We start from the raw sequence: 144,179 nt of genomic DNA on the forward strand, positions 1-144,179 counted from the left end.
GTCCACTTATCACCAGTGTCCCTCAAGGTTCAGTCCTTGGTCTGCTTCTCTTCTCCCTCTCCACCCAGTCTTTTGGCCCAATTTTCTCTGCTCATGGTCTGTCCTACCATTGCTATGCTGATGACACCCAACTGTTTCTCTATTTTCCTCCTTCTGACACACGGATCTTTGCTTGCATCTCTGCTTGCCTGTGTGGCATCCACAGCTGGATGGACAACCATCACCTGAAGCTTAACTCAACCAAGACAGAGGTAATCTACATTCCTGCTCCATCCTCTCCATCTCTGGACATCATCATCTCCATTGGGGGCATCTATAGGTCTCCTTCACTCAGTGTGAAGAACCTAGGAGTCATGTTTGACAGCATACTCTCCTCCTCAGCGAACATCGCTGCAGTGACCCGGATGTGTCGATTCCTCCTCTACAACATCTGAAGGTTCTGTCCTTTTCTTACCACCTACTCAGCTCCTGGTCCAAGCGCTGATCCTCTCCCACTTGGACTACTGCAACTCTCTCCTTACTGGCCTTCCAACTTCTGCCATCAGACCCCTGCAGCTCACCCAGAATGCTGCAGCTCGCCTGGTCTACAACCTCCCTCATTCTTCCCATGTCACCCCTCTGCTTGCCGATCGCGGCTCGCATCAAATTTAAGACATTGGTGCTCACTTACCAGGCTCTTTAGGGATTAGGGTCAGCACACCTCAATAGTCTGATCTACCCCTACACACCAGCCAGATCCCTATACTCCACTACTACTGATCACCTGGCCCTTCCTCCTCACCGATCCTGCCCAGCCTGCTTAAGACTACTGTCTGTTCTGGTTCCCCGTTGGTGGAATGACCTTCCCATTGAGGTCAGAACTGCCAACTCCCTGACCACCTTCAAGCACCAACTGAAGACTCACCTCTTCAGGCTGCACCTCTACCCTTTTTCCCTGCCCACTATGTAACTGCGTTTCAGTCTTGACCAACCCAGGCTGTGTACAGTCTTGCCTGGGGTTTGCTGTTTTGAATTCTTTATTTAGTTTTACTTTATATGGTTTGTTTGTTTCCTTGGCTGTTTGAGTATTGGTATTTCAACAGCATATTACACTAGGTATTGCTGTCACTTGTTCAGTTGGCACTGGAATTTTCTTGTCTAGAAGTTCAACACTTCATGTATGTGACTTTTGCACTCGTTGTACGTTGCTCTGAATAAGAGCATCTGCTAAATGCCACGCAATGTAATGTAACATTAAGGAAAACTAGACTTGGTGGTGGCAGAGGCATCCCTGTGTAAAGTTCTACTTATTTGTACCACTTTCCTTTAACTCCTAAAATAAGTTGGATTGAGCAGCAAATCCTCATGAAGCCACAAACCGTATTAAATGTTTCTGCAATAAAGCATCACAAAACGTTTTAAAATTCCTTTAAAATGTTTGAAGTGGTTTTAATACACAACTGGAAACACGACAGATATATGTACAAAATTAAATACATATTTTTCCATGCTATTTTTAGAAAAATGTAAAATAAAATATTCATTTGTCACACTTAATTAACAGAATATTCCCTGACTGATGCTGCAGTTAAGTAGTCTGCTGCTATTGCAGATTATTGAGGCACAATAGTGTGGTGACTGTCAGGAGAGAGAACATCAAACAGGTAGCACAGTAACTTCACTGCCTGAGGTGCAAAAAACAGGAAGATATTAAGTACATTTTCACTGGGAAGTACTGAAGCCTGCATTTGTGTGAGTGAGCAGTGCATTTCCAACATGTTTCTTACCTCAGGTTCAGTGCCAGGGTAAAGAAGCATCTTCCTTACTTTCTCAAAGTCTGGCATATACCGACAGATCCTACAATACACAATCAGCAGTGTTCTCTACATATAGCCTACAATACAGTCATCTCTATTAAAGTTGCTACATCATCACAGAAACCAGACCTGCTAAACTTCATGACGCTGCTTTCAAAGGTTGTGTCTCAATTTAAGCCCCAGTTCCATAAATAGTGAGCTTGTGTTGGAAATTGATTGATAAAGAGGACTCCTCCATAAACAGTACTGATACAGATTTCTCCATGTAACATTCAGAACACCTAAGCTTTTTCAGAAATCCTGTGACTTCCCGTGTAAACTACATGTTAGTAGAGAATTAAGCTTTTAGGTATTTACAGGCTGCTATAACGCTATAGTACCTCTGTCACTACTGTTAGATCCTGTTGTTTGGATTTGCAAAGTGGCCTTAAACACACATTTGTCTCCATTCCATTTCCCAAACATAATTCTTACATTGGTGAATCCTAGAAACAACCTTATCCCCAGTTATACAATTCGCCCTAGAAATATTGGCACCCTTAGTAAAGATATTTTAAGAAAAAAAAGTGTATGTGTCTTTGTGTTTAATAAGCTTACTCACTGAAAGTATGCAAGAAATTAACCTTTAATTGATGCAAATTTAGTTTTAGAAATCTTTACAGCACACATTTTATCAGAGGTTGCAATAGTACACATATTCTTTAAATAGAAGTACAGATACTTATGTAAAAAAAAGACTCTGGTAAAAGTAGAAGTACCGATTCCACTTCTTAACTCAAGTAAAAGTGAAAAAAGTAGAGCCTCTGAACACTTCCTCCACCATCACCCTCAACACCAGCTCTCCCCAAGGTTGTGTGCTCAGCCCTCTGCTGTACACACTGATGACCTTCGACTGCAGTGCTCACTATGAGAACAATCTTGTGGTGAAGTTCGCTGATGACACAGTATTGGGTGGACTCATCACCAGCAGGGATGAGTCATTGTACAGGATGGAGGTGAAGAACCTGATAAGGTGGTGCAGGGACAACAACCTCATCCTTAACATCAAGAAGACCAAGGAGATGGTTGTGGATTTCTGCAGGACTGGCACCCCCCTCCTCTCTACATCGATGGAGCATCTGTGGAGATGGTTCCCTCCGTCAGGTACCTTGGAGTTCACCTGACCAACACGCTCACCTGGCGCACCAACATCATGGCCATCATAAAGAAAAGCCACCAGTGCCTCTACTTCCTGAGGAAACTGAAGAGGGCAGGACTGGGGGCTAATGTCCTCAGGTCCTTTTACAGCTGTGTGGTGGGGAACATCCTGACCTCCTGCCTCACAGTGTGGTATGCTGGCTGCACTGTGGCTGAGAAGGAGGCACTGCAGAGGGTGGTCAAGTCTGCACAGAGGACCATCGGGTGCAGCTTACCACCCATCAGTGACATCTACACCACTAGATGTAGAGAAAGAGCCACCTGCATTCTCTGTGGCTCCACCCACCCTGCACATGGTCTTTTCACTCCCTGCCCTCTGGAAGGAGGCTGCACTGCATCAGGGCAAAAACATCTAGACTGAAAAACAGCTTCTACCTGGATGCCGTCAGACTGCTGAACTGCTCCACCTCCCATATACTGAACACTCCCATATCAGAGCCTAATCTAGGAATTTGAAAATAGGGGACAGATCCCTCACTAGTTGTAGAAACAGGAGACAGAAAATATTAACATGGGTAAAAATATCCCTCATTTGTTCCAGTTAGTGGGGACAGAAAAATAAGTAATACATTGGTAGATATTTTCAAGAGTACATCTATAAACAGAACAGTTTTATTAATCTTTATTTTTAGAATATCATTAACATAATACTAAATTGAACTTTCAACAAGAAAAATTAAACAAATTACTCAAAAAAAAACCCTAGCAATCATGTAGAATGTGTAAGATTACCAGGACTACAAAAATGCAGAAAAATAGGCTTTACTTATCCAAATGCACCTGTTGGTTCAAAAGTTAAAATGCATAGAACCTCACAGCACAACATAAAGTTACCTTAAAATATAATATAAATGCCTCAGCTTTCATGTAAGAAAAAAAACCTATTAATACTAGTACTGTGTGCAGGCAGTCTCTCCTGAAGACTAAATTAAACAATAATTATAAACTAATAAAATAAATGGCTCAGGCTTCATAGAAGAAAAAAAAACAATTTGAACAGAATCTCACAGTATGATGCTGAAGCTGCCTAAACAATGGAAAATAAAATACCATTTTGGCAAAAATGTTGGCATCCATTAATTTCTTGTATTAAGTAAAAAAAAAGTGCACACAGTGCTTCACTGTAAACATAACACACTTTCAGTAACATAATTTAAGCCTATATAAACACTGACTCACACATCATGCAATGTTGCCAGATACTGCTGACGTTTTCCAGCCTAAATATGTTCAAAAGCCGCCAAAATCCACTTAAAACCGCCCAATCTGGCAACACTGCGCACATGCTGCTTCTCTTGAATGTATACACGGAAGTAAGGCGGAAGGTAGTTTGTCGACGTCACCGCAAGACGACGCCAACGATTGGTCAAATTTGCGGGAAAGTTGCGGTGATTGGATAGAATTGCAACACCGCCCTGAATTCGCGGGGATTGGTTGAATTTGCGTTGATGTTGCAAATCGCGAAATCCTGGGCCCTGTACTACGAAGTGGGTTTTCTGGCTTACCAGGGTAACTTCGAGAGTAATTTGATCATGTGCAGCGTAACTTCCCGATTAACCCATACTACGAAAGTTGGCTATGTTCAAACCGAGGTATGCTGCCATGGCAATTCACGCTGCATCTCAAACCTGCTCGTCTCAGGTTATGTTCCTGGTTAACCCGAGGTTTCCGATTAACCACACCCTTTTTAAACACCACCTCTCCACCGACATTTCCTCTAGAGACAATGCCAGCGTACCTGGATGACCCGTGCGATATCGGAGCGCAGATTGTGAGGGGCTCTCTCCGGAGGGCGAGGGTATTTAGAGACCGCCAGAATCCGCTGGCATACCCAGACGATGTTCTTCATGAACGATATAGATTCTCAGCTGAGGGAATTCGTTACCTTTGCCAGCTGATCGAGGCAGACGTCTGCAATGTAACCCGCCGAAGCCAGGCCCTCACAATCGAGCAAATTATGTGCTTGTCATTGCGTTACTTTGCCAGTGGACAATATATGTATTCCATCAGTGATGCTGAAAACCTCAGTAAGAACACTGTATGTCGTATGATTTGCAAAGTGGTACTTGCCCTAACCAAACTGATGAATGCATTTGTCGTGTTCCCTGGGCATTTAACCGCACTTCAGATCAAAGAAGGGTTTTATGCAATCGCAGGTAATTACTAATATCAAATTGTGTCTGTTTGCCTCCTCTCATAGAGACAATTGTGACTGACAATTGATATGACTAACAAAATATACAGGTTTCCCAAGAGTAATAGGAGCCATTGACTGCACTCACATCCGAATCAGTGCACCCCTGGGAGAGCATGAGGGGGATTATGTGAATAGAAAATCCTTCCATAGCATCAACGTGCAGGTAAAAGGTCTACTTCATATAGGCCCACATTCAAATAGGTCATGTCCATACCTCAAATCAACCTGTCAGTACTGGTCCCATTTTGCGTTAGGTGATGTTTTGTCCTCCACATGGGTTGGTGTTGTTCCTCATTTGCAGGGGTAACAGTGTGCTTGTACCTCAGTCATGTCCCCTGTCCTTGCACAAATGCTTGATGTTCTTAGATGACATGTGACCACCAGTTGATGATAACCAGCCTGGATGCAAGATGGCCAGGGTCTGTCCACGATTCCCGCATATTTAGAGAATCCTCACTAGCTGCAGGATTCGAGGAAGGTAAGATAATCCTACATCTAATCCTTAAAACACAAATCATCCTGCATCAAAAAGATATCGGGACAATACAGAAACAAGAGCTAAAATACCACAGACGTCCCTACTCAAACTTCATGGTATTCCTTAAGTAAAGAATAGTGAGCATCTTACAGTTGTTTGACACTAACTACATTTCTCTCCATTTCATACAAGGGCGATTTGATGGTATCCTGCTCGGGGACCGTGGATACCCATGTTTGAAACACCTCCTGACACCATTCGCAGACCCTCAAACAAGGGCCCAGAGAGCCTTCAGTCATGCCCACAGTGTTACAAGAGCACGAATCGAGATCACGTTCGGCATATTGAAGGCTCGGTTTGCCTGCTTAAAAGGCCTGTGTGTGAGGCCAGAGAAGGCCTGTCAAATAACAGCGGCATGTGTGGTACTACATAACATAGCCACCATTAGAAAAGAAAGGGTTCCCAATCATGTTCCCTCACCCCCCGATGTTGTTGACCCCATGACCCTGGACCATCCCACAGGCCGTTCAGTGAGAGAGGCCATCACAAACCAATTTTTCAGGCAATAACACAAAATAAAGAAAAGCCAAATGAATGCTTGCTTGCGCACACACACACACACACACACACACACACACACACACACTGTACTAATACCTTCTTCTCATGCTCCAACTTTTCAATTTCTAGTTCGAGCTTCCGAATTTGCAGCCTCTTTTTTTTGCAGTCTAGCTGTAACATTTTCTTGTACAGGCTGCGCACATTGTCCACTCCAGCCTACAGAACCCCCACCCCAGAATGAACATATTAGCCTAGTATGCATAACAGTCGGCAATGATGGACCGAAGAGGAAGAAACTGTACTTTGTGACATTGTGACGTCCCTGGCAGGGAAGCCTCAAGAGGGGACAGGGGCAGCTCCAACTCCTCCTACAAAGGAACACAAGCACACAGACTGATTGCATCATTGATACAAGTCACACTTCAAATGCAGTACTGCTGAAGAGTAATGGCACCCTCCTAGAATATTGACACAGCATATAGTAGCAGTGGTAGAGTCTTTCAACCTGCATGTGGGTGTCGGATTTGGCTGTGAGGGTCTCGTCATCTTCCTCCTGAGAGAACATACATAAATCATAGGCTGCACCTACATAATTTCTGAACATGACATAATGCATGCAATGTTAGCTATTACAGGTACCTCGACCGGAGGATCACTGGAGCCGGGTATGGGCTGTGGTGGCTGGATGGTCTCCAGATTGCTTCCTTCAACTGTACACACAACACATAAGACATGCCACTGATGAACGAGAAAACACACTTCTTACATGGAACTTGAATGCCATATTGCCCCGCACGTAGAGGGTGGACATTTCCACAGCACCAGGGGTGGATTGTAGGCCTCCTTCTACCCCCTCCATGATTGGCCTACCGCTATTGTTGGCGAGCACCAACTCCTCAGCCACGGTAAGGGCTTCTGGTGCCCTCCCTCCTCCCGTGCACCTGGCGGCCACCTTTTTCTTGTTGGCTGTGAAAGACAAGCATCTTTTCATTATATATGCCTCACACACACACACACACACACACACACACACACACACACACACACACACACACACACACACTTACCATTATGAATGATGTTTTTATATTTCATTTTCACCTGTTGCCAGGTGCGTTTGGCACTGCTGTTGCCTCTGAAATGTTCACAGGACATACACCAACTTAGTCAAAGGGACTGAACAGTCAGTCATCCTAATTCATGTGACTCATGTGCACATATCAGCTTAAGTAGGCTACTCCATGAATTTACCATACCAAATTTTATTCAGGATTTTTCGGACATTAAACAAGCTATATATGACTGGGGCCATGTCGAAGGACCATTTTCTGTGACTTGTGATTGATCATGAAGCTTTCTCTCATCCTATACTTCTGTTCTGGAACATGTAGAAGGGAGAATGTACTTACGCATTTACCTGATCGGCAATTCGTTGCCGCTTGCCGCTCCTTATTGGCAGCCGCTGTGTTAGATTTTGCTCTTAATGTTGTTTTGAACTCCTCGTAGCTTTGCATTATGACAGCGCATTCTTCCTCCGTGAAGTACGGCGACCGTGCCATTGTGAACAGTGGTGATTTGCGCTGATAACCTCCCCTTTAATGTGAACGTGCATTAACTCTGATTAGGTTAACACAGGTTCAACAAATCAACTTCATAATTGCCGTTGTAGTACCGTTTAACCCCAAACAAGATAACCAGGTTTTGTCAACCCTGGTTTAGCGGGGGAACCCTGGGTTACTTCTGGGTAGGTTGACCTCCGTTCATAGTACAGGCTCCTGGAGGGTCTGAATGTTATGTTTGGATGAGACAGAATGATATGCCATGTGCTTTTGGGTATTTTTAAAACACTTCACACGATTGGTTGAGATACACTGTCTTCCAGTTCAGTGACCAATGATATAATAGTTCACAAAACTGTTTTACCCGCTAAATAAACCATTCGGAATACTTCGGTCCTTTCCGATATTTTCCGATTGGTGTGTAAACAACGCTATATTTACCGCAGTGCTTGCTAGCTGGTGCTGACAAATTGATACGCACAAGATTCAGTAAAACACGACTACACGCTCTCTACTTATAAATGCGTGACAGAATGAATAGATACGCGATATCACTCTCACGCCCAAAAAGTGGATGTGCGACAGACAGATAAAAAACGCGTATTATCGTGTATTACGCGCCCTAGATTAGACTCTGCATACAGTGAACACTACGCACCTTACCACATGCCTTAATACTGTGAACTGCTGCTGCTCATGGTTTTGCTGCTGTACTTTTGCACTGTTGTACTAAACATCCTTAAGCTGTGCCGCTGCAGTACACTGTGCAATATTTTATTTTATTTTACTGTCCTTTGAATTTTAATGTTATCTTGATAGCTTTATTTTAGTTTATTCTATTTGTTATTTAGCTATTTTACTTATTAGTTAATTTAGTTATTTATTCACGCTGCACACACTGAGACCTGGGTAACTGCATCTCATTCTTATCATGTCACATGGTTGAATGATAATAAATCTGAGTCTGATGTATGCAAAGTATAAAAGTAAAAACAGTAGCCCTTTGAAGGACATTTCGACAGGCTGTTTCTGTGCAAAACTAACTAAACCACATGAAATATAAAATATTGGAGGGGCTCGGCATATGCGTGCAGAACGAGGCGAACCCACGCTTTCTTAAATTAATTCTTAAATAATAAATATGCCATGCACTGAGAGGCTCCAGTTTAAATTATGGATTCTCTGAGATGACTGGCATAGTACTATTTTGTGAGGGGTGCAGCCTAGAAGGAAATGGTACTACGCCAGTCACCGAAGAGAATCCATAATTAACAGTGCCTCTTAGTGCATGGTATATTTGATTTATATCCCTCATCAAAAAATTCCAAACTAAAAGTGTTAACTAGAGAGAATTAGAAATAAACCTGAAAAAAGTAGAGTTCTCACTCTGCCTTGCTAGGCATGATCATGATACGTAAATCTACACACACGAAAAAGCTCACGGAGCCACAGCTATGACTCGAGTCGGCCGTATAGCTTGAAATCGTGACATCAGTTCATGGTCTATCCAGGATATAACATTACTGACACACCTTATCCTGTTTTTTATTTTATTTTTGACATCACAAGATACGTTGCTTAATCAATGGTGGAACTATTTTATGTCATGTGAGCCATCCTTGGCCAATCCCTGCACAGGAATTTTTTTTTTTTGATGAGGGATATAATACTGTTTATTCTATCCACATTCACTGGATATGAGCAATCGCCTGCTCTGATTGGCTACTCTACTCCTAGGCTATCAGCTCCTATACCATGAGTAGAGAAAAACATAATGCTGGAGCGTGTTTTTGAACCAACCAAGAACAAAATAAAAACTGTACTCGAAAACAAAACCCTAAATAATACAAAAAAAAAGAAACAAAATATGGAATAAAAATATTTGATGGTAAGATTGTCTTTTTTATTTTTTAAGAATTATTATTATAGAATTTTTCACAAATTGCTACTGTAATTTCACCGGTTTGTTTACATTCTAAGCATATATTATTTTCTTGGACGTTTTGTATAAAAGGTTTTATTTATCGAATTTGAAAAAAAAACCCTGCTCTGTTTCTCAAAACCCAGTGAATGTGAATATAATAAAACAATTATTCCACTCAACCTTGGCGCTACACACCTCGTCAGCTTTCAGCTCATGTACAACTCGATTTCAAGGAATAATTATTAAATATAAGGTGCTCCACGGATTATCCACTTTCACATGCAGTTGATTGAGGAGCAGCTAGCTATGTACAGCGTGCTAACCTGGACAACACAGCTGTATATAATCATAACTTATAGCTATTGTTACCTTACTAAGCTCCTTTTGTGCTTGCTAATAACTTATTTGAAGAGTTTGGAAAACAAACATCACATACAGCTTACGCGTTAGGTATTTAAATCGAACAATTTTGTATGGTTACATAAAATCGTTTTATAGTTCAAAGAAAACCTGTTCATCTCAGTTTGCTGAATTTTTGAATTTGGCTCATGTTTTGATTCACAGTCAAGGTTGCTAGATTGGGTTGGTTTAATCAGTGTCATTTTTTATGTGTGTTATTGTCTCATACATGAAGGCCCACAATGATGCAAAATAAAAATAAAAAAAAATTGATAACCTTCCTCAAATGCATTAAACCTAATGAGTCTGATTTGAAAATGTAAGGAGTAGAAAGTATGGATATTTGGGTTAAAATTTAGGGAGTAAAAGTAAAAAGGTCAGAAAAATAAATACTCCAGTAAAGTACAGTTAGTTGAAAATTCTCCTTAAGTACAGTAACAAAGTATTTGTACTTTGTTACTTCTCACCTCTGCTTTTCATAATGTTCACCCAATTTACAGCAACATATTTTATGTGTGTTCTCTAATGTTCCAAATGTTGATGACTGACCTTTAGCTTTGCTACTGTGTCACGTAGTATTTTATACCCCAATGAAACAAGACGTCATGGATGACTGCTTAAGAGTTCCTAAACACTCAGCTCAACTTAAATTTTTTAAAATATAAACAGGAACGTGCTTTAGTTTGTGGTATATTTTTTGTTTGTATATATTTTTTAAGTTTTTAAAAATTATTTAAATAGATTTACTTCATTAATGATTATTAGATTTCTCTCATATTTTCACCAATCTTAAGCTAATTAAAACCACTAAAGACATTTTCCATAATATATTTCACACATATATTTAGCAAGTATGTCAATAATTCTGGAGCTGACGGTGCTAGTTAATTTTTATATAACAGTGGGACAATTTAAGATGCACTTATATGCACACAAACCCAGAGTTTAATCTCTTTGCTGATGCTTAAGAAAAACACATTCATTTCTACCTTTCAAGAATAAAGTCAAAGCATGTCACAATGTTGTCCATTTGTAGAGCAAGAACAAGACATGGTCCTTCATACAGAAGAGGTTCCTGGTGAGAGTACAAGGATTTTATAATGATTAACATTGATGTAATGATTTTAATAGTTGCATTGTGAAGACTGAGGACTTACTTTAAGTGCTTTACTAGTGGTGGGCCTCAGTAACAGAGACAGGTGAGCTATTTGGCTTTGGTCTAATGAGTAGAGGCTCCCAGCCACAACGTGGCAGCCTGAGCTTAGCAGTCGTTGCAGCAGATCCAGGTGAAGAGGTGGGCAGCTCAGCTGGAGTACACATGAGGGCATAATGAGGCACATGGTCTGGCAGAGAGCACTGCGAACTGAGCACCCTGCTATCACCGAAAAACAAACAAACATAAGTGACCTATCCTGATACACAATGTTCTAATGTACTGTCAGCAAGAATTCAGAACAGTACATTTCTGGGATCAGCTTTATGGGATAAGAACAAAAAGGTATAATAATGTTTTACCTCTGATCAATTCTGAATTCTCCATGAGAGACAGGAAGAGCTTGTTTTTGGCTGAGTTAGTAATGGTATGAGACTGTTGCCATTCCAAACTTGCCAATGGGTCTGATCTTAAACAAGATATCTGCAATAAAAGAAAACAGATTAAAAACTGACATTGTTTTTGGCTTTTTAGTTTCTGGATTATACTGGTGGACACGAGATTAAGATTTCTGACTGTTCATAAATCCTTCACACACACAAGCATCCTATACCTGTTCGTGCTTCATGAGTAATGTTTCTGTGGAGCACAGACCATCTGAGAACATCATCTTTACATCCTGCACAGCCTGCTGATAAGAAACTGATCTTAAAGCAGAAAAAAATCTGATGTTTTAGGTCATATTTATGCAGAAATATAGAAAATTCTAAAGGGTTCACAAACTTTCAAGCACCACTGTATTTGAGTTCAATGCACAGTCATGATGTTTTCCATGCGTCGCCATCTTGGTGTGACGTCGTTCCATAGTTATGCTAATTAGTTAAAGCTCCTCATGACCACATGCAGCTAGAAGTAAGTTTTCTGATTACACAGTAACTCTAGATGGCCTTTCTGTTTCTTCACGTGCAGCAGTAAAAGACCTCGGAGTGATTATTGACCCCTGTCTTTCATTTGAAACTCACATTGATAACATTACCCAGATAGCTTTCTTTCATCTCAGAAATATTTCTAAGATAAGAAATTTAATGTCACTACATGACGCGGAAAAACTAGTTCATGCTTTTGTTACCTCCAGGTTGGATTACTGTAATGCCTTACTGTCTGGATGTTTCAATAAGTGCATAAACAAGCTCCAGTTAGTTCAAAATGCAGCAGCAAGAGTCCTTACTAGAACTAGAAAATATGACCACATCACCCCTGTCTTATCCACACTGCATTGGCTCCCAATTAAATTTTGTATTGATTATAAAATACTACTATTGAACTTTAAAGCACTGAATGGTCTCACTCCACAGTACCTGAGTGAACTTCTGGTCCTCCATGACCCACCATGCCTACTTAGATCAAAAGGTGCAGGCTATCTGCTGGTACCTTGTATAGTGAAGGCTACATCAGAGGGCAGAGCCTTTTCTTACAAAGCCCCACAATTATGGAACAGCCTTCCAAGTAATGTTCGGGAATCAGACAGTCTCAGCGTTTAAGTCTAGGCTGAAAACATACCTGTTTAGTCAAGCCTTTTGTTAATGGTGTTTATGAGGTAAAGGTGTAGATCTGGAGGGTCCTCAGACATAGAGTGTTTTGTTAAACTGGGATGTATGGATGCTGTCAGTCCCCCACTCGCTTACTCACTTGAGTTTGTTGACGGTGTAGTGGCTGGCTGCTTTATGTCCTGGTGCTCCTTCATGCCTGTGTTACCTTCTGGCTCTCCCCTTTTAGTTATGCTGTCGTAGTTAGTTTTGCTGGAGTCCCTGCTTGTACCCAGTGCAATATGTATACTGGTCCTATTTATTCAGTCAGGTGACATTGGCCATACCTAACAACCTGTGTCCCCCCCTGCCCCATCTGTCTCTCTGAGTTACATGTTGATCCTGGGATCAAGATGCTGACCTCTGCTCCTCGGACTTGCCTGATCCATCCTGGTGCCCTGTGTCTGGTTGGAGTATCATTGCATCACTCCTGTGGAGGACAGTCCCATGTGGACAGTTGAAAGTCACACTTGGAGGACGCTCTGGACACTTACAGTAATGCTTTTATGGCTGAGGACTACAGTTGACTTGCTAACTTTAGGACTGCAGTTGTCATGAACAGTTTTGCACTCAAGTTTCCATCAGTGAAGAGTTTATAACATCAACAAAACTGACTTCATGTTAAAATTGTTAATGTTATAGTCATGTTGTCTGTTGTTGCCCAAATGAGGATGGGTTCCCTTTTGAGTCTGGTTCCTCTTGAGGTTTCTTCCTCATGTCGTCTGAGGGAGTTTTTCCTTGCCACTGTCACCACAGGCTTGCTCATTGGGGATAGATTAGGGATAAAATTATCTCATGTTTTAAGTCGTTCAAATTCTGTAAAGCTGCTTTGCAACAATGTTTATTGTTAAAAGCACTATACAAATAAACTTGACTTGAAATCAGTTTTCAGCAACAGAACTTGAAACATTATGATTAACATGCAAACTTTAAGTCTAATCAAGTCTTTTTTCCTTTAATGAGAAATTCACTCATCTCTACCACACAACCAAAATCTTTTAGTCAGCCTCAGCAGAAGCTGGTTCTCAAAGTTCTTTGAGTCAAGGCATGCCTTTTTGGGTCTGAAAATCAGTCCTGCAGTGCTGAAAAGCCTCTCACAGGCAGCCGAGGCAGGTAGGGGTGTGTTGAGCTTCAATGACAAATTGCACACTGCTGGGAAAGATTTCAGGAGATCCATGTTATCAACTGGGCAGGCCAGGTAGGACTCCAGCTGCTTGGAGTTTTCTTGAGCATTTCCCTGCTTGATGGGGGGAAAAGAAGTCCTCCTCTGATGAATGGGAAGTGTCACTTGGATGCACCACAGGTTGCTCCTTCAAATGGCTTTTGATGAAGTCAAGGCTGTTAGGACTTGGACTGTTTTGGCCTCTAGAGGCCGCTGTTATTTCCTTTTCGTGTCTTGTTTATTTTGGCCTCTAGAGGCCGCCACTGTTCCTGTGTTTTGTGTTTTTGTTAATTGCCTGTTAGTCCTAATTATCTTCACCTGTGTCCTTAATTAGTTTGTGTATTTATACCCCTGAGTTCAGTCCTCTTGTCTCGGAGTCTTTGTGCTGTTATGTTTATCTCCAGTTTCCTTTGTACTGTGTTTTGTGGATCTTCTGAGCTTTTGCATTTTTGCCTTTTTCTTTTTGAATTATACTTTGTTTTTTTTTGTTTTGCCCTGGATTGTATATAGTGTACATAGTATAAATAAACCTTTTGTTACTTTTTCTACTTCCGCCTCACGCCTCTGCATTTGAGTCATTCCCCTGGTGGCCTAGTGGGGGTTTGCTGGATCATCACACCAACGAACCAGGTTCGAATCCCAGCAAAACCCTAACAGAAAGACTCCGTCATGACCGACTCAGCAGAGGCTGCTTCAACTGTCTACCCGGCCAACCTTCAGGGAATTATGGCAACTTTGACACGCTTCGGAGCGACCATGGACGCTCATGGACGTACGCTCACCAGCCAACGTGAGGCCCTTGCTCGCCACGAGGAACTGCTTCAGCAAATTGGGAAAACCCTGGCACAGCTGACATCTCTGCCTGCATCTCCTGATCCAGCTCCCACTCCTGCTCCAGTGCCTCCTGCCATGCTGCCTTCTTCACCTCGCGAACCCAGCCTTCCTGCACCACAGAGGTATGACGGCAAGCACAGTGAGTGCCGAGAGTTCCTTACCCAGTGTCAACTCACCTTTGAGCTTCAGCCTACCACCTACACTACGGATCGCTGCAAGATTGCCTGTGATCACCTTATTAGCTGGTAAGGCGTGAGCCTGGGCTACTGCTATCTGGCAAAGACAGGGACCTGAGTGCTTTGATTTCCAGCTGTTTTCTGAAGAGATGCTTCGGGTCTTCGATCAGGCAGACATCAGTACCGATGCAGCCCGAAAGCTCATGTCCATCCGGCAAGGAGGAAGCGTCGCAGATTACGCCATCTCGTTCCGAACACTCGCAGCAGTAAGTGGATGGAACGAGACTGCCCTGGTGTCAGCCTTCCACCATGGTCTGTCTGACCCCATCAAGGACGGTCTGGCCTCTATTGGATGCCCAAGTGACCTCGAAACCCTCATCTCACATGCTATTCATCTGGACAACAGGATGAGAGAACGCCACCAAGCCTTGAGCCCCCCCAGCCTCCCTACCTCTACCTGGAGACCGTCTACCTCCTTCAGTGACTGTCCAGAACCCATGCAAGTGGGTCGTACTCGCCTCTCCGCATCTGAGAGGGAGCGCAGAAGGAGGGACAAGTGCTGCATCTACTGTGGCAAGCCTGGTCACTTCCGAGCATTATGTCCCACATCAAGCCCGGGCCAAGGTTCTCCAGTGGGGTCACTCTTCCCCTCTCACCGCCCACCCGGGAGCTCGGAGGACCCTGGACTTCCTGAAAAGACGCTTCTGGTGGCCTAACATGGAGCAGGAAGTAAGGTCATTTGTCCTGTCCTGTGAGGTTTGCACCAGAACCAAGAACCCATGACAGCGTCCCCAGGGTCTCCTGCATCCTCTGACCATTCCCCGGCGTCCCTGGTCCCACGTGGCAGTCGACTTCATCACGGGTCTCCCTGAGTCACAAGGTAACATGGTCATTTTGGTCATTGTTGACAGATTCTCCAAGGCCTGCCGCTTCATACCTCTGTGCAAACTCCCCTCTGCTCTTGAAACAGCGAAACTTATATTTAATCATGTCTTCCGAGTCTTTGGTCTTCCACAGGACATCGTCTCAGACCGAGGGCCCCAGTTCTCCTCCCGAGTGTGGCACGGGTTCTGCAAGGTCATCGGAGCCACTGCCAGCCTCTCCTCTGGGTTTCACCCACAGTCCAACGGTCAGACGGAGAGGCTCAACCAGGACCTGGAAACCACCCTGCGAGGCCTGGCTATGGATAACCCGACATCATGGAGCACCTGGCTGCCATGGGCAGAGTACGCCCACAACACCCTGCAGTCATCGGCCACCAAGCTGTCGCCATTCCAGTGCCAATTCGGGTTCCAGCCACCTCTGTTCCCGGACCAGGAGGAGGACGCGGGGGTGCCCTCGGTCAACCAATATGTGAGACGGTGTCGCAAGACCTGGAGCAAGGTCAGGAAGACCCTCATACAGACCTCCAGAACCAACCAGACTCAGGCCAACCGCCACAGAAGACCTGCACACACTTTCCGCCCTGGGCAGCGGGTTTGGCTGTCCACTAAGGACCTTCCGCTGCGGGTGGAGAACCGCAAGCTTGCTCCTCGCTACATTGGCCCCTTCAAGGTGGTGCGCAGGGTGAACCCTGTCTCCTACCGTCTCCAGTTGCCCCGGACTCTGAGGATCAACCCCACTTTCCATGTTTCCCTGTTGCGGCCTGTACTGACGTCTACGTATGCCCCTGCCCCTAGGAACCCCCCACCCCCCCCGCATCTTCCAGGGGCAGACTGTGTTCACTGTGCATCGCCTGCTTGACTCCCGCCGGGTCTGCGGCGGGTTGCAATATCTGGTGGACTGGGAGGGCTATGGTCCTGAGGAGCGCTGCTGGGTTCCTGCTCGGGATGTCCTAGATAAAGAACTGTGTCGGGACTTCCATTCGGCCCATCCGGATCGCCCTGGGAACGTCAGGAGACGCTCCTAGAGGGGGGGGTCCTGTTAGGACTTGGACTGTTTTGGCCTCTAGAGGCCGCTGTTATTTCCTTTTCGTGTCTTGTTTATTTTGGCCTCTAGAGGCCGCCACTGTTCCTGTGTTTTGTGTTTTTGTTAATTGCCTGTTAGTCCTAATTATCTTCACCTGTGTCCTTAATTAGTTTGTGTATTTATACCCCTGAGTTCAGTCCTCTTGTCTCGGAGTCTTTGTGCTGTTATGTTTATCTCCAGTTTCCTTTGTACTGTGTTTTGTGGATCTTCTGAGCTTTTGCATTTTTGCCTTTTTCTTTTTGAATTATACTCTTTTTTTTGTTTTTTTTTTTTGTTTTTGCCCTGGATTGTATATAGTGTACATAGTATAAATAAACCTTTTGTTACTTTTTCTACTTCCGCCTCACGCCTCTGCATTTGAGTCATTCCCCTGGTGGCCTAGTGGGGGTTTGCTGGATCATCACACCAACGAACCAGGTTCGAATCCCAGCAAAACCCTAACAAAGGCCTATGGAATACAACACCAAAGAAGGATCCCCCCCCCTCCACATCACCTTTGTAATACCTAGATTTAAAAAAAAAATCATGGAATTAGATTACAATATTTGAAAATAATTTGCAATTAGGGTACATAAAAATCATACTGAAGTAATTCAGGATGTATTATAAATTACTGCTGCAAATGATCATGTCACTATGTTTTTATGTGATTAGCTCACTTAATATGATCTTTAGTTAAGGAATATTAATTGACAGTTACTTCATATATTATATGCGATCAATTAAGCCTCAGTCACAACCGGCCGTACGTGCTCCTACGGCCGGTCTACATGCAAAAAACGCAAGAAACACACGGAGGGCGCGCGTGAAACGCACGGAGGGCGCGCGTATGACGTGCTGATTTTCGAGCCGTAGACTGGCCGCAGACCGGCCACAGAGGTTCTTTGTCATGTCAAACAAACTCTACGGGTGCTTATGTTTTTTTCAGGTTGCAAGACAAACTTACGGCCAACGCGCGTCTTTCTCCATGAACAAAAAAAAACGCAGCGATTTGGGAAACGCCAAAAATCGCACGGCCAAAAAATCATACGTCCGGTTGTGACCTAGGCTTTAGCTGGATTACAGTTGCATAGATGTTTATTTCAGACATTTATCTGCTCAGCCTCAGTGCCGCTTCTCATAGAAATATAAAGCTATCTTTTAATAATTTCTAAAATTTGTAAAATTTCTAAAACACAAACCATGCTAAATTAGCTAATGATAACAACTGAAAATACACCTTAGCTGAATTTTTGTTTTTTTCCAGATTAGACTGGGAATTCTGATATGCCAGAAGCTCGTGGTTTTTAGGTTGGCACAAGACACAACACATTCGCCATGAATCACTGTTGGAGCCGACAACATCGAACAGTTCTCTTAAATAAGGTCATGGATGGGGAATGTCTTGCTTCTCTGAATCTGTTCTGCTGTTGTTGGCAGACTTGGCAATGTTCCCTGGTTCACTTTCTTCCTCCATGTCGCTTCTGCTACTTTTCTCTATCTCACAAACTGTGTTCTCACCTTCTCACTCTCGCCTTCTCTCCGCGGTTGACTTTCCCTCTCTGTGTAGTTGCACCTTTTACATTATGTCGTCATCCGCGTAGGTTGAAACAAGTAACGAGCTTGTTCTGACAATGTAAGGAGTAGAAAGTCAAAATATTTGTGTTCAAATGTAGGGAGTAAAAGTAAAAAGTCCTCATAAAAATTGAGTAAATTACAGATACCTGAAAAATCTACTTAAGTACAGTAACGAAGTATTTGTACTTCATTACCTCCTACCTCTGAAAGAGAGTCAGGATGTAATTCTAGTAGCATTCTCGTAGTCGGCGTGACGTCACAAACACATGACAACAGGCGCCATATTTGACTAGGTGAAAACATGTTTTACCCAACTTTGTTAGTGTTCAGTGTTTTAGTAAGATTTTAGTAAGATTTTGTTAGTTTTAGCTTAATATACTTGTAGAATGTCCTACCAGTATCAAACTAGTTTAGCTGCTGAGGATCTAGCTCATTATAAATTGAAAATCAGTGTTGTTGGACTGGAGTTATGTCCGTACAAGCAAGGGTGGGACAGGTGTCAAAACAATGGTGACTTATGGGTTTTTGCAGACAGATTTATATTATGAAGCGTCAGCAAGTTTTCAGAATGTTTATTGTGGCAAATTCACCTATTACTGCTCCTTTGTCGGCAATTAACTCATACAATAACAGAGCTGTTACTATCACTAAAAACTCATGTCTATTATAAATTATTTTCTTCACTTACCATTGATGAAATGACGACCACATACATATGTATGGTATAGTTAGATTTGGGTTCCCAGAACTTTCCATAGTTAACAGATCCATCAGCTCTCACTTCACACCTGTTTACAGCCCTCAACCATTTTTCTCTCCTTTTACCCGATAATGGTATCATATGAAACTTTAAACCTTCATTTTTTATTGAATTGGCTGTACAGCCTGCTACACAACATCCTTTAGGCATGCTAATAGCATAAAAAAAACTCTCAAATTTGAACTAAATTGCTACAATACACAAACAGGCTTCTCCCTCCCTTTCACCTAAACCAATATGGCGGCTGGGTTGTCATGGAAGTCACATGACCAGTGACCCGGATGTCCAACTTCGAGAATAGCCGCCCACAATCCCACCAAAAGGTGCACGAAGGTATGTCCCACACCGCCTGCACAGCCACCGTGACGCCACCAGGCAACGTCACTCAGAACACTGCGCCATGGATCCACAAAGCGGGCATAGAAGCACCGCTGCACAGAGCGCTGGTATGTCCCTAACCAATTGCACAGCCACCGCAATGCCACCGGGCAACATTGCATGAAACACCACGCCAAGCACAGAAGCACCACTGCACAGAGCGCTGGACAACCCCAATGTTAAAAAGAGCAACTCATTCACTGCAGTCCATAGCGAGAAGCACAGGCATCACCCATGGCGGCCCAAGACCTGAAGAGAACTGACGCCCAAAACTGGGTCTGGAGCTATGTCACAACCGGCAGACAAAACATTCAAACAAAGAACAAACATCAAATCATACAATCACAAAAAGAAAAATAAAGGGGAGAAAAAAGAAAAAAAGAAAACGCTCCAGTGAGAAGCGGCAGCCAAAATACACACAGTGTACTCTCACCTGGAAACAGAAATCGACACTAGACATTTTTTTCTAGAACTGTCATGTTTAAAACCAAAATTGAATCAAATGAAAAGTAATGATTACTCCATGTAATGTCACTGTTCTTTTGCCAGTTAATCCCAGTTATTGTATGCAATAATACAGCTGTTACACACTTGTGCTCACTTAGTCATTTTGAACAACCATTTCAGCATTTGCACTATGGCCTGTGTGGTTATAAAGGGTCAAAATGGGAGGGTCAAGCCTGAATACTAGTCATCTGATTTCTGCTCAAACTGCATGACTGATTTCACCATACTGTAGATACAATTTGTTACCTCCACCAAGGAGATTATATTTTCAATGTGGTTTGTTTGTTTGTCTGACTTTAAGCAGGATTGTGCAAAACCTACTGACCCAATTTCCACGAAACTTGGTGGAAGGGTGTATCATGGGCCAAGGAAGACCCCAATAAATTTTGGAGCAGGTCAGAGTCATGGGGCAGGTCCATGAATTTATTTTCACTTTCGCTAATATTGCAAGATACAGCATTTGCTATACATCTTAAAATCCAGTAGATGGCAGTAAAATTCAATAGTGACAAAACATAGCCCATGTAGAAATAAGATGACTCCATATCACAGTCCACATTCACAGGTAACAGTAATCCTGTGGGACACACATGTAGGCACATAATTCTAATAGTTTTGGAAATATATCCAGACATATAAAGTGATTGCAGTTGCAGATTTGCATATAATTGAAGAGTCTACTATTGTGCTTAGCAGAGGTCTGTGCTCCCCAAGTACCCTTCTTGTTTTTGTTCTTGTTTCTTTTGGACAATTTCTCTCAATGTCAATAGCAACCATAGGATCCAAGCTTGCTAAAGTTTAGCTGAAACAAAGAAGCTGGTCACTCTTGCAGAGCCAACAAAACGTGAATACAGTTACTAGGCAACACCACACTGATTATAGCAAAGTCAAAGATTAATTTTGCATGCTGTTTAACTCCTAACACTACATGTCCATTTCTATTTTCTGAAATGTCAAAAATTCATCATGACCTGACTTCGCAGTCAAACACATTTATTTTGCATTGTTTATCCTCTCACACTCCCATGTGATTAAATCATGTTGGGGGAAAATTATTTGGCAAGACTGTGTCAAAATTGCACCAGAATAGCACAACATAAGCCTTTATTCTTTATTCTTCTTTTAGATTCAAAGAAAAAAGTAGTCGGCCTGAGTGACACAGACAAGCTACAAAACTAGACAGCATGTATCAACCAAGACAATTCTAAAGCCAACCTTGACCCAAGTATCAAACAAGCAGACTGTGCAGAAACCAAGTGGTTGCAGAAGCAGGAGCTGAAGTCTTTTCAAAGAAGGGTTTTGTTTAAAGGCAGCAAAAAGAAACTATTTTCATCAAATCCACCTGAAATGGTCCATTAGGAAGTGTCAATGAATGTAACATCCTCAATATTTCAGCATTATGCGTTTTATGTCCAGATATTAGAGAAGACCAGTGATAGTGAAAGGAGTATAGAATTGGCATAGAAAAGTCTAGCTGCCTTAGGCAGAGACAGTGAACCCCCATTAGCTGATTACAGACCTCATCAGGGCAAATGGGTACAGTCTCAGTGTACATGGGTAAAGTCTCATAGTCACTAAGCCAAGACTAACATTAAGGCTCACCCATGGGAGCACCACTCATCCCTGTTTTGTGGTTTGTTCAAGTTTGTTTCACTTAGTGAATTCTAATTCTATTCAATTGATTTGTTCGAGTAAAAAGAAAAAAAAAGGTATAGTCTGGATCAATTAACTATGCATTTCACTTCATATTAGATTATGTTGCCCCATTTAAGTGAAAATACCTGGGGATGGGGGGTTAGCACCATGGTATAACTCGCTTTTCAAAATCTTCTTCCTCTTCTTTTGGCTGCTCCCAATTAGTGGTTGCCACAGCGGATCTTTTGTCTCCATTGCACCCTGTCTTCCGCATCCTTCTCTACCACACCTGCCACTTTCATGTCCTCTCTCACTACATCCATGTATCTCTTCTTTGGCCTTCCTCATTTTCGTGTGCCTGGCAGCTCCATCCTCAACATTCTCCTTCCAACATGCTCTGCATCTCTTCTCAGGATGTGCCCATACCATCTCAGTCTCATTTCTCTTAGCTTAATTCCCAAGCTCTCCACATGAGTTGTTTTGGTTTTAGCCTCTGTTAGATCAGCCCTGCCAATGTTGTTCAGCCGTGCTCGTCTCCTCTCCATATTAAGCCTCAGTTTCCTTGCCCTCTTTCTGAATCACGGGTGGAAGTCTAAAAAATCGGAACATGCTACGGTCATGAGTACTGTTGTGACCTCAGCCATATACAGTACAGCACAAAGATATGGCATAGCTAAAAGAATGCTCAAAGCAGTGGAAAAACAGAGAGTTGCACATGTGTGACTGTTTTGTATGGAATGTCGCTTGACCCCGCATTTGTATATCCACCAACATGGCTGACATCCGGGTTTCTATTTTGCTTTGACGTCACTTGCAAGTCAAGGATAGTCGTAGAACATTTTGCCCAGAATTCAACCTTGCAGTCAGCACCTTTAATTGATAGTGTGGTTGTATTTAAATAAGCAGTGACATGCACATACAGTACATTCCCTTTATGGATAAAGACCTTGACTTTGTGAAGGGAGCTTTTGTACTTCAGTGAGGGCCATGTTACCAGGACCTCAATGCTCCCATGTGAGGGGAAAAGTCAGACAAAGAGCAATCCGTGTGTTGGACTATTCAAGGGTTATATCTTGTGTACTGCTTGGTGTTTATGGATAGGATATCAAGATGCAGTCAAGGTTGGAAAGGTGTCCATTAAGGGGGCTAGAGTTTACACCCTGCTTTTTGCAGATGATTGTTGTTGTTGTTGTTTTTGCACCATCCAAAGTGGATATCTGAAACAGAGACCTTGCCTTTGGTGGATGAGTTTAACTACACTATATGGCCAAAGTTTGTGGACACCTGACCACCACACCCATATGTAGTTCTTCCCCAAATTGTTGCCACAAATTTGAAAGCATACAATTGAATAGAATGTCTTGGTATGCTGTAACATTACAAATTCCCTTCATTGGAACTAAGAGGCCCAAACCTGTTCCAGCACGACAATGCTCATGTGCACAAATGAGGTCCAAGGAGACATGGTTTGCCAAAGTTGGAGTGGAAGAACTTGAGTAGTCTGCACAAAATCCTGAACACCTTTGAGATGAACTGGAACACTGAGTACACCTCAGGCCTCCTCACCCAACATCAGTACCTGGCTTCACTAATGAACACAAATTTCCACAGCCATACAGCCAAAATCTAGTCAAAAGGCTTCCCAGAAGAGTGGAGGTTATAATAACAGCAAAGGGGTCAATCTACATCCCTAGCCTTACTTATGGGCACCTAGGTGTATGATGACCACATTTAATTTTATGCTCAGAGTAAAGGACAAACTTGTATTAAACCATAGAGTCCTTACAGAAACATGAGGAAAAGCAGTGAACCATTATATAAACTTGTTCTACTCAAGATACAGTTAATTGGCCCATTGGAAATTTCCACAGGTCACATGGGGATAGAATGCACAGTTCATATGCCTATGTTTATTTCTTTTGGATGAGAATGTTAATGGTTGTTGAGAATAAAATAGATGCACAAAAGATGTCAAGACCTTTTAATTGCAACCTCAATTCCAAAAAACTTGGGATGCTGTGTAAAATGTAAATAAGAACAGAATGCAATGATTTGCAAATCCTTTTCAACCTATATTCCACTGAACACAGTACAAAGGCAATATGTTTAATGTTCAAACTGATAAACTGTAGGTTTTTTTTTTTTGGTAAATTTACACTCATTCTGAATTTGATGCCTGCAACACATTCCAAAAAAGTTGGGACAGGGGCATATTTACCACTGTGTTACATCACATTTTCTTTTAAAAACACTCAGTAAACATTTGGGAACTAAGGACACTAATTGTTGAAGTTTTAAAAGTGAAATTCTTTACCATTCTTGCTTGATATACGACTTCAGTTGCTCAACAGTCCAGGGTTTCCATTGTCATATTTTGTTTTTCATAATGCACCACACATTTTCAATGGGAGACATGTCTGGACTGCGGGCAGGACAGTTTAGCACCCAGACTCTTTTACTATGAAGCCACGCTGTTGTATCACATGCAGAATGTGGCTTGGCATTGTCTTGCTGAAATAAGCAGGGATGTTCCTGAAAAAGACGTTGTCTGGATGGCAGCATATGTTGCTCCAAAACCTGTATGTACCTTTCAGCATTAATGGAGCCTTCACAGATGTGCAAGTTACCCATGTCATAGGAACTAACACACCTCATACCATCACAGATGCTGGTTTTTAACTTTGTGCTGGTAACAATCTGGATGGTCCTTTTCCTCTTTAGCCCACAGGACACAACGTCCATGATTTCCAGAAACAGTCTGAAATGTGGACTCATCAGACCACAGCACATTTTTCCACTTTGTGTCAGTCCATCTCAGATGAGGTCGGGCCCAGAGAATTCAGCAGCATTTCTGGATGTTGTTGATATTTGGCTTTTGCTTTGCATGGCAGATACAGCAATCAACTATGCTTACTTACAGTGGTTTTCTGAAGTGTTCCCAAGCCCATGTAGTAACATCCTTTATACAATCATGTCAGTTTTTAATGCAGTGGCACCTGATGGATGAAAGGTTAATGTCAGAATGCAGGCACTCACGGATGTAAGTGCAGAGGAGAGCGGGGATGCAAACAGGAAGCGTAGTCAAATCAGGAAGCAAACTTGTCAGAAAGCATACAGGGGTCAGTTGATCAGCAAACAGAATAATAGAGAGCAGACTAAAGAGTTAAATGGGTAAATGTAGCAAAGGTTCAAGAAACTAGAGGCAGGCAGACAAGAAAGGCTCGGTATGACTGGGTAAACACACAACAATACTTTGCAATGAAGGTGTGTGAGGGAGAGGCTGAAGTAGCACTGCTGATTAACAGTTAACGACAGTCAACTGAACTTAATAACAGGGAGACAGGGGGTGCTGTGAACTTTGGGCATTGTAGTCTTGGGAAGCCATGTTCCATGTTTATTACATGACAGGGGTTACTGACAGACCCCCCCCCCCCCCCCCGAGGAGCTCCCTCTGGGAGCTATACTCTTCTTGGGATGTCCTCTTCCCCTTGGTGCAGGTTTGTCAGGGTGCTGGGTGTGGAATTCTTGTGTCAACAGGGGGTCTAGAATGTCCTTAGCTTCTACCCAGCTACGTTCCTCTGGTCCATAGCCTTCCCACTCTGCCAGGTATTCCAACTGTCCTCTTCTTCTTCTGGAATCAAGGATTCTATTTACCTGGTAGATGGGTTCTCCCTCAAGACTCAGAGGCTGGTGTTTCTGGATGAGGGCATTCTCAGCAAGTGGACCTTAAATAGTGGGTTTCATACATGACACATGGAATGTAGGAGCAATGCGACTGTGCGGTGGGAGCTCTAGTCTGTAGGAGACCTCGTTGATGCAACATAGCACCCTGTATGGGCCAATGTAGCATGCCTGAAGTTTCTTGCATGAATTGGGTTCCCTTAGGTCACATGTGGACACCCATACTCTGTCGCCTGGTGAAAATTCCAGATTGTTACCTTGGTGTTTGTCAGCATACTCCTTGTACTTGGCGTTCACCACCTCAATGCGCTGGTGAACCTCCTCCCATACTGCCTGGCTTCTGGAGAACCAGTCCTCCACTGCCTATACCTGTGCTGGTGAGTCATCCCACAGGAACAAGGGTGGTTGGAAGCCGAGTATGCACTGGAAAGGTGTTAACTGTGTAGCTGAATGCTTGAGTGAATTTTGTGCATGTTCGGCCCATGGGATGAAACGAGACCAGTCCCCCGATTCCTCATGCAGAAGATTCTCAAAAACCAACCAATCTCCTGGTTGGCCTGTTCCACCTGGTCATTGGACTGTAGATGATATCCAGACATGAGGCTTACTGAGACTCCAAGATATTCCATGAAACAAGTCCATAGCCGTGATATGAACTGGGGACCATGGTCACTGACAATATCCTCAGTGATACCAAAGTACCTGAATACCTTTTGAAACAGAAGTTCAGCTATCTGAAATGCAGTAGGGATGCCTGGTAAGGGAATAAGTTTCAGAGCCTTTGAAAGTAGGTCCACAGTAACCATGATGGCTGTGTTACCCTGAAATGGTGGTAGGTCTGTGATGAAGTCAATGGCCAGGTAGAACCATGGTCTCTGAGGTACAGGGAGGGGACACAGCTTACCAGAGGGAGGGGTTCGTGGAACCTTTGTTTGGGTGCATTCGGAGCAGGAAGCAATGAAGTGGTTAATTTCGGTCTGCATCTTCTCCCACCAGTACTTATTCCTTAGCATTTGGTAAGTTCTTTGATGACTAGGGTGACCTGTGGCAGGAGATGCATGTGCCCATGTGATGAGTTTACTTCAAAGTGGCTTGGAGATGTATAGCAAGTCAGGTGGGCACTCCTCTGGGCGCCTTCAGGGTTGGGAGGTTCTCTTTCCAAGTAATTGACTGAACAAAGCATTCTGGTGCAAGAATGGGATGAGGTTCAGGGTTACGAGATGCTGGACTGAAGGTTCAGGACAGAGCATCAGCCTTAGTGTTCTTATGCCCAGGACAGAAGGAGACTGTGAAATCGAACCTCATGAAGAAGAGAGCCCATTGGGCCTGACGTGGGTTCAATATCTGTTAGGACTAGGACTGTTTTGGCCTCTAGAGGCCGCTGTTATTTCCTTTTCATGTCGTGTTTATTTTGGCCTCTAGAGGCCGCCACTGTTCCTGTGTTTTGTGTTTGTGTTAATTGCCTAATTATCTTCACCTGTGTCCTTAATTAGTTTGTCTATTTATACCCCTGAGTTCAGTCCTCTTGTCACGGAGTCTTTGTGCTGTTATGTTTATCTCCAGTTTCCTTTGTACTGTGTTTTTTGATCTTCTTAGCTTTTGAATTTTTGCACTTTGCTTTTCTTTTGGATTATACTCCTTGGTTTTTTTTTTTTTGTCTTTTGTTTTGCCCTGTATATAGTGTATATAGTTTAAATAAACCTTTTGATTATTTTTCTACTTCCGCCTCACGCCTCTGCATTTGAGTCATCCCCCTGGTGGCCTAGTGGGGGTTTGCTGGATTATCACACCAACGAACCAGGTTCGAATCCCAGCAAAACCCTAACAGAAAGACTCCGTCATGACCGACTCAGCAGAGGCTGCTTCAACTGTCTACCCGGCCAACCTTCAGGGAATTATGGCAGCTTTGACACGCTTCGGAGCGACCATGGACGCTCATGGACGTACGCTCACCAGCCAACGTGAGGCCCTCGCTCGCCACGAGGAACTGCTTCAGCAAATTGGGAAAACCCTGGCACAGCTGACATCTCTGCCTGCATCTCCTGCTCCTGATCCAGTTCCTGCTCCTGATCCAGCTCCCACTCCTGCTCCAGTGCCTCCTGCAATGCTGCCTTCTTCACCTCGCGAACCCAGCCTTCCTGCACCACAGAGGTATGACGGCAAGCACAGTGAGTGCCGAGAGTTCCTTACCCAGTGTCAACTCACCTTTGAGCTTCAGCCTACCACCTACACTACGGATCGCCGCAAGATTGCCTTTGTGATCACCTTATTAGCTGGTAAGGCGCGAGCCTGGGCTACTGCTATCTGGCAAAGACAGGGACCTGAGTGCTTTGATTTCCAGCTGTTTTCTGAAGAGATGCTTCGGGTCTTCGATCAGGCAGACATCAGTACCGACGCAGCCCGAAAGCTCATGTCCATCCGGCAAGGAGGAAGCGTCGCAGATTACGCCATCTCGTTCCGAACACTCGCAGCAGTAAGTGGATGGAACGAGACTGCCCTGGTGTCAGCCTTCCACCATGGTCTGTCTGACCCCATCAAGGACGGTCTGGCCTCTATTGGATGCCCAAGTGACCTCGAAACCCTCATCTCACATGCTATTCGTCTGGACAACAGGATGAGAGAACGCCACCAAGCCTTGAGACCCCCCAGCCTCCCTACCTCTACCTGGAGACCGTCTACCTCCTTCAGTGACTGTCCAGAACCCATGCAAGTGGGTCGTACTCGCCTCTCCGCATCTGAGAGGGAGCGCAGAAGGAGGGACAAGTGCTGCATCTACTGTGGCAAGCCTGGTCACTTCCGAGCATCATGTCCCGAACTCTTGGGAAAAGGACCGCCCCGTCCAGCCGAGGGAGGGTTGTGACGGGGCCTACCCTCTCTCCCGGACTCCCTGGCCAAGGAATCTACATCCCGGTCTCCATCTCCTGGGGTGAGTCTGTCCACTCTTGTCAAGCTTTGATAGACTCAGGGGCGGCTGGGAACTTTATGGATATTCACTTCGCCCAAAGCATCAATATTCCGACTGCACCTCTTGAAGTCCCACTGTCTGTGTCTGCCCTCGATGGCCAAGCGTTAGGTGATGGAAGAGTCACCCAAGTTACTTCTCCAGTTTTCCTCCAGTCTCAAGGTCACAAGGAAGAAATATCCCTGCACCTGATTCCTTCACCAGAGTTCCCAGTGATTCTAGGCCTTCCTTGGCTTACCCGCCACAACCCTCGCATAGACTGGGTAACAAGCCAGGTTGTGGAATGGGGCCCTGTGTGCCATGCCTCTTGTCTGCTCTCTAGCTCTCCTGTGTCTCCTGCCGAGCCCCCTGATCTCACCGAGTTATCTCAAGTTCCCACAGAGTACTGGGATCTCAAGGAGGTATTCAGCAAGAGCAGGGCCGCCGTTCTTCCTCCGCACCGGGCCTACGACTGTGCCATCGACTTGCTCCCTGGGACTACCCCTCCTCGTGGCAGACTGTTTTCACTCTCTCAGCCAGAACGCAAGGCCATGGAGGAATACCTCAAAGATGCCCTGGTCTCTGGGTTTATTCGACCCTCCACTTCACCTGCTGGAGCCGGCTTCTTCTTTGTCGGCAAGAAGGATGGGGGGCTCCGACCATGTATTGATTACAGGGGCCTGAATAAGATCACTGTGCGCAACCGATATCCCCTTCCGCTGATGTCCACAGCTTTCGACCTGCTCCAAGGCGCCACCGTCTTCACCAAGTTGGACCTACGGAACGCATACCACCTCATCCGTATCCGACAGGGAGACGAGTGGAAGACTGCCTTTAACACCCCGTCTGGGCACTACGAATACCAGGTGATGCCCTTCGGACTCACCAACGCACCAGCTGTTTTTCAGGCCCTAATCAACGACGTCTTAAGGGACATGATTAACCTATACGTTTTTGTCTACCTCGACGACATCCTTATCTTTTCCAAGACCGTGCAGGAGCACCGCCACCATGTCCGCCAGGTTCTCCAGAGGCTGCTACAGAACAATCTGTTCGCCAAGGCCCAGAAATGCGAATTTCATGTTCCCGAGGTCTCCTTTCTGGGATTTATTGTACGGACAGGCCAACTCCAAATGGACCCTGCCAAGACCCTGGCCGTCCGGGATTGGCCTACTCCCAAGTCCGTTAAGGAGGTTCAGCGGTTCTTAGGATTCGCTAACTTCTACCGCAAGTTCATCAGGAACTTCAGTTCTGTGGCAGCACCCATGTCAGACCTCACCAAAGGGACAGGTGGATCTTATGGCTGGTCTCCTCAGGCAGAAAAGGCGTTCAAAGACCTCAAGGACCGCTTCTGCACGGCACCCATTCTGGTTCTCCCGGACACCTCCCAACCATTCATCGTGGAGGTGGACGCCTCGGACAGTGGTGTCGGCGCGGTGCTCTCTCAACGTTCGGAAGGAAAGCTGCACCCCTGCGCTTACTTCTCCCACCGCCTGAGTCCTGCTGAGTCCCGGTACGATGTGGGGGATCGAGAACTGCTAGCGGTCAAACTGGCCCTTGAGGAGTGGAGGCACTGGCTGGAGGGAGCACAACATCCATTCCTGGTTTGGACTGACCACAAGAACCTGGAGTACCTCCAGCAAGCCAAGAGACTGAACCCTCGACAGGCTAGGTGGGCCCTGTTTTTCAGTCGGTTTGACTTCACCCTCTCATACCGCCCCGGCTCCAAGAACACCAAACCTGACGCACTGTCCAGACTGTTCTCTGCCACTAACAGGGAGAATGAAGTCGGGCCTATTATCCCTGTGTCCCGGATTGTGGCCCCTGTCCGCTGGGGTATTGAGGAGGCTGTCCGACGAGCCCAACGCCAGGACCCCGGTCCTGGGACGGGGCCACCAGGCCTCTTGTACGTCCCACATCAAGCCCGGGCCAAGGTTCTCCAGTGGGGTCACTCTTCCCCTCTCACCGCCCACCCGGGAGCTCGGAGGACCCTGGACTTCCTGAAAAGACACTTCTGGTGGCCTAACATGGAGAAGGAAGTAAGGTCATTTGTCCTGTCCTGTGAGGTTTGCACCAGAACCAAGAACCCACGACAGCGTCCCCAGGGTCTCCTGCATCCTCTGACCATTCCCCGGCGTCCCTGGTCCCACGTGGCAGTCGACTTTATCACGGGTCTCCCTGAGTCACAAGGTAACACGGTCATTTTGGTCTTAGTTGACAGATTCTCCAAGGCCTGCCGCTTCATACCACTGTGCAAACTCCCCTCTGCTCTTGAAACTGCGAAACTTTTGTTTAATCATGTCTTACGAGTCTTTGGTCTTCCACAGGACATCGTCTCAGACCGAGGGCCCCAGTTCTCCTCCCGAGTGTGGCACGGGTTCTGCAAGGTCATCGGAGCCACTGCCAGCCTCTCCTCTGGGTTTCACCCACAGTCCAATGGTCAGACGGAGAGGCTCAACCAGGACCTGGAAACCACCCTGCGAGGCCTGGCTATGGATAACCCGACATCGTGGAGCACCTGGCTGCCATGGGCGGAGTACGCCCACAACACCCTGCAGTCATCGGCCACCAAGCTGTCGCCATTCCAGTGCCAATTCGGGTTCCAGCCACCTCTGTTCCCGGACCAGGAGGAGGACGCGGGGGTGCCCTCGGTCAACCAATATGTGAGACGGTGTCGCAAGACCTGGAGCAAGGTCAGGAAGACCCTCATACAGACCTCCAGAACCAACCAGACTCAGGCCAACCGCCATAGAAGACCTGCACACGCTTTCCGCCCTGGGCAGCGTGTTTGGCTGTCCACTAAGGACCTTCCACTGCGGGTGGAGAACCGCAAGCTTGCTCCTCGCTACATTGGCCCCTTCAAGGTGGTGCGCAGGGTGAACCCTGTCTCCTACCGGCTCCAGTTGCCCCGGACTCTGAGGATCAACCCCACTTTCCATGTTTCCCTGTTACGGCCCGTACTGACGTCTACGTATGCCCCTGCCCCTAGGAACCCCCCACCCCCCCGCATCTTCCAGGGGCAGACTGTGTTCACTGTGAATCGCCTGCTTGACTCCCGCCGGGTCCGCGGCGGGTTGCAATATCTGGTGGACTGGGAGGGCTATGGTCCTGAGGAGCGCTGCTGGGTTCCTGCTCGGGATGTCCTTGATAAAGAACTATGTCGGGACTTCCATTCGGCCCATCCGGATCGCCCTGGGAACGTCAGGAGACGCTCCTAGAGGGGGGGGTCCTGTTAGGACTAGGACTGTTTTGGCCTCTAGAGGCCGCTGTTATTTCCTTTTCATGTCGTGTTTATTTTGGCCTCTAGAGGCCGCCACTGTTCCTGTGTTTTGTGTTTGTGTTAATTGCCTAATTATCTTCACCTGTGTCCTTAATTAGTTTGTCTATTTATACCCCTGAGTTCAGTCCTCTTGTCACGGAGTCTTTGTGCTGTTATGTTTATCTCCAGTTTCCTTTGTACTGTGTTTTTTGATCTTCTTAGCTTTTGAATTTTTGCACTTTGCTTTTCTTTTGGATTATACTCCTTGGTTTTTTTTTTTTTTTTTGTCTTTTGTTTTGCCCTGTATATAGTGTATATAGTTTAAATAAACCTTTTGATTATTTTTCTACTTCCGCCTCACGCCTCTGCATTTGAGTCATCCCCCTGGTGGCCTAGTGGGGGTTTGCTGGATTATCACACCAACGAACCAGGTTCGAATCCCAGCAAAACCCTAACAATATCTTTGCTTTCTTGAGATACTCTAAGTTTTTGTGGTTGGTTAGTATCACGAAGGGGTGTGTAGATCCCTCTAACCAGTGCCTCCATTCCTTGAGGGTGAGCTTAATGGCTAGTAGTTCACAATTCCTGATGTCATAGTTCCTCTCAGCTGACAACAGCTTCTTAGAGAAGAAAGCCACAGGGTGAAGTTTTGGTTTCTCGCCAAAGCGCTGGGATAGCAACCCTCCCACTCCAGTCTTTGAGGCATCCACCTTGATTATGAAAGGCTTGGTTGGGTCAGGATGCTGCAGGATGAGGGCTGAGGTGAACACAGTCTTGAGTCAGCTGAAGGCTTCCTCAGCTGCAGGGTTCCAGAGAAGATGTTTAGGACCTTTCTTTAGCAGGGCAGTTAAGGGAGCCGCGATGGCACTGAAACCTCTGATAAAGTGTCGGTAGAAGTTAGCGAAACCTAGAAAACATTGAAGCTCCTTCATAGACATGGGTATCGGCCAAGACATGATGGCAGACACCTTGGAGGAATCCATGCTGACTCCTTCTGCACTGATGATGTAACCCAGAAACAAAATCTGACCTAAATAGAATTCACACTTCTCAGCTTTAACATAGAAGTGATTATTGAATAGATGCTTCAGAACTGACCTGATGTGTTCTAGGTGACTTGCTTCATTAGGGGAGTAGATCAGAATGTTGTCAATGTATGCAATTACAAACTTCCCCAGCATGTCCCGGAGCAAGGGCGGGTGGTGCATAAGGGCGATTGGGTGACGCACTGCCAAAACGAAAAAAAAAGTTGTTGTTTTTTTAAAACAAACTTTCACCAGTGCTGCTCTAGGCCATTTTAATCTGTCTCTGGGTATCATTGTCCAATCAGGGTGGTCTTGCTTCTAGAGTACCGCCCCTTCTGGGGTGATTTCAGTCACGTTGAAAATCGCCCAAGAGTTCACTGATAGAGTCCCATGTTAATATATTTTTTTTCTCCTGACACTTCAATGCAATCTCTATGGGTTCCGGGGGGGCTTGCCTTAATGTGCTTCCGTCACTGCGAAGCGCAGCAAAGTTGCGTTCGATCCTCTCAGTTTCTGAGGTGAGATGGATGTGGAAAGCAATTCAGTGTGGTCCTTAAAAGAAGTTCCATTTAGTCAGCGATCAAATTGAGCTAAATTGGCAACAAAACAAGCTGGACCCCCTCGACCAAATCTAAACATAAAACAAATTTCGACAAAAGGGGGGAAATCATATACTCGAGGTTTTACTTCAACATGGTACCAGCGCAAATCCTGTCGAGCTGGCTGCAAGGACACCTCAGCGGTTTTCTGCTACCCCTGCTTACTTTTCCACCCTGGAGGTGGCTCCACGGACAACCCAGATAGCAAAAGGGCATTGATTCGACGGGGAATCATCGGCATGTTCTTCGACCATACGCCGTCGAATCATCGTGGATCACCGGCGTTGATTCAACACCGCTTTGCTCATACGAGTTTGCGTTGAAACGACGTTGAAAAGTGGATGGTGGCTGACAGAAAATAGACCCCCTTTCACCCTTTATTCAACTACGGATTTCGGTCGATTTATAGTTTAATTTTCGGCGATGATTCATCCAACTTTATTTCCTGTTTTATGTACAACAGGAAGGCTACAAATTAAGCAAAACAGGCTAAATTAAACTAGCTAACAATAAAGCATCGGGGCTCTTGCCTAGGATGAACACACACATGCATACTTCAACCATGAAAGTGAAATTTAATTTATATCAATGTGCGTAGGCTACGTCCTGTTTAATGTACAACAGGATATAAAAATGCATGCAACAATGCACCTCTCCTAATGTTTGTCAAGCTATCTGAGGCATAACTTTTAACATTTATAAGGAACAGAATACACTTGAACAAGTTCTTAGAAACATTTTATGATTTATTTATAATTTATAATTGTGGCCTATTCCTCCTGCGGCGCAGACACCTGTACATGGAAACAGAGAAACATAACCAAAATTAATTTGATGCAGCATTGATAAAGAAAGTCAGCAGTAGGCTATGGGTTTCTAAATGCCACCCTACCTCATTATTTGGACATGGGGAAAAACTATATTTAAAATCCAAAGAGGGATGGAGGGAGGAAAATTAAAACAAAAGAAATAAATGAAATATAGAGTAGAGAATATTTGATAAAATTAAGGATGTTTTTATTCAGTAAACATTTAAAAAAATGTTCTACAACACTCTAGCCTAGTGACTTACCAGTAACAAAATAGACTTGAAGTATTCAGATCCGCTCTGCATAAAGCAGCTAAATCCTCTCTCTGTCTCCCGGCAGAAAGCTCCTTGGTTTGCTTGTGTCTCAATCACAGCTGGTATTCTGTAGAAAGACTTCTTTTCACCTTTCCCATCAGCTTTGTTAGAACCCTAACACAGCACAAAAGTTTACCATTGTAGGTTTTTGATGAACCAAGTGCCTCGTGGGTTCACATACCGCGCGCTGCCGTTATTTCCCGAATCACGAGTTTGTTGGTCTTCCAATGTGGCGCAGGGTTTGTTTACTTCCGGTTTCGGGTGACGTCAGTGAAAGGGGTCTAATGGGGGCATTACCGCCACCCACTGGATTGGGGTGTAAAGCAGTCTGAACAAAACGTGTAAACATAAACATAGGAGAAATGAACCCGTTTTTCTAACTCGTCCTCACTTAGTCTACTTTTCTTTTTTGATTAGTCTGGATTTGATATTGTAAATTTAAATGTGAATCAATGTATATTCATCGGACATGAACAAATGAATAAATCTTGAGTAATCTTGAGGGGCGTGTGTCCGGGGCGCGGTGTCGCGGGGGGGGATCGAACGAACCCTCCGATCCCCCCTGGCTACGGGCCAGAATTAGTTGCTCATCCTACCAATGTTGAAAACTGGCCGGCAAAAGTGACGATGGTTCAACATCGTATATTCGACCTTCTCTGACGGTCGACAGATCAACCTTTACCCACGGTGATTCAACAGTGATAAATCGACCTTCTCCGACGGCGGAGAAATCGACGTTTCACGGCGCCATTTCAGCGTTGATTTTCTGACTTACGACGGAAACCGACCATTCTGACCAAGAATTGGCGCTGTTTCAACGTCCCTCTGCTATCTGGGAACACTGCTTGGATGGTCACTGGAGTTTCGGACATGCATCATTTGTCGGAGAAAATAAAAAACCATGAGTCATCAAAGATTCACATGGGCAGCTGCCTGAAATTTTCGGCTTTTGGGAGAGTGAACACCGCTACACAACTGGATGAGGGCTACAGGCTAGCAGTTCGCCGCCACAATGATGAGGTGAGCAAGAACAGGCACATATTAAACCGGCTCATCCAATGCGTGAAATTTTGTGGAGTGTTCGAGTTAGCTCTACGAGGCAAAGACAAAACTGAGGGCTCCAGTCACCGTGGTGTTTTTCTGGGTTTGGTTGACTTCGTGACACACACCCCCACACACACAGTCACAGAATCAGTTCACTTTTGATGTTTTCAATGTGCATTTTTATATTTGCCACACTTTGCTCTAAGAGTTAGCACTTTGGTAATATCCTTGGTAAATACCAGTAATTGCAAGATCTAAAGATCCACTCATCTATTTATTCAACTGCTATTGTTATGTTAGCCAACTATTTACAATGTTTTGTGACAGTAAGTGCACTTTCCTGTTTGTCCTTAAGTTGCACAGTCTGTAAAATTCTTGCTGGTCATGGAGTTTGAAGTACAAAATCTATTTACAGAACATTCTGTAGAACAGTACTTTCAAGATTGGCAAATAAATATGTATTATTTTTTAAAAATATGGTTTCCTTTCTTATTTAGTTGTTGGACATATCTTTTATAAAGATATCATTCACATCATACAATATTGAAATAATGTGAATAGTAAATAGGGCGTAATTGGAATTGGTCATTGTGGAGCCAAACCATTCTTCGATTGTGAATGTTATTTGCAACTTTACACCACAGCCTATAGCTTAGGTAGCTACAGGGAAAAGATTTCTGTAATGTGCTGCCATCTAGTGGACAGAAGTGGCATGGAACTGTGATATGCAGAGAGAAAACAAAAAAGAGTCAATAATGTCTGGCTACCTATAATGTACCTGTTGAATGAGTCACCTTATGACATTATTGGATAATTTGCCCCTCCTGAGAAAATTTTCAGGACCTGCCACTGTCCCGGAGCATGTCGTTTATGAGACATTGGAAAATGCTTGGCGCTGAGGAAAGACCGTATGGCATGGTACTCAAAATGGCCGGTGGTGGTGCTAAAAGCCGTCCTCCATTTGTCCTGCCTTGCTGAAGGCCATTTCCTCAAGTGGCACTCACACACCTGCTACCACTCCTCTCCCATCAGCCAGGGATTTTTAAGAACTGTTTGGAGCTACTCCATTTGCCAGACTGTCTCTTGTAGACTTTCCTCACCTGGCTACAGCTCATTGGTATTGTGTCTTCTTGATTCCCCCTGCCTGAAATTTTCCTTGTTTTTTGTCAAGCTTTTCTGTCCAGTTTTTGTCCCTATTTTTGCCTGCCTGCTCTTTTGAATTGTGTCTTTTGCTACCTCTGCCTGGATTTCCCTTGTCCCTGTGTTCATCAGTTTTTGTGAAGATTTTTCTGTCCTGTTTTTTGTCCCTGATTGAGTCTACTTGCTCCTCTGTGTTTTTGACCTCCTGGCCTGTTTTTTGACTACCGATTTTTGCCTGAGCCCTACTGTACCTTTGCCTTTCTGCCATCTACTTCATTAAAGAAGTTTTCTCTTTACACTGCCTGTTTTCTGAGTTTGCTCTTGGGTCCTTACTTCACCTCAGCTCGCCACTCGTGACAGCACAGTCTGGCCAACATGGACCTAGCAGATTTCGCCCAGCTAAGAGCAGCAGTGCAGAAACAGGGAGCTCTCCCTGGGACCCACCAACAGGACATCCAACAGGTGAACCAAAACCTTGTCACCATCTCTGACACTCTCAATCTTCTTGCCACTCAGCTACAACAGCTTCAAGTAATGTCTGCTCCTACACAACCCCCTCCACCTACTGCTCCTCCAGCTCCTGTTCCAGCCCTCTTCAGAGAGTCGAGACTTCCCACCCCATAGCCATACGATGGAGAACCAGGTACCTGCAGATCATTTTTATCTCAATGCTCACTAACCCTTGAGCTTCAAGCACTGGCCTTCCTTACAGAACATTCCCGAGTGGCCTACACCATCACTCTCCTCACTGGCAAAGCTAGGGAGTGGGGAACAGTTATGTGGGATGCCAATGCACCATGCTGCACCAGCTTCAAGGATTTCACAGAAGAGATGAGGTGAACCTTTGATCGCTGTCTGTCTGGCAGAGAGGCAGCAAGAGAAATTATGGGGCTGTGGCAGGGTGCCCGGTCCGCTTTTGACTATGCGATTGAATTTCGCACTTTGGCGGCATCTTATGGCTGGAATGAGAATGCCTTGTTTGACGCATTTTTGAATGAGCTGTCAGACTCCATCAAGGATGAGCTGGTCTCACGTGAACTGCCACCTGATCTCCCCGGTCTCATGGACCTCGCCAGCTGTATTGACTCCCGGATCAGACAGCGGGTGAAATAGAGAACTCAGACTCGTCTTGCTCCCCCTCAGCCCCCCATTCCTTCCACTGAGCCAATGCAGGTAGACTGAGTCTGCATATCACCTGAGGAACGACAGCGCCGTTGGGATATGAGGGCATGTTTTTATTGTGGACAGCTGGGGCACTTCTGTCAATCTTGCCTTCTAAAAGGAAGAGCCCACCAGTGAGTTTAGGGGCCCTGGTGGGCAATGTCCAGAATCAGCCCCCTACCAATTGACCGCTACTCCCAGTGGTCATTATCCATGGCAATCAGCCCCACGACCTCCAGGCACTCATTGATTCAGGGGCTGACAGAAACCTGATCTGCTCAACCACCGCCAAGTGCCTGGGGATTCCACTACTGGCTCTGAACCTGTCCCTCACTGTCCTGACCCTTAATAGTACTGGTCTGACCACCACCACCCATAGAACAGCCCCAGCCACCTTAAGAATTTCTGGCAACCACTCTGAATCCATCCAGTTTTTTGTCATGAGTAATTCCCATGTGCCCATAGTTCTTGGTCTGCCCTGGCTAACTCTACATAACTCCCATGTCAACTGGACGAACAACATCATTTTAGGATGGAGTCAATTCTGTTTATCATCATGCCTGAGATCTGCCCTCCCTCACACCGAGCTGCTCCAGCCCACCATTGGTGAATATCCTGACCTCTCTAACGTGCCTCCCGAGTATAATGACTTAAAACCTGTGTTCAGCAAGTCTCAAGCTGTTTCCCTTCCTCCCCATAGGCCCTATGACTGTGGAATTGACCTTCTCCCTGGAACTGCACCACCTAAGGGGTGACTTTACTCTTTCTCTCCTTCTGAAAGGCAATCCATGGATAAATACATCACCGAGTCCTTAGCAGCTGGAATTATTCATCCCTCCTCTTCTCCTGCAGGAGCAGGATTCCTTTTTGTGGAGAAGAAGGACAAATCCTTGCGCCCTTGCATTGATTACCGTGGGCTAAATGACATCACCATCAAGAACTGTTACCCCCTATCTCTCATGTCTACGGCATTTGAGTTACTCCAAGGAGCCCAGATTTTCACCAAGCTAGACCTGCATAATGCTTACCACTGCATGAGGATCAGGGAAGGGGACGAATGGAAGATGGCGTTTAACACCCCCACAGGCCACTACGAATATCTTGTGGTTCTGTTCGGCCTGACTAATGCTCCTGCTGTTTTCCAGGCCCTCGTTAATGATGTCCTGAGGGACTACCTTAACATTTTTGTTTATCTGGACAATATATTGATTTTTTCCCACTCCACTGATGAACACTGCATCCACATCAGGCAGGTCCTTCAGTGACTCCTGGAAAATAAACTCTTTGTTAAGGCTGAGAAATGTGAGTTCCATAGAAGTTCTATCTCCTTTCTGGGTTTCATTATCTCCCCCGCACAGATTCAGATGGACCCCCTGAAACTTAAGGCAGTTGCTGACTGGCCCACCCCATCCTCTGAGTGAGAACTCCAGCAGTTTCTTGGGTTTGCAAATTTCTACAGGCAATTCATCAGGAACTTTAGTACAGTGGCTGGGCCCCTCATGGCTCTAACTTCCACCAAGGTCCCTTTCAGCTGGGAGGAAGGGGCCGAGAAGGCGTTCTCCGAGCTCAAACAAAGGTTCACATCAGCACCTATACTCACCATTCCAGATCCGTCCCGGCAGTTTGTGGTTGAGGTTGATGCTTCGGAGTCAGGGGTGGGGGCCATATTGTTCCAAAGATCGGCTAGTGACAACAAGCTTCATCCTTGCTCCTTCTTCTCTCGTCGGCTTTCCCCCTCTGAGAGAAATTATGACGTTGGCAAAAGGGAACTGTTGGCCATTAAACTGGCCTTGGAAGAATGGAGACATTGGTTGGAGGGGTCAGACCTTCCCTTCATAGTATGGACAGATCACAAGAACCTCGAATACCTCAGGGCTGCCAAGTGCCTTAATTCTCGTCAGGCCCGATGGTCTCTCTTCTTTTCTCACTTCAAGTTCACACTTTCCTTCCACCCAGGCTCTAAGAATGGTAAGCCTGATGCCTTGTCCAGAATGTTTTCTCCCCTCCAGGAGGAATCGACCTCCCCGAGACAATCCTTCCTCCACGGTGCTGTGGGTGCAATCAGTTAATTATTGAAATTAACTGATCAATCTCATTAAATCAGTCTCATTAAATTTGAAGGTTAATAATTAAAATGAATCAATCCCATTGAATCGTTTACTTTGACTCATTTGAATTGAATCATACCATAGAATCAGTCTCATTTGAAGTGAATCACTCAGTGAATCATTTAGTGAATTGTTCAATGAATCATTTAGTGAATCGTTCAATGAATCATTTAGTGAATCATGTAGTGAATCGTATAGTGAATCGTTCAATGAATCATTTAGTGAATCATACCATTAATCCTGGATACATTACCAAACAGCTAAATTATGGTATATTTCCAAATTATTACGATCACTTACCATATTACATAACTTATATGCACCTTTTTGAATTCTTTGAGAGATTGGGGACTTCAGATATTGTTCACACCAACAAGATGAATACACACAGCTTTGATAATAAATGGATTTATTATAACAAAGATAAAAATGGATAATTAATATATACAAATATGATGTTGTGTGTGTGTGTGTGTGTGTGTGTGTATGGCCTAGCTTGTTGCTAGCTAAAACCAAGGAATGTTATCTAAATAGAACAAAGGATTAGCTCTGTTGCTAATGTGTGCTTGTGTGTGTGTGGGAAGGACTTGACCATGTGTTTCGCCTCGTGTAGCTAACTACATGTGGTGGAGGCCTAGATTAGCCTTGTGTTGCTAGTGTGTTTGTGAAAGGCCCTATGGCCTAGCTAAAGTGTGTTTGTTAGGCCTGGTGAGGCCTACTGAGCACGTGTTGCTAAAGACAAAGGGAAGCTGTAGCTAACCCACTAGCTCATAACCATACTGAATCCACTGAAATCTTGATGAGATCAAGATGTATAATAATGAAATTAAAATGTTCGTAAGAATAAGAGAAAGAGAGAAGCATGCACAGCCTATTAAAACAAATTTAGATTAAACAAACAGAACAATTCAATTCGACACGCTGCGTGTCTAATAGTGTAATGAATAAACCTGGGTTTAAATTCACACTATTTCAAATAAAAGCAAATTCCTAAGACTATCTTAATTATGCCCAAATGCCAAAATCTTACTTAATCCTGCCTTTAGCAAGATATGAAGAAGATGTTCACCGTTGCAGAGCTTCGCTGTTCATGAAGCACGTGAGCCGCCCGTGTAGAAAGTGCGGAGTCTTCTTGGGTCCGGCGGAGCACTTGGGTGGTTCCCGTGGAAAGCAGAGGACTCTTGGTCCGAACTTCAGCGTTCGTGAGGAAAAGTCTCTGATCAGAATAAGATGCACAGTGCTTTTTAGTTAAAAAGGATTCAATCGCTTCTTAACTTTTAACTGCCTGGGCTGCAGTCGTGACATCACTTCTAATATGAATAAACCGGTTGTAACTCAAGTTGAGTTTAAAGATCGCGCTATTCTGGACTTTTACCTTGGCCAGTGGTTAGGCACAGAATGCGCTGGATGGTGAATGTTGCAAGAAAGAAGTGTTTTCGGGTTTGAGAGCATCTCTTTATGCGTCTAGACTCCTCGGAAACCGGACGCGAGAGACAAAGGGCTGAGGAATTCCAGGCGGTTTATGCCTTCCTGGAGGATGACGTAGATGATCCCGCCCCGGCGTGACGTAGGTCAACGCGGAAGTACTGGGAGTTGTAGTTCTTAGAGACAAAATGGCGGCATGATACCTACATTCCCCCTTTTGGTCTCAGGGGTATGACGGAGTCGCAGCACTGAGAGCACCGTATCGTATCATCACCATGTCCATAGTCCTTGAGGTAGACTTATTCTGCACAGTTCGTGGTGTCCTGTGAAGACTGTGTAAACTTGTGAGTTCCAGTAAGACAGTTGGAGACAGAGGCATTTTGGGCATATCACTATGGGCATTTTGGGCATATAATCACTAACTAACTAGATCAAAACCACATCAAAAAATATTAAACATTGAACATGAAACATGTAGTGTTCAATTTCTTATGCATAAAAAACAAGAAAAGAGAAGAAATGAAGGAAGGAAAGAAGTATTAGTGTTTGGGTTGGCAAACCTAATCTTCTAGAAATCTTCTGTGTTTGGTAATAGCAGTGGGTGGTCTGGCCAGAGAGCATGCGCTACTGCGGCTAAAGCTGTCAGGGACACAGACCATCTTATCTAACTTGGCATAGTGTTATGTATGGGTTGCCTGGGCAGACCCAGTGGATGTCTTTAGTGGGGGTGCATATCTCTAAGTCTTGTGGATTCACAAAAATGAGGCTAGCACTGCCAAGACTATATGCCGGGTGTATTTGCGATGAATACACACTAGTAATAATAGCGGATTTTAGTATTTTATCTACCATGTTATACTGAAGGGTTATTACTTCATTGGGTTGGTGAAGTCTGACCGGGAATGTTAGTGTACGCTTATGGTTGAGTGATGCGTACAAGCAAGGTGGACATGATGGGCCTAGCTGTCGTCCACCCCCTTTTGGAGTGAGGACTGTTCAAAAGGTTTGATTCGATTATCATGGAAATCGATATGAAAGCGTTTGATTAGGCCTAGATGTCCTAATGTGATACGCGACAGGGAACGGTTTTCCCATGATCGAAAGGTCTCGACCAGGGTGGTAGGAACTTCTCTGAGATTCGGGCGTAGTAGGCTTTGTGTCCTACTCTCGAATCGAGATCCTTTTGGGCACCTGTAAAGGTTGACTGTAGGTGGCGTCGTAGGTCGGCGACATGTTGATGTGTGGTGTATGCAATCGCGACGCTCATGGCCTCTGGTTTGTATAGGAGATGCGGGGGAAGAACCGACTCTCGCCCAGTCATCATCCCAAAGGGTGTGACTTCAGTGACGCAATGAGGGGTAGACCAAATGGCCCTTAGCACAAGGGAAGTTTCACGTCCCAAATTTTACCATGGTTTGTGATATACTTTCGCAGCATGCTCACAATGGTTTGAATGGCTCGTTCAGCCTGACCAGAGAATTGAGGGTGGTACGCGATATGGAATTTCGCCTCGACGCCTAACATGTTCCACAGCGCAGCCATTACACCAGCAGTGAAATGGGTGTCTGTGTCTGAGTCGATGGATAGAGAGAGGTTTTTCAAAGAATTGTGGCCACTAGGGGGAATCGCGATGTCGGGTGTTTCGACACCGGACTCGGTGTGCAAAGACATGAACTGAAGTTCATCAGAAATTTGATCTTGCATGGCGCTCGGTTGATCGGTGTTCGCACTAATCTCGTCGCAATGGGTTTGTGCATATTTTGTGGGATCCAACGACTGTGGGGTTTTGTTTTGTGTGAAGCTGACTACGTTTATGTTGCAGGGCTTGGTTGGGATTGGGTCGCCTTGTGAGAGCCGTGTGTCTGAGAAATGGTGGTGAAGACTTTAGCGCACATGAGAGGTGCGTTTTGTGTGTTTGCCTTCGCCACCGGGGGAGCCCTACATCCTGACCCTCGCCTGCTGTTTCAGAGGGATCTCCTCCCCCTTTTACGAGATATACCCGTGGTTCCTGGCCTAGTCATGCCAGTGAATAGCTTTTTGTCATTTTTCTTGGGCTCTTTTGTTTTATCTGTTGAGGGGTCTGACGTCTCCTGTAACAGTTCTTTAATCTCAGCCAACTGGGCTTTTAAAGAGTCCAGCTCTGAGGGGAACTCACCAGGTTGGTCTGAGTCACTGTGTTGGTCGTCTCTACCCTTACGTTTAGAGCTACGGTCGGAACACTTCTGCCGTTTCTGGTCAGAGCGGGGATGACGGTTTTGCTGCCAACCGTTTTGTTCCCTACGACCCTTTTCACGTGATGGGCGATTGCCATAGTCACTGTGGACTCGCCCTCGGTCCCTCCTGGCCTTACCTTGTCGATTTTTCCACTCACCCTTGTGATGGTTCGGCAAGGGGCGATTCGGACCGGGATTTCTCCAGGGGGGTCCCCCCTTTGGAGCTTTGCCTCCTTCTAAGGTTAGCGGGGGCCCATTTGCATCCTGGAGCCTAAGGACTCTGGGGTCATCATCGTTTCCGTTTGCGGTTTTGATGATGGTCTCCCAGGTCATTTGGGCTAGTCGCCTAATTTCCCTCAGCGTATAGCGACCTCGTCGACACGTCAGTGTGACATGGGTCCTCACGCTTGGGTGGAGGTTATGTAAGAAGAGAGATATGAAACCTCTATCTTCTTCCAACCCTGGTGCGCTGCTATCTTGGAAATAGGCAGTATGTAGCCGTCTGTAATATTCACGAGGCACCTCAGACCGTTTTTGTTTGATTTGTAATGCACACAATGTCACGGAGGTTTCGTCCGTGTATGGCGCATATTCTTCCCTCATGTAATTGCGAAGTTTCGAATAACTATCACGAATGTTTGGGGGTAGTGTCTCTAAAAAGGCACAAACGCTACTACTGGAGGTCTTCCAGATTAGTCTAAGTTTTTCACGTGTTGTGGCGTTCGGCAGGTCCATCAGGCATCGATCAATTTCTCATAAATAGTTATTTTCATTAGTTCTTTGATTGTCGGGATCGAATTGTTCGACATCTTTGGCAAGTAAGTCAATTTGCCGTAAGCGAAGGGTTTGGTGCATGTCCTTGTGCAACCTTCTTGGCTCTTCTGAGCACTCACTATCTAAGCTACTCTGGTGTTGTTCCCGTTTCGCACTAGATTCATAGTCTGATTCATCTGAAGATTGATCGGGGTACTGTAGCACACTGACCTGGGTGTACTAGGGTCCTGGGCTCCGGATGAGCGCAGGATGGCTCCATCTTGGCTAAACGACGGAGTCGAGTAGCGAGTTGATGGAGTTTGGCGGGTGTCTGGTCCTCGACCAGATCATTTATGGTGTCTGGTTCGGACGCCTCTTCCCGCTCTGAGCTTTGGTGCATTGTTGGGGGTCTTTCACGCCCCTCGCGCTGCTCTTGGGGGGTCTGCTCCTGGGCAGCCCTCTTAGCAACCATTTCGGCTTTCTCTAGCCATTCGGTGCAATCATCAAGGGAGGTCTTCAAGAGCTCATGCTCCCTATGTAAATCATTATTATCGGCTGTCAGCTCGGCATTGCTGGTGGTCAGCCTTTCAACCTCTCCACGAAGGTGTCTGATTTCTGAATCAGCATTTTGGAAGTATGATAGGAATAGCTTACCTAGTGCCGCTTGGACATTAAAAGTTGTTCTTTTTGGATCTCTCATATGTTTGTTTGAGTTATCTAAGTTGTTTTGGCATTCACTCTCACTCGTGTACTTAATGTTTGCCTTTTCGGAGGCAGAGAAGTGAATGAGGTCTGTGATGACCTCAAGGAGAGACACATCTTGAGCGTTGTCTTCCATTTTTGAGACACGAGGGGATGCCATTTTACTTAGGCTGGATACTAGATAATTAATCAATGAGTTAATTATTAATTTAATCATTATTAATTAACATTAACTATGTAATTAATTAATAAGGTTTATTTGGAAATGCTCTCTTATCCTAAGTTAAATAGGTTATGAGTATTTGTGATATGGTTATCACACTACTGTTAACCGTTTTAGCACACCTGGGGATATACCTTAGCAGTTGCTGAATTAAACTGATAGTTTATTTGTTGCTGCAACAATATTTCAAGAAGTCAACAAACCAATCTTCCTCACACGGGGCACCAATTTACTGTGGGTGCAATCAGTTAATTATTGAAATTAACTGATCAATCTCATTAAATCAGTCTCATTAAATTTGAAGGTTAATAATTAAAATGAATCAATCCCATTGAATTGTTTACTTTGACTCATTTGAATTGAATCATACCATAGAATCAGTCTCATTTGAAGTGAATCATTCAGTGAATCATTCAGTGAATCGTTCAACAAATCATTTAGTGAATCGTTCAATGAATCATTTAGTGAATCATGTAGTGAATCGTATAGTGAATCGTTCAATGAATCATTTAGTGAATCATACCATTAATCCTGGATACATTACCAAACAGCTAAATTATGGTATATTTCCAAATTATTACGATCACTTACCATATTACATAACTTATATGCACCTTTTTGAATTCTTTGAGAGATTGGGGACTTCAGATATTGTTCACACCAACAAGATGAATACACACAGCTTTGATAATAAATGGATTTATTATAACAAAGATAAAAATGGATAATTAATATATACAAATATGATGTTGTGTGTGTGTGTGTGTGTGTGTGTGTGTATGGCCTAGCTTGTTGCTAGCTAAAACCAAGGAATGTTATCTAAATAGAACAAAGGATTAGCTCTGTTGCTAATGTGTGCTTGTGTGTGTGTGGGAAGGACTTGACCATGTGTTTCGCCTCGTGTAGCTAACTACACGTGCTGGAGGCCTAGATTAGCCTTGTGTTGCTAGTGTGTTTGTGAAAGGCCCTATGGCCTAGCTAAAGTGTGTTTGTTAGGCCTGGTGAGGCCTACTGAGCACGTGTTGCTAAAGACAAAGGGAAGCTGTAGCTAACCCACTAGCTCATAACCATACTGAATCCACTGAAATCTTAATGAGATCAAGATGTATAATAATGAAATTAAAATGTTAGTAAGAATAAGAGAAAGAGAGAAGCATGCACAGCCTATTAAAACAAATTTAGATTAAACAAACAGAACAATTCAATTCGACACGCTGTGTGTCTAATAGTGTAATGAATAAACCTGGGTTTAAATTCACACTATTTCAAATAAGAGCAAATTCCTAAGACTATCTTAATTATGCCCAAATGCCAAAATCTTACTTAATCCTGCCTTTAGCAAGATATGAAGAAGATGTTCGCCGTTGCAGAGCTTTGCTGTTCATGAAGCATGTGAGCCGCCCGTGTAGAAAGTGCAGAGTCTTCTTGGGTCCGGCGGAGCACTTGGGTGGTTCCCGTGGAAAGCAGAGGACTCTTGGTCCGAACTTCAGCGTTCATGAGGAAAAGTCTCTGATCAGAATAAGATGCACAGCGCTTTTTAGTTAAAAAGGATTCAATCGCTTCTTAACTTTTAACTGCCTGGGCTGCAGTCGTGACGTCACTTCTAATACGAATAAACCGGTTGTAACTCAGGTTGAGTTTAAAGATCGCGCTATTCTGGACTTTTACCTTGGCCAGTGGTTAGGCACAGAATGCGCTGGATGGTGAATCTTGCAAGAAAGAAGTGTTTTCGGGTTTGAGAGCATCTCTTTATGCGTCTAGACTCCTCGGAAACCGGACGCGAGAGACAAAGGGCTGAGGAATTCCAGGTGGTTTATGCCTTCCTGGAGGATGACGTAGATAATCCCGCCCTGGCGTGACGTAGGTCAACGCGGAAGTACTGGGAGTTGTAGTTCTTAGAGACAAAATGGTGGCATGATACCTACAGTGCCTGGTGGGGGCAGCTCTGTTAGAGGTGGAAACCCTGGTCCAGAAGGCCCATGAGCAGGATCCAGGGCCCAGTAATGCACCTCCTAACCATCTTTTTGTTCCTGTTTCTGTGTGGGCACAGGTGTTGCAGTAGGGCCATGGTTCCAGAATAACGTGCCACCCAGGAGCAGCCTGGACTCTGGCACTCATCCGGCAATGTTTTTGGTGGTCATCCATCAAGGAGGACATCCAGAGGTTTGTGGCAGCTTGCGACATCTGCGCCAGGAACAAGACTGGCAACAAACCCCCTGCTGGCCTGCTGAGACCCCTTCCTGTTCCCCACTGGCCCTGGTCACACATAGCCCTGGATTTCTTCACAGGACTCCCTAATTCAGGTGGCAATACTTGTATCCTCACTGTTGTTGACTGTTTTTCTAAAGCTGTTCATTTTATCCCTCTGCCCAAGCTTCCCACCGCCAAGGAGACCGCCGAATTGCTGATACTCCATGTTTTCCATCTACACGGACTCCCCTCAGACATTGTATTAGACTGCGGACCCCAGTTCTCTGCCCAATTCTGGAAGGCTTTCTGGAAGGTGCTTCTTGCAGTCTGTCTTCAGGTTTTCACCCTCAGACCAATGGACAGATGGAACGGGCCAACCAGGAGCTGGAAGTGGCTCTCAGGTGCATAGTGTCCAAGGATGCTGCCTCCTGGAGCAAGACCCTTCCTTGGATAGAGTACGCTCACAACTCCTTACCCACCTCTGCTACAGGTCTTTCCCCCTTCCAGTGCTTTCTGGGTTACCAGCCATCACTCTTCCCCATCCAAGAAGAAGAAGTCGCCGTGCCCTCTGCCCAGATGTTTGTGCGCTGCTGCAGGAGAATGTGGGTATTGACCAGGAAAAAGCTCCTATGTTCTGTCAAGATGTTTAAAGAGCAAGCTGACAAACACTGATTGGTAGCTCCCATCTATTGGGTGGGGCAGCGGGTAATGCTCTCCACTAGCCACTTGCCCCTCAAGACGGTCTCCCGCAAATTGGCTCCCAGGGTCATAGGACCTTTCCCTGTCTCCAAGGTAATTAATCCCTGCTCCATAAGACTGTCTCTGCCCACAACCATGTGCCATATTCAGCCAACTTTCCATGTCTCCCAAGTCAAATCCCTTGTCTCCAGTTCCCTGTCCCCACCCTCCAAACCCCCTCCTCCTCCCAGGTTCATAGATGGTGGTGAGGTCTTCACTGTCAGGAGGTTGCTGAAGGTACAACACTGAGGCAGAGGACTCCAGTACCTGGTTGATTGGGAGGGGTATGGTCCTGAGGAGAGGAGCTGGGTTCCTGCCAGGTTCATCATGGATCCCACCCTCATCATAGACTTCCACCAACAACACCCTGAGGCACTTTCTAAGGTGCCTGGAGGCACCCGTTGAAGGGGGGTTTCTGTCACAGTCCGGTCCAGTCCATCCATGCCTTAGATTGTGGGACTTCCAGGCTGGCTCCAGGACAGAAATTCAGTCCTGCCTTGCTGAAGGCCGTTTCCTGAAGCGGCACTCCCACGCCTGCTACCACTCTGTGGCCGTTCGGAGCAGGTGGGTGGAGCACAGAGGATGGCAGGACGGAGATCAAGTTCCAATTTAGTATTTATTGTCACACTTTTCAGCATAACATTCACTCAGACAGACACACACACACACGACGGGTGTCTGTTCAGGGAAGAGCTCCTCTGCTCTCTGCTTTCCCTCCCTATATAGGGCGCGGTCACTGGGAAGACACACAAACACAGGTTAATTGCTCTCAGGTGTAGTGATTCTGCCACTCACCTTCCCTGACTCCGCCCTCCTGTCACAGACCGGCGCTTGACCACGCCCCCACTGCCCGAGTCAGGCCGGGCGGCCTGCAGCCGACTCCCCCCCCCCCGGCAGGAGAGGAAGTCTGCCATGACCATCTGCGCCCCTGGCCTGTGGACCACCTTGAAATTAAAGGGTTGGAGTGCCAGATACCAAGGGGTGATCTGCGCGTTGGCATCTTTCATGCGGTGGAGCCACTGGAGGGGCGCGTGGTCCGAACAGAGGGTGAAAGGGCGCCCCAGCAGGTAGTACCGGAGGGCGAGGACCGCCCACTTGATGGCCAAACACTCTTTCTCTATGGTGCTGTAGCGCCCCTCACGCACCGACAGCTTCCTGCTGATATACAGGATGGGGCGGTCCTCCCCCTCCACCTCCTGGGACAAAACCGCCCCCAGCCCTCTGTCCGACGCATCGGTCTGCAACATAAAGGGGAGAGAAAAGTCAGGGGAGTGTAGAAGTGGCCCCCCACACAGTGCAGCCTTTACCTCTGAAAAAGCCCGCTGGCATTGCTCCATCCACTGGACCGGATCTGGTGCCCCCTTTTTAGTGAGATCAGTCAGCGGGCTGGTGACGTCCGAATAATTAGGTATAAACCTACGATAATAGCCAGCCAGCCCCAGAAACTGTCTCACCCCCTTTTTGGTCTTGGGCCTCGGGCAGGCCGCAATCGCTGCGGTCTTGTTAATTCGGGGACGCACCTGCCCGTTGCCCAAGTGGAAGCCCAGATACCGTACTTCCACCCGCCCAATCGCACACTTCTTTGGGTTGGCTGTGATACCCGCTCACCTCAGCGACCTAAGGACGGCCCTTAGGTGTTCCAAGTGCCTCGGCCAGTCATTACTATATATGATGATGTCATCAAGATAGGTGGCCGCATAGGTGGCGTGGGGGCAGAGGACCCGGTCCATCAGCCGCTGAAACATAGCGGGTGCCCCAAACAGCCCAAACGGAAGTGTGACAAATTGGTGTAACCCAAACGGTGTGGAAAAGGCCGTTTTTTCTCGGGATAGTGGAGTCAAGGAGATCTGCCAATATCCCTTCGTCAAATCCAGTGTCAAATAAAAGCGAGCCGTGCCTAGTCGATCGAGCAGCTCGTCAATACGAGGCATTGGGTACGCGTCAAATTTAGACACCGCGTTGACTTTCCTATAGTCCACACAGAACCGGACCGACCCGTCGGCCTTGGGTACCAAGACCACCGGGCTGCTCCAGTCACTGTGGGACTCCTCGACGATGCCCATTTCAAGCATGGTCTGAAGTTCTTCCCGAACCACCTTTTTTTTGTGTTCAGGTAGCCTGTAAGGGCGGCTACGCACTACCACCCCCGGGGGTGTCTCGATGTGGTGCTCTATGAGGTTAGTGCGACCGGGCAGGGGCGAGAACACATCCGAAAACTCGGTCTGCAACTGGGCGACCTCCAGTTGGATCGGGGAGAGGTGGTCTCCACAGGGGACCGGAGAGGTATGTGATGCCAATGTCCCTTTTTGAACCTCCGGCCCCAGCTCCGCCTTCTCCGGAACCACCGACACCAGCGCCACGGGGACCTCCTCATTCCAGAGTTTAAGCAGATTGAGGTGGTAAATCTGTAGCGCCCCACCCCTGTCCGTTCACCTCACCTCATAGTCGACGTCCCCGACTCGCCGTGTGACCTCAAAGGGTCCTTGCCACTTGGCGATCAATTTGGAGCTCGACGTGGGCAGCAGTACGAGTACTTTATCTCCCGGAGTGAACTCTCTAAGGCATGTACCCTTGTTGTACAGGCGGGCTTGCTGTTCCTGGGCCTGCCGCAAATTCTCCTGAGTTAGGTGGGTGAGCGTGTGGAGTTTTGCACGCAGGTCCATAACGTACTGAATTTCATTTTTGCTTTGTGAAGGTCCCTCCTCCCAATTTTCCCGCAGCACATCTAGGATGCTGCGCGGCTTACACCCATATAATAATTCGAACGGGGAGAACCCCGTGGAGGCTTGGGGGACCTCTCGCACTGAGAACAGCAAGGGTTCGAGCCACTTATCCCAATTATGTGCGTCCTCACTTACGAATTTTTTAATAATATTTTTGAGGGTGCGGTTGAACCGTTCTACTAAACCGTCTGTTTGTGGGTTATACACGCTGGTGCGGATCGTCTTAATCCCCAATAACCCATACAGTTTGCGCAGTGTCCGTGACATAAACGTAGTGCCTTGATCAGTCAGAATCTCTTTCGGGATTCCAACTCGGGAGATGATGCAGAAGAGCGCCTCTGCAATACTACGTGCTGAGATATTGCGCAGAGGCACTGCTTCCGGGTATCGCGTTGCATAGTCCACCAGAACTAATATAAAGCGGTACCCTCGTGCTGACCGATCTAATGGCCCAACGAGATCCATCCCAATTCTCTCAAACGGGGTCTCGATTAATGGAAGAGGGCACAAAGGCGCTTTTGGAATGGCCGCTGGATTTACTAACTGGCATTCGCGGCATGCCGTACACCACCTACGAACATCGCCACGAATCCCTGGCCAACAGAATCGGGCCATTATTCGGGCTAGTGTTTTATCCTGCCCTAAGTGTCCAGCCATGGGATTAAAGTGAGCCGCCTGGAATACCAATTCCCGGCGGCTCTTCGGAATTAAAAGCTGCGTGACACTCTCTTTAGTTTGAGTGTCCTGCATCACTCGGTGTAACCTATCCTTCATAATTGTGAAGTAGGGGAAGGACGGGGTGGCGTTCGGCTGGAGCATTTGACCATCGATTACTCTCACTTGGTCAAACGCATGTTGCAGAGTCTCGTCTCGCGATTGTTCTAATGGGAAATCCACGAGGGATTCCCCAATAGAGAGAGGAGGAGCCAGTGGCTCCTCACCCTGATGCGGAGATGACGTAGACGGCTCTGCGACAGCTGCTCCTGCCAAAGCGGCACCGGGACCTCCCCCTGTTAAATAGCAGGACCCACTCTTTTTTAGGCGTGTCATTAAACCCCGAAATCCTGGCCAATCAGTCCCCAAAATTAGAGAGTGGGTAAGGCGGGGATTAACCGCCGCCTTCACTATAAATTTTTCCCCTCTGAAAATAATGTGGACCGACACCAAAGGGTAGCTGTGAACATCCCCATGCACACACAACACCTTCACCCCTTGTGCTCCCCCCAATGCCTCGTTTTGAACCAGGCTTTGGCGAATTGAGGTCTGATTACAACCAGAATCCACCAGCGCCTGATATGTAGCCCCTTGGATACTCACCGGTATGCGATACGCTCCGGCCCGATCGAGGGCGGCCTCTGGCGCATCGGGGATCTGAACCACCGTGCCCACTTCCATTGCCGTGCACTGCTGTTGAAGGTGGCCCGGCTCCCCGCAGCGCCAGCAACCCGGCCCGGGCTTTACCTCTGCACCGGTGATCTGGGGCTCACTCACCTGAGGTGGGGGAGAGACAGACACATAAGGGAGAAACGGGAGGGCACCGCGGGTGCGGTGGGCCGGCTGGGGTGGTGCTGGCCCCCGCCTCTGCGGAGGGGGAATGGGGTGAGGACGGGACACAGGAGGAGGGGAGAGAGAGAGAAGAGGAGAGGAGAGAAGAGAAGATGCCATCTGCTGTCCTGCCGCCGGGACAGCCGCCAAATGGTCCTCCGCCAGCTCGACTGCTTGATCCAGCGACGCCGAGCAGTGGCACCGGACCCACTCCACAGTTCCTGCTGGCAAGCGAGCGACGAACTGTTCCAGCACCACCTGGTCGAGGATTCCTTCGGCGTTGCGGTTGTTGGCCCTCAGCCACCACCAGCAGGCGTCCCGGAGCTGCTGGCCAAACGCGAACGGCCGGCCGACTTCCTCCAAGCGCAGCGCGCGGAAGCGCTGGCGCTGCTGTTCTGGAGTGCACCCCACGTGCTGGAGAACGGCCCGGCGGAGGTCCGCGTAGGCCAGCCGGCGGTCGGCGGGGAGCTGTAGCGCTGCCAGCTGTGCTTCTCCCATGAGCAGGGGGAGGAGGCGCGCTGCGCGCTGCTCCATCGGCCACCCCGAGGCTTCGGCGACTTGCTCAAAGAGCGTGATGAACGCCTCGGAGTCGTCCTGCGGGCCTGTCTTGGTGACGGTGAGGGGAGACGGGCCCGCGGTAGGAGCGCTGGTGGGCCCTGCCGACTCGAGGAGGTGCCGGAACGCCTGTCAATCTTCTTGTTGGGCCAACACCAGGGCCTCAAACCGCTCTTCTTGCTCCTTTCGGAGGGTGAGTAGCGCCTGGTGCTGGCTTTGCTGGGCCGTGGCGAGGGCATGGACCAGTTCAGCGAACGGGGAGGACTCCATGGGGCTATGAGGCTGCTGTGCTCCAGGTCCCGGGTTTCGGCACCACTGTGGCTGTTCGGAGCAGGTGGGTGGAGCACAGAGGACGGCAGGACGGAGATCAAGTTCCAATTTAGTATTTATTGTCACACTTTTCAGCATAACATTCACTCAGACAGACACACACACACACACACGACGGGTGTCTGTTCAGGGAAGAGCTCCTCTGCTCTCTGCTCTCCCTCCCTATATAGGGCGCGGTCACTGGGAAGACACACAAACACAGGTTAATTGCTCTCAGGTGTAGTGATTCTGCCACTCACCTTCCCTGACTCTGCCCTCCTGTCACAGACCGACGCTTGACCACGCCCCCGCTGCCACACACTCCTCTCCCATCAGCCAGGGCTTTTAAAGAACTGTTTGGAGCTACTCCATTTGCCAGGCTGTCTCTTGTAGATTTTCCTCGCCTCGCTACAGGTGTTGTCTCGTCTCGTCTCATCTTCATCCGCATATCCAGGGCCGGGTCGCGGAGGCAGCAGTCTGAGCATTCCTCAAGTGGAATAAATATACAGGTATTGTGTCTTCTTGATTCCCTCTGCCTGAATTTTTCGTTGTTTTTTGTCAAGTTTTTCTGTCCAGTTTTTGTCCCTGTTTTTGCCTGCCTGTTCTTTTGAATTGTGTCTTTTGCTACCTCTGCCTGGATTTCCCTTGTCCCTGTGTTCATCAGTTTTTGTGAAGATTTTTCTGTCCTGTTTTTTTGTCCCTGATCGTGTCTACCTGCTCCTCTGTGTTTTTGACCTCCTGGCCTGTTTTTTGACTACCCTACTACTACTACTACTACTACTACTACTACTACTATTTTTGCCTGAGCCCTACTGTACCTTTGCCTTTCTGCCATCTACTTCATTAAAGAAGTTTTCTCTTTACACTGCCTGTTTTCTGAGTCTGCTCTTGGGTCCTCACTTCACCTCAGCTTGCCACTCATGACAATTTTAGCAGAACATAGTTGTTCCAAAGCAGAGGGAACCATTGGAAGTGGATATGGGTACTTTACAGATATTTGGTTTAGTCCTCTGAAGTCTGTACAAGGTTGAAGGCCTCCCCCCTTCTTCTCCACAAAGAAGAATCTTACAGAGGCAGGTGACTTGGAGGGACAAATGTAACCCTGTTTGAGCACTTCCTGAATGTACTCCTCCATTGCAGGCTGTTCCTTCTGGGAAAGCGGGTAGATGAGGCTGCATGGAGGTGACGTGCCTGAGAGGAGATCAATGGTGCAATCGTAAGGGCGATGTGGTGGTAGGCCACAAGCCTTACCCTTACTACAAACCTCCTTCAGGTCAGAATAACATTCTGGTACATCGTCCAGTGAACCCAGTTGAGGACTTTCAACAGAAGTAGATGAAATGTATAGCTGGGGGCGCAACAAACAGTTCTGAAAGCATGCAGGGGACCATTGGAGGATTTCCTTGTTTTGCCAAGATATTAGAGGGTCGTGGAGCTGTAACCAAGGGTAATCCAGGATGATGTTGTGGTTAACCGTAGAAGTCACAAAAAGTGAAATGAGTTCAGAATGGAGAGCTCCTACTTGAATGCGAACAGGAGTGGTTCTAGTTGTGACGATAGGTCCTCCATCAATGGTCCTGATGCTGAGTGGGCTCTGCAGAGGGGTTGTGGACAGGTTGAACTCCTGGATGATTGAACTGTCGAAGATGTTCCCCTCCGCCCCGAGTCGATAAATGCAGATAACACATGGGTTGAGGCTGGCAGTTTCAACAACACAGGTAATTTCAATGATTGTGAGTTAAATTTTCTCACCGGACTCACCACGTCAGGAGCAGGCTCATAGTTGTTGTTGCGAGTAGGGCAGACTGGACACTGTGTTATATGATGGTTGGAACTCCCACAATAGAAGCATAGCCCCTTACATCGCCTTCTCTCTCGTTCCGAGCATTTCAGCCTAGTTTGAGAAACCTCCATGGGTGTGGATGCATCAGCTGACTGAGCTGGTTTGGTGTCCTCCTTGAGAGAGGGTTGGCTGGAAAGTAAATGATCCAGTCAAATAGTGAGGTCTATGAGGGAGTCCAAAGTGAGATGTTCATCTCTACAAGACAGTTCACTCAATATTTCGGGACAAAGACCTTGGCAAAATACTGCTTTCAGAGCTGGCTCATTCCACCCACTAGTGCCTGCAAGAGTTCGGAAATCCAGTGCATACTTGGTTACTCCTCTTGCCCCTTGGGTGATTGTGAGTAGACTATCGCCGACTTCTACCCCTTCAGGTTTGTGATCGAACACATTTGAATAGCAAAGTACATGGAGCACTGAAGCAGAAATCCCCTACAGTTAAGGGCATCACCAGCATATTTCTCAGGAGTTGGGAGAAGCTGTATGGGAGTTGAGGAGGCATCAGAATGCGTTAGGAGGGCCTGCAACCTCACAGCAGTTAACTATACCATCCTAGTGTTGAGGTTGGCGAGCGTCTGCTGATGTTATCCTAAGAGGTATCCCTGAGCGTTTAAAGCTGTTTGCTTCACCTCCTCCACTACATCCATAACAAGGTGAAGTATCCTGTCAGAAGGCAGGCACTCATGGATGTAAGTGCAGGGGAGAGCGGGGATGCAAACAGGAAGCGTAGTCAAATCAGTAAGCAAACTCATAGTTAGAAAGCATGCAGGGGTCGGTCGATTGGCAAACAGAAAAATAGAGAGCAGACTAAAGAGTTAAATGGGTAAACGTAGCAAAGGTTCAGGAAACTAGAGGCAGGCAGACAAGAAAGGCTTGGTATGACTGGGTAAACACAGAATGATACTTCGCACTGAAGGTGTGTGAGGGAGAGGCTTAAGTAGCACTACTGATTAACAGTTAACGACAGTCAGCTGAACTTAATAAGAGGGAGGTGGGGCGCTGTGAACTTTGGGCATTGTAGTCTTGGGAAGCCATGTTTGTAGTTCAGTTAGAATTTCAACTCACAACACCATTATGGACAGTTAAGAGCATTCAGTGTTGGTTTTTGGCCTTGCCCCGTACAAGCAGAGATTTAGTTGGATTCTCTGAATCTTTTGATGAGGTTATAGACTGTAGATGATGAAATCCCTCACTTATTTGCAATTTTATGTTGAGAAACATTGCTCTTAAATTGTTGGACTGTTTGCTCATGCAGTTTTTCACAAAATGGTGAACCTTGTCCCATCCCTGCTTGTGAATGACTGAGCCTTTCAAGGATGCCCATTTCATACCCAATTAACCTGTTTAGCTATAGAATGTTCCAAACCACTGTTTGGCACATTCTACATATTTGGAATATTCAATGTATTCAATTGAATACATTACAAAGGCAAGATATTTAATGTTCAGTCTGAACATTAAATATCTTGTCTTTGCAATTTATTCAATTGAATATAGATCACAAAGGATTTGCAAATCATTGCATTCTGTTTTTAGTTACATTTTTCCTGACTTTTTTTGGAATCAGGGTTGTATCAGGTTCTTTCTGATAATTCTGTGATTTTAAGCCATCATGGTTTGACCCTAAATAAATATCTAACTCATGCTTTTTCTCCAATTTTAAAGGACCCATGGCATGGTGGTTTGTTGATGCTTTAAACGGGATCGTGGAGGCTTCCGGATGTTATATCTGCAGCCTTTCTCAAAATGAACCCTCGGAACGTAGATATATCCTCCTGGAAGAAAGCCCCATTTCAGCCCTTTTCCCAGTTCGTCGTTTTGCTAATGAGAAGCATGGAGGCGGGGAAGGGTAGAGGGTGGGGGCATGCCATGGGGGAGGGGGAGGGGCTGCCGTCTGCCTCCCAAGCCGGCTGAGAGCACTCCTCGTTGGGCACGGCCAGGCGGGCGAATGCCCTGGTCCGTCCGCCCTGTCTAAAAAAATGGTACAACTCGAGCCCATGGTAAAACTGGGACTTTGTCATTTTTTCCCGCCTCAGGCCCATGGTAAAACTGAGCAGTGGGACTTTGTCATTTTTTTCTGCCTAAGGCCCATGGTAAAACTGCACTTCCAGGAGGGGCTGCCGTCTGCCTCCCAAGCCGGCCGAGAACGCTCCTCGTCGGGCACGGCCAGGCGGGCGAATGCCCTGGTCCGTCCGCCCTGTCTAAAAAAATGGTACAACTCGAGCCCATGGTAAAACTGGGACTTTGTCAGTTTTTTTTCAGCCTGAGGCCCATGGTAAAACTGAGCAGTTTTACCATGGAGGAGTGGGGACTTTGCTGTTTCCTCTCCCAACTCGCCCCTGGGAGAACCGCTGCCTCCACGGGCGGCCGGTGCCGCTGGAGGGCCGCCCGCACGACCTCGGCTCCCGACAAAAGATTGGATCTAGGGCTGACTTTCAATGGATCGCAGCGATGGAGCTGCTCTGCCACTCACGACACCCCGGCCCAGAATCAGGGAAAAATACCGTGCGCTGACGTCATTAAGGTGCGATGCGAGGAAATAAAATAAATTCAGCAAATGTTTGGGTTTTTACTGAACAAACAAACAAACAAATAAAATGAACGAGTGACTTAAAAAAAAGAATGTGGGTGTCCTTGTAAAAACTGTTTTGATTGGCTATTATAACAGAGGTAGCGCAGAGTACCTGGCTAACTGCAGGAAGCGGTTAGCTGCACAGCTAATGTAGCCATTGCAAACGCACCGATTTTAAAACACGGCAAAACGACTTAACAGTTATACACTTACTTGTTCGGTGTTTGTGGCTGATGCGGCAGGGATGCTTAGTACGGACCCAGGCTTCAGTGACAGTTGATGTGCAAAACCTGCCCTGTACTGTCCCAAGTTGTGGAAACATTCCTCAGGAAAATGCTTCCGACAAACATACACCGTCTTAGGTAGACTCGACGGCATATTATTGAAGTAAATAAAATTAAGCCACTGCGTCTTCAGGGGCTCTCCTGTTGGCAGTAAAAACAGACTCTTTTCTGTGTTGTCACATCCATGTACAGCGCAATTTCCATGTTTCGCCCGCTTAGGTGATGCCATGTTGTTGGTCATGCTCTATGGTCTCCTCACTACAACTGGGCGGGCAATCCATACGGTGGGTGGGAATCCAGAGGGGGGGCGTGGGGATCATCTCCCTTGCTGACGTAGTAAAGGGAAGAGCTTATCAACGCGCCGTTTTGACGCGCCATTCTCAAATGTTGGGCATAGTTTGGTTTACACATTATGAAATTTCTAGCCACTGGGGTGACTTAAGAAGGTCAGAGGAACTCATTTTAACGTTAAAAAACCTCAGAAAGTGAAAATTTCATGCCATGGGACCTTTAAGAAATATTTTGGTGTGAAACCTCTCACATGTGTATATTCAGTATCATGTGTTATAACATATTTGTAACATATTTGTAACATATTTATTTAACCTTATAATTTCAAGATCTCAATGTGTCTGGGGAAAAGCCAAAAGCATGATGCCTTCCATTTTTTTAAACATCACAGTCAACTGACCAGTAGAGTGAGCAGAGGCATTAAAAACCATCTTGCTCATTTCAACAAATGACATTGCATATTGTTCTTTAATAAATTAACAGTTAGTCATTTACTTTAGATATGCCTAAACCTAATTCATTTATCTTTCTGGAACAATCCTAGCAAATTTCTGACATTCTTCACAGGGATGTTATGTTATGTAGATTCATGCACAGTACCTAGAGATACAAGGGATTCAGATGTGACACACATTTATAAATATCCACACATATGTGTTATAGGACTACCAAGGGTTCAAGCTGTGTAACATAAATAAACAGATATGAACAACCACTATTAAATACAGTGTCTTGCAAAAGTATTCCTCCCCCTTGGTGTCTGTCCTGTTTTGTTGCATTACAAGCTGGAATTAAAATGGATGGGGGTGGGTGGGTTAGCGCCATTTGATTTACAACAACATGCCTACCATTTTAAAGGTGGAAATTGTTGTTTTATTGTGACACAATAATTAAGATGAAAAAAATAAAAACAGAACTCTGGAGTGTGCATAGGTATTCACCCCCCAAAGTCAATACTTTATTGAGCCACCTTTTGCTGCAATTACAGTTGCAAGTCTCTTGGAGTATGTCTGTATTAGCTTAGCACATCTAGCCACTGGGATTTTTGCCCATTCCTCAAGGCAAAACTGTTCCAACTCCTTCAAGTTTGATGGGTTGCATTGGTGTACAGCAATCTTCAAGTTATGCCACATATTCTCAATTGGATTGAGGTCTGGGCTTTGATTAAGCCATTCCAAGACATTTAAATGTTTCCCTTTATAACACTCCAGTGTAGCTTTAGCAGTATGTTTAGGGTCATTGTCCTGCTGAAATATGAACCTTCATCCCAGTCTCAAATGTCTGGCTGACTCAAACAGGTTTTCCTCTAGAACTGCCCTGTTTTAGTGCTATCCATCTTTCCTTCAGTGCTGACCAACTTTCCTGTCCCTGCTGATGAAAAATATCCCCACAGCACAATGCTGCCACTACCATGCTTCACTGTAGGAATGGTGTTCTCAGGGTGTTGGGTTTGCACCACACATGGCGTTTCCCATAATGGCCAAAAAGATCAATTTTAGTCTCATTTGACCAGAGAATATTTTTCCATGTGTTTGGGGAGTCTGCCACATGCTGTTGGGCAAACTCCAAATGTGTTAGGGTTTTGCTGGGATTCGAACCTGGTTCGTTGGTGTGATAATCCAGCAAACCCCCACTAGGCCACCAGGGGGATGACTCAAATGCAGAGGCGTGAGGCGGAAGTAGAAAAAGAATCAAAAAGTTTATTTAAACTATATACACTATATACAGGGCAAAACAAAAGACAAAAAAAAAAAAAAAACAAAGAGTATAATCCAAAAGAAAAGCAAAGTGCAAAAATACAAAAGCTAAGAAGATCAAAAAACACAGTACAAAGGAAACTGGAGATAAACATAACAGCACAAAGACTCCGTGACAAGAGGACTGAACTCAGGGGTATAAATAGACAAACTAATTAAGGACACAGGTGAAGATAATTAGGCAATTAACACAAACACAAAACACAGGAACAGTGGCGGCCTCTAGAGGCCAAAATAAACACGACATGAAAAGGAAATAACAGCGGCCTCTAGAGGCCAAAACAGTCCTAGTCCTAACAGGACCCCCCCTCTAGGAGCGTCTCCTGACGTTCCCAGGGCGATCCGGATGGGCCGAATGGAAGTCCCGACATAGTTCTTTATCAAGGACATCCCGAGCAGGAACCCAGCAGCGCTCCTCAGGACCATAGCCCTCCCAGTCCACCAGATATTGCAACCCGCCGCGGACCCGGCGGGAGTCAAGCAGGCGATTCACAGTGAACACAGTCTGCCCCTGGAAGATGCGGGGGGGTGGGGGGTTCCTAGGGGCAGGGGCATACGTAGACGTCAGTACGGGCCGTAACAGGGAAACATGGAAAGTGGGGTTGATCCTCAGAGTCCGGGGCAACTGGAGCCGGTAGGAGACAGGGTTCACCCTGCGCACCACCTTGAAGGGGCCAATGTAGCGAGGTGAAGAAGGCAGCATTGCAGGAGGCACTGGAGCAGGAGTGGGAGCTGGATCAGGAACTGGATCAGGAGCAGGAGATGCAGGCAGAGATGTCAGCTGTGCCAGGGTTTTCCCAATTTGCTGAAGCAGTTCCTCGTGGCGAGCAAGGGCCTCACGTTGGCTGGTGAGCGTACGTCCATGAGCGTCCATGGTTGCTCCGAAGCGTGTCAAAGCTGCCATAATTCCCTGAAGGTTGGCCGGGTAGACAGTTGAAGCAGCCTCTGCTGAGTCGGTCATGACGGAGTCTTTCTGTTAGGGTTTTGCTGGGATTCGAACCTGGTTCGTTGGTGTGATAATCCAGCAAACCCCCACTAGGCCACCAGGGGGATGACTCAAATGCAGAGGCGTGAGGCGGAAGTAGAAAAAGAATCAAAAAGTTTATTTAAACTATATACACTATATACAGGGCAAAACAAAAGACAAAAAAAAAAAAACCAAAGAGTATAATCCAAAAGAAAAGCAAAGTGCAAAAATACAAAAGCTAAGAAGATCAAAAAACACAGTACAAAGGAAACTGGAGATAAACATAACAGCACAAAGACTCCGTGACAAGAGGACTGAACTCAGGGGTATAAATAGACAAACTAATTAAGGACACAGGTGAAGATAATTAGGCAATTAACACAAACACAAAACACAGGAACAGTGGCGGCCTCTAGAGGCCAAAATAAACACGACATGAAAAGGAAATAACAGCGGCCTCTAGAGGCCAAAACAGTCCTAGTCCTAACAAAATGTGTTTTCTTAAACAATGGCTTTTTTCTGGCCACGCTTCCATAAAGCCCCACTCTGGAGTGTATGGCAGGGGTGTTCAAACTGATCCATAAAGGGCCGTGTGGCTGCAGGTTTTCATTCCAGCCATGCAGCAGCACACCTGACTTGGCTCATTCAATCAACTGAACTGTCTTCACACAGTCAAATACTTGCAGACACACCCACCCTTGATTAAAGGGTGGGTGTGTCAGTTGATTGAATAAGCCAAATGAGGTGTGCTGCTGCATGGCTGGAATGAAAACCTGCAGCCACACGGCCCTTTATGGATCAGTTTGAACACCCCTGGTGTATGGCTTAAAGTGGTCCAATGGACAGATACTCCCAGCTCTGCTGTGGATCTTTGTAGCTCCTTCAGTGCTATCTTTGGTGTTTTTGTTGCATCTCTGATTAATGCCCTCCTTGCCTGGTCTGTGAGTTTTGGTGGACGGCTTTCTCTTGTCAGGTTTGTAGTGGTGCCATATTCTTTCCATTTTGCTATAATGGATTTAATGGTGCTCCCTGGGATATTCAAAGTTTGGGATATTTTTATAACCCAACCTTGACCTATACTTCTACACAACTTTATTTCTGACATGTTTGGAGTGCTCCTTGGTTTTCATGTTGCTTGCTTAGTGGTGATGCAGAGTCAGGGTCCTTCCAGAACAGGTGGATTTATGCAGACATCATGTGACAGATCATGTGACTCTTTGATTGCACACAGGTGGATCTTAGTCAACTAATTATGTGACTTAAGTTAATTGTTTGGACCAGCTCTTATTTAGGGGTTTCATACAAAAGGGGGTGAATTCCTACGCACACACCAGATTTGTTTTTTCATCTTAATTATTGTTTGTGTCACAATAAAGCAACAATTTTCACCTTTAAAGTGGTAGACATGTTGTGTAAATCAAATGTTGCTACCCCCCCCCCCCCCCAATCCATTTTAATTCCAGCTTGTAATGCAACAAAACAGGACAAACACCAATGGGGATGAATACTTTTGCAAGACATTGTAGTTAATGTAACAATTGTAGTCAAACAATTTCTGTAAAACTAAAGTTGAAATTAAAATACCCTGCCAGATTTCTACTACCATAGATGTCATTATGCAATCTGTCAGTGCCATAGCTGGCCCTCCAGAAGTGGAGCTCTTCAGTTCATGCTTGAGCTGGATCCTCAGGGCCCAATAACTCCAGGAGCCTCTTAACTGCATTCCCTCTGTAGGCACAATGCCAGTACAGGTCCTGATGTCAGGTACTTCAATTTTGAATCTCTCTCAAAAGGCTCACACAGATGTTTTCCATTTATTAAAGTCTACACAAAAATGGACACATCAGTCTTTGTAAAAAAACATCTCATCTCATCTCATTATCTCTAGCCGCTTTATCCTTCTACAGGGTCGCAGGCAAGCTGGAGCCTATCCCAGCTGACTACGGGCGAAAGGCGGAGTACACCCTGGACAAGTCGCCAGGTCATCACAGGGCTGACACATAGACACAGGCAACCATTCACACTCACATTCACACCTACGGTCAATTTAGAGTCACCAGTTAACCTAACCTGCATGTCTTTGGACTGTGGGGGAAACCGGAGCACCCGGAGGAAACCCACGCGGACACGGGGAGAACATGCAAACTCCGCACAGAAAGGCCCTCGCCGGCCATGGGGCTCGAACCCAGGACCTTCTTGCTGTGAGGCGACAGCGCTAACCACTATGTAAAAAAACATGTTTTCGGTGAATATCTTATTTCATTCTTTGATTCAAATATAAGAATAATAAGGAGGAAGCCAATGACCTGGTGTTCTGATACATTCATCAGTGTGTTTCCCATTTTTGAATTGAGTACAAGAATGCGCAAGCCCACTAAAGTGAAGTTGTTTTTCTGGATCTTGCTGAGAATTTTACCCAAGTAATGACTCCAGACACCAGGCTTGAACAGTGCCAAAGTAAGAAGAGGCTGCAATCCTATGGTGCACAGCAGTGTGAGTCAGCCATGAAAACACTCTCATTCTGAAGACGACAAAAATCACATTACTTACCGTCCATCATGTAGTGGAACAAGAACTGACTTGCAGAGCCTGGATTTAGAAAGACAGTGTCAAAGTGTATTATGTATGAACCATTATAAAGAATGGCACTCTTACATTTCACTGTTTCTTTTCTCATGAGGTATACCTAAGCTTGGAGGTGGCAGGAATTTAAATAAAATTCAGCTGCTGTGATCTAGAAAGAAGAAATAGTGTATTTATTTGGAAGACCATAAATTTCTCCATCCACTGAATTGTTTTTAAGCTTCATCTTCACCTGGGATCATCTGTGTCTCAGTTAAGAAAATGGCGGCTTGTCTGAAGGCCATTTCAGGAGTGGTTGACATCAGTACACTTAGATCTCCAGGATAGCCTTGTGGTAAAAGTCTTTGCATATTATTGAATGCCTCCAGCCTTCTAATGGCACAGATCAGGGCTGGAGAGGATACCAGGCTTACTATGCTGCTGTGCCACTGATGCTCACTGACCCCGAAAGGGCTCAGCTCCCGTGCCTGCTGCCAGGTCAGTGTGGGCAGCCATTTCAGAGCCAACAACACAAATCTGTCCTCACCCACTCCTCCTGGATGAAAGAACATTTGAAATTTTGCAAGGAAAAATTAAAAAGCCCCCAAAAAACAAAGAGTCTGTGTCAAGTAAGTGCGCAGAACAACAACCAATTGATCTTATTACATATTAATGTTTGAGCTATTTGAGTGAGTCATGGAACTTACAGTTAGGTCCATAAATATTTGGACAGAGACAACATTTTTCTAATTTTGGTTCTGTACATTACCACAATGAATTTTGAACAAAACAATTCAGATGCAGTTGAAGTTCAGACTTTCAGCTTTAATTCAGTAGGTTGAACAAAATGATTGCATAAAAATGTGAGGAACTAAATCATTTTTTAAACACAGTCCCTTCATTTCAGGGGCTCAAAAGTAATTGGACAAATTAAATAATTGCAAATAAAATGTTCATTTCTAATACTTGGTTGAAAACCCTTTGTTGGCAATGACTGCCTGAAGTCTTGAACTCATGGACATCACCAGACGCTGTGTTTCCTCCTTTTTAATGCTCTGCCAGGCCTTTACTGCAGCGGTTTTCAGTTGCTGTTTGTTTGTGGGCCTTTCTGTCTGAAGTTTAGTCTTTAACAAGTGAAATGCATGCTCAATTGGGTTGAGATCAGGCTACTGACTTGGCCATTCAAGAATATTCCACTTCTTTGCTTTAATAAACTCCTGGGTTGCTTTGGCTTTATGTTTTGGGTCATTGTCCATCTGTATTATGAAATGCTGACCAATCAGTTTGGCTGCATTTGGCTGGATTTGAGCACACAGTATGTCTCTGAATACCTCAGAATTCATCCGGCTGCTTCTGTCCTGTGTCACATCATCAATAAACACTAGTCACCCAGTGCCACTGGCAGCCATGCATGCCCAAGCCATCACACTGCCTCCGCCGTGTTTTACAGATGATGTGGTATGCTTTGGATCATGAGCTGTACCATGCCTTCGCCATACTTTTTTCTTTCCATCATTCTGGTAGAGGTTGATCTTGGTTTCATCTGTCCAAAGAATGTTCTTCCAGAACCGTGCTGGCTTTTTTAGATGTTTTTTTAGCAAAGTCCAATCTAGCCTTTTTATTCTTGAGGCTTATGAGTGGCTTGCACCATGCAGTGAACCCTCTGTATTTACTTTCATGCAGTCTTCTCTTGATGGTAGATTTGGATATTGATATGCCTACCTCCTGGAGAGTGTTGTTCACTTGCTTGGTTGTTGTGAAGGGGTTTCTGTTCACCATGGAAATTATTCTGCGATCATCCACCACTGTTGTCTTCTGTAGGCATCCACGTCTTTTTGCATTGATGAGTTCACCAGTGCTTTCTTTCTTTCTCAGGAGGTACCAAACTGTAGATTTTGCCACTCCTAATATTGTAGCAATTTCTTGGATGGGTTTTTTCTGTTTTCACAGCTTAAGGATGGCTTGTTTCACCTGCATGAAGAGCTCCTTTGACTGCATGTTTTCTTCACAGCAAAATCTTCCAAATGCAAGCACCACACCTCAAATCAACTCCAGGCCTTTTATCTGCTTAATTGAGAATAACATAAAGAAGGAATTGCCCACACCTGCCCATGAAATAGCCTTTGAGTCAATTGTCCAATTACTTTTGGTCCCTTTAAAAACAGGGTGCATACATGTCAACCTATATGGAATGTCCGTATTTTATACGGATTTGATTCAATAAACATAGTATACGGGCGTACAAATAAAGTTATATGGATTCTTTAAAAAAAACTTCAATATTTATTTAGAGCTATAATCAATTCCCACGATGATAAAAGAACACATAACATTTACAAACATACTGTACACCACAGAAAGCACAAACAGCCAGTAAAGAGTCTTATGAAATCGCGCGTTATCTTGTGGTAGCGAGACTTCGTTCCACTTTTGATCATGTGCACACCCATAGACATATAAACATAGACGCCGCCTTCTGCATAGAATCATACGTCATCCTCACCGCCATATTGGATGCGGCAAAGTGGAGAGTCTTCACCCGTCTCTGGTATAGCATCTAGACAGTAGCCAAGAATAAAGATGCCTCATTCATGTGCTGCGTTTAACTGTACCAACAGGTTAACTGTCCAAACGAGATCACATGGGATTACCTTTCACAGGTGAGACTGGAAAAATACTTTTCATTGTATTTGGTCATTATAACGTAATTTTACGAACAGATTTTTCTGACTTTGTGGCTAATATGAAATCTCATGCATAATAGCCGCTCGGTGAAACCTGTCTACAAACAACAAAGTATTTCCTTCGTAACTACGCTGATTGTTGTTAGTTGCTTAGCTAACTTTTCACATACTATGTAGGTTTCCCAAAAATAAAGCCATGAAAAAGCAGTGGGAGACAGCTGTGCGACGGGAAGGGTTTTCTGCTACTCCGTCATCCATGCTGTGCAGTGAACAGTTCAGAACGGAGGATTTTGACAGAACAGGTCAGACAGTCAGGATCAGAGAGGGAGCTGTTCCTTCAGTCTTCGGTCTCCCAGCTCATCTCCACCGGGTAGGTGTATAGTTATAAGCAGTGAGAATTAGATAATACAGTGCCACACTATGATGAACGTTTTTGAACGTATGATGAATGTTTTTAACCTTTCTGAATGTGAAGGAATCAGTGATGTATTTTGTTTTGGTATGACGTTAGAACCTGGCCGAACTCAGTTTGGCGGTCATTCAGCTCACTTTATTCAACGAGAGTAGGTCTGTGTAGTGACTCAATAAATAAAACAGTAAATTTTTATTTTCATTCACTATTTCCATCATTTATCATATTCAGTCTTGTAGGTTGGTTATTTTGGCCTCAGGTTTTGGTAGCTTGCTACGGTATGCTAACTGATTAGCTTACCTGAGCTAATATTGACGGGTATTTCGCACACTATTTATAACCATCACATTAAAAGTTATATATGTTGTTTTGGACGGCACGGTGGTGTAGTGGTTAGCGCTGTCTCCTCACAGCAAGAAGGTCCTGGGTTCGAGCCCCATGGCCGGCGAGGGCCTTTCTGTGTGGAGTTTGCATGTTCTCCACGTGTCCGCGTGGGTTTCCTCCGGGTGCTCCGGTTTCCCCCACAGTCCAAAGACATGCAGGTTAGGTTAACTGGTGGCTCTAAATTGACCGTAGGTGTGAATGTGAGTGTGAATGGTTGTCTGTGTCTATGTGTCAGCCCTGTGATGACCTGGCGACTTGTCCAGGGTGTACCCCGCCTTTCGCCCGTAGTCAGCTGGGATAGGCTCCAGCTTGCCTGCGACCCTGTAGAAGGATAAAGCGGCTAGAGATAATGAGATGAGATGAGATATGTTGTTTTGATGCCTGTTTGTTTCCCAAATATACGTGTGTGTCTTAATGGGTGAATAAAAGGCATCGAGTTAAATATTATTGTAGAAAGGGGCTTTATGAAGTTCAGTCCATTTACTTGCATTGGTTTACGGGGAAGATTTGCCACATCCAATATGGCGGACACTCTGACGTATCCCAGCAACGGGCCACCCAGCTCAATGCGGCGTCTATGTTTATATGTCTATGCACGCACCGCATTGCGAGAATCCCGCCAACCAGGAAGTAACATTTTGTTTGAAAAGCGTATTTCCACCTGAGCGACTTTCACTAGCAACTGAAAAGATTCTGAATGGGCACTCCGGCAAAATCAACACAGACACTTGCTGTGACATGCAGCCTAGTGAGGTATTGGTGCAGACTGCTAAAAAAGCTGTCATGGAGTACAATTCAGAACATTAGAGTGACACTTTGTGTTTTTGTCAAACATTGGAGCTTTGTATTCATTCTGAAGGTTTATTGTTATTAATATTGAATAAAAAGTAACTGGGATATATCATTGTTAATTATCATTCAAATTTTAGGTCAATTATTTTAATTTGCATCTTATAAGGATTTTATAAGGGAAATACGGATTTTGGAGGTTGGTTATACAGGTTTGATTGACCAAAGGTTGACATGTATGAGGGTGGCACATGTTAAGGAGCTGAAACTCCTAAACCCTTCATCCAATTTTAATGTGGATACCCTCAAATGAAAGCTGAAAGTCTGGACTTTATGTCCATGTCCATTATATAACTATAACTTGAATATGTTTCAGTAAACAGGTAAAAAAATAATTGTGTCAGTGTCCAAATATATATGCACTGAAAAAAATGGCCTGTTAAATTAACACAAAAAAATCTTGTACATCGGTTGCACTTATTAAAATCATATCCACTAAGACCAATTAAATCATGTTCAGTCAAACAGAACATGACTTAATTGGTCTTAGTGGATATGATTTTAATAAGTGCAACTGATGTACAAGATTTTTTTGTGTTAATTTAACAGGCCAAGTAGACATCTGCACTGCACAAAACTTAACTCGTATTTTTTGGCCCAAAACAGTAATTTAATTAAGTAAAACTTGAAAATATAAATTATTGACATTTAGGGCAATAATGTTAGTTAGCACAACAAAGCAAGCAAGTTGTTTACTCCAAAGCAATTTGGTGAGTTGTTAATACTTATATCTTTAAGTTGGGGTTCAATACAAGCGACAACAGTTCTGCTAACTCTTATTTCTTTGTTGTGAAATGCGGGAAAGCCAACTTTCCGAGTTGGCACTTGGTACTCTGTCAATGTGACCTCACTGTGGCCTCGAGCTGGAGTCCACACAGGTAAGTTTTAACCAACCTTTAATTAAATGAATTTAAAATGAAACGGGAATGTTATTCTGAGTCGAGTTGAGCAGTACGTTGTAAATGAATGGAGAAGGCGACCTTAACATTTTCAACATTAAAATACAAACAGCTTTTCAGTCATTAGCAAAAGCTAGCGGCTAACTGGTGCTAGCGGTGCTGCATCAGTTAGCTGTGAGCTTGTCTGGGCAAATACCATTCAAACAGGACAGGCATGTTATCTTCTGACTGGTTGGTACTGTTTGCTAACTTGTTAAAGCTACAAGAGTAGTATTAGGGTATTAATGCTAACTCAAAATTGTGGTCACAACATTAGCTGAAATTTCATGTCATCTTTCAGAAGAATTGGCGGTGTTACTACACTGTGGTAATAACACTCATGCCAATTCAGCACCTGCATTGCTCCATCTATGATCCAGGACCACAGCAGGTGATCAGGTTGGTTGACAGTAAGAACACAGAGAGAGCGGAGCCAGCCACAGGTTACGGTTCGATCCACTGTGCAGTTAGTTTTCTGCCTGCCTCTCTACTCAGTTCTCTGTACCGTCTGCTGGTCTCAGTAAATGACTGACTGTGTTGAGACAGTGGTGATTTAAGAAGTTTATGTTATTATTATTATTATTATTATTATTATTATTATTATTTTTGCACGGGTGGAGGAACTCAGATAACCAGTGTGTGCATGTGTGAAGTTACAGTTATTTTGCTCTCAGCTAATCTAATCCCTAATGCATCAATCAGCCATAACATATATTGTGCACATTTATGACATGTTCAGTGATGTCCTGGTTGTACTGAATGCGGTTGCATATTCAGCTAAAGATCGTTTATTTACATCAAGAAGGTTGCTGTGTTTTCAACCACAGTTCCCAACCCGACGCTTCAGTCCGGGCCGGGTTCGGGTTGAAAATATATGACTCGGATGGGGTCTGACCTCGGGCTTCCCTTTTTTTTTTTAATAAAACGCATCTTCTCGCTGGTTGCACTGTGTGAAATGCACTGAATCGGCATCACCATAACTGAATCGGTTATAGATGCATTTAAGGCCATAATTGTTTTTTTTCAAGTGCCATGTAAATGTGCTGACTGCTGTGCAATACTGTTACTCCAGAGTCCCTTAGCTTTTATCAAGAACTATCTGCAAAGTGTCTCAGAGTGGCCTTCACCTTTTCCCATTCCATCCTTCTCATATATGTGGAGTTGAAGTTAGATTAGATCTAGAATAGATAGAACTTTATTGATCCCTTTGGGAGGGTTCCGTCAGGGAAATTAAAATTCCAGTAGCATCATTATAGGATAAACAGAGAATAGAATAGAAAAAAGAGAGAACTTCTAGATAAATTAAGTCTTTAGAAAACCTCTAGATAAATAAATTAAGTATTTACATATACAAATATATTAAAAAGATATGAAAAAAGTCCAGCAGGAGAGGTATTGCACATTTATATTGCACATTGTCCAGTATTGCTTTTTTGTCAGGCTAGGCTACTGCTCCTTCCCGACCTCTGTCCTCCTGTTACCCCTCCTCCCCCCCAGAGAGGAGTTGTACAGTCTGATGGCGTGAGGGACAAAGGAGTTTTTAAGTCTGTTAGTCCTGCACTTGGGAAGGAGCATTCTGTCACTGAACAGGCTCCTCTGATTGCTCATGACAGTGTGTAGAAGGTGACTGGCATTGTCCATGATGTTCAGTAGTTTGTCCATAGTCCTTGTGGCAGTGGGGGCGTGGTCAAGCATCAGTCTATGACTGGAGGGCGGAGTCAGGGAAGGTAAGTGGCAGAATCACTACACCTGATGTCAATTAACCTGTGTTTGTGTGTCTTCCCAGTGACCACGCCCGATATAAGGAGAGAGAGAGAGCAGAGAAAGACAGCTCTCTCCTCAACCAGACAGCTGATGTGTGTGTGCGTGTGTCTGAGTGTCTGGGAGAGTGAAAACACTGAAAAGTGTTAATAAAGAGTTTTTGGAAACTCAGTTCTGGCCTGCCGTACTTCTGTGCTCCACCCACCCGTGCAAAGTTCTACAGTGGTGCTGAAACCCGGGACGGAGCACAGAGGAGAACAGCCCCATGGAGTCCTCCCCCTTCGTAGACCTGATCCACGCCCTCGCCACAGCCCAACAGAGCCAGCACCAGGCGCTGCTTGCCCTCCGAAAGGAGCAAGAACAACGGTTCGAGGCCCTGGTGCTGGCACAACAGGAAGATCGTCAGGTGTTCCGGCGCCTCCTTGCGTCAGCGGGGTCCACCACCTCCACCGCCACGGGCCCACCCCACCTCACCCTAACGAAGATGGGCCTGCACGACAACCCTGAGGCCTTCCTCACACTATTCGAACAAGCAGCAGAGGCCTCGGGCTGGCCGGTGGAACAACGCATGGCGCACCTCCTCCCCCTGCTAACGGGCGAGGTGCAGCTGGCCGTACTACAGCTCCCCGCCGACAGCCGGCTGGTCTACGTGGACCTGTGCCGGGCCATCCTCCAGCGTGTGGGGTGCACCCCCGAACAACAACGCCAGTGCTTTTGCGCTCTACGCCTAGAGGAGGTCGGCCAGCTGTTCGCATTTGGCCAGCAACTCCGGAACGCCTGCCGGCGGTGGCTGAGGGCTGACAACCGCGACGCCGAGGGAATCATCGATCTGGTGGCACTGGAGCAGTTCATCATCTGGCTTCTCGAAGGAACAGCAGAGTGGGTCCAGTGCCATTGCCTGGCATCGCTGGATCAGGCTATCGAGTTGGCGGAGGATCATTTGGCAGCTGTTCCCACAGCAGGACAGCAGATCTCCTCTTCTCCTCTCACTCTCTTTCCCCCTCCCCTTCTGTGTCTCGTCCTCGCCCTGTTTCCCCACCGCGGAGGTGGGGGCCGGCTACACCCCAGCCAGCCTGCCGCACCTGCGGTGCCCTCCCATTTCATGCTTCCGTGTCTGTCTCTCCCCCTCAGGTGAGTGAGCCCCAGAGCGCCGGTGCAGAGAGAAAGCCTGGGCCGGTTTGCTGGCGCTGCACGGAGCCAGGGCACCTCCAGCATCAGTGCTCGGTAATGGAGGTGGGTACGGTGGTCCGGATCCCCAACGTGCCAGGAACTGCCCTCGATCTGGCCGGAGTGTATCGCATACCGGTGAGTGTCCAAGGGGATACGTATCAGGCTTTGGTGGACTCTGGCTGTAATCAGACCTCAATCCACCAAAGCCTGGTGCAAGGCAAGGCATTGGGGGGAGCACAATTGGTGAAGGTGTTGTGTGTGCACGGGGATGTTCACAACTACCCTTTAGTGTCGGTCCACATTCTATTTCGAGGGGAGAAATCTAGTGTAAAGTCGGCGGTTAATCCTCGCCTTACCCACTCGATAATTTTGGGGACTGATTGGCTGGGATTACGGGAATTAATGACTCATTTCATAAAGAGTGGGTCCTGCCGTAGTTCAGCAGGGGGAGGTCCCGGTGTGGCATTGGCGGGAGCAGCTGTCACAGAGCCGTCTACATCATCTTTGTGTCAGAGTAAGGAGCAACAGGCTCCTCCTCCCTCTCTCGGGGAATCCCTTGTGGATTTCCCGTTAGAGCAGTCGTGAGACGAGACTCTGCGGCATGCATTTGACCAAGTGAGAGTAATCGATGGTCAAACACTCCAGCCAAACACCACCCCGTCCTTCCCCTATTTCTCCATTATGAGAGATAGATTATACCAAGTGGTGCAGGACACTCAGACTAAGGAGACGGTCTCACAACTTTTGATCCCAAAGAGCCGCCGGGAATTGGTATTCCAGGCGGCTCACTTTAATCCCATGGCTGGACACTTGGGGCAGGATAAGACACTAGCCCGAATAATGGCCCGGTTCTATTGGCCAGGGATTCGCGGCGATGTCCATAGGTGGTGTACGGCATGCCGCGAATGCCAGTTAGTAAATCCAGCAGCCATTCCAAAAGTGCCTTTGCGCCCTCTTCCATTAATTGAGACCCCATTTGAAAGAATTGGGATGGATCTTGTCGGGCCATTAGATCGGTCAACATGAGGGTATCGCTTTATTTTAGTCCTGGTGGACTATGCAACGCGATACCTGGAAGCAGTGCCTCTTCGCAATATCTCAGCACACAGTATTGCGGAAGCACTCTTCCACATCATCTCCCGAGTCGGAATCGCCAAAGAGATTCTGACTGATCAAGGCACTTCGTTTATGTCACGCACACTGCGCGAACTGTACGGGTTATTGGGAATTAAGCCGATCCGCACCAGCGTTTATCACCCACAAACGGACGGTTTAGTAGAACAGTTCAACCGCACCCTCAAGAATATAATTAAAAAATTCATAAGCGAGGACGCACGCAATTGGAATAAATGGATCGAACCCCTGTTATTTGCAGTGCGAGAGGTCCCACAAGCCTCCACGGGGTTCTCCCCGTTCGAATTATTATATGGGCTTAAGCCGCACGGCATCCTAGATGTACTGCGGGAAAATTGGGAGGAGGGACCTTCACCAAGCAAAAATGAAATTCAATACGTTATTGACCTGCGCACAAAACTCCACACACTCACACACCTAACCCAGGAGAATTTGCGGCAGGCTCAAGAACGGGAAATCCACCTGTACGACAGGGGTACATGCCTTAGGAAGTTCGCACCGGGAGATAAAGTACTTGTACTGTTGCCCACGTCGAGCTCCAAATTGATAGCCAAGTGGCAAGGACCCTTTGAGGTCACACGGCGAGTCGGGGATGTTGACTATGAGGTGAGGTGAACAGACAGGGGTGGGGCGCTACAGATTTACCACCTCAATCTGCTTAAACTCTGGAATGAGGAGGTCCCCGTGGCGTTGGTGTCGGTGGTTCCAGAGAAGGCGGAGCTGGGGCCGGAGGTTCAAAAAGGAACATTGACATCGCTTACCTCTCCGGTCCCCTGTGGAGACCACCTCTCCCCGACCCAACTCACGGAGGTTGCCCAGTTGCAGACCGAATTTTCGGATGTGTTCTTGCCCCTGCCCGGCCGCACCCACCTCATAGAACACCACATTGAGATGCCCCCGGGGGTGGTAGTGCACAGCCGCCCTTACAGGCTACCCAAACACAAGAAAAAGGTGGTTTGGGAAGAACTCGAGGCCATGCTCGAAATGGGCATCATCGAGGAGTCCCACAGTGACTGGAGCAGCCTGGTGGTCTTGGTTCCCAAGGCTGACGGGTCGGTCGGGTTCTGTGTGGACAATAGAAAAGTCAACGCGGTGTCTAAATTCGACACGTACCCAATGCCTCGCATTGACGAGTTGCTGGATCGACTAGGCATGGCTCACTTTTATTTGACACTGGATTTGACAAAGGGTTATTGGCAGATCCCCTTGACTCCATTATCCCGAGAAAAAATGGCCTTTTCCACATCGTTTGGCTTACACCAATTTGTCACACTTCCTTTTGGGCTGTTTGGGGTGCCCGCTACGTTCCAGCAGCTCATGGACAGGGTCCTCCGCCCCCACGCCACTTACGCGGCCACATATTTGGACGACATAATAATCTATAGTAATGACTGGCCGCGGCATCTGCAGCACCTGAGGGCCGTCCTTGGGTCGCTGAGGCGAGCGGGTCTCACGGCCAACCCGAAGAAGTGTGCAATTGGGCGGGTGGAAGTATGGCATCTGGGCTTCCACTTGGGCAATGGGCAGGTGCGTCCCCAAATTAATAAGACAGCAGCGATTGCGGCCTGCCCGAGGCCCAAGACCAAAAAGGGGGTGAGACAGTTCCTGGGGCTGGCTGGCTACTATCGTAGGTTAATACCTAATTATTCGGACATCACCAGCCCTCTGACTGATCTCACTAAAAAGGGGGCACCAGATCCGGTCCAGTGGATGGAGCAATGCCAGCGGGCTTTCTCTGAGGTGAAGGCTGCACTGTGTGGGGGGCCACTGTTACACTCCCCTGACTTTTCTCTCTCCTTTATGTTGCAGACGGACACGTCAGACAGAGGGCTGGGGGTTGTTTTGTCCCAGGAGGTGGAGGGGGAGGATCGCCCCATGCTGTATATCAGCAGGAAGAGGTCAGTGCTTGAGGGGTGCTACAGCACAATCGAGAAGGAGTGCCTAGCCATCAAGTGGGCGGTCCTCACCCTCCGCTACTACCTGCTGGGACACCCTTTCACCCTCTGTTTGGACCACACGCCCCTCCAGTGGCTCCACCGCATGAAGGATGCCAACGCACGGATCATCCGTTGGTATCTGGCACGCCAGCCCTTTAACTTCAAGGTGATCCACAGGCTGGGGGCGCAGATGGTCGTGGCGGACTTCCTCTCCCGTCAAGGGGGGGGAGTCGGCTGCAGGCCAGACAGCTGCCTGGCCTGAGTTGGGCGGTGGGGGTATGTGGCAGTGGGGGCATGGTCAAGCATCGGTCTGTGACCAGAGGGCAGTGTCAGGGAAGGTAAGTGGCAGAATCACTACACCTGATATCAATTAACCTGTGTTTGTGTGTCTTCCCAGTGACCACACCCAATATAAGGAGAGAGAGAGCAGAGGAAGAGAGCTGTCTCCCCAACCAGATGGCTGATGTGTGTGTGTGTGTGTGTGTGTGTGTGTGTGTGTGTGGGAGAGTGAAAATGCTGAAAAGTGTTAATAAAGAGTTTTTGGAAACTCAGTTCTGTCCTGCCGTACTTCTGTGCTCCACCCACCCGTGCAAAGTTCTACAGTCCTCTTCTCTGCCACCGTCACCGGAGAGTCCAGCTTCATGCCGACCACACAGCCGGCCCGCCTGATCAGTTTGTCCAGCCTGGATGTGTCCTTCTTGGATGTGCTGCCCCCCCAGCACACCACGGTGTAAAACAGGACACTGGTGACCACAGACTGATAGAACATCCACAGGAGTTTCCTGCAGATTTTAAAGAACTGCAGCCTCCTCAGGAAATATAGCCTACTCTGTCCCTTCCTGTACAATTGGTTGGTGTTGCAAGTCCAGTCCAGCTTGCTGTTCAGCCATAGCCCGAGGTACTTGTAGGAATCCACAGCCTCCACCTCAACTCCCTCGATCAGAACTGGTCGTGACCTTGGTCTGGACCTCCCAAAGTCAATGACCAGCTCCTTGGTCTTTGAGTTGTTGAGCTGCAGATGGTTCCTGTTGCACCAAATGGCAAAGTCCCTCACCAGGCTCCTATACAGTACTCCTCCTCTCTGTCGTCCCTGATACACCCCACAATGGCTGTGTCATCAGCGAACTTCTGAATGTGACACAGCTCCGAGTTGTTGCGGAAAGGCAATGAGGAATATAAAGAGACCAAGAAAGGTATCAGCTTAACAAGAGACATGAAGATAGAAATTTTGGACAAGATTGCTCAGGCAGTTTTTGAAGTGAAAGCCTATCCTGATCAAGACCAGATTGAATCAGTTGCTTCTGCTCTCATCAGTAGACACCCATGCCTTCAAGAACCAGGCAGTGAAACAGGGTGTGCTGGATGGAAAATGAGCATAAAATATAAACTTGGCAATTACAGGTCCAAGCTGCATCAGGCGGGCTGTATCAAGGTTAGCATTAATCAGAAAAAGAGGAGCTGTGAAGATGATGGTGGAAGTCCTTCTCTGAAGACAGCAAAGCAAGGTGAGGTTAACCATGTCCCTGACCATTCAGAAAACCATAATGATGACTCACTGGAGGATGAAAGACTGGCTCTGGTTGAGGAGTTTAAGAAGAAGAATGAGAATATTGCACTCATCAGACAAAAGATGGAGCTGACTTTCTCCTTGAGGCGCAAGAAGATCGTGGAGCTGCAGCCTATGGTGTCAGAGGTTCTGGAACAGTGGCCTGCTCTGTTTTGCGAGGCAGGAGGTAAGCAGATGAACCAAGAATATATTATGTTGTATTTATGATTAAGTCTTTTTAAAATGATAGTAGAAGAGATGTGTGTGTTGATTACAATGCATATTTTAACATGAAGATGGTGTTGAAATTGTATTGACCTTGTATTGAGGATTTAAATTTCCTGTTCACATTTTTCAAGAGATAAGGGAAGAATTTTATTGCATCACAAACAAGAACCTAATAGACAACTTCAGAGCAGCCCTTAATCAACACACTTTGAGGCTCCTGAGACTATCGGGCAAGAAGGACAGCTTTTTCATCTGAGATGGATCGGCTCCTTAACAGCCTGGATCAAGAGGTGAATTTTAGATGTAGTAATTTATAACTCTGAACATTATGGATATAAAATGGAATTTTGGCTTTTTTATGAAGCGGTGGTAATTTTGGTAGCAATTGTTACAATGTTAAGTGATCCTTGTAGTGACAAACCCTCAGAATAAATGCATGGGTATCTAAGGGACTGACAGAATAGCACAAACAAGCGAACCAATTCAGGTAGTGGTTGACCAAAGACATAAAATTACTGAGATATAGTGGCTCTTTCTTGTTAAACAAAGGGTATCTTAATCTTTTTAAAAAAGATCTTGCTCTGTAGGGATCCTTTTCATAACGTTGTCGGACACTGATAATAATCTTAGCCTGTCAGTGACACAAACAAACACTTTCAATGGACATACTTTGACAGTGAGCAATCATAGGGTCCAGGTTGAAAAATGCCAAATTACCCTTCAAAAGTAGTAAACCTTTGACGTGCAATCAACAGGAATTTTCTGCATATGGAAGAGGATAGCTGCTCGCATGTTTACTCTACTTTCTATGTCAGTTATATCTTTGTTCTCTTTTGCAACTCTTTGTTTGAGACATCTGACATCATTGCACATTGACAAACTGCAGCATTGAAGGGCCTTCCCTTGTATGTCCGTGACAGTCAAGAGAAGCTCTTCAGGAACTGTCTTGTGAGTGACTTCAACCACTACCTCTCTGTCCTCCTTGTTCCCTTCATCTTTCCCAATGTCCAGAGTGTCTTCAATAGTTTTACTGCCCTGGCTATGACTTGATTTAGCCTAAATGATGTCAGTTAATGTGTATATGGTGTTCAATTTTTGGTTGTGGGGTATGGGATGGAAATGTTTAATGTCAAACTCATCTCATCTCATCTCATTATCTCTAGCCGCTCCATCCTTCTACAGGGTCGCAGGCAAGCTGGAGCCTATCCCAGCTGACTATGGGCGAAAGGCGGGGTACACCCTGGACAAGTCACCAGGTCATCACAGGGCTGACACATAGACACAGACAACCATTCACACTCACATTCACACCTACGGTCAATTTAGAGTCACCAGTTAACCTAACCTGCATGTCTTTGGACTGTGGGGGAAACCGGAGCACCCGGAGGAAACCCACGCGGACACGGGGAGAACATGCAAACTCCACACAGAAAGGCCCTCGCTGGCCCCGGGGCTCGAACCCAGGACCTTCTTGCTGTGAGGCGACAGCGCTAACCACTACACCACCGTGCCGCCCTGTCAAACTCATAATTAATTCTATTTGGAAAAAATGTTTATCCAATAATTTGGAATTATTTTAGAGTCACAGCTTATTCTGATTCACAGTATTTTAGTGACTAATGTCTTGCAGTTTGATTTGCAATTCATGTGTTTTCCTGTCTGTAAACACAAGGACACTGATCCAGAAGAGCAGACAAAGGGCCTCACTGTGGGTATCCTCACTGTGTTGGAGGATGATGACAGCGCCGTAGCTCCTCAAAGTGTTGTGAGTGTTGTTGTTGTTATGGAAGAAGAGATTGCCCTTCAAGATATCCCTGACCTGCCAACTGCTTTTGCATACCTCTTTGGACTGATCTATGCTTTAAACCTTAAGTACCCAAAAGATCTCAGGTACACATTTGAAACTGTTCAGAGGATTTTCATGGAACTTGGTACAGACCTCTCTGCAAGGGTCAGGTCCCTCAAAAACAAACTCCTTCAGTGAATCCACAAGTTAACTGATAATGTTGGATCTGGAATTGTTGACCTCTAAAAGTTCCCTTCTGTCCAGCCAACACCAATTTGCTCTTCCTGTTACTCATTCTCAACTCTTATGTACCTTGAACTTTGCACTTTACAGTGGTGCTTGAAAGTTTGTGAACCCTTTCGAATTTTCTATATTTCTGCATAAAGATGACCTAAAACATCATCAGATTTTCACACAAGTCCTAAAAGTAGATAAAGAGAACCCAGTTAAACAAACGAGACAAAACTATTATACTTGGTCATTTATTTATTGAGGAAAATGATTCAATATTACATATCTCTGAGTGGCAAAAGTATGTGACCCTCTAGGATTAGCAGTTAATTTGAAGGTGAAATTAGAGTCAGGTGTTTTCAATCAATGGGATGACAATCAGGTGTGAGTGGGCACCCTGTTTTATTTAAAGAACAGGAATCTATCAAAATCTGATCTTCACAACACATGTTTGTGGAAGTGTATCATGGCACGAAACAAAGGAGATTTCTGAGGACCTCAGAAAAAGCGTTGTTGATGCTCATCAGGCTGGAAAAGGTTACAAAACCATCTCTAAAGAGTTTGGACTCCACCAATCCACAGTCAGACAGATTGTGTACAAATGGAGGAAATTCAAGACCATTGTTACCCTCCCCAGGAGTGGTCGACCAACAAAGATCACTCCAAGAGCAAGGCGTGTGATAGTCAGCAAGGTCACAAAGGACCCCAGGGTAACTTCTAAGCAACTGAAGGTCTCTCTCACATTGGCTAATGTTAATGTTCATGATTCCCCCATCAGGAGAACACTGAACAACAATGTTGTGCATGGCAGGGTTGCAAGGAGAAAGCAACTGCTCTCCAAAGAAGAACATTGCTGCTCATCTGCAGTTTGCTAAAGATCACATGGACAAGCCAGGCTACTGGAAAAATGTTTTGTGGACAGATGAGGCTTTTTTTTTTTTTGGTTTAAATGAGAAGCATTATGTTTGGAGAAAGGAAAACACTGCATTCCAGCATAAGAACCTTATCCCATCTGTGAAACATGACGGTGGTAGTATCATGGTTTGTGCCTGTTTTGCTGCATCTGGGCCAGGACAGCTTGCCATCACTGATGGAACAATGAACTCTGAATTATACCAGTGAATTCTAAAGGAAAATGTCAGGACATCTGTCCATGAACTGAATCTCAAGAGAAGGCGGGTCATGCAGCAAGACAACGACCCTAAGCACACAAGTCGTTCTACCAAAGAATGGTTAAGGAAGAATAAAGTTAATGTTTTGGAATGGCCAAGTCAAAGTCCTGAGGTTAATTCAATCGAAATGTTGTGGAAGGACCTGAAGCAAAGAGTTCATGTGAGGAAACCTACCAACATCCCAGAGTTGAAGCTGTTCTGTATGGAGGAATGGGCTAAAATTCCTCCAAGCCGGTGTGCAGGACTGATCAACAGTTACCGGAAACATTTAGTTGCAATTATTGCTGCACAAAGGGGTCACACCAGATACTGAAAGCAAAGGTTCACATACTTTTGCCACTCACAGACATGTAATGTTGGATCATTTTCCTCAATAAATAAATGACCAAGTCTAATATTTTTGTCTCATTTGTTTAATTGGGTTCTCTTTATCTACTTTTAGGACTTGTGTGAAAATCTGATGATGTTTTAGGTCATCTTTATGTAGAAATATAGAAAATTCTAAAGGGTTCACAAACTTTCAAGCACCACTGTATTGGGTTTTTCTTAAACATGTTACATGTTAAGATTCAGTATTTGTAAATTGTCATATAGTATTGAGCAGTGTTACAAAAGCATTTGCTGATTATTTTGAGACCGGAAGTTATGGCGCTCAGTAACCTTGTTAACAGATTTATCAGATTAATAATTGTGTATCATACTTGTTCTGTATGGTCTTGTATACATGACTCATGTTTGATGAGACATGTTCTTTTATCTTGGGGTAGATTTATACTCAATGCCAAAGTTTACAAGTATACAATGTAGCACAAGTTGAGTGCTAGGACTGGGACAATTGGGTCTCATTAGTTTTCATTTACTTGGCCCTGTTGGAAGAGATTTGATGCTGGTACAGTTTAAATAAAACAAATGTTTTGAATGTATATGTTATATCTGTAATTATTTATACATTTGATTAGAAGTTATTGATTCTAAATGATAAAGTTAAGTTATATTATTAACTATTGCAGTGTGCAATTTTTAATTCCTTTTAAATTGTTCTGCTATGCTAACTTAACCAAATTAAAGTGGATTCTCTGTGTAAAAATTCAGTTATCTCATCTCATTATCTCTAGCCGCTTTATCCTTCTACAGGGTCGCAGGCAAGCTGGAGCCTATCCCAGCTGACTATGGGCGAAAGGCGGGGTACACCCTGGACAAGTCGCCAGGTCATCACAGGGCTAACACATAGACACAGACAACCATTCACACTCACATTCACACCTACGGTCAATTTTAGAGTCACCAGTTAACCTAACCTGCATGTCTTTGGACTGTGGGGGAAACCGGAGCACCCGGAGGAAACCCACGCGGACACGGGGAGAACATGCAAACTCCACACAGAAAGGCCCTCGCCGGCCCCGGGGCTCGAACCCAGGACCTTCTTGCTGTGAGGCGACAGCGCTATCCACTACACCACCGTGCCGCCCAAAATTCAGTTATTATAATGCAAAATTATAAGTTAGTACAACCTACGGTTGAGAATTCAGAGTTGAGCAAACTCAAAAGCAAAACTTAAAATATTTAGTGTAATTGCCCAACTTAAAATTTTATTGAAGTTTGTTGCCTTGAAATTTTGAGTTCACCCAACTTTTTTTTTTTGCAGTGTGTTTAAAAATAGTGTGACTTATCTTCTATCATTATCTTCCTTTGATCTTTTTTTCGTGAGGAATGCTTAAAGGTCTTTATGATAAGATCATAAAAGTATAAAAGTAACCTTAAAAGTATACTTTGACCAAAAATTCAAATCAAACTAATGATAAATGAGAGCAAGTTTTGTCAGGATACAACAGTCACTTCAGGACCACCATGTAAAAATTCTGCTCCATGAACTGTGGTATAATCAGTATCTTCAAACCTGCTTGATTTCCCCTGAGAACCTTGTGAAGCAGATTCATGCCCGTCTCCATGATGTTGTAAATAGTCAGTGTGAGAATCACAATCGGCTCTGTCTCATTGCATGAAGGATATCTGTGCTTTGAAAGGACCACAGGGCTGAAGTCTGGTACTGTCCACATGTGGTCTCCTACAGCAATATGAACATGTTCTCCATTAGTTTTCATAGTGGGTGCACAAAAGTACACAAATTAAGTTGGTACTAGCACACTTCTGTACCAAGAAAGTTGAAGAGATCTTCCACATAAGGTACAGCATGAAAGCAGAGATATGATTTGAGGTGAACACTGCCTGGCAGTCTGGTATGGAGCAGTCCCTCTATGCCTTGCAAAGCCAGCTCATTCATCAAACCTTCAAAAAGAGGAAATATGAGTATCAAATTCCTCTTGCAGTTCTATTACCTCAACAGACTTTGAAGTAATTTAATCTATTTGGTCCCTCCTGATTTCCTCCATTTCTGCATATTTGCCACACTAACTGCTTTCAGATCCTCATACAAAATGTAATATTGGAGAAAATAAAAGTTTTTAAATTGAAGGAAAAGGGTCATGCAACACCTACATCACCCCTGTGAAAAAGTAACTGCCCCTAAACTGAATAACATTTTGTGCCACCTTCAGCAGCAACAACTGCAACCAAATGTTTCCAATAACTGGATGTCACTCCATCACATTGCTGAGGAGGAATCTGGGCCCTCCAAAAGGTTTTGCAGAATTTAATTCAGCAATACTAGAGGGTATTCACACATGAACTGTTGTTTAAGGTCCTGCCACAGCATCTCAATGGGATTCAAGTAAGGACTTGGCAACTCCAAAACCTTACCTTTGTTTCTCTTGAGCCATTCAGAGGTGGACCTGCTCTTGAGGTTGGGATCAATGTCTTGCCACATAACCCAATTGCGTATGAGCTTCAGATGACAGAATGATGACAGGACATCCTCCTTTGGGATTTTCTGGTAGAGAGCAGAATTCATCTGTCAATTACAGCAAGGGTTAGGTCACCCAGGCCCACACTGTGTTTAACTGCTGGCATTATGCTCTTATTGTGCAGTGCTGTGTTAGCTTTATGCCACATGTAATGGGACCCATATCTTCCAAAAAGTTCCACTTTCAACTCATCAGTTGACAGAAAATTATCCCAAAAGGCTTGGGAGTCAGTGTTTTTTTTTAAGCAAATGTGAGATGAGCCTTTACATTCCTCTTGTTTAGCAGTGTTTTTTTGCTATGCAACTCTCACATGGTTACCATTTTTGCCTAATCTCTTTCTCAAGGTGTAATCATGAATGTTGACCTAATCTGAGCTGAGTGATGCCCGAAGTTCCATAGATCAGGGTAACTTCGTAACTTCCTGGATGAGTTGTTGATGTGCTCTTCGAGGAAGATTCACCACTGTTCCAAGTTTTCTCCATTTGGTGATAATTGTTCAACAAATTTAGCATATAAATTAGCTTAACTATTTGATTGAGGAACTAAGCAGGCAATTACGTTTTCCACACAGGGCCAGTTGGTATTGGTTAACTTTTTTTCTTCAATAAATGAAGTGGTTGCTTATAAACTGTATTTTGTGTGGCAATGGGGGTGTGGGTGAGTGCCATTTATGAATGGAGGGTGGAGTCCAGGAGAAGGAATGAGTAATTTTAGGAATGACTACACACCTGTGAATAATTAATGTGGAGCTTTTTGCTCAATGTGTGTGTTGCAGGACAAGAGAGAGTGCATGAAATGAGCTGAGCTGCAGAAAGTAGAAATGTGTGCTTGTGTGGTTTTGTTATTTAAAAAATGAGGAGCTGAATTGCGACATGCTCTCCAAAGCCTGCCTCCCATGTCCTTATTTTACAACATACTGTACCTACCAAGGGTTCTACACTCAGATTGTCTTATGTTAAATTTTGTTTAAATATCTGAAGCGATTAAGTGTAGAGGGCAGCATGGTGGTGTAGTGGTTAGCGCTGTCGTCTCACAGCAAGAAGGTCTGGGTTCGAGCCCTGTGGCCGATGAGGGCCTTTCTGTGCAGAGTTTGAATGTTCTCCCTGTGTCCGCGTGGGTTTCCTCCGGGTGCTCCGGTTTCCCCCACAGTCCAAAGACATGCAGGTTAGGTTAACTGGTGACTCTAAATTGACCGTAGGTGTGAATGTGAGTGTGAATGGTTGTCTGTGTCAGCCCTGTGATGACCTGGCAACTTGTCCAGGGTGTACCCTGCCTTTCGCCCGTAGTCAGCTGGGATAGGCTCCAGCTTGCCTGCAACCCTGTAGAACAGGATAAAGCGGCTAGAGATATTGAGATGAGATGAGATGAGATGAGATGAGATTAAGTGTAGGAAAATATGTAAAAATAGAATAAATCAGAAACGGGGCAAATATTTCCTAAGCTAAGGTAGCTTAGTTCTGCCTGTATTTCTGTGATTAACCCTTTGGTGACTGACCCCTTGAAAATGGTTCCTCCAGGAACGATGACTTTTCAGTTGTCAAGACAACGGAAAAACTAAAATACAAAAACAGAAAGATACGTCACAATGCTCTTGTGCACAAAACAAAATGCTCTTGTATTTTAGTTTTTCCGTTGTCTTGACAACTGAAACGTCATTTTTCCTGGAGGAACCATTTTCAAGGGGTCAGTCACCAAAGGGTTAATACTTTTTTTCCCTCTTGATGTTTCTGATCTCCTCACATGTGTACAGAAACATACAAGTTTTCCTGAATACACACAGCCACACACATTGGGACACATCTGCATTTTGCAAACTAGTTTGCTAAACTGGATACATGCGCATATATCAAATACTCAACAAGTATCTCTGTGAGAGCAGGATTTTTACCCTTGGACAATGATTTATTTTCATTTATTTATTTATTTTTTGACTAAACCATTTTTTTAAGTGTTTTTTTTCACATTAGACACTGAAAGAAAAAGAAAAGGAGCTCAATTATTTATAATTTTTCCTTTTTATCTTTTTTCACTCAACAGCCTGAAGGCCTGAACCTTTTAACTTAGTACTTACTGCCGTCTTTCTGCATTGATCCTGCTTGCTGAGCCGAGGCAGAAGACAGGTTTTATTACATTTAAACCATGTGACACTTTTGAGTCTGTGTTGCAAATAATTACTGTTTGATTTATCTGTGGCTCAGTAATAAATGTTTCAAAATAGAACAGAACTTGATAAAAAGAAAACTAGAATACATGACCTGCTTGTATAATAATGGGTGTGGAAGATGCGAACTACACCTGCAGGCAGGTTGGCATAATGGCGGAGTGCATTCTCTCTCCTCAGCAAGAGCACTAGGCAATGAGAGAAGGGTTCAAGCAGTGCTTCATTTATGCTCACCATAGATGCATGACAGAATGTCATCATCTAGCACAACCACATAAGAGGTTCAATTGCAGATAAAATATCCATCATTGTCTTGGGCTGTGGCTTTCACAATTAAGTAACTACATAAGAGTTTGTGTGCTGCAGGATTTATAATTGATTACCTGTTCAGTGTTGAGGCCTAAGGATGAGGCTCTCATATTGGATATCTGTACTCTCTGCAATCCCATCAGCTGGAAGCTTCTCTTTGCACATGAAGCCAGAACATAGCTGTAACAGCATGGTGTAACCGCTGGAGACACGAGCAGAAAGACATCCACTGCATAGGCAGAGAAAAGGACAGGTTTGACAGTTAAAGACTGCACACTAAATGCACATTACTATACATATTAAAAACTGTACCATTACTGGGGTGGTACCATTAAGGCTACATCTTTTGTACTTCTGTACTGTATATAGTGTACATTTAAAAAATAATATACAGTATGCAATTGCCACCCAATCCACATTGCACCAGTCCCCTACTGCTACCTCTGTGGGTGGTGAACCTATGGTCATGAGCTTTGGGTAATGACCGAAAGGACAAGATCGCGGATACAAGCGGCCGAAATGAGTTTCCTTCACAGGGTGGCTGGGCGCTCCCTTAGAGATAGGGTGAGAAGCACAGTCACTCGGGAGGAGCTCGGAGTAGAGCCGCTGCTGCTCCACATCGAGAGGAATCAGCTGAGGTGGCTTGGGCATCTTTTTCGGATGCCTCCTGGATGCCTCCCTGGGGAGGTGTTCCAGGCATGTCCCCCTGGGAGGAGGCCCCGGGGAAGACCCAGGACACGCTGGAGGGACTATGTCTCTCGGCTGGCCTGGGAACGCCTCGGTGTTCTTCCCGAGGAGCTGGCCGAGGTGTCTGGGGAAAGGGAAGTTTGGGCTTCCCTGCTTAGACTGCTGCCTCCGCGACCCGGTCCCGGATAAAGCGGAAGAAGACGAGACGAGACGAGAGTATGCAATTGGACCTTAAAGACCACGAAACTTGAACCTAAAAGCTAATTAAAGCTACTCTACATGCACCTTCCCAGTTAAAAGACACATGCAATTCAAAAGACAATTAAAATAATAATAATAATAATAATAATACAAAAGATGTATGCTTCATGGTACCACCCCAGAGACAAGAAAAAACACTTTACTTCACAGAATGTAAGAGGAGAATGTACTAGTGCATCTCAAACAAACAAACAAACAAACAAATAAACAAAGAATATTGTGAAAAAGTTACTTTTTTCATCATTTAATTCAAAAAGGTAAACTTTCATATATGCTATATTCATAACACGTAAAGTGAAATATTTCAAGCCTTGTCTCCATCAATAAACAGTTGATAACTTCAACAAAATAGACTTCATGTTAAAACTATAATGAATTTTCTGGTTACACAGTTACACTTTGTGACTGTACAGGACACAGTTATAGAAGTGTTATTTATAATCATGCTATCTATTATCAACCAGAGGATGGGTTCCCTTTTGAGTCTGATTCCTCTCAAGGTTTCTTCCTCATGTCATCTGAGAGAGTTTTTCTTCACCACCATTGCCTCAGGCTTGCTCATCAGGGATAAATTTATTTCATATGTTTAAAGTCTTTATTTTCTGTAAAGCTACTTTGCAAAAATGTCTGTTGTTAAAAGCACTATACAAATAAATTGACTTGACCTTTTTTGTTTTAATTTTGATGATTATGGCTTATAGCTCATGAAAATCAGAAATCCAGTGTCTGAAATTAATAGAATATTTTCTAAGCATTGCTCAGAGACTGCAACAAGAATGGGAGACAAATGAGTAGATGGCTCAAAAATACTTTATTTAAACAAACAAACAAACAAACAAACAAATCCCCAGAATAACTAAGAATCAACAAAATAAAGAAGAATACTAAAAACACAGCAGCTGTTATGGATGCTGATAGGGAGAGAGGAAGGTTCCCCCCTTGACAGACAACCAGAGCCCTGAAAGCCACAGAATGAAGGGAGCTTTAAAAGGTGGCACACACTGGGCCCAGGTATGATTCATTTGGCTAATAGCCCTCCATTCAGCTTCCTGCAAAACAGAGTAGAACAAACAACGACAGGGACACCAAGTGCCCAGGTGGACTGGTCATCACATAAGATCAATCAAAAAGGTTTTACAATACAGAAACGTCCAACTTCTAAAAAGTATGTTCATTTACACACTCAATAACTGGTTGGGGCTCCTTTACCATGAATTACTGCATCAATGCAGCGTGGCAAGGAGGCAATCAGCCCGTGGCACTGCTGAGGTGTTATTGAAGCCCAGGTTGCTTTGATAGTGGCCTTCAGCTCATCTGCATTTTAGAGTCAGGTGTTTCTCATCTTCCACTTGACAGTACCCCAAAGATTCTCTATGGGGTTCAGGTCAGACGAGTTGGATGGCCAATCAAGCACAGTAATATCATGGTCAGTAAATGATTTGATCGTAGTTTCGGCTCTGTGGGCAGGTGCTAAGTCCTGCTGGAAAAGGAAATTAACATCTCCATAAAGCTTGTCAGCAGATAGAAGCATCAAGTGCTCTAAAATTTCCTGGAAGATGCTGCATTGAGTTTGGACTTGATAAAACACAGTGGACCAACACCAGCAGATGATATGGCACCCCAAATCATTACAGACTGCAGAAACTTCGCACTAGGCTTCAAACCCCTTGGATTCTGTGCCTCGCCACTCTTCCTCCAGACTCTAGGACTTTGATTTCCAAATGAAATGCAAAATTTAATTTAATCTGAAAAGAAGACTTTGGACCACTGAGCAACAGTTCAGTTCTTTCTCTCCTTAGCCCAGGTAAGGTGCTTCTGACATTGTCTTTGGTTCAGGAGTGGCTTGATATTAGGAATGTGACAGTTGTAGCCCCTTTCCTGAAGATGTCTGTGCCTGGTGGCTCTTGATGCATTAACACCAGCCTTAGTCCACTCCTTGTGAAGCTCTCTCAAGTTCTTGAATTGACTTTTCTTGACAATCCTCTCAAGGCTCTGGTCATCCCTGTTTCTTGTGCACCTTTTCCAGTCAGTCTTTTCAGCAATGACCTTCTGTGGCTTACTCTCCTTGTGGAGGGTGTCAATGATCATCTTCTGGACAACTGTCAAGTCAGCAGTCTTCCCCATGATTGTGGTTGTGTGTACTGTACTAGATCGAGAGATACACAGTGTTTATACTGTTTGAGTTATAATTTACTCAAACTTGTAATGAAATATTCTAATAATTTAAGATACTGGATTTCTGATTTTCATGACTTATAAGCCATAATTATGAAAATTAAAACAAAAAAAGCTAGAAATATTTTACTTTACATGAAATGAATATAGAATATATGAATGTTTACCTTTCTGAATTAAATTATGAAAAAGAAAAAAAACCTTTCATGATTCTGAGTGATATCTAAAACCACTCCTTATGCATGGCATATGGCACCAGTTTTGGAGTTGCTATTTTTTATATTCATAAGCAGAATAAAGAGAAAAACTAATACACTTGCAAACACCTACTATGCTCTGCAATTGTATTCCAACAGTGGACCCTACTGGTACATCTACCTCTGGGTGGTTTTTTTTTCTCTCTTCAGTGTTTCCAGAGGCATAGTGGTAGGATTCAAACCTTCGGGTTTCGGCTATGCCCAATTTGTATTTACATCCAAATACAGACACGGAAAGTGCCATTGCATTACACCCCTATATTACACCTATGTTCTGATGGAGTTGTGGTGTAATGGTGTTTATGCAATGGGACTGTGACAGAATGCTAAAAAATCTAGACAGTGTGTTTCACATAATGCTCCTGATTCAAAATGATTAATTTCCTTACTATACAAGCATGTGTGGCTAGAGCTGAAATACAGTCTGTATAGTGTTATTATGTTGCATTGCTGTAGAAATAACATTTAAAATGTACCTTTTGCTGTGGCACAAAGCATTGTAGGTGAAGAGGCTGTGTCTCCTCTATCACTAGACCACTGAACCCTGAGGGTAAGATACATGTTTAGTAAGTATTTAAGAGCTATATATGACCTTTTCAAACTTATTTAAGTGTTGAGAGCAATAGCTTCTAATGGTAATTCTTACTGGGGAGTCATCCTGTGATCATTATTTGGCAGTCTCCCACCAAACCACACACACAAACCCAAGTGAACTAGACTGGCGAGGCGTGGGGAGTGGAACAGAGTACGCTCTTGGCAGTGTAGGGCATTAATAGAGGCTGGGTCAGTCTTGCATGCCAGTGATATCTTGCCACACAGTCCTTGCATAAGGACCACGGATAGCCATGGCAAGCACCGGCTGCTGGGAAACCCATGTCTGCCCACTCATTCCAAGCACTGAAAAAAAGTAATGTATTAGTGATGTAACTGAATACAAATATATTGTTGGAGTTGTTGTTGTTGGGGTCTATCATCAGTGGTTTGCTTGAGTAACCTGAATTAAACATTGTCTTACTTAAAGGGATCCTCCAGTGGATTTATTCTCAAACTTATTTTAAGTAAAAGTAGTCGCAGATTTCAAAAATCAAACTTTCATTTTTGGAGACCAAATAGTGTTCAAGAAAAATGCCAGATGGGCTTGACGTATGTGATGACGTCATGTAGTGGTCACTTGGAGCAACTCAGCTGTTTATATTCTCTGTTGGCATTGTAGTTTTGCTAGTTTTACAAGTTATTTACCAAATTCTTTAATAGTTTTTAATTAAGTATGCATCATTGTGTAGCATATAAATGCCACAATGATGCTAAAAAGAAAGCACAAGGGGGACTGCATTTCTGCAGAGAAAATGCCAAGTGTGCTTGTTCAGCTGGAACAGAGTGTCACCAACAGAAACTGGATCAGACATGAGACATCATGCTGCAAATTATTTTTTTACACGATCTACATGATGGTGGTTCTGGGTAGATTAAGAGAGAGAGTGTGTCAAAGTGTGTGTAGTGTGTATGGCTGCACACTCTAAAATCTCAGTTTAAAATGGCTGAACTTGTAGTGCGACATGACACTTTGCGCTCAAAAATCTTTTTTTTTTTACATGAACTACAAGTGGTGCTGGGTAGATTAACAGAGAGAGCTGCATTGTTTAAAACAGAGATTTTAGAGTGTGAAGCATGCAGCATGACATGACAAAGTTTTTCTCCTGAAACTCCATTCATTTGAATTGAGGGAAAAAAATGAATGTTAGTGAATGGGGGAAAAGTGATGAGCGAAAAGAAAGGAAAAGGTGAGTGTGGGTCAGAACCAATTGCATGTATGTGTTGGGGGAGTTGGCCTGAGGTATCACGTGAAGTTTGGTGGGTCTGTGATGAAGTGTGTCCAAGCAGAACAATTTGATTCGTGAGCCCCATTCATTCTCTATGGGGAAAAATAAACAACAATAAGAAAACGACAAGAACAAGAGAACAGGTGCGTCTATACAAAAGCTGTATACAAGTGCACTACATCGGTTCAGACTGGACGTGTCAGAGTTGGAACGGTGTGAATGCCTGTGTCCAAAATCACTCACTCGTTTACTACCCCCTACTCACTATATAGGGAATTCTATATAGAGGACTATATAGTGAGCTCATTGGAAAAATGAAAAAACACTTTCGGACACTACTCCATCGCGCTGTTATTTACATCATTACTGTTGCACAATTAAAAAGTGCCAGATCAGTCGGCTGGTGGGTTTTCAAAGTAATAAATATATGCATGTATTTTTGTGATAAATACATATTTCACACATTAATAAATACAAATTATTCTGTGTCTGCTGCATCTTCCAGTTCTTTTAAATCAAGGCTGAATACTTTCTTCATTGCCACTGCCTTTTATTAAATCAAATTTGAGGCTTTTGATTAATTCCTCACTCTGCACTGTAACTTTTATTCTTGTATTTTATCTGTCTTATTCTATTTTAGCATTTATCTATTCTCTTACTATTTTAATTGTACTTGAATATCTGTTTATAATGTGTTTCTTCTTCTGTCCATTCACCCCAACACACTTTTTTTTTCCAGCACGACCACAATGCATGATGGTATATATTGCTTGGTTAGTGACCATCCGTTGTACACTACTTTTCATGGTGTATTGTGGGATAATTTAAGTGCACTATATAGTAATAATTCTTACTATACATTCGGACAGCACTACAAAATGGCAAACTCACTATATAGTCCACTATATAGTGATTAGTGAGTGATTTCGGACACAGGGAATATTTTTTTAAGACAAAGACTTCATTTTACAGGTCTCTGCGCTATGTAACTTACAGACATTTCACTTGGTGGACTCATGACTACTTGGGGAAGACAGTAAGGAGCATTATTAGTGTGCTTGCTAAACACAAAGCAGCACGAAGCACACTGTTGTTCTTCTTAAGTTTATTATTATTATTATTATTAATTCAAGCCCTGTGATGACCTGGCGACTTGTCCAGGGTATACCCCGCCTTTCGCCCGTAGTCAGCTGGGATAGGCTCCAGCTTGCCTGCGACCCTGTACAGGGGTGCCAGGGTGAAATTGGTAAGGGGGCCAGATTTTTTTCAAGTGGGACCTTGGGGACCGAATTACACTTTTGGCCTGAAAAGACCAGACACTAACTCAACAAAAGGACGTTATTTTATATGATTTTTGAAGGCCTATATGCCCAAAAGGAATTGTAAAGCTATAGCCTCAAAATGAGGCGCACAATAACATGGCAGACAAAAGCAATTTACCCTCTGAAAATGTAACAGTCTAAGCATGCAAGTAGCCTACATTTATAAAAAAAATGCTACAGAAATGGACTAAGACACAAATAACACAAGTGTAAACTGTAAATGACTTAGATCAGATTTATTGATCTTGCACATCAAAAACATGTCAATGCATAGGCCTAATTAGGCCAATTAAAACGATTGGCAAGTAGGCCTAAACGAGTCAAAAGAAAGAAGTGCCAGGGTAAATAATTCCACCAATAGGTCAAGTGACTAAATATCCAGTAGCATTAGTTTAAAAGAGCCAAATATGACTGAACATACCAATAAAAACAAACTACAGATGGCACATTAACTTTGCTGGTCAAGTCCCACATATATTTCCACACACCCATCCTGTTTATTCCCCCTCAAGCACACAGCAACATGGGGGAGAAATACCAGCTACATTTTACATGTGGAAGCCAGAAGTCTTTTACTTTTTACCAGCTTGTCGACATTGGGGGACAGACTCTGGGCAGTTGCTATTTTCATGACATCGTTGAGATGTCCATGGGTCAGACGACTACGCAGTTTCGATTTATTAATATTCATTACTGAAAATGCCTGTTCACATAAATATGTTGTCCCGACCATACAGAGTATTTTACCGGCAAAGGCCGTGATAATTGGGTACTCTGGTGGCAATGACTGATAGAAAGATTGGATTCCAACAGATGCGTATTTATCCTTGACGAATGCACCCTCCAAAAATGGCTTGGACACTTTTGCGATCCCCCACGCGATGATGTAACTCGCCTTCACTGCCCCTAACATGAAATAAAATGTACAACAAAGATATTGAGACACCCCTCTTTGAAAACAGCCGCATTTAACATTAAAGGAGAACTGAAGATGATGTATGTGTTAGGGTTTTGCTGGGATTCGAACCTGGTTCGTTGGTGTGATAATCCAGCAAACCCCCACTAGGCCACCAGGGGGATGACTCAAATGCAGAGGCGTGAGGCGGAAGTAGAAAAAGAATCAAAAGGTTTATTTAAACTATATACACTATATACAGGGCAAAACAAAAGACAAAAAAAAAAAAAAAAACCAAAGAGTATAATCCAAAAGAAAAGCAAAGTGCAAAAATTCAAAAGCTAAGAAGATCAAAAAACACAGTACAAAGGAAACTGGAGATAAACATAACAGCACAAAGACTCCGTGACAAGAGGACTGAACTCAGGGGTATAAATAGACAAACTAATTAAGGACACAGGTGAAGATAATTAGGCAATTAACACAAACACAAAACACAGGAACAGTGGCGACCTCTAGAGGCCAAAATAAACACGACATGAAAAGGAAATAACAGCGGCCTCTAGAGGCCAAAACAGTCCTAGTCCTAACAGGACCCCCCCCTCTAGGAGCGTCTCCTGACGTTCCCAGGGCGATCCGGATGGGCCGAATGGAAGTCCCGACATAGTTCTTTATCAAGGACATCCCGAGCAGGAACCCAGCAGCGCTCCTCAGGACCATAGCCCTCCCAGTCCACCAGATATTGCAACCCGCCGCGGACCCGGCGGGAGTCAAGCAGGCGATTCACAGTGAACACAGTCTGCCCCTGGAAGATGCGGGGGGGTGGGGGGTTCCTAGGGGCAGGGGCATACGTAGATGTCAGTACGGGCCGTAACAGGGAAACATGGAAAGTGGGGTTGATCCTCAGAGTCCGGGGCAACTGGAGCCGGTAGGAGACAGGGTTCACCCTGCGCACCACCTTGAAGGGGCCAATGTAGCGAGGAGCAAGCTTGCGGTTCTCCACCCGCAGTGGAAGGTCCTTAGTGGACAGCCAAACACGCTGCCCAGGGCGGAAAGCGTGTGCAGGTCTTCTATGGCGGTTGGCCTGAGTCTGGTTGGTTCTGGAGGTCTGTATGAGGGTCTTCCTGACCTTGCTCCAGGTCTTGCGACACCGTCTCACATATTGGTTGACCGAGGGCACCCCCGCGTCCTCCTCCTGGTCCGGGAACAGAGGTGGCTGGAACCCGAATTGGCACTGGAATGGCGACAGCTTGGTGGCCGATGACTGCAGGGTGTTGTGGGCGTACTCCGCCCATGGCAGCCAGGTGCTCCACGATGTCGGGTTATCCATAGCCAGGCCTCGCAGGGTGGTTTCCAGGTCCTGGTTGAGCCTCTCCGTCTGACCATTGGACTGTGGGTGAAACCCAGAGGAGAGGCTGGCAGTGGCTCCGATGACCTTGCAGAACCCGTGCCACACTCGGGAGGAGAACTGGGGCCCTCGGTCTGAGACGATGTCCTGTGGAAGACCAAAGACTCGGAAGACATGATTAAACAAAAGTTTCGCAGTTTCAAGAGCAGAGGGGAGTTTGCACAGTGGTATGAAGCGGCAGGCCTTGGAGAATCTGTCAACTAAGACCAAAATGACCGTGTTACCTTGTGACTCAGGGAGACCCGTGATAAAGTCGACTGCCACGTGGGACCAGGGACGCCGGGGAATGGTCAGAGGATGCAGGAGACCCTGGGGACGCTGTCGTGGGTTCTTGGTTCTGGTGCAAACCTCACAGGACAGGACAAATGACCTTACTTCCTTCTCCATGTTAGGCCACCAGAAGCGTCTTTTCAGGAAGTCCAGGGTCCTCCGAGCTCCCGGGTGGGCGGTGAGAGGGGAAGAGTGACCCCACTGGAGAACCTTGGCCCGGGCTTGATGTGGGACGTACAAGAGGCCTGGTGGCCCCGTCCCAGGACCGGGGTCCTGGCGTTGGGCTCGTCGGACAGCCTCCTCAATACCCCAGCGGACAGGGGCCACAATCCGGGACACAGGGATAATAGGCCCGACTTCATTCTCCCTGTTAGTGGCAGAGAACAGTCTGGACAGTGCGTCAGGTTTGGTGTTCTTGGAGCCGGGGCGGTATGAGAGGGTGAAGTCAAACCGACTGAAAAACAGGGCCCACCTAGCCTGTCGAGGGTTCAGTCTCTTGGCTTGCTGGAGGTACTCCAGGTTCTTGTGGTCAGTCCAAACCAGGAATGGATGTTGTGCTCCCTCCAGCCAGTGCCTCCACTCCTCAAGGGCCAGTTTGACCGCTAGCAGTTCTCGATCCCCCACATCGTACCGGGACTCAGCAGGACTCAGGCGGTGGGAGAAGTAAGCGCAGGGGTGCAGCTTTCCTTCCGAACGTTGAGAGAGCACCGCGCCGACACCACTGTCCGAGGCATCCACCTCCACGATGAATGGTTGGGAGGTGTCCGGGAGAACCAGAATGGGTGCCGTGCAGAAGCAGTCCTTGAGGTCTTTGAACGCCTTTTCTGCCTGAGGAGACCAGCCATAAGATCCACCTGTCCCTTTGGTGAGGTCTGACATGGGTGCTGCCACAGAACTGAAGTTCCTGATGAACTTGCGGTAGAAGTTAGCGAATCCTAAGAACCGCTGAACCTCCTTAACGGACTTGGGAGTAGGCCAATCCCGGACGGCCAGGGTCTTGGCAGGGTCCATTTGGAGTTGGCCTGTCCGTACAATAAATCCCAGAAAGGAGACCTCGGGAACATGAAATTCGCATTTCTGGGCCTTGGCGAACAGATTGTTCTGTAGCAGCCTCTGGAGAACCTGGCGGACATGGTGGCGGTGCTCCTGCACGGTCTTGGAAAAGATAAGGATGTCGTCGAGGTAGACAAAAACGTATAGGTTAATCATGTCCCTTAAGACGTCGTTGATTAGGGCCTGAAAAACAGCTGGTGCGTTGGTGAGTCCGAAGGGCATCACCTGGTATTCGTAGTGCCCAGACGGGGTGTTAAAGGCAGTCTTCCACTCGTCTCCCTGTCGGATACGGATGAGGTGGTATGCGTTCCGTAGGTCCAACTTGGTGAAGACGGTGGCGCCTTGGAGCAGGTCGAAAGCTGTGGACATCAGCGGAAGGGGATATCGGTTGCGCACAGTGATCTTATTCAGGCCCCTGTAATCAATACATGGTCGGAGCCCCCCATCCTTCTTGCCGACAAAGAAGAAGCCGGCTCCAGCAGGTGAAGTGGAGGGTCGAATAAACCCAGAGACCAGGGCATCTTTGAGGTATTCCTCCATGGCCTTGCGTTCTGGCTGAGAGAGTGAAAACAGTCTGCCACGAGGAGGGGTAGTCCCAGGGAGCAAGTCGATGGCACAGTCGTAGGCCCGGTGCGGAGGAAGAACGGCGGCCCTGCTCTTGCTGAATACCTCCTTGAGATCCCAGTACTCTGTGGGAACTTGAGATAACTCGGTGAGATCAGGGGGCTCGGCAGGAGACACAGGAGAGCTAGAGAGCAGACAAGAGGCATGGCATGCAGGGCCCCATTCCACAACCTGGCTTGTTACCCAGTCTATGCGAGGGTTGTGGCGAGTAAGCCAAGGAAGGCCTAGAATAACTGGGAACTCAGGTGAAGGAATCAGGTGCAGGGATATTTCTTCCTTGTGACCTTGAGACTGGAGGAAAACTGGAGAAGTAACTTGGGTGACTCTTCCATCACCTAACGCTTGGCCATCGAGGGCAGACACAGACAGTGGGACTTCAAGAGGTGCAGTCGGAATATTGATGCTTTGGGCGAAGTGAATATCCATAAAGTTCCCAGCCGCCCCTGAGTCTATCAAAGCTTGACAAGAGTGGACAGACTCACCCCAGGAGATGGAGACCGGGATGTAGATTCCTTGACCAGGGAGTCCGGGAGAGAGGGTAGGCCCCGTCACAACCCTCCCTCGGCTGGACGGGGCGGTCCTTTTCCCAAGAGTTCGGGACATGATGCTCGGAAGTGACCAGGCTTGCCACAGTAGATGCAGCACTTGTCCCTCCTTCTGCGCTCCCTCTCAGATGCGGAGAGGCGAGTACGACCCACTTGCATGGGTTCTGGACAGTCACTGAAGGAGGTAGACGGTCTCCAGGTAGAGGTAGGGAGGCTGGGGGGGCTCAAGGCTTGGTGGCGTTCTCTCATCCTGTTGTCCAGATGAATAGCATGTGAGATGAGGGTTTCGAGGTCACTTGGGCATCCAATAGAGGCCAGACCGTCCTTGATGGGGTCAGACAGACCATGGTGGAAGGCTGACACCAGGGCAGTCTCGTTCCATCCACTTACTGCTGCGAGTGTTCGGAACGAGATGGCGTAATCTGCGACGCTTCCTCCTTGCCGGATGGACATGAGCTTTCGGGCTGCGTCGGTACTGATGTCTGCCTGATCGAAGACCCGAAGCATCTCTTCAGAAAACAGCTGGAAATCAAAGCACTCAGGTCCCTGTCTTTGCCAGATAGCAGTAGCCCAGGCTCGCGCCTTACCAGCTAATAAGGTGATCACAAAGGCAATCTTGCGGCGATCCGTAGTGTAGGTGGTAGGCTGAAGCTCAAAGGTGAGTTGACACTGGGTAAGGAACTCTCGGCACTCACTGTGCTTGCCGTCATACCTCTGTGGTGCAGGAAGGCTGGGTTCGCGAGGTGAAGAAGGCAGCATTGCAGGAGGCACTGGAGCAGGAGTGGGAGCTGGATCAGGAGCAGGAACTGGATCAGGAGCAGGAGATGCAGGCAGAGATGTCAGCTGTGCCAGGGTTTTCCCAATTTGCTGAAGCAGTTCCTCGTGGCGAGCGAGGGCCTCACGTTGGCTGGTGAGCGTACGTCCATGAGCGTCCATGGTCGCTCCGAAGCGTGTCAAAGCTGCCATAAGTCCCTGAAGGTTGGCCGGGTAGACAGTTGAAGCAGCCTCTGCTGAGTCGGTCATGACGGAGTCTTTCTGTTAGGGTTTTGCTGGGATTCGAACCTGGTTCGTTGGTGTGATAATCCAGCAAACCCCCACTAGGCCACCAGGGGGATGACTCAAATGCAGAGGCGTGAGGCGGAAGTAGAAAAAGAATCAAAAGGTTTATTTAAACTATATACACTATATACAGGGCAAAACAAAAGACAAAAAAAAAAAAAAAAAAAAAACCAAAGAGTATAATCCAAAAGAAAAGCAAAGTGCAAAAATTCAAAAGCTAAGAAGATCAAAAAACACAGTACAAAGGAAACTGGAGATAAACATAACAGCACAAAGACTCCGTGACAAGAGGACTGAACTCAGGGGTATAAATAGACAAACTAATTAAGGACACAGGTGAAGATAATTAGGCAATTAACACAAACACAAAACACAGGAACAGTGGCGGCCTCTAGAGGCCAAAATAAACACGACATGAAAAGGAAATAACAGCGGCCTCTAGAGGCCAAAACAGTCCTAGTCCTAACAGTATGATATTAAAACGAACCTTCATGTGTCTCTCGAGACTTTGAGAAAGCTGCTTGCTGTTTTTGAAGGTTTGAGGCAAGCTCATTTAGCTTTTCAGTCCTGCGTTGCCCGGTGAATTGGCTGTATTTGTCGGCGTGGGTCTCGTAATGTCTTTTGACATTGTATTCCTTCGGTACAGCCACTTGTTGCGAACAAATCAGACAAACAGGTTTTCCCCCTACTTCCCAGAAAAAGTATTTCTCTCTCCATTTTTCCTGAAAGATGCGACCCTCAGAATCAACTTTTCTCTTTTTAGACTGTTGTTGCTTGTGAACGAGCAACAACTAGCCTACTCTACATTAAATCTGGGTCATTGCACCTGCGCGTGCTGCAGCAAGCAGAGAGCAGCTAAAAACGAACCGATGGATTACACGAAAATGGAATCAAATTGAAACATTAGATTTAAAATCATTACGAAAAAACCCCACAATATTCGATTTTTATTAATTTATTATTTAAAAAAAAAAAAGTCTCATGAACCACCGGGCCGGATGTGATGACCAATCGGGCCGTATCCGGCCCGCGGGCCGTTACCATAGCACCCCAGCTGTAGAAGGATAAAGCGGCTAGAGATAATGAGATGAGATGAGATGAGATGAGATTATTAATTCACCCATTTTTTTGGCACTGTTACTCCTCCTACAGCTTTTGAGATATCGACACTGTTCCAACTCTGACACGTCTGTCTTGAACCATGCCACACACTCTGTTAATCTATCCAGCACCAGCTGCAGATCATGTAAAAAAAAGATTTTAGAGCACGAAGTGTCATGTCGCACTGTGAGTAGAGCCATTTTAAATCGAGATTTTAGAGCGCACAGTCACACTTTCTCTCTCTCTCTCTCTCTATTAATCTACCCAGAACCAGCACCATGTAGATCATGTAAAAAAAAAAGAAAAGATTTTGCAGTGCAAGGTCTCATGTCCGATCCAGTTTATGTTGCTGACACTATTCCAGCTGATCAAGCAGAATTTCCATTTTCTCTGCAGAAATGCAGTCTAGTTTCAGCTTGTGTTTTCTTTTTAGCATCATTGTGGCATTTATATGCTACACAATGAGGCATACTTATTTAAAAACTGATAAAGTCAGTAAAATACTTGTAAAACTAGCAAAACTATGATGTAAACAGAGAATATAAACAGCTGAGCTGCTCCAAGCGACCACTACATGACATCACATACATCAAGCCCATCTGGCTTTTTAAAGAAAATTCATTTTTCTTGAACGCTATTTGGTCTCCGAAAATGAAAGTTTGATTTTTTCAATCTGTGACTACTTTTACTTAAAATAAGTATGAGAATAAATCTGCTGGAGGATCCCTTTAACTCCAAATTAAAACCATATTTCTGTGTCACAGGCTGTGCACAGGGCAGCATATCTCTGTTGGAGTCTCAAAAAAAACAAAACAAAACAAAAAACCCCAAAACATTTCTAAATAACATTAACTTGTATGCTCATTGCAAATTTTTGTCATTCTTAAATAATCTTTTGCATAATTATTGAAAGAAAATATTCACAGAAATTTATATGAGCATTATAATGAAATTCACGTTAAAAGGCTCTAGCAGCAGCATTGTGTCCCAATTTTTAAGTACATTCTGACAGCAACCTTCCAGTAAAACATTCTAATTGCTATTTGTGCTAATTTGTAAATGAAAATGACTTGTTTTTCCAGCAACATTGGGGTTTTCTTCAGTTTTCCATGTTTCTGCAGACATAGTGGTAGGGTTCACATAAAAATACCTTCTAAATAAGGATAAATCATTAAAATGAATTAAATCGAGCTTTTCTTATCCTTCTCCCTGTTGGATTGCAAGCTTGTCGTGGTCAGGGAGCTTGTGTGTTTCAGTGACCCCTAGAGCTATGCCAGCGGGAGATTTGTCTCCTGGTAGGGCCCCCTATGTTGGACAGGTTGAAGGGAAGAGGCGAGATGAAGAGCGATCCACTGGTCCTCCAGGTTGGGGGTTGGGCGCAGGGCTAACAACCCTGTCCCGCAAGACAAATATGTTACTGAAACACCAACTGAAGGGCTACCCTACATGCTAGGAGGAATAATGGGCAGTAAGTAAATAAGTAAGTTTTCTTATCCTTATAGAATTGTCAAATATTTGAGCCAATAAAGCATACATATGCAAACAAAGTATATGTAAATGTGGATAAGTATTGGCATAACTACAGAAGTTTGCAATATAGACATCTGTCATTATCATCACTGCTGAAACTGACCTGGGCTTGAGGTGAACCATGTTTGGTTGACTTGGCCAGAATTGCAGCAGGAGGGTGGCCGGTTCTGTTCTGCGCACTCACACCTATGGACAATTTAGAGTAGCCAGTCAACCTAACTGCATGTTTTTGTGGAAGAAGCTGGAGCACCTGGAGGAAATCCACACAGACACAGGGAGAACATGCAAACTCCACACAGAAAGGCCCCTGTCCTTGAACCCAGAACCTTCTTGCTGTGAGGTGACAGTGCTAACCACTGCACCACCATACCACCCCCTAATATAGACATTAAGATATCATTTTAAGGAGAGGACGTCAGAAAAGGGTGTGATTTTCAGTTTGTTCTGGGTCAGAAGAACTTTATGTACCTTGAGAAGTTGAGCAGCCAGTTGAACAGAAACACTTCTTATGACAGGAATCTGCTCAAGTGTGTTACTAGTTCTCATAGAGAAGTGGCCTTTATTTCAAAAATGCCCTACACAGTTAGTTTTTCTGTCATGATAACCATTTGTTGAAGCTGCAATATATTAAGGCTATTAACATTGTTTGACTGGTTTTACCTGCACAGACAGCTAGGAGTTCTTTAGAAGGGTAGATGAATTGGAGACCCCACACATCCAAGCCTGAGCTAAACAGAAGCTGAAGGGTATGATGTGTTGCCAGTGGGTTATAAAACATTGCCTGGTACACCAATGCCAGCACTACCTGAGACTAAAAAACACATTTGCACTTATTCCTGAAAATAAGAGAGTGTTTTTGTACTACAAATGCTATTGAGAATATTCCAAATGACTTAGTCCTTCTCACCTCAGTGTGAGGCTGCTGAGAAGTCGTGGCCTCTGCCCACTGACATATTTGCTCTTGAATGTTGAGTGTCTGCCAGTAGAAGCCAGGATTTGTTCCAAATGCCTTCTTGACAGCCTGCAACCCAGCAAAAAGTCAAGTATTAATAATCACTTAATTCAACCATTAAATCAAATGAATTTGAATAAAATTCATTTGTCTGGTTTGGTTCATTCATTTAAATCAGTTTAACCTCTTTGTCAGGACTAACTGAAACAAAGCAGTCAAGCCTTGAAGAGGGCAAAGAGACAAGTGCAGGATGAGCTTGCTGTTCTAGTAAGTGGTTAATCTCTGGCAGCCAGGACACCACTGTCGTCAGGTGAGTCTGAGCCAGGAACTTTGACACTCGCTGATAGAACAATGTCCAGCCCCTCTTCATGTTCTTCCACTGGAAAGAAAACAAATAAAAAGCCTAATAAAAATTAAAACCAAATGAATAAGAACCCGGCGGCACGGTGGTGTAGTGGTTAGCGCTGTCGCCTCACAGCAAGAAGGTCCGGGTTCGAGCCCCGTGGCCGACGAGGGCCTTTGTGTGTGGAGTTTGCATGTTCTCCCCGTGTCCACGTGGGTTTCCTCCGGGTGCTCCGGTTTCCCCTACAGTCCAAAGACATGCAGGTTAGGTTAACTGGTGACTCTAAATTGACCATAGGTGTGAGTGTGAATGGTTGTCTGCGTCTATGTGTCAGCCCTGTGATGACCTGGCGACTTGTCCAGGGTGTACCCCGCCTTTCGCCCGTAGTCAGCTGGGATAGGCTCCAGCTTGCCTGCAACCCTGTAGAACAGGATGAAGCAGCTAGAGATAATGAGATGAGATGAGAATAAGAACCCAGGAAAAGATTGAGAATAGGGTCTGTAATTCTCACCCAAAATTTTGTGTGTGGTGACCTGGTTTCAGTTTTGCTTAACTCTGATGAAACTGAAGTAACACACAGTAACTCTGTTTCTTCACGTGCAGCAGTAAAAGACCTCGGAGTGATTATTGACCCCAGACTTTCATTAGAAACTCACATTGATAACATTGATATCAATTGATAGCTTTCTTTCATCTCAGAAATATTGCTAAGATAAGAAATTTAATGTCACTATGTGACGCGGAAAAACTAGTTCATGCTTTTGTTACCTCCAGGTTGGATTATTGTAGTGCCTTACTGTCTGGATGTTCCAATAAGTGAATAAACAAGCTCCAGTTAGTTCAAAATGCAGCAGCAAGAGTCCTTACTAGAACTAGAAAATATGACTACATCACCCCTGTCTTATCCACACTGCATTGACTCCCAATCAAATTACGTATTGATTATAAAGTACTACTATTGAACTTTAAAGCACTGAATGGTCTCGCACCACAGTACCTGAGTGAACTTCTGGTCCTCTATGACCCGCCACGCCTACTTAGATCAAAAGGTGCAGGCTATCTGCTGGTACCTCATATAGTGAAGGCTACATCAGGGGGCAGAGCCTTTTCTTACAAAGCCCCACAGTTATGGAACAGCTTTCCAAGTAATGTTCGGGAATCAGACACAGTCTCAGTGTTTAAGTCTAGGCTGAAAACATATCTGTTTAGTCAAGCCTTTTGTTAATAGTGTTTATGAGGTAAAGGTGTAGATCTGGAAGGTCCTCAGACATAGAGTGTTTTGGTAAACTGGGATGTATGGATGCTGTCAGTCCCCACTCACTTGCTCACTCGAGTTTGTTGACAGTGTAGTGGCTGGCTGCTTTATGTCCTGGGGCTCCCTCATGGCTGTGTTATCTTCTGGCTCTCCCCTTTTAGTTATGCTGTTATAGACCCTTTTCAGTCACGTGACCTTCGTAAACGCGACCACCATTTTGGACATGTAGCAGACTTCGGCTCGAATTGGTTTGAATGCGAGGAAGGCGACAAACGGAGAACATACAAGAAAAAGGAGCGAGATGCAGAAAACACCTTCGCTATCCAGCGACGTAGGGCATTTACAGGGCGAGCAGAGGGAGAAATAACAACAGTAACGACACATTAGCAACGCCGTACAGAAATAACGGTTTATGGCACAGACCCTTTCGGTTCTCGCTCATCTAGCTGCTACAATGACTGCTTAGACTGCAACAATAATACCTAACACATTTAAGTATCCGTCGTAAAGACGTGAAACTCGTCGAGTGACGAGTGTGTTCATTGATAAGCTAACACAATCTAAAAGTAGACATACCATCACACTGCCCTGGCGCTGTGTACAGTTTCCCTTCTATGGTTTGTGCACTCACTATTTGCCATTACTTTCTCCAACCGTTGTTAGAGATTACAGGGAACGGCCTGGATTTAAGAGACAAATACATGTTCCTCTTGTTTTGAACACTTAGCCCATGTTTACATTAGACCGTATCAGCGGATCATCAGATTAACGTTTTTAAAAGCGATTAGTGTGCACACAGCAACACCAATACACGATTCGTCTGCACACAGCAACACCAATACACGGATACGCTCGGCTCCGCAGGCATCCTGCGCTCCAAATCACTCCGCCCTGAACAGCGAGTGCCCTCTGGAGGGTGCGCACTCCGGCCCTGCGCAGCTCACACAGCGCGCGAGTGAAGTGCACGAGCCACGATTCGGGACTGAGCCGCTGTGTGTGTGATCCCAGCGCAGATCACTTACCACTCGCAAGTGGAAGGATGGCAAGCCTAAAGACAATCGTTTTTTTTTTTTTGTTACATAGTCAAAAGAGGTGTCGGATCACCGGATCCAGTGTAAATAGCTGCCGGAGCCAACGCCCGAGGTTCCGGAGCGCGCTCCGGCTTGCTCCCCCTCAAATTAAGCGCTGTTTGTAGAACACTGCCTCTGATCTGTCCTACAGTCTACCAACAGCAAAGGAACACAACGCTAGCTAATGTCGTTAGCTAATAGCTACTACAGAAGAACAAAGAGGTTACAATGGGTTATTTTAGCCTATTTGGTTACACACTCGCCGCCACAGAATGTTAACAGCAATGTAATGCCTTTTCTGGCTAATTTTATTCGTCTTACCTCCAACAAAGTGGTCACTACACAAGCGCTGGTATGCCGAGGGCTGCCAATCTGTTAATGGCCGCTATCCATCTTCTCCGTCGGGATCCGATAAAATGATAACCCTTGCCTTGTTTGTTGATGGTTACTACATCCAGGTGCACAACAATATAGTGGCATGATGGAAGTCTTGCTGAAAATAAACACTTTCTTTGCTGCCGTTCCTCAATGCTGGCTGTGGTAAACTACTGGTAGTACATGTCCAAAATGGCGGCCGCGTTTGTCGTGACGTCACGTGAAAAGGGTCCATAGTTAGTTGCCGGAGTCCCTGCTTGTACTCAGTGCAATATGTATACTGGTCCTATTTATTCAGGTGACATTGGGCATACCTAACAACCTGTGTTTTCTCTCCCTTTCTCTCTCTCCCCCCCTCCCCCCAAATCTGTCCCTCTGAGTTACATGTTGGTCCTGGGATCGAGATGCTGACCTCTTCTGCTCCTCGGACCTGCTTGATCCATCCTGGTGCCCTGTGTCTGGTTGGAGTCTCATTGCATCGCTCCTGTGGAGGACGGCCCCATGAGGACAGTTGAAATTCACACTTGGAGGATGCGCTGGACTCTTACAGTAATGCTTTTATGGCTGAGGACTACAGTTGACTTGCTAACTTTAGGACTGCAGTTGTCATGAACAGTTTTGCACTCAAGTTTCCATCAGTGAAGAGTTTATAACATCAACGAAACTGACTTCATGTTAAAACTGTTAATATTATAGTCATGCTGTCTGATGTTGCCCAAATGAGGATGGGTTCCCTTTTGAGTCTGGTTCCTCTCGAGGTTTCTTCCTCATGTCGTCTGAGGGAGTTTTTCCTTGCCACCGTCGCCACAGGCTTGCTCATTGGGGATAGATTAGAGATAAAATTATCTCATGTTTTAAGTCGTTCAAATTCTGTAAAGCTGCTTTGCGACAATGTTTATTGTTAAAAGCGCTATACAAATACACTTGACTTAACTTCTTCAGGAGGCACAGCGCAGATGTAAAGTACTAAGAAATCATTGTTCCAGAACTGTTGCAATCCAGTGACCCAAAATGGAGCAGTGGTTGTCACACTGTCCTCTGCACTACAGCTGCTGGGTTTGGCCTGCCACATATCAGACCAATGCCACATTAGACTTTAAGTATTTATCCAATCAAAGTTTCCTAATTTAATCACAATGATACATACCAATGACATAAACCACACTATCAGTGAATTGTAAATATGAGATTCGAGTGATGGTGACTCCACTGTCTGTGCCTTTCATTTTGCTTGACCTGCCACCACACCAGGGCTCAAGAGGGGCACCATTAAAAGCAAACACTCTCTGCTTTTGAGCTGGGAAGGCAGAGTGCTAAATGATGGAAGATAAGACCCATCCTGAGAAAGAAGGATAAAGATGGAAAACAAACAAACAAAAAATTATCTTATCACTGTGGTCAAAAAACATCAGTCATCCTAAATGACACACAGTTCAAATACTCATACAATGCACTGCAATGGATATTAATTAGTGGGTGGAGAAATCCCATAATGTAGTGTGCCACTGATGGGGTTTATGCGATGAATGTAACTAAACAATTGAAGCAAAAATACTATGTAGTGTTTATGGAGCCATTTTGACACTGCACAAAAATTCCAGAAACTGAAAAAACACATTTTGTATTCAACTCACAGCATCGTATAGAATATCAGTTATCTCAGCAGCACTCTGCTTTCTCTTTGTACATTGCTGTGGCCTGAAGGGGAGTAGATACTTCAGATACTGTTGCTGATGAGCCCTGTTCTTCTCCCGCTCCTTCTGCATGTGGTCACTGCAAAATTCACAAGGAGAACTCATCAATGTCAAGAATACAGTCTGTTACATAAACCTAATCACATAAGTACTTTCATTAAACATATATGTTGTTCAACTGTTCTGTAAAATAACATAACAGCAGCACTGTATGTTAAGAAAAAACAAAATCATGAAAGTTTAGAATCAGATCCAACCTTGTGGGGTGCTAGGTTATGTAAATTCATATAGATTCTTTTTTTTCAGTAGAGAAAATAATTGATGAAAGTCACATCTGTGCACCTCTCATTCTTTTGTGGCTGAACTGTAGCCTTTAGTGTCTTATCTGTTAACGCTTTAGACTCATCACATGCTGTTGTAATGGGAGGTGGTCCTCTCAGCTGTTTATCAGCAGGTGCCACACATCTGTGCCATGCCTCCACTACTCCAGAGGACATTTCATTTGTAGGCTCAGCAGAATCTTCAGGAATTTTCCTTTTGGAAGTTCTTTCTGCTGTATCATGTTTTGCCTCTTTTATTTTTGAGAGTAATAAACCCTTCCCAGAAAGCATCCTAAAAACACAAAAAGGTTTGCCTGATCATATTTAAATAATTATGAAAACATTATCAATCCTGTAATACATACAGTGGTGATTGAAAGTTTGTGAACCCTTTAGAATTTTCTATATTTCTGCATAAATATGACATAAAACACAATCAGATTTTCACACAAGTCCTAAAAACAGATAAAGAGAAGCCAGTTAAACAAATGAGACAAAAATATTAGACTTGGTCCTTTATTTATTGAGGAAAATGATTCAATATTACATATCTGTGAGTGGCAAAAGTATGTGAACCTTTACTTTCAGTATCTGGTGTGACCCCCTTGTGTAGCAATAACTGCAACTAAATGTTTCCGGTAACTGTTGATCAGTTCTGCACACTGGCTTGGAGGAATTTTAGCCCATTCCTCCGTACAGAATAGCTTCCACTCTGGGATGCTGGTGGGTTTCCTGACACGAATTGCTCGCTTCAGGTCCTTCCACAACATTTTGATTGGATTAAGGTCAGGACTTTGACTTGGCCATTCCAAAGCATTCACTTTATTCTTCTTTAACCATTCTTTGGTAGAACGACTTGTGTACTTAGGGTCGTTGTCTTGCTGCATGACCCACCTTCTCTTGAGATTCAGTTCATAGACAGATGTCCTGACATTTTCCTTTAGAATTTGCTGGTATAATTCAGAATTCATTGTTCAATCAATGATGGCAAGCCATCCTGGCCCAGATGCAGCAAAACAGGCCCAAAGCATGATACTACCACCAACATGTTTCACAGATGGGATAAGGTTCTTATGCTGGAATGCAATGTTTTCCTTTCTTCAAACATAACGCTTCTCATTTAAACCAAAAAGTTATATTTTGGTCTCATCTGTCCACAAAACATTTTTCCAATCGCCTTCTGGCTTGTCCATGTGATATTTAGCAAACTGCAGATGAGCAGCAATGTTCTTTTTGGAGAGCAGTAGCTTTCTCCTTGCAACCCTGCCATGCACACCATTGTTATTCAGTGTTCTCCTGATGGTGGACTCATGAACATTAGCCAATATGAGAGAGGCCTTCAGTTGCTTAGAAGTTACCCTGGGGTCCTTTGTGACCTCACCGACTATTACACGCCTTGCTCTTGGAGTGATATTAGTGGGTCGACCACTCCTGGGGAGGGTAACAATGGTCTTGAATTTCCTCCATTTGTACACAATCTGTCTGACTGTGGATTGGTGGAGTTCAAACTCTTTAGAGATGGTTTTGTAACCTTTTCCAGCCTGATGAGCATCAACAACACTTTTTCTGAGGTCTTCAGAAATCTCCTTTGTTTGTGCCATGATACACTTCCACAAACATGTGTTGTGAAGATCAGACTTTGATAGATCCCTGTTCTTGAAATAAAACAGGGTGCCCACTCACACCTGATTGTCATCCAATTGATTGAAAACACCTGACTCTAATTTCACCTTCAAATTAACTGCTAATCCTAGAGGTTCACATACTTTTGCCACTCAGAGATATGTAATATTGAATCATTTTCCTCAATAAATAAATGACCAAGTCTAATATTTTTGTCTCATTTGTTTAATTGGGTTCTCTTTATCTACTTTTAGGACTTGTATGAAAATCTGATGATGTTTTAGATCATATTTATGCAGAAATATAGAAAATTCGAAAGGGTTCACAAACTTTCAAGCACCACTATAAACACTTATTTCCATTGTGGTCCAAGAATTGCATGCTTTTCTGCTCAATGTGGTTGTAAAGAGCAATTATATGAGTTACTATATCCTTCCTGGCAGCTCGAACCAATCTGGCCATTTTCCTCTGACCTCTCTTATCAACAAGATACTTCCACCTACAGAACTGTCGCTCACTCAGTGGTTTTGATGTTTGCACCATTCTGTGTCAACTCTAGAGACTGTTGTGCATGAAAACCCCAGGAGATCAGCAGTTTCTGAAATGCTCAAACCAGTCGATCTGGCACCAACACCCACGCCACAGCGAAAGTCACAAAGATTACAATTTTTCCCATTCTGATGTTTGAAATGAACATTAACTGAAGCTTTTGATTTGTATCTACATAATTTTATGCAGGACAGCACGGTGGTGTAGTGGTTAGCACTGTCGCCTCACAGCAAGAAGGTCCTGGGTTCGAGCCCAGCGGCTGACGAGGGCCTTTCTGTGTGGAGTTTGCATGCTCTCCCTGTGTCTTCGTGGGTTTGCTCCGGTTTCCCCCACGGTCCAAAGGAAGGCATGTTTGGCTAATTGGTGGCTCTAAATTGACCATAGGTGTGAGTGTGAATGGTTGTCTGTGCCTATGTGTTAGCCCTGTGATGATCTGGTGACTTATCCAGGGTGTACCCTGCCTCTCATCCATAGTTAGCTGGGATAGGCTCCAGCTTGCCTGCGACCCTGCAGAACAGGATAAGTGGCTACAGATAATGGATGGATGGACGATTTTATGCATTGTGCTGCTGTCAAGGGATTGTCTGATTAGATAACTGCATCAAGCAGCAGGTGGATGGGTGTTTCTAATAAATTGTCTGGTGTGTGTATTTTATATCTCATCTCATCTCATTATCTCTAGCCGCTTTATCCTGTTCTACAGGGTCGCAGGCGAGAGGAGGGGTACAACCATTCACACTGACATTCACACCTACGGTCAATTTAGAGCCACCAATTAGCCTAACCTGCATGTCTTTGGACTGTGGGGGAAACCGGAGCACCCAGAGGAAACCCACGCAGACACGGGGAGAACATGCAAACTCCACACAGAAAGGCCTTCATCGACCACTGGGATCAAACCCAGAACCTTCTTGCTGTGAGGCGACAGTGCTAACCACTACACCACCATGCCGCCCTATCTATCTATCTATCTATCTATCTATCTATCTATCTATCTATCTATCTATCTATCTATCTATCTATCTATCATTTTGACATATATAAATCCAAAACAAACACAAACAGTTTGCTACTTGACTTTATTAGGGATATTAGGTCGCAACTGGCTGGCTGAAGTTGGACAGCTGGCTAAATATTATTTTAGTTTCATTTACAAGCGAGTTAACGTGTTATTTACTTCCCGAGGATGATGTGTCAAAGTCAGGGGAGGGTATTTCGGATTTGATGCTGTTAGAAAACGAGCTTTTCTGCATTTTTGCACGTACCTTCTCTTCTATGTTGCCTGTAACCCAAAAAGCGAGGTAAGCAAGACGGCGTGCCACTGCTTTGCTGTTGCCTAGGACAGTGGTTTTCAAAGTGGGGACCGCGGCTCCCTGGGGGGCCGCTAGGGGGGCGCTAGTGGGGCCTCAGAAAGTTGGAGGGATGATAACAAAAAAATTGCGAAAAAAAATATACTTTTTAAAAATAATTATTATTAAATATATTGTAATTAGTTTTTTAAATAATTATTATAAAATATAATTATTAATAATAATACAGCATATCGAAATGTTGTTTGCCATGCTCATCTCTCCGATTGCCTGTGACGTTGCGGTTTGCGCCATTTATCAAGCTGCTTTGCTCCTCAAGCTAGCGTATTGCTAGCGCAAAATGGACAGGTTTTTGAAGAAGAGACCGAAGGAACAAACCAACAGCCCTGCTGTGGAGGACACTGCTGCGAAAAAAACTAAGAAGTCCTGGCCAACTAAAATCCGAAAATATGAGGCAGCATACATTAAGTATGGCTTTACAGCCATACAGAAAAATGGCCATGATTGCCCGAAATGTGTCCTCTGTCTGGAGACCCTGTCAAACGAGTGCTTAAAACCTTCGAAACTTCAGCGTCGCTTGGTACAAAAATATCCAACAGATGCCGAAAAAACAGTAGATTTCTTCAGATGCAAAGAAGAGCATTTGATCAGGCAATCTGCTGCATTCACCCAGCAAGCTACTGTCCCCGAGCGGGCCCTGAAGGCATCATTTTTAGCCTCGTACCACATTGCTCGTGCTAAAAAACCTCACTCAATTGGAGAAGATTTGATTTTACCAGCCACCAAAGACATTGTCCGAGAATTGCTTGGTGAGGATGCTGGCAAAAAAATCGATGCTGTCCCACTCTCTGATAACACCGTAAGCCGACGGATTGGTGACATGGCTCAAGACGTATCTGCTCAGCTGTTGGAGCAGGTGAGAGCCAGCGAATACTTCGCACTTCAGCTGGATGAGAGCACAGATTTATCCAATGAGGCCCAGCTGCTTGTGTACATCAGATTTATTTCACAGGAAAGATTTGTGGAGGAAATACTATTTTGTAAAGCACTTGAAAGAAGAACTACTGGGAAAGACATTTTTCAAGTTTTGGACGATTACATCAAGTCTAACGGATTGGACTGGACCCGTTGTGTGGGGGTGTGTTCAGATGGAGCCGCAGCAATGACTGGGAAGATCAGTGGAGTGACCGCTCTCATTAAGCAGAAGGCCCTGCATGTAGTGGCCACACACTGCATGCTCCATCGCGAGGCACTGGTCGCAAAAAGGATGGATAATGAGTTGAATCAGGTACCACAGGAGGTTATACAGTTTATTGTTCAGTGCGAAAATATTTGTGTTGAAAACATGTTAGTTAATAATATTCTTATGCTAAACAAATGTAACAATTATTGAATATTGAATAAAAGTAAGAGAAAACATTCTAAAAGTTGATATTTCTTTACATATTTTGTAGCATTGTCTGTGGATTTGCAAAGGGGGTCCCCGGCCAGAAGCTAATGCTGTTTGGGGGGCCTTGGCATGGAAAAGTTTGGGAACCCCTGGCCTAGGAGATGGGGAGCGTAAATACAGCACGCGACTTCAGCGGACAAGTCGATTTCATATTGACCATTCCCTTCATGTTCGAGTCTCTCTCTTCTATTTCTCAATAAATTAGCGTACTGGATCAGTAATGGGCATATTCTCACCGCGGAGCGGGCAGAGAACCGTCTACAACTAAATATATTTAATTCAATTTCAATCTCTGAACTTAATCTTTTAGAAACACAGGTCACTGCCATAGTAATGAGATCAATAAGGGATCGTCTAAAAAGTGCCTGGCATGGACAAGTACTGTATGCGAAATTCAACCAGGGTATCTGATGTCGTCTTATACCCCTTTTCCACCAAATCAGTTCCAGGGCTGGTTCAGGGCCAGTGCTGGTGCTGGTTCACAACTCGTTCAACTTGCGAGCCAGCTGAGAACCAGTTTGCTTTTCCATAGCTTGCGGTGCTAAGGGAAGTCACATCATTACGTCGCTGTATACGTCAGTTACGTCGTTGTATACGTCAGTGACGTCGCTGTATACGTCAGTTACGTCGCTACGTTTGCATAAACCTTGGCGCGAATATCGAAGCAAAAACAACACGGAAGAAGCAGCAGCAACAACAACAACAATAATAATAATGGATGACTTCACGTTTGTACAGCTGCTGCTTCTCATCGCTTAAAAATGGTGATCTTTCGCGGTCTTGTTATTGTTGTTGGTCTTAACAACTCCGCCCCCCCGCTGACGTAAGCGGTTCTTTCCTCTGGCCCAGCAAATAGTTGGTGCTAGCCTGGAACCGTTTTTTCTGCCAGTTCTTTGTCAGTGGAAACAGAAAACCCGGTTCCAAACTAAGCACTGGCCCCGAACCAGCCCTGGAACTGCTTTGGTGGAAAAGGGGCATTAGAGTGCAGATACAATATGAATATAATACACTTGGATACAGCACGTACTGTGACGTAATGTAGCCTATTTAAAAAGTATATTATGGTATATTATGTATAACTATATAAAATTCTACCTAGAATGTAGTCCTCTACCTTCCAGGATTTCTAATGCATTGTCGTATTCATATGGAAGCATATTGCGGCCACACTAAAAAAAAAAAAATGGCTTAGTATCAAGTAATTACGTGAAAACTTTATTGTTATAACAATATCTTATCACGTTTTTACAATATGTAATAACGTGAAAGTATGGTTTAACGTCATAGGCTAGGCTACTTCCATTAAAAGCAGACGGCCTAGCCTAGCCTACTGAATAACTTTGGTCAAGCAAAAACACCAAGCAAAAACATGGCTGAATCCTGAATGACTCAGCTTTGTATAAATAGGGGACTACATAGGCGGCAAAATGTAGTGTTTTTCCTGCCATGGAAGTGCACTTGTATACTGAGGAGGAAGGGAAAACTGAGCCGAGGCGCCATTTTGAATCTTCATTCACGGCTGTAATGCAAATTGCTTCCTCCTCAGTATACAAGTGCACTTCCATGGCAGGAAAAACACTACATTTTGCCGCCTATGTAGTCCCCTATTTATACAAAGCTGAGTCATTCAGGATTCAGCCATGTTTTTGCTCTGTGTTTTTGCTCGACCAAAAGTTATACAGTAGGCTAGGCTAGGCCGTCTGCTTTTAATTGAAGTAGATTAGCCTATGACGTTAAACCATACTTTCACGTTATTTATTGATAAGGTGTTTTCACATTATTACATGAAAATATCATGAAATAACGTGATAATTTATCATGAAATAACGTGATAATTTCGTATCATGAAATTACGTGATAATGTTATTACATGATAAATATATTGTAAAAACATGATAAGATATTGTTATAACAATAAAGTTTTCACGTAATTACTTGATACTAAGCCAATTTTTTTTGAGTGTGGCAACAATACGCTTCCGTATATTCAAGTCCAGATCCAATATGAATATTTTAAAGTTGCAGTACATCCCAGTCATTAAGGGAACATCTAAAAAAATGCATGACGTAGACAACTATGTAAAAGTCTACTTTGACTATAGCCGTCTACTGGTTTACTGTATTAATAGAATAGGGATACAGCATGAACAGTGGTGCAGATCCGATGTCAGGATTGGGGGGGGACACAAAAGTGATTTTTTTTTTTTTCTCGTATGCAACTCATACCATGCAACCATAAATCACAACTTCATAGAGGCTCACCACATCATTCAAAAAGTACTGCACAGGGAATCATTTGTCTGAAAATACATTTGTTTGTACAATTTTTAATAATTTAAGGGATTTTTATTGGGGGGGACAATTCATGTTTTTCAGAAATTGGGGGGTTCATGTCCCCCCCGGGATCTGCACCCATGAGGATGAATATATTGAAGTCGTATGCAGGACCTAAGGAACCATCTAAAATGTTCAGTGATGTGGATAAATATGTAATATTTTACCTTGACGTATTACAGTACGCTACCTTACAGAATATCTGATGTATTGTATTAGAGTATGGATACAGTCTGAATATCAAAGTCCCTCCCATGCCAGGACCTGGTCTTCTGAGGTAGTCTCCCGTCCCAGTACTAACCAGGCCCTTAAGGCACATTGGGCAGTGCCGATCTCCATTTCTATTCTTTGGTTTCAGTCAAGTGACTTTTCTTAGTGATTTTACTTCCGGTAAAACAGCTGGTAGTCTAGCAAACCAAAACAGCTGCTGTAGTGCAAACAACTAGCGATAAGTTATCAGAGCATGCTTGTAATCTAGAAGCCACTGCTTGCTTTGGATGTATTCAGAAGATTGCTATGTGCAATGGAATAAACCCCTACAGTCTGGGAAAGAAGGATTTGTCATACGATCTCAAAAACTACCTTTCAGTTGAGTTCCCCAACATCTCGAACTATCTGGTGTTGCAGACATTCTTCTACACCGCAAAACAGATGAAAGCATGGAAGAGTATGAAGGTTTACAACTTTTTTGTATGTGGCTGGGTAAAGGACTTCACTATTATCAAGTCGCTGCCGAATGAATGCTGTATTGTTTTTGCCTGTGTAAGTATGGTTTTTTTTAAGCTTTTCGTTTATGTCTTTACAATGAAGTGCTGCAAGTTGAAGTGTAAACAAACAACAGTTTGCTTGATTCTCACTTGTGTTCGCTTTTATCTCAGGTAAATCATTCACAAAGATCATCAGTAAGCACACAGTGAGTGGTGTACATGTAAATGACAGCTTAACCGATTGGTTTGAAGTGGGCTATGAAATGGGCCAAGGGGACATTCAAGCACCACCCCTCTTCAATATTATTCTCAACTGGGCACTCAAACAAGCTATGGCAGACAAGATCTCTCAAGGCCTAACATTACAACATAGGCAAAGTTCAAGGTATCCAGCAAAGCATGTGACTGATGCAGATTTTGCCGACGATCTCAGCATATTTGATGATTCCAGGGCTGGTCTGCAAGAAACAACTGACTTCATTGCTCTTCACTGTAAAAAGGCAAGCCTCTGCATCAATGCTGACAAGACCCAAGTCATGTGTATTGACAAATCCACAAGTCAACAACCATTCCCATGTGATGTAATACTCAACATCAATGTTGATGGGAAATCCCAAGATCAAGTCTGCAGTTTTGTCGACTTAGGCACAACAATAGCTAGAAATGGCTCTATTGAACCAGAACTGTCATACAGAATTGGTAAAGCCTCTGCCACCTTCAACTCACTGAACAAAATCTGGTACAACAAGAAGATCACAATAAAGACTAAGATCAGGATTTACGAAAGTGAGGTCCTTACCATTCTTCTGTACTCTGCTGAAACTTGGCAAACTACAGGTCAACAAGAACAGCAGCTTGAAGTTTTCCATCAGTCAAGTCTCTGTAAAAAACTGAAAGTTTAATTCTTCCATTGAGTAAGTAACATTAAAGTGCTACAGAGAACCAGTCAAAAAACAATCCGAATTCACTTGGTAGTGAGACGTTTGAGATGGTATGGGCATGTTGTCTGCACGGACAACTCACACCTACCAAAGTATCTACTAGAGTGGATGCCATGGCATGGTCACCCCTCAGTTGCAGCACAGCGAGTCACTTGGTTGAAGTACGTTGAGGAGGACTTGGAGTTAGTGACTAGTTGCACTGGCATCCGACATGAGCAAGGCAAAGTGATGGATACAGACAAGAGAGCTTGGCGGACCATGCTGCGGAATGTGACCAGTTTCGATGGTGGGCAGCCATATCCAAGATGATGGATGAGAGCTTCTCAAGCACAAGTTACCAGAAAGCAGTAGGTACCATTTTTATGATGACACGACCACAAGCAGAACTCGCAATCTCCCAGTTGAGGGGCAGACACGCTAACCACTAGGCCAGTTCACAGTATACAGTATGAATATCAAATCAAAGTCCTTCCCACGCCATGTGGCGCATAGGGCAGTGCCGATCTCCATTTCTGTAGCCCTCGGCCTCTCGCCTATTACATAGCTAGGGTTACAGTGGGGGGCTAGTCCTCTGGTAACCGCGAGAGTTTGACACCTCACTCACATCTGTATTGCAGCGTGCCTTGCCAGATGGCAGTAGGTACCATTTTTAGGATGATCTTTGGTATGACCCAACCGTGAGTAGAACTCACGATCGCCTGATCGAGAGGCGGACACGCTAACCACTAGGCCACAGTATGAATATAGTACAGTGGAATACAGTATGTCCCAGTCAGTAAAAAAAAATGTACATTTGAAGGACCATATTCATCATACATTACAATGTGGTGTTTCTAGGGAAAAAATTAAGAGAATACATTTAATGGTGAAAGAGACCACTTTTAAAGCATTTTTTATTTTATCAGTGGAAAAGATGACAACAACTTCTTTTTAATTAGGCGTAGTGATTGACTAGTAAAAATGATTTATAAGTCAGCCACTTATATAGGCTATATTGGATATCTGGTTTACACTTATCAAAATTATCTGACAGTAAGAAAAAGATTTAAGATGAACTCACACAGAATGCATTTAATCTCTCATGTCTCTTGTCTTTGCACTCCAACAATATATCCCCTACTCCACCACCTCTGCCTACCACAGGCCTGTTTTTAATTTAGATATTGCTGGTCTAATGTGAAAATGTTGCATAGTAGGTACTCTGGGCCGTATATATATATATATATATATATATATATATATATATATATATATATATATATACAGTTAGGTCCATATATATTTGGACACTGACACAAATTTTGTTTTTTTACCTGTTTACTGAAACATATTCAAGTTATAGTTATATAATGGACATGACATGGACATAAAGTCCAGACTTTCAGCTTTCATTTGAGGGTATCCACATTAAAATTGGATGAAGGGTTTAGGAGTTTCAGCTCCTTAATATGTGCCACCCTGTTTTTAAAGGGACCAAAAGTAATTGGACAATTGACTCAAAGGCTATTTCATGGGCAGGTGTGGGCAATTCCTTCGTTATGTCATTCTCAATTAAGCAGATAAAAGGCCTGGAGTTGATTTGAGGTGTGGTGCTTGCATTTGGAAGATTTTGCTGTGAAGAAAACATGCAGTCAAAGGAGCTCTCCATGCAGGTGAAACAAGCCATCCTTAAGCTGCGAAAACAGAAAAAAACCATCCGAGAAATTGCTACAATATTAGGAGTGGCAAAATTTACAGTTTGGTATATCCTGAGAAAGAAAGAAAGCACTGGTGAACGCATCAATGCAAAAAGACCTGGATGCCCACAGAAGACAACAGTGGTGGATGATCGCAGAATAATTTCCATGGTGAAGAGAAACCCCTTCACAACAGCCAACCAAGTGAACAACACTCTCCAGGAAGTAGGCGTATCAATATCCAAATTTACCATAAAGAGAAGACTGCATGAAAGTAAATACAGAGGGTTCACTGCATGGTGCAAGACACTCATAAGCCTCAAGAATAAAAAGGCTAGATTGGACTTTGCTAAAAAACATCTCAAAAAAAGCCAGCACAGTTCTGGAAGAACATTCTTTGGACAGACGAAACCAAGATCAACCTCTACCAGAATGATGGAAAGAAAAAAGTATGGCAAAGGCGTGGTACAGCTCATGATCCAAAGCATACCACATCATCTGTAAAACACGGTGGAGGCAGTGTGATGGCTTGGGCATGCATGGCTGCCAGTGGCACTGGGTGACTAGTGTTTATTGATGATGTGACACAGGACAGAAGCAGCCAGATGAATTCTGAGATATTCAGAGACATACTGTGTGCTCAAATCCAGCCAAATGCAGCCAAACTGATTGGTCAGCGTTTCATAATACAGATGGACAATGACCCAAAACATAAAGCCAAAGCAACCCAGGAGTTTATTAAAGCAAAGAAGTGGAATATTCTTGAATGGCCAAGTCAGTCACCTGATCTCAACCCAATTGAGCATGCATTTCACTTGTTAAAGACTAAACTTCAGACAGAAAGGCCCACAAACAAACAGCAACTGAAAACTGCTGCAGTAAAGGCCTGGCAGAGCATTAAAAAGGAGGAAACACAGCGTCTGGTGATGTCCATGAGTTCAAGACTTCAGGCAGTCATTGCCAACAAAGGGTTTTCAACCAAATATTAGAAATGAACATTTTATTTGCAATTATTTAATTTGTCCAATTACTTTTGAGCCCCTGAAATGAAGGGACTGTGTTTAAAAAATGATTTAGTTCCTCACATTTTTATGCAATAATTTTGTTCAACCCACTGAATTAAAGCTGAAAGTCTGAACTTCAACTGCATCTGAATTGTTTTGTTCAAAATTCATTGTGGTAATGTACAGAACCAAAATTAGAAAAATGTTGTCTCTGTCCAAATATTTATGGACCTAACTGTATATTACTAAGTGAAACAAGACTTTGAGTGTGACATCTGTGGTCTCGGTGGAACATTACATATTTGTCTATGTCATGCACATTTTAGATGGTACCTTACTGACTCTATTAATATAAATATTAGAGGTGTTACCCTCAGTCTTACACAAGACTGATTCATAAGGCAATGGTGCAATGTTTGATGATGCCACTGAATCTTCTACAATACAATCCAGTTTAGTAGCCTCTGATCAATATGTAACCAACTTTGAACAGAATCTGAGGTAGGGCTAATGTTAATTTGCGAATGATGGTGATGTATGGAATGATTATTATAAATATCAGCATTACAAGCAAATCACCTTGCTAGCATATTTACACACCAGTTAAAAATATAAATAATTTTTTATACATCACCTATCTGTCCTTTTTCTGTAATAATTGATTTAAAATACATTTTAGTTGATAATAATCTGTTTATGATCAATTTCATGGTTAAAAATGGATTGTTGCCTCGATTCAGTTCAAACGTTGCCTTTTAAATTGATGTTTAATCTAAATAGTCTGATTGTTACACCACCATTAAATATGAACTGTAGCACTTTCCTGGTTGGCTTTGCAATTTAACCTTCTCTTACTATTTACTAGTTACTTTGAAGTGCATGTATATTTATAATTCCATAGAGCCCAGCGCGGACATGGTTGAATAAGAGAAACATTACTATATATAAAGTATATACACTATATGGTTTTATGTCCCAATTTTCGTCTACATTTCTCTGACCCAATATGTGCATGTTGGTCTCTAGCTGTTGCTTCTTAATATTTATTTAGGGCTACCAAACCAAACACACCCTGTTTATTCTGAAAGATGGGTGGGCAATTACTCAGTAAATGAACTCAGGTGAAGTTTCTTAAAATATGAAATTATGAACAAGAACTTCTCATATTTGTTGATGAAGTATAAATTTAATGAAAAGTGTATTATTTATTATTTTATGTGTCATTAATAACAAATACAACCAACAAGAAAGCAAATATTGTGATAAGGAAACTTTGGGCACCCAAACCTGAAGACCCTTAATCATCCATGTCACTGGTAAGTTATATTAATTTAAATCAAGGCTAGTCCAAGACTTGGGATTGACACATAATAGCATAAATGGTGATTGTTCATTAAATGAAGTGCATTCTGAGCAAAATGTGTTTGTATGAATTACAGTGGATTCATGAAATGTGGTTAATCAGCAAAAAATTGTGATACAAGCAATGACACTAGAGTTACAAATACAGAAATACTGAATGTTCACAATTAAATAATAATTTGTCATGCTTGTAGAAGCTAGGGTGAAAGCCTGTCAACCACATTTATAAAACCTTTAGCAAAACTGTTCACTGCTGACATCCCGCAGGTCCAGTCCAGCAAGACTGGGTGGGCTGGTGCATGTGATGTTATTATAGATTGTGATAAGTGTATGGGGCTCGTCACCCTCTGCCAAGGTCTCCACCTGTCGTGGAATCACATGTGGCTTCTGCAGGCTGAAATCCTTGAAAGGTTTAGCACTACAGTCACATTTCCAGCTATTACCTGATAGCCAGAGTTGGTCTAAGCCATCTGGAATGGAAGGTGGAAGAGTGGTCAGCAAATTGTCCTTCAGGTTGAGGTAGCGCAGACGTGGCAGTACATGTAATGTTGCATTAAGTAGCACTTCCAGCTTATTTCCAGAGAGATCTAGCCAAGATAAGTACTGCAATGGTAGAAGTACTTCTGAAGGAATGTGGCGGAGGATATTGTTGGATAGCAAAAGGTAACCAAGACTCTTTAATCCATAGAAGGTGTGGGAAGAAAGTGATGCCAGTTTGTTGAATCTTAAGTCAAGCTGTTGCAGACCTTGGAGCTCCACAAAACTCTGACGCTCCACCACAGAGATGTTGTTGTGTTGTAGGAACAGTCGTCGTAGGCCTGTTAGACCAGCAAAACCTTGGGTGGATACTTTGGTCAAACAGCCTTTGTCAAGATGAATGCTATGTAGCTTTGACAAACCTTTAAAAATTTGGTCTGGAAGACTGCGGAAACAGCTACCAGTGAGTTTGATCACTGCCAAGTGACTAAGGCCCATGAAGGTACCTGTTCGTGCCTCTTGTAGCCTATTGTATTCTAAGTTCAGCACTTCAAGATGGCCCAATCCTTCAAAAACTCTCTCTCCTAGGGCTCTAATCTGGTTGTTGGAAAGACAGAGCTCTTCAAGATAATGCAGATCACGGAATGTGCCTGGCTTTAGGTTGCTTACTGAGTTGTTTGACAGGCGAAGTACATGTAGGCTATGCAGGCCAAGGAATGTTTCATCATGGATCACAGAAAGACGATTTCTGCTTAGATCCAACCATCTCAAAGACTTCATGCCCACAAATGCTCTAGGTGCGACTGTCACAATTTGATTTTGGGCAAGGTATAGCTTTTGCAGTTTTGTAAGTTTCAGGAAGACATTGGCCTTGATAACTCTTAGATAGTTTCCACTTAAGTCCAACTCTTTTAGCTCTGTAAGACCCTGGAATAGCTGAGGCTGGAGATAAGCCAAGCGATTCCCAGCAAGCACCAACTCCCGTAAACCATGCAGATCATTAAATCCAGTCTCAGGAAGAACTGCAAGGGAGTTCCATCCAAGGTTCAGAAGCCACATATGAGAGAGACCTGCAAGTAACTTTTCATCTATTCGAGACAGTTGATTGTTGTGGACGTTGAGGGCAGCAAGGCCAGGGGTGTTTTGAAAAATGGTAGCAGGTAATGAGCGGAGATTGTTTCGCTCCAGGTGTAGGTGAGCAAGAGTATGCAGGCCTTTGAACACCTGGGAGTCAAGGCTTGACAGATGCCCATTTTGTAGATTCAAGAAGTCCAAATTACTCAGATTTTTGAATGTGTCAGCTGAGAGGGTAGTAAACAGGTTTCCATCTAGCCATAAAGTACGTGTAGCTGCAGGGATATCAGCAGGAGCCTGCGTAAGATTTCGTGCACTGCAGAAGACAATGAGCTCTGAAGTATAGTCATCAATAAGACAGGTACAGATCTTTGAGCAAGCAGTGGAGTCCTCCATGGGCTTTGCTTCTTCTGTGGTAGCATCTGCCCATCCCAGGAATGTCCCTAGTGCCCATAACACCAGCATAGACAACTGCATCGCTTTTCACAGAAAAGAACAGTAATAATTGTTAATGTGATAACATGAAACACTGAGTTTTTAATTTCATAAAGTAGAACCCACTAAGATCAGTGATGAAACCCAGTACATCAGTTTTGATCTTCTAGACAACTAGACAGTCATTGAATTAGTCATTTCTGTCCTTGTCAACAGTCTAGACTGCTGCTTTTCAAATTTTGACTTAAGGATGAATAATAATAATAATAATAAAAGATTTTCTGAACCATTTTGTTCACGAAGAACAAATTGTCTGTTTAGCTTGCAATATGCTGATGTTTTACCTGTTTTTCAGTAGCCTTGGGGAGTCCAGCAAACTTTCACTAGAAGGGTAAAGTGTGCGAAAAGACTAGGCTGTCTCTTCCCCTTTTGAGGCACAGAAAAACAATTAACCCCTTCCTGCCCTCTCTGACTGCTGTATTTTTGTTAGGTCTTGATTGTAAATATTTACCATCTGTCCTAGAATAATGATTACCAGAATAATCAGAGTAATTTTGTGTGTGTGTGTGGGCGTGCGCACACGTTTCTGTGTGCATGTGGGAAGTGGGGTGGGGGTGGGGGCAGGAATGGGGGTGGAGGGGGTCGGTTGCGATGGTGGTTGGTTGGTTGCTATAACTGACATACTATACTATAATTGACATACTATAATTTACAGTATTCACATATATTCTTATGAAAAATTGTGTATATTCCTTTATACAAAGCTAAGTGTGACTAAAAGTCCTTGTTCTTATGGTAGTACTGTATTCTGTATTTATGGATAATAGTCTATAATTTGACAACATTTGTAAACCCTAATGTAATATGGATCTGTGTAATTTCTTTCTTTCTTTCTTTCTTTACAACAAAAATCTTCAGCAACTTTACATTTGATGTATTTGATATAACAGATTACTGACTAAAAGCTTTGAGCATTTGGGTAGTACATAAAATTTCATCCAGTATATCTTCAAGAAAGAAAGTTTTTCCTCAGCATAAGTGGGATTGCAAAGGTACAGATTTTGATGGCAGTGGTCTTCTCTCTTAAATTGCACCAGTAAAGCCTAAATACTGTTCTTAACCTTACACTCTACAGCTTAAAAAACAAAACAAAACAAAACAATGGGGTCAGACTTTCACTTTAACTGTGTTTTTCTTAGAAAAGCATCCATTTGGACATGTTCCAAAAGATAGCAAACTTTGGACAGGGATGTTTACATTTCAGCAAATAGATGTGAACTTTGGAACAGCAAAAAAGACAAGATATTCCATTAATGTTGTAAATCCAATAATTTGCACTGCACTTTTGTGAAAAATTTTCAATACTTGGTATGAAGATATTCAAATAAAAAATAATCTCAACTAAATTCAGCTAGATAATTTGGTACTGTGATATATAGTACACATATATCATCCAAATGATTCATAAATTGCAATTGTAAATTTTGATTTTAATCTGTTTTATTAAAAAAGTAAACAAAACAAAACAATTTGTTACATACTGATAATATATTTTTATGCACTAACATAACATCAGCAGTAGAGGGCAATGCAGCCTTTTTCACCAAATAGTTGTCATGTGCGCACACTTAGATAAAAGAGGCAGTAGAGGGCATTGCAACCTTTTATGCTGCCTTGTCTCTTAGCTCATTGTCTATCTTTTCAATAATTTTGTTTTATATACAGTTTTTTCCTACACTGAATTGGTTATGGCCATGTGTGAGCGGTATACAGTCACTTGCTCTGCACAGTGTTGTTTGTTCTTTATTGAATTCTCATATTACCTCTGGCATCACACCTATTCCTCACTCTATCACTGGACCTCTGCCATTTTCAATCTGAACACAGAAATAGTACTACACTATTTGTTCCTGAACTGTCTGTTTTTTTTTTTTTTTTGATGGGTAAGACTGAAAGTGTTCAGCTGACACTTCCCTATAATCCCAAAGGGCCTGGTTGAGTATAAAATGCTGTTTAATATCTGTCATTCACAAATACTGGATGCTTTTATTTTGGGCAGCACGGTGGTGCAATAGTTAGTAGAAGGTTCTGGGTTTGATCCTTACAGCTGATCAGGGACTTTCTGTGTAGAGTTTGCATGTTCTCCTCATGCCTGCATAGGTTTTCACCAGGTACTCTGGTTTCCTCCCACAGTACAAAGACATGTTGTTTGACTCTGTATTAGCCCTGCAACCCTGACAGATAAGCAGTATAGTCAATGGAAGGATGAATGAATAGATTCTTTTTTTCAGCTGACAGCTTTAAGTGAATATTTTCCTGATATTTATTTGGACCCTGTTTTATGACTCCTGCATGTATTCAAAGATTCTTATCAGTGGCACATACACCCTGTTAAGAATACCTACTGCCATTGTTTCATTGTGGTCCTGTCAAGGATGTTTATGCAGTTGAGCTGTACCTGGACCTTACCACCAAGTTGTTGCACATGTGATTGGCATCTACAGAAAACAGTGTTATAGCAAGGTCTGTATGTCTTTCAGGCTGAGCAATTGCAACTATGACCAATTCCAAGTGCAAATAATACTCCATCTGGAATCTGTGTTGACTGAGTGACTAACAGATTCCTCACACAACCTCACTTCTATAACATAACATCTGTTAGCATGTATAAATTGGAATATTTAATTTCCATATAGAAGTCATGTTTGAGTTTTTAGAAAAGTCATTAAGTAGCATGTACTTAAAATTGGTGGCTTGTAAATACATCCAAAATTAGGACCTTAACAACATGCATACTTTGTGCTAAGTTGTAGAGGCAATGGTGTGGTTGAGCGCTTGTTTGTGAATGGAGAGCAGGGCCAAGGGAGGTGAGTGGCAATGTGATCACACCTGAGCTCGATTAACGGTGGTGTGTGTGTCTATCTATCTGTCTGTCTGTCTTCCATTTCAGTGATGATCAAGGGCTTAAAGGAGGAGAGAAAGAGCTAAGAGGGGAGGAAATCAAGATCAAGCACAGAGTTGTTTGTGTGTGTGCGCGCCTGTGTGTTCATGTGTCTCAGTAAAACAACTGAGTAATAAGATAGCTGAAAAGTCTCATCTCATTATCTCTAGCCGCTTTATCCTGTTCTACAGGGTCGCAGGCAAGCTGGAGCCTATCCCAGCTGACTACGGGCGAAAGGCGGGGTACACCCTGGACAAGTCACCAGGTCATCACAGGGCTGACACAGACAACCATTCACACTCACATTCACACCTACTGTCAATTTAGAGTCACCAGTTAACCTAACCTGCATGTCTTTGTACTGTGGGGGAAACCGGAGCACCCAGAGGAAACCCACGCAGACACGGGGAGAACATGCAAACTCCACACAGAAAGGCCCTCGCCGGCCACGGGGCTCGAACCTGGACCTTCTTGCTGTGAGGCGACAGCGCTAACCACTACACCACTGTGCCACCTAGCTGAAAAGTAAATAGTAAAAATAAAAACATCCATCAAAGTACCCTGCTTGTCTCCATCCTTCAGTGTCCCAACAGTCCTGAAGTGCTATAATGGTGCCAAAACAAGGACCTTGTCCATGCCCTTGCCACTGCACACCAAAACCAACACCAAGCACTCATCATCATGCACATGGAGTAGGAGCAGTGCTTCCAAGTGATGTTCCAGGCCCAGCAGGAGGGTTGGCAGGTACTTCAGAGCCTAATTGTGTCAGCGAGTACCCCAGCAGAAGTTCTCACCATGACCATGGGCTTATGCCACATCTCCCTCACCAAGATGGGGACTCAAGATAATCCAGAGGCCTTCTTGGAACACTGAGTTGTTGCAGAGGCTTGGGCATGGCCAGAAGAGCAGTTAGTAGCTTGGCTATTCCCACTCCTGTCTGAAAAGGCCCAGCTCATGGCACAACAGCTGGCCACCAAAAACATCCTGGAGTACCCAGACCTGAAGCAAGCTATCCTGCAGCATGTTGGCCACACTCCAATGCAACACCATCAGTGATTCCACATGCTGACCATGGAGGAGGTTGGCCAGCCATTTGCATTTGCCCAGGAGCTCCAGGACACCTGCCGGTGATAGTTGTGGGCAGAAGAGCGTGACACTGAGGGGATCATTGATGCAGTAGTGCTGTGCAGTTCATTGCCTAGTTACTGGGGGAAACAGCAGAGTGGGTCCAGTGCCACCGCCCAGCTTCACTAAAGGATGTGATTGGCTTGGAGGAAGACCATCTGGTGGCATTTCCAGTGGCAGGTAGGCATCCCGCCCCTTCTCTCTCTCCTTCTCACCCTGTCTTGTCTCTTCCCAACCAGTCCACAGGCAGTTACCCAAACCTGTGGTTTTCCTTCTGCTCTCTCCTCTTATGTCTCTGTTTCTTCTCCCTCCCAGGTGAGTGATCCCTGTGCCATGAGTGCAGAAGGGAGGCCAGAGCTGGTATTCTAGCATTGCGGGGAGCCTGGGCACTTCTAGGACCAGTGACACATGATAGAGGTGGGAGTGTTGTTCCGGATCCTTGATGCGCCACAGACCACCCCCGATTGAGTTGGGATGTACCACATACTGGTGAGCATCCAAGGGGTACATATCATATGTTGTTGGATTCAAGTTGTAACCAGACCTCCATAAACAAAAGACTGGTTCAAGGTGAGGCATTTGGGGCAACAAGTGTAGCGAAGGTGTGGGGTGTGCACAGAGATATTTACGAATACCATGTGGTGTCTGTCAAAATCCAATTTCGAGGAGAAAATCATAATGTAGAGGCAACGAGTAGTCTGCACCTCACCCATCTGTTGATTTTTGGAACAAATTGGCTGGTGTTGAAAATGCTCTTGAAGTTCCTGTTTGCAGATGACAATAGTGGTAGTCAGACACGGTGTGTGATGTGTACAGCTTCAGCTGGAGAGGTGATTCCGGGGTCATCTACATCAGCTCTGCATCAGGAGGGCATGGATGGTGGGGAGGACCCTGCTCCTCCACACTCACTCAGGATTCCCCCCGGGAATTTCCCAGCAGAGCAGTCATGCAATGAGACTCTGAAACATGCTTTTGACCAAGTGAGAGTAATCAATAGTCAAAACCTTCAGCCTAATGTTGTTCTTGCCCATACTTTTCAGTTATTAAGGATAGGCTGTATCGAATGATGTTGGATGCCCAGACACAGGAAGAGACGACCCAGCTGTTGGTTCTGAAGAGCCATAGGGAACTTCTGTTCCATACAGCTCACCATAATCCCATGGCTGGACATTTGGGGGAGGATAAAACACTGAACTGTCTTATGACTCACTTCTATTGGCCAGGCATTTGCGGTGACGTTTGCAGGTGGTATGCAACATGCCGTGAATATCAGCTGGTAAATCCACCAGTCACCCCAAAAGCACAATTGCACTCTCTACTACTAATCCAGATCCCCTTTGAAAGAATTGACATGGATCTCATCAGGCCATTAGATCGGACTGAATGGCAGCATCACTTTATTTGAGTCCTCATGGATTATGCAACGTGATACTCAGAAGCTGTGACACTGTGCAACACAGACACTGTTTAAGCTTATCTCCTGAGTTGGGATTCTGAAAGAAATCCTGACTGAACAGGGCAATATGTTTGTCATGCACACTTCACCAACTCTTTGAATTGTTGGGGTTTAAATCAATTTGTACCAGTGTTTATCACCCACAGACAGATGGCTTGGTTGAGCAATTTAACCAAACCTTTAAAAACTTATGAATTAAGTTTGTGCACGAAGACACACGTAACTGGTATAAATAGCTTGAGCCCCTGTTATTTGCAGTGCGAGAAGTCCCACAAGCCTCCATAGGGTTTTCCCCATTTTAATTATTGCATGGTCGCAAACCTCGTGGCACCCTGGATGTCATCAAGGAAAATTAGGAGGAGGGACCTTCTAGTAGTTGTGGCAGCAGGGGGTATGGTCAAGCATCAATTTGTGAATGGAGGGTGAGGCCAGGGAAGGTGAATGGCAAAATGATCACACCTGTGTCTGATTAATATTTTGTGTGTGTATCTTCCAGTGATAGCTGAGGGCTAATAAGAAGGGTGGAGGCAGAGAGGAGGAGAGCTTTTATGTGGAGCAGAGTTGTGTGTGCATCTGCGAAAGGGGGTATTGAGCTGAAAAGCGGAAAATAAAAACCCTCGAACCAGAATCCCACTTGTCCCAGTGCTTCAGTGTCCCACCCCCATTCGAGAAAGTGTTACAATAGTGAAACCAAAATTCAGTACGTTCTTGATATGCAGGCAAAACTCCACACGCTCAGTCACATAACCCAGGAGAACTTGCAACAGGCACAATTACTTTAATCGTAGCTGTATAACAGTGGTGCGTGCCAATGGGAATTCACACCAGGAGATAAAGTGCTTGTTCTATTACCCATGTCATGCTCAAAATTACTTGCCAAGTGGCAAGGGCCCTTTGAGAGCTATGGTAAGTTGTGGATGCCGACTATGAGGTGAAACGGATAGATAGAGGTGGGGCAAGGTACCTATACCAACTTAATCTGCTTAAATTATAGAATAAGGTGGTCCCGGTTGCATTGGCGATGGTAGTCCCTGAGAGGGAGGAGCTGGGACTGGAGATAAGTCTAAAAGTAATGACCCAATCCACCCCAGTCCCCTGTGGAGACCACCTCTCGCTGTCCCAACTCACAGAGATTGCCAAGTTGCAAACTGAATTTTCCGACATGTTCACACCTCTCCCTGGTCGTACACATCTCATAGAACACCACATCGAGATGCTCTTGGGGGTGGTGGTGCACAGCCACTCCTGTTGCCTAACTGAGCACAAGAAAAATATTGTTCTGGATGAACTCAAGGCTGTTTCCGTTTCCACTTGAGAGTATGGCGTGTGCACTTTGGCTGCCACTTCTCACCAGAGCTTTTCGTTTTTCTTTTTCGTGTTTGTGTAGTTTGATGTTTGCTTTTTGTTTGAGTGTTTTTGTCTGCCAGTTGTGGCATAGCTCCAGACCCAGTTTTGGGCGTCAGTTCCCTTCAGGCCTTGGTGCACCGTGGGTGATGCCTGTGCTCCTCGCTATGGACTGCAGTAAGCTTGTTGCTCTTTTAACATCAGAGTCATCCAGTGCTCTGTGTGGCGGTACTTTTGTGCTTGGCATGGTGTTCTGAGCGATGTTGCCTGGTGGCATCACATTAGCTGTGCAGGTGGTTTGGGACATACCAGCACTCTGTGTGGCGGTGTGTCTGTGCTTGCTTTGTGGATCTATGGAATGGTGTTCTGAGCAATCTTGTCTGGCAACGTCGTGGTGGCTGTGCAGACAATGTGGGATTTATCTTCGTGTGCCTGGTGGGACTGTGGTAGCTACACCATTGGAATTACATCCTGATCCTCTTTTGGTGGACTCTTTTCTTCTTTTTCCCCTAATTGTAAAGTGACCTTGGGTGTGAGAAAGGGGCTGTATAAATTGAACTGATTATTATTATTATTATTATTATCATCCATCCATCCATTATCTGTAGCCGCTTATCCTGTACAGGGTCGCAGGCAAGCTGGAGCCTATCCCAGCTGACTATGGGCGAGAGGCAGGGTACACCAGGTCATCACAGGGCTAACACATAGAGACAAACAATCATTCACACTCACATTCACACCTACGGTCAATTTAGAGCCACCAGTTAGCCTAACCTGCATGTCTTTGGACTGTGGGGGAAACTGGAGCACCCGGAGGAAACCCATGCAGACACAAGGAGAACATGCAAACTCCACACAGAAAGTCCCTCATCGGCTGCTGGGCTCAAAGCCAGGACCTTCTTGCTGTCAGGTGACGGTGCTAACCACTACACTACCATGCCCCTATTTATTATTATTGTTAAGAAAGCTATGCTCAACATGGGAATAATCGAGGAGTCACACAGCGATTATAGCAGCCCTAAGGTTTTAGTCCTCAAAACCAACGGATCAGTCTGGTTCTATGTAAACTTTAGAAACATCAAAGCAGTGTCTAAATTTGACACCTATTCAATGCCTTGCATTGATGAACTGCTTAATTGGTTAGGCACGGCTCGCTTTTATTTGACACTGGATGATAAAAGGATGTGGGCAGATCCTTTTGATGCCATTATCCTGTGAAAAAAATGGCCTTTTCTACTGCATTCAATTTACACCAGTTTGTCACCCTTCCTTTTGGATTATTCAGGGTCCCTGCATCATTCCAATACCTCACAGACAGAATCCTCTGCCTGAATATGACCTATGCCATGGTCTATCTGACATTATCATGTATAACAATGATTGGCAGCGGCACATGCATCACCCGAGGGCTGTTCTGAAGTCATTGAGACATGCGGGGCTCATGGCTAACCCAAAGAAGCATGCGATTGGGTGGGTGGAAGTATGGTATCGGGCTTCCACTTCGGTTATGGGCAGGTGTATCCCCAAATTGATAAGGCTGCAGTGACTGCGACATGCCCAAGACCAAAAAGGAGGTGACACAGTTCCTGGTGCTGGCTATTATTACAGGTTCGTGCCTAACTATTCGTACATCACCAGCCCATTGACTGATCTCACTAAGAAAGGAGCACCAAATCAGGTCCAGTGGACAGATTCATGCCAACAGGCCTTCACTTAGGTAAAGGCGGCACTGTGTGCCCGGCCACTGTTACATTCCCCTGACTTTTCTCTCCCTTATATTTTGCGGATGAATGCATTGGACAGAGGGCTGGGGGTTGTTTTTGTCCCAGGTCATGGAGGGGGAGGAGTGCCCAGTGCTGTACATCAGCCAGAAGCTCTCGGTGTGGGAAAATAAGTACAGTGCTGTACTCGGTTGTGGCTGTCATCCACAGGTCAGATGGCTCCCCAGCCTGAGATGGGCAGTGGGGGTATGTGGAGATGGGGGCATGGTTGAACACCGGTTTGTGAATGGAGAGCAAGGCCAGAGGAGGTGAGTGGCAAAGCGATCACACCTGAGCTTTATTAACTGTGATATGGATGTGTGTGTGTCCTCTGTTTCGGTGCAATTTAAAGCAGGAGAGAAGGAGGAAATTGAGATCCATCACAGAACTGTTTGTGTGTGTCTTTGCATGTGTGTTCAGTGTTTCCCACAGACCAGGTAGCAATTTGTGGTGCTCCACTGTGCCGATGAGGGAATCGTGCGCGGTGGTGTCATGGCGGTCGGTGGAGTCGGTCATTGGGGTGTATGCAAAGTGTATACAGTGGGCGGTGTTCAAACACACAGTATTTTTCTTCAGAGTCACCTGCTGGGACTATTTTAAAGCTACAAGAAGCATTTGAGATTATTCAATTCAATCTAAATTCTTTTAAGTTCTTTAAGAAAAGACAGCTAAAACAATTTTTACCTGAACCCTGCCTGGTTTCATTCCTCGACCCAACTTTACATTACAGGGCAGGCCATTAGTTTGCTGGGCTTGATGTTGGTGGAAAACCTGTCTTTTAAATTTATGAAAATTACTCACCAAAATTGAAGTTAAAGTTTAGTTTTTACCTTAGTTTTTTGCCTTTTTGGTGGCAATCTTTCAATCATTCTTTAGTTGACATTCAAGGAATAAATTGCAAAAAAAAGCTGGAGGTTCAATACTCATCTGGGTTAAAGCAGCAAACATTGAGAGTCAATGAAATTATAATAGTCAAATAAATACGAAGTTATTATTAGCCTATGGGCATCCTACAGTAGCCTATCTCAACTACCGCATTTTATCTTTATCACATTGTTTGCTGCATTTCCAACGTTATAGGCTGACAGCTGGATGTTCAATATTGATAACATTAGAAGGCTAGCAGTTCATAAAGCTAGCATAAGGCTACCTTTTCTGAGTTACATACTGGGCAGGTGTGTTTGAGCACAGTACATCATACTAACCTTTGGTAGACTCCAGATATCGTTGACCGTCTTCTCTGTGCTAAATATCACACAGCATTGGGTTTTCCCCTTGATAGCCCTTGAGCAGTATGCGTGGAGAGGAGGAGTGGGCGAATCAGCTGCCAGTGTGTGTGCGTATCAGTGATGGTTTATCTACTACTTCGCCAATAAAGCTAATAAAGATGTTTCTTTAAATATTCAGATTTTATGCTTCAGATAGCATCAACTAGGCATCCCCGCGAGTATAACAACATTTTATTTAGGCTAGTGGGAAATCCTTATTTATTGTGAATGTCAAGCCATTATTAATAACTTGCATGAATGCTGAAGCGGGATAAACGGGATAATGCAATAAGGCCGGTTCCTTGTGTCAAGCTGCTACTGTATGCATCAAAATTGGTTTATAGACTCTGTTCACGTGACGCCACGACAAACGCGGCCGCCATTTTGGACATGAACTACCAGTAGTCTACCACAGCCAACAACGAGGAATGACGGCGAAGCATCGAAAGGAATATAGCCATCAAAGAAAGTTTTTACTTTCAGCAAGACTTCCATCATGCCATTATATTGTTGTGCACCTGGATGTAGTAACCATCAACACACAAGGCAAGATTTATCATTTTATCGGATCCCGACAGATGCTGACCGACAGAGAAGATGGATGGTCTCTAAAATATTGGCAAAATGATGTTTATTGACATAGCAATCGTGTGTAACGGGAAGCATTTGCATATCCGAAGTGTTTACATCAAAGATAAAATAAACCGATATGACAACGACTGCTGCTGCCAGGTTGGGGACACAAACTAGTAGAAAGGCAGTGTGCCAACAGACTTCCTTAGTGGTTGATTCTGCTTTAAGGTAAGATGCATTTAATTATTCGTCTGCTGTGGGTTTGGAATCGGTAGCCTGACCGATTCGTTCATGTTTGTGGTGCCATTTGTTTGTTGACGTGTGTTGAAATGGAAGATTGGTTGTTGACATGATTTCCAGTGATGCTTTGGTGCTGCTGTGGATCAGATGTGTTGAGTAGCCTGACTGTTTTTTTTTTCTTGTGTGTGGTATCATTGTTGACGCGAGGTTGTTTTTTGAACATGCCAGTGCAGACACGATTTCCCCTGATGAGTTATGACTTCAGACGCGATGCATGTGTGGAGGTGTGGAGTCCGCGTGATATGTGCGTAAGATAGGCTTCTCATGTGTTTGGAGATCCGCGCTCTGAGACAAGCGCAAGCACCCCCCCCAAGGGAAAAAAAGGGACCCCCCGAAAATATCGGCATAGTTCGAACACTGGGTTGGAGAAAGTAATGGCAAATAGTGAGTGCACAAACCATAGAAGGTAAACTGTACACAGCGTCAGGGCAGTGTGATGGTATGTCTACTTTTAGATTGTGTTAGCTTATCAATGAACACACTCGTCACTCGACGAGTTTCACGTCTTTACGACGGATACTTAAATGTGTGTTAGGTATTATTGCTGCAGTCTAAGCAGTCATTGTAGCAGCTAGATGAGCGAGAACCGAAAGGGTCTGTGCCATAAACCGTTATTTCTTCATGTCCAAAATGGCGGTCGCATTTACGAAGGTCACGTGAGTGAAAAGGGTCTATAGCCTGACTCAGGGATGTCCGTTTCATGTAAGCCAAGAAGGCTATGATAAAGCTCATCACGAGCACGACGTAGGCTACCTTTTAAAATAAGGGGTCAGAAGGCGAATCGGGAAGGCTGCGTTATTTTTAATTAGCCTAACAGGCCTACTTGCAGTCCAGGTATATGTGCAATGGCAGGCCTGTGTACACGCCTCTCCGTCTCTCTCTCTGTGTGTGGGTGTGTGCGCGCGCGTGTGAATGAGAAGAAAGAGCACTATGAATGAACAGAACGATACGTAACGGAATTTTTTTTTTTTCAAAATCGCGAGTCTGATTGTGTGGCGATAGGAATCCATTGTGTGGTGCTGCGTCACACAATGGTCTATGTATGGGAAACCCTGGTGTTCATGTGTCTCAGTGAGACAACTGAGTAAAAAGATAACTGAAAAGTGAATATTAAAAATAAAAACACCCAAAGTACACTGCCTGTCTCCGTCAGTGTCCCAACAATCCTGAATTGCTACACAAGTCCTTTTTTCATTCTGACTATGGAAATAAAATAAAAAAAGTCACCTGGGAATGAAAGCAAAATTTCATCACTGATTGCCTTGAATGTCAGTGTCCAGATAAGCACCTACTGTAAGACAGTACTATCTTATACATGAATGCACAGCTAAGAAAAGAACATACATAATTATAGAATAAGACTGCAATAAAATGATGTGGTCAGGGCTCTACATTAACTTTTAAAACCACTTGTCCTGTCGGGCAAGTTGAAAGGAAATTTACTTGTCCGAATGTGAAGTTGACTTGTCCGAAGAAAAATTTGAGAAAAAACCCCCAAAAACTATTTGTAATAAACTAATTTCACCAGAATTACTTTAACACAATCTTTTCACTGCAGAAAAAAATTGGATTCCATCAATCATTAATTTATTTATGAGAAATTGAAAACCAGGTGGCACGGTGGTGTAGTGGTTAGCGCTGTCGCCTCACAGCAAGAAGGTCTGGGTTCGAGCCCCGTGGCCGGCGAGGGCCTTTCTGTGTGTAGTTTGCATGTTCTCCCTGTGTCCGCGTGGGTTTCCTCCGGGTGCTCCGGTTTCCCCCACAGCCCAAAGACATGCAGGTTAGGTTAACTGGTGACTCTAAATTGAGCGTAGGTGTGAGTGTGAATGGTTGTCTGTCTCTATGTGTCAGCCCTGTGATGACCTGGCGACTTGTCCAGGGTGTACCCCGCCTTTCGCCCATAGTCAGCTGGGATAGGCTCCAGCTTGCCTGCGACCCTGTAGAAAAACAAAAACTATTTGTAATAAACTAATTTCACCAGAATTACTTTAACACAATCTTTTCACTGCAGAAAAAAATTGGACTCCATCAATCATTAATTTATTTATGAGAAATTGAAAACCAGGTGGCACGGTGGTGTAGTGGTTAGCACTGTCGCCTCACAGCAAGAAGGTCTGGGTTCGAGCCCCGTGGCCGGCGAGGGCCTTTCTGTGTGGAGTTTGCATGTTCTCCCCGTGTCCGTGTGGGTTTCCTCTGGGTGCTCTGGTTTCCCCCACAGTCCAAAGACATGCAGGTTAGGTTAACTGGTGACTCTAAATTGAGCGTAGGTGTGAGTGTGAATGGTTGTCTGTGTCTATGTGTCAGCCCTGCGATGACCTGGCGACTTGTCCAGGGTGTACCCCGCCTTTCGCCCGTAGTCAGCTGGGATTGGCTCCAGCTCGCCTGCGACCCTGTAGAACAGGATAAAGCGGCTAGAGATAATGAGATGAGATGAGAAATTGAAAACCAGAAAATTAAAATTATACAGTATATTTTAATTTTTAAATTATTAACTTTGAATATATATCCTCCACTGATTAATTGTTGTTGTCTAATTATTCATTGTGGCTCCTGTATGGTATTTAATGGTTGCGATGAAAGTTGCAGTGTTTTTTAGGTTTTTGTTGAGATTACATTGCGGGAGGAAGTGAAAGTTGCGAGAAATTGTTGCGATTTTCTCTTTTTGTGATTAAAATTGAGTGATATGTTAAATATTAAAGTTATTACTGAAAAACTATTGATTAAAAAAACAAAGACACTGAGAAATGGTCCTATAAACAACTTTACCAATATAAAAGATTACCAGGACTACAAAAATGCAGAAAAATAGGCTTTACTTATCCAAATGCACCTGTTGGTTCAAAAGTTAAAGTGCATAGAACCTCACAACACAACATGAAGTTACCTTCAAATATAATATAAATGCCTCAGCTTTCATGTAAGAAAAAAAAACTATTCATACTAGTACTGTGTGCAGGCAGTCTCTCCTGAAGACTAAATTAAACAATAATTATAAACTAATAAAATAAATGGCTCAGGCTTCATAGAAGAAAAAAAAACAATTTGAACAGAATCTCACAGTATGATGCTGAAGCTGCCTAAGCAATGGAAAATAAAATACCATTTTGGCAAAAATGTTGGCATCCATTAATTTCTTGTATTAAGTAAAAAATAATGTAAAGTGCATACAGTCCTTCACTGTAAACATAACACTTTCAGTAACAGAATTTAAGCCTATATAAACACTGACTCGCACATGCTGCTTCTCTTGAACGGAAACACGGAAGTAAGGCGGAAGGTAGTTTGTCGATGTCACCTCAAGACGACGCCAATGATTGGTCAAATTTGCGAGAAAGTTGGGGTGATTGGATATAATTGCAACACCGCCCTGAATTCGTGGAGATTGGTTGAATTTGTGTTGAAGTTGCAAATTGCAACATCGCGAAATCCTGGAGGGTCTGAATATTGCACATGCGCATATCGCTCTTTCCGAATAGAAACATCCGGCGATTCATCAAAACAATATGTTGAGTGAGATGCTTCGGAAATCATGTGAATAAACTGATAAATTTGATATGTAACCCGAATATCGACGTATTTTGGCAGTTGTCCGATCGGACAAGTAACTGAGGCGATGAACTTGTCCGACATAAAGGATCACTTGTCCCGGACAAGCGTTAATGTCGAGCCCTGCAGTGGTGTGAGATTGATGAATTATTTAAATGAGATTAAAAGAAACCAGTTTGGTGAATCATAAATTGTTGAGATTTTAGTTGTTGAGGCATAAGGTTGAGATATTGACTTTCATACTGTCTTGCTTTGAAATGCACTTCCTTTGTAGTGTTTCAAATATCTAGTCTCATGTCATCTCATTATCTCTAGCCGCTTTATCCTGTTCTACAGGGTCGCAGGCAAGCTGGAGCCTATCCCAGCTGACTACGGGCGAAAGGCGGGGTACACCCTGGACAAGTCGCCAGGTTATCGCAGGGCTGACACATAGACACAGACAACCATTCACACTCACGGTCAATTTAGAGTCACCAGTTAACCTAACCTGCATGTCTTTGGACTGTGGGGGAAATCGGAGCACCCGGAGGAAACCCACGCGGACATGGGGAGAACATGCAAACTCCACACAGAAAGGCCCTTGCCGGCCCCGGGGCTCGAACCCAGGACCTTCTTGCTGTGAGGCGACAGCGCTAACCACTACTGCACATATTTATTTTGTCATATTAATAAACTTTTTCTACATTTTTATAAATATTTATTTAGATTGTTTATAGCCAGCTGAATTCTGCAACTTCTCTCAGCGCTGGCTCAAGGTGCATAAACACCAGTGCAGTTTGCACTGCAAACTCCACACAGAAAGGCCCTTGCCAGCCCCGGGGCTCGAACCCAGAACCTTCTTGCTATGAGGCGACAGCGCTAACCACTACACCACCATGCCGCCAAATATCTAGTCTGCCCTTCTTTTTTTAACCTTGTATTTCATTGCTATAGTCTTCCAAAAACAACATTCTCCTTTGTGTAGAAACTGAAGTGAATGTGACAGAATAGCACCACAAGTTTGGAAGTACTGTATGTTGTGAGGAAGTATAGTTGAAGCTGTAGACCCCCCTCCCCAAATGAAAGAAGGTTCCCCTTTTTAATGTTGATGCGTTCTCTTTACACTGGACTACTTTTTTGCAGGAGGGACACTGTAATTCATTAACATGTCCTCCTATACACTGGAGTGACACAAACTGGTGTGACACTGGCACTGGATTCAATTCCTCATAAAGCAGGTATGTTTCTGTGATAAAGTAAAACACATAATCTGCACAAAATATAAAGAGCAAGATTCCATGCATCTTTCATTCTATTTTTGGTAGTAAAGGGGACCACAAGCTCTTTCCACAGACATGCAGTATAAGAGGCAAAATGTTTGAGAATACAGAAGGATGATGTTTGATGTTTTACATGTCAATGCTGGATTCAGCCATGATCTCCATTTCCAGAGGTTCCATCATGGACTTCGTTTCCCATTGGCCTAGTATGTTATGATGTCTGAACTTAAAATAAATTCACTTTGACCTGTTATTAGATAGTTTAGAGCAGGGGTTCCTATCCTACATGAAGTTGCTTGATTTACAAATGGAGTAGTGAGAGAAGCTTATAATCTCCTTTTTTTTCATTGAAGAATTTTACAAGTTAATATGAGAAATATCCAAGACAGAGTTTCTGTACTAATATTTTAAAATGTTACTGGAAGTCATATTCAGACAAGCCATGTTTTAATGAACAGTGCACATGATATTTTAGTCTTTTTAAGTATCCTGACTCCTGCCATGTACATCACACCACCCTGGCATAGATTATTTTCCCATAACACAACACTTCCCCGGCACGGTGGTGTAGTGGTTAGCGCTGTCGCCTCACAGCAAGAAGGTCCTGGGTTCGAGCCCCGGGGCCGGCGAGGGCCTTTCTGTGTGGAGTTTGCATGTTCTCCCCGTGTCCGCGTGGGTTTCCTCCGGGTGCTCCGGTTTCCCCCACAGTCCAAAGACATGCAGGTTAGGTTAACCGGTGACTCTAAATTGACCGTAGGTGTGAATGTGAGTGTGAATGGTTGTCTGTGTCTATGTGTCAGCCCTGTGATGACCTGGCGACTTGTCCAGGGTGTACCCTGCCTTTCGCCCGTAGTCAGCTGGGATAGGCTCCAGCTTGCCTGTGACCCTGTAGAAGGATAAAGCGGCTAGAGATAATGAGATGAGATGAGACAACACTTCCCACTAGAGTGGTAAGTCAGTGCAAGGAATATTGCATTGTTTTTAGTCACTTATGTTACACATAGGTATGTTACTAACAAATGTGACAGTAATCCTATATTATAAATCTGGAATTTAAAAAAGGGTGGTCAAAGCTTGAGTTCACAGAAAATGTAGAATGTCTGTTTGGGGTTCTTCACCCCACAAAGTTTGAGGCTCTTCTGTCACTTGTGAATGTCATACAAGTGAATCTCATTTGTTTACAGACTTTGATTAATGAGTTGTATACCATATGTGTGCAAATGTGTTTGCTTCTCCTTCTTTTTCTTCTTCTTTTGGCTCCTCCTGATTAGGGGTCGCCACAGCGGATCTTTCATCTCCATTGCTCCCTGTCTTCCACATCCTTCTCTACCACACCTGCCACTTTCATGTCCTCTCTCACCACATCCATGTACGGTATCTCCTCTTTGGCCTTCCTCATTTTCATGTGCCTGGCAGCTCCATCCTCAACATTCTCCTTCCAACATGCTCTGCATCTGTTCTCAGATGTGCCCACACCATCTCAGTCTCATCTCTCTTAGCTTAATTCCCAAGATCTCCACATGTGTTGTCCCTCTGATGTGCTTGTTCCTTATCCTGTCCAACCTTGTCACTCCCATCGCAAACCTTAACATCCTCAACTCCACCACCTCCAACTTTGCTTCCTGTCTCTTCGTTAAGGGTACTGTCTCCAATCCACACGTCATAGCTGGTCTCACTAATTCAGCCACTGGGGATGCATAAGCGTTCTCTTGGCACCGGTCCCAAGCCCGGATAAATTGGAGAGGGTTGCGTCAGGAAGGGCATCGGGCATAAAACTGCCAAATCTAACATGTGGATTGAAAAGAGAAATGTGTTTGCTAAACTCTTTAAATAATATATGTATAGTTAAGTATACATAGTCAAATACTGTATGTATTCATGAAACAGATTATTAAAAGGGGACATCTTAGCTATCTTGGGCTTAACAATAGGAAATACTGCCCATGGCATAGTCCAGATAGTTAACAATTATTCGCCGGTGACATGAATATCAGTGAATAATAACCAAGACGAAGTCGAGGTTATTATTCACAGATATCCACTGAGCCTGAGGCAGATTTGTTTTTAAAAAATCATATTAAAAATAATTTATTTAAATTTTCAGAAGCAGCATGCAAATGTAATGCAAAGGGTTGTGCCACTTATCAATGCTGAATCACAAAATACTTTGTTTTGAAATAAATAAAATAAAACATAATTCCACCTTACCTTTGAATCATTTTAGACCAAACTTTGTAGCATCTTTAGTGCTTTTAAGAACAGCGTTTTCTTTCATAATTTGTAATTCTTCCTCACTTACAGTGATAAAGTGATTGGCCGCCATTTTACTGAGTCACTCGAGGTGATTATGGAGAAAGTGTCCAAATCTCTCAACCAATCATCTCATTATCTCAAGCCGCTTTATCCTTCTACAGGGTCGCAGGCAAGCTGGAGCCTATCCCAGCTGACTACGGGCAAGAGGCGGGGTACACCCTGGACAAGTCGCCAGGTCATCACAGGGCTGACACACAGACAACCATTCACACTCACATTCACACCTACGGTCAATTTAGAGCCGCCAGTTAACCTAACCTGCATGTCTTTGGACTGTGGGGGAAACCGGAGCACCCGGAGGAAACCCACGCGGACACGGGGAGAACATGCAAACTCCACACAGAAAGGCCCTCGCCGGCCCTGGGGCTCGAACCCAGGACCTTCTTGCTGTGAGGCGACAGCGCTAACCACTACACCACCATGCCGCCCCTCAACCAATCAGTGCATGCAATTTCCTATAATCAACAATAGGAAATTTATACTTATAAATAGGAAATTTAGTATTCATACTAAAAGCCTAACCAGTCAAGTACAGTACTTGTAAAATCCACTCATCTCCCAAAATGCTGAAATGCTGCGTGAGGGAAGCTAAGGACAGCTACAGGAGAAAGGTGGAGCAGAAGCTGAAGGAGAACAGCATGAGGGAGGTCTGGAAAGGTGTGAAAACCATCACAGGCCACAACACAAAGACCAGAGTCATTAAGGGGACAGTGAAGAGGGCAAACGAGCTGAATGACTTCTTCAACCAGTTCAACCAGCCCACGTCCCCGCCACCCTCCCCCTCACTGCAGCCATCTCTCCTTCTTCCCTCAACACACCTCCCCCCAGTCATCGCAGCAGCCCCCCCCCACTTCAATACAGACTCCTCCATGCATTACTGCAGACTAGGTCAGAGGTCAACTGAGGTGGGGTTTACATTAGACCGTATCAGCGGATCATCAGATTAACGTTTTTAAAACGATTAGCGTGCACACAGCAACACCAATACACGGATACGCTCAGCTCCGCAGGCATCCTGCGCTCCAAATCACTCCACCCTGAACAGCGAGTGCCCTCTGGAGGGTGCGCACTCCGGCCCTGCGCAGCTCACAGAGCGCGCGAATGAAGCGCACGAGCAGTGATTCGGGACTGAGCCGCTGTGTGTGTGATCCTAGTGCATATCGGGCATGCGTGTCACTTACCACTTGTAAGTGGAATGATGGCAAGCCTAAAGACAATCATAACTACACAATGGGCAGTATTTGCATCAGTATTTGCAGTATTTTCATACTTTTATACTCTTTAATGAAAGGTGATACAAGGCGGAAGTCCACGCCGTTTTTCAGCAGTCGCGTCACATGACCAACGCCAGTGAATCAGGAAGGTGGATGTCACAGTGACGTTGTCCAATGACGACGCCAGCTAGAGCTCAGCACAGCGTATCCGAGTATTCTCAATGTTTACACAGCACCGGACCAGACACGATCTGGATTGAATACGTGGACCCTGGCGGAGTCCCGTTTCCCGGCGTTTCCAGGCGCTTTAATGTAAATGGACAGTGCATCCACGAAGAAAACGAGACAGATATGGTCTAATGTAAACTTGGCCTGAGGAAGTTTCACCCCAGGAAAGCAGCAGGCCTGGACAAGGTGTGTCCCCGACTACTGAAGACCTGTGCTGCTGAACTGGGTGAACCACTCCAATGCATCTTTAACCTTAGCCTGCAGCTGGGGAGAGTGCCCACCCTCTGGAAGACATCATGTATCATTCGAGTTCCCAAAAAGAATCAGCTCAGCGAGCTGAATGACTTCCGACCGGTGGCACTCATGTCACATCTGATGAAAACATTGGAGCGGCTCTTCCTCAGCCTCCTCAGACCTCAGGTGCAACATGCCCGGGACTGTCTGCAGTTTGCGTACCGGGCAGGTGTTGGTGTGGAAGACGCCATCCTCTACCTGCTACCTGCTACTCACATCTGGATAAGGGAAATGGCACAGTGAGGATCCTCTTCTTGGACTTCTCGAGTGCCTTCAACACCATCCAGCCCCTACTGCTTCAGGAAAAACTGAACAGGATGCGAGTGGACCCCTGCCTGGTCACCTGGATCTCCAACTACCTCACCGACAGGCTGCAGTATGTCAGGCTGAAGGACATCACGTCTGACACTGTGATTAGCAGCACCGGAGCACCCCAGGGCATGGTGCTGGCCCCTCTTCTCTTCACCCTGTACACCGTGGACTTCTGCTACAACTTGGAGCTGTGTCACATTCTGAAGTTCGCCGATGACACAGCCATCGTGGGGTGTATCAGGGATGACAGAGAGGAGGAATATAGGAGCCTGGTGAGGGACTTTGGCATTTGGTGCAACAGGAACCATCTGCAGCTCAACACCTCAAAGACCAAGGAGCTGGTCATTGACTTTGGGAGGTCCAGACCAAGGTCACGACCAGTTCTGATCGAGGGAGTCGAGGTGGAGGCTGTGGATTCCTACAAGTACCTCAGGCTGTGGCTGGACAGCAAGCTGGACTGGACTTGCAACACCAACCAATTGTACAGGAAGGGACAGAGCAGGCTATACTTCCTGAGGAGGCTGCGGTCCTTTAACATCTGCAGGAAACTCCTGTGGATGTTCTATCAGTCCGTGGTCACCAGTGTCCTGTTTTACACCATGGGCAGCACATCCAAGAAGGACACATCCAGGCTGGACAAACTGATCAGGCGGGCCGGCTCTGTGGTTGGCATGAAGCTGGACTCTCTGGTGATGGTGGCAGAGAAGAGGACTATGGACAAACTAATGAACATCATGGACGATGCCAGTCACCCTCTGCACACCGTCATCAGCAACCAGAGGAGCCTGTTCAGTGACAGAATCCTCCTTCCCAAGTGCAGGACTAACAGACTTAAAAACTCCTTTGTCCCTCATGCCATCAGACTGTACAACTCCTCTCTGGGGGGGAGGAGGGGTAACAGGAGGACAGGGGATGTGAAGGAGCAGTAGCCAAGCCTGACAAAAAAAGCAATACTGGACAATGTGCAATATAAATGTGCAATACCTCTCCTGCTGGACTTTTTTCATATCTTTTTAATATATTTGTATATGTAAATAATGTATTTATCTAGAAGTTTTCTAAAGACTGAATTTATCTAGAAGTTCTCTCTTTTTTCTGTTCTATTCTCTGTTTATCCTATAATGATGCTACTGGAATTTTAATTTCCCTGAGGGAACCCTCCCAAAGTGATCAATAAAGTTCTATCTAATCTAATCTAATCTAATCTAATCTAATCTAATCTAATCTAATCTAATCTAAAGTCCATAGTAATAGCAGCAATTTTTTCTTTAATCTTAAAATAGCTTTTATAAGACTATATTTTAAGTTCGTTTCTTAGACAAGGATTTTTTTTTTTATTAAGCTTGTTACCTCGTTAACAGTTTCGGCGAGAATCTCCCGCCTTCTTCAGAAACAGTCACCAGATGTCGAGTGGTGACGTGCCTTATCAGCTGATGTTGCGTTACGGAGGCGTGAACGTCCCGCCCAATTTGACAGGTAGTTCACGCCTCCTGCTGTCAGGTCGCTCCTCCAGGACGGCGCTCCATGTGTGCGACAGTGCGTACGCTCCCTCATCCCGGTTCATCGTCCTCTGCGCCCGCTTACGTATCTCCACTGCCTCTAAAATCCAACGCTGGAATCTATTTTCTTCAGCGCGAATGACTCTGGCCTCTTCCCAATTCATTATGTGATTTTGCCATTTGCAGTGGTCTGAAATGGCTGATTTTAGGTTTTCTTGGTTTACTTTTTCTTTTTCGGATCTTGTGAGTCTTTTTGTTGTTTCTTTTTCACACTCTATTTGGTGTTCTTTCCTTCGAGTATGGAAGCATCTGCCCGTTTCACCAATATAGACTTTATTACATGAACGGCAAGGGATTTCATAGATGACGTTGCATTTATTGTCCAGTTGTATTTTGTCTTTGGGGTGAACTAGCAGCTGTCGGAGGTTCTTGTATGGTTTGACCGGGGTGTTGATGTGGTATTTCCTCATGGATCGTTGGATGCGTTTTGTGACTCTTTTTATCTATGGTAGTGTGACAAAGCCCCGGTTTGTTTTTTTGGTGTTTTTTCTTGTTTGTTTGTTTTTTTCTTTTATTTGTGTCTGTAATTTTCCTTTCCAAATTGCCCACGGTGGATATTGGCAGTTTTTTAATGCCTGTTGGATGTGTTGGTCCTCCTCCTGTCTGTCTTTCTCCTCTGTGATGCTCTGTGCTTGGGACCCGCTATCTGCCACTCTATGTAACTTTTTTATGGAGGATCTGGAAACCCGAGCCATAGAAACAGCACCGGACGACTGCAAACCCATTTTCTGTAAACGATATGTTGATGATATTCTCGAAATAACCAAAACAGGCCACACACAACAACTCACGGATCATTTAAACTCCATAGACAAGACAGGCAACATCAAATTCACACACGAAGAGGAAACGGACAAGACAATAGCATTTTTGGACTTAAAAATACACCACACAGAAGAAGGGAACATTAGAATCACAACATACAGAAAACCTACACACACCGACCAATATCTTCTCTGGACATCTGAACATCCCATCGCACACAAAATGTCAGTAATCAGAACACTATACGACCGAGCACAGAGCATCACAGAGGAGAAAGACAGACAGGAGGAGGACCAACACATCCAACAGGCATTAAAAAACTGCCAATATCCACCGTGGGCAATTCGGAAAGGAAAATTACAGACACAAATAAAAGAAAAAAACAAACAAACAAGAAAAAACACCGAAAAAACAAACCGGGGCTTTGTCACACTACCATACATAAAAGGAGTCACAGAACGCATCCAACGATCCATGAGGAAATACCACATCAACACCCCGGTCAAACCATACAAGAACCTCCGACAGCTGCTAGTTCACCCCAAAGACAAAATACAACTGGACAATAAATGCAACGTCATCTATGAAATCCCTTGCCGTTCATGTAATAAAGTCTATATTGGTGAAACGGGCAGATGCTTCCATACTCGAAGGAAAGAACACCAAATAGAGTGTGAAAAAGAAACAACAAAAAGACTCACAAGATCTGAAAAAGAAAAAGCAAACCAAGAAAACCTAAAATCAGCCATTTCAGACCACTGCAAACGGCAAAATCACATAATGAATTGGGAAGAGGCCAGAGTCATTGGCGCTGAAGAAAATAGATTCCAGCGTTGGATTTT

General features: G+C 44.6%; 2 protein-coding genes and 1 pseudogene across 2 annotated transcripts; 1 reads left to right on the plus strand and 2 right to left on the minus strand.

Moving 5' to 3' along the window:
* Positions 1 to 1,592: 1,592 nt before the first annotated feature.
* On the minus strand, positions 1,593 to 109,563 carry LOC132900247 (dynein axonemal assembly factor 8). Its single transcript, XM_060942259.1, is given in 29 exon segments — positions 1,593 to 1,664; positions 1,767 to 1,836; positions 11,101 to 11,186; positions 11,278 to 11,486; positions 11,627 to 11,747; positions 11,878 to 11,966; positions 60,692 to 60,694; positions 62,598 to 62,722; positions 62,724 to 62,821; positions 63,304 to 63,473; positions 63,548 to 63,586; positions 63,684 to 63,731; positions 63,813 to 64,115; positions 81,689 to 81,856; positions 81,946 to 82,077; positions 84,948 to 85,074; positions 85,197 to 85,351; positions 88,979 to 89,046; positions 89,149 to 89,295; positions 89,297 to 89,399; positions 100,790 to 100,934; positions 101,037 to 101,150; positions 101,266 to 101,460; positions 101,936 to 101,957; positions 105,054 to 105,187; positions 105,272 to 105,463; positions 105,759 to 105,897; positions 106,161 to 106,452; positions 109,488 to 109,563. Coding segments are annotated over 29 exon segments (3,642 nt in total).
* On the plus strand, positions 4,691 to 6,626 carry LOC132901004 (putative nuclease HARBI1; annotated as a pseudogene).
* A 9,765-nt stretch (positions 109,564 to 119,328) lies between the features above and the next one.
* igfals (insulin-like growth factor binding protein, acid labile subunit) lies at positions 119,329 to 121,122 on the minus strand. The gene has a single exon (XM_060942127.1). It carries the CDS (start codon positions 121,120 to 121,122, stop codon positions 119,329 to 119,331), a length of 1,794 nt encoding a protein of 597 aa, XP_060798110.1.
* Between the last annotated feature and the right edge of the window lie 23,057 nt (positions 121,123 to 144,179).

The sequence above is a fragment of the Neoarius graeffei genome, chromosome 16 (assembly GCF_027579695.1).
Source record: "Neoarius graeffei isolate fNeoGra1 chromosome 16, fNeoGra1.pri, whole genome shotgun sequence".
Taxonomy (NCBI): domain Eukaryota; kingdom Metazoa; phylum Chordata; class Actinopteri; order Siluriformes; family Ariidae; genus Neoarius; species Neoarius graeffei.

What these genes read in the sequence shown, in the direction of transcription:
- igfals (XM_060942127.1), bottom strand. Translation starts at nt 121,122, where the DNA reads ATGCAGTTGTCTATGCTGGTGTTATGGGCACTAGGGACATTCCTGGGA.